Genomic DNA, 144,179 nt, shown 5'->3' with positions numbered 1-144,179 from the left:
AGTCGCGACTGTACAGTCATTGGGGTTGACAGGAAGCCTCAGATAAGGAACTTTACTTTTCCCCTTTTCTGTGAAGTGGGCCAGAAAATGTAAAAAAAAAAAAAAGTATGAGATTGAGAAACAAAAGAGGGGGAGGCCAAGATATTTGGTGGGTAGTGTGGGAAGTACTCCCCTCTATTACTTGGTTTCTACCCTTTTGGGGCCTTCCTCCTAGACACCCCAGAGTTAAACTTGAAGGTGTACCAAACTTTGAACCCTGCCACACTTTTATGCAATGGTCAGCCAGACTGGTGTTATTGAGGCAAGAGCTTTACCACCAGGAGCATCAGCCCAAAAAGCTGAGCTAACTGCCCTGGTGTGTGCCCCAAGGGAAAGGAAGGGGGTTTTCTTATGATGAGACAGGATGGATGAAGAATGAGGAGAGAGTATTATTTGTGCCTGAGTATTTATTATGGAAAATAGTATAAGCCTTTCATGATGCCACACACTATGGCAGGGATGCCCTCCTAGGACTATTGTCTAAATGTATAAAAGGAAAAGGGCTACACAAAGTAGTTAAACAAATTTCCAATAATTGTGAGATCTGTCTGAAAAGCAATCCACAAAGCCACCCTATACCCCCACCTCTGGCTAGACCCGTCCAACATTGGGGAACATACCCAGGGGAGGACTGGCAAATAGATTTCACTGTTATGCCATCCAAGCAAGGACTAAAATACCTGTTAGTGTTTGTAGATACCTTCACTGGATGGGTAGATGCCTTTTCCACTAGAACAGAAAAGTCTTTAGAAGTGGGAAAATTGAAATAATTCCCCAATTTGAACTACCAAGGTCTTTACAATCTGATGGTGACCCAGCATTTATAGCAAAAATAACCCAGGCTCTCCCCACAGCCTTAGGCATAAATTACAAGTTACATACCGCCTGGCATCCTCAGTCCTCAGGAAAAGCAGAAAAAATGAATCAGACTCAAAAAAAGGACATTGGCAAAGCTGTGCCAAGAAACTCAGGAAACTTGGATTAAGTTGTTACCCATAGCCCTCATGAGAATTAGGGCTGCCACTAGGAGAGATTTAAAACTCAGTCCACATGAAATGCTACATGGAAGGCCCTTTTAACAACAGACCTATCTGGGACAAGTGCAGAAGGCCCTAAGAGAACATGGTAATAATGTGCCCCCTGAGACTGTCGCTCATTTGAGCCTAGAACCAAGCCCACACTCTTTATAATCTATCTTGCCTTGTACCCTGGGTAATGTCCACTCCTACCCAGGGCACCAGTGGAGTCTTGCACTGGAAAAGGCAGGTATCAGTGGCACTCCTAGCCATGGAGGTAGCCACTGTAGTGTCTAGAGCCTTGACCTGGGGAATAGTATAAAATGCAGCCACAGCCACTCATGTTCGGTCCCTGCCTATTTAAGTTTTTGGTACGACAATTTCAGGCCAAGCTCCTGGTCATGCAAGGCTACCAACTGATTCCCCAAGAAGGGATCCCAATAGTGCGCACTAACTTAGATCAGATAGCGAGAGACTTCTACTTGGTTAGGCAAGAAACAACGCCTAGTCCAGCATGAAGAAGTTACAGAAGCAGAGACCTCCATTCACATTCCCATAAAGATTTAGGGGTTTGAAGTCTCTCAGGAGAGAGTAAGACAGGGAACAAAGGGACCCCCAAATCTGCAAACAAAATAACAGGAAATGGGCCAGGCCGCAGAAACAGAGCCATTCCCCTGAACAATGTGGCAGGGTATCAGAAAAGAGCCCACAAACTTCTTTAAAGTTGTCTTTCAGAAGCAGCTGGATAAAACCAGCCCCAGAGACTTGTGCAGGACATCCGTCTGCGACCGCTGTGTGACCTTTCACCAGGGGTAGTGAGGGGCTGCAGCTGCAGCCAGGGAATTGAACTCGAGGAGTGAGAGACTGTGCAGGCGTGACACCCCATAATAACTCCTGGTATGGATCCCAGAAGCCTCCGGGACAGGAGCCATCTTAGAAGGCTGCTGCATGCACACCGTAGTTAACATATCCTGCCTGTTGTTGTTAGGTGCCATCGAGTCGGTTCCAACTCATAGAGACCCTATGTACAACAGAATGAAATACTGCACGCTCCTGTGCCATCCTTATAATCATTGCTATGCTTGAGCTCACTGTTGCAGCCACTGTGTCAATCCACCTCTTTGAGGGTCTTCCTCTTTTCTGCTGACCCTGTACTCTGCCAAGCATGATGTCCTTCTCCAGGGACTGATCCCTCCTGACAACATGTCCAAACTGTGTAAGACGCAGTCTCGCCATCCTTGCTTCTGAGGGGCATTCTGGTTGTACATCTTCCAAGACAGATTTGTTCATTATTTTGGCAGTCCGTGGTATGTTCAATATTCTTCGTCAACACCACAATTCAAAGGTGTCAATTCTTCTTAGGTCTTCCTTATTCATTGTCCAGCTTTCACATGCATATGATGCAATTGAAAATACCATGCCTTGGGTCAGGCACACGTTAGTCTTCAAGGTGACATCTTTGCTTTTCCCACCTATGCCTATGAATAAACATGCATCTTCTCCTGCCCCGGAACTTTTAAAAACCCAGGCAAGTCTTTTGTTCTGGGAGACAGGGGTATGTGTTGCTTAGGCCCTCCTCGTCTCCGCTTGCAAACCTCTTCAATAAAGGTTTGCTCATGTGGAAAACTCTTCGTGCCTTACCGGCTCATTCTTGACCAGTGAGAGGCAAGAACCTTATTCAATTCTGGCAACAAAACCTCATTTATTATGTGAAAATGAAGCAGAAAGCAATTTTTATATTATGGACATCTAAATTAAACCATTAGCTTTTTTTTTATCTTAGCTGAATAGATCTTATCTTTCTGGATCTTATCTACATGAATCTATTCCCTTTTTAAAATATATTATTCTTTTTGGTGACTGCACAGCAAATTAGGTTCCCATTTAACAATTTCTATACATATTGTTCAGTGACATTTGGTTACATTTTCCACATTGTATCAACATTCTCATTATTCCTATTTTTTCCGTTTCCATTAATCTAGTTTCCCTATTCCTCCCCCTGCCATACCCCCTGTAACTGTCTCATCTTTGCTTTAGGGTAAATGTTGCCATTTGGTCCCTATAGATTTTTTTTTAATTTTTTATTGTGTATTAGGCAAAAGTTTAAAGAGCAAATTAGTTTCCCATTCGATAGTTTATACATAAAGTGTTCATGACATTGCTTTCATTCCCCACAATGTGTTAGCTCTCCATCCTAGTTTCCCCATGTACTTTTGTCCTGGTTTTCTACCCCCTTCCTGCTTCTTACGTTTGCTTTTAGGCAAATGTTGCCCTTTTGGTCTCATATAATTGTTTGCTCTAAGGAGCACATTCCTCTAGTATGCTATTGTTTACTTTATGGATGAATCTATTCACATCTCCCGCTCTCAAGAGAAAACTGTGTGGCAGAACTATCAGCCTATTATAACTTTTGCTTTGGGTCCTCGGGAAGAGAACTTAAGACCAAGGGGTGACCGACCATTAAATGACAACTTATGAAAAGAGGTCTAGAGGACTTCTAAGTATTTCACTTGTAATTCTATGTGTTTTCTCCAAATGACCAACACATCTTGGAAGTGGTCACTGCATATTTCATTTGGCTTCTTCCTTGATCAGGTTTGCTTTACTAGAAGTTCTAGCCTTCAAATAACCATTATTAAACTGAAATATCAGACAGCAAGCATTTTTGTATACTCTATAAGTAAATGTCTGGTTACACAAGCTATTGACTGGTATGTTAAAAAAAGATCCAGTAGCTTTATTAAGGCACCATGAAATATCATTGGAGCATATCACAAAATGGGTGTAGATGTAGTAAATCAGTGAAAATTGTGCCTAATTGGGAAGGTAGCAGGGAGGAAAGGATCACTTTTTGGTAGAGTTACTGGCAAGATTCCCTCCATAATCCCAAATCTGGAATTCTAGATCAATGTTCTCAAACCTGAATGAGTTTCAGAACAGCCTGAGTGGCTTTTAAAAAGCACGTCCCAGGTCCCACCTAGGATCTACTAAATCCAAATCTCGAGGGTTTTCCTCTCCCTGACTCTGCACTTATCTTTTTATAACATCTCTTCTTGATTTTGAGGTACAGCCAAGGCTGAGAATCGCTGCCCTAAAATTTATTGCTACAAATATGAGTTATCAGGGAAGTAACATTATGGGTTTTATGAGGGCTAGTGAAACTTGGAATAAACAGAAAAAAAAAAAAAAGATCATTGCAGTCCAGTCGATTCCAACTCATAGCGAGCCTATAGGACAGGGTAGAACTGCCCCAAAGGGTTTCCAAGGCTATAATCTTTGTGGAAGCAGACTGCCATGTCTTTCTCCCACAGCATGTCAACCTCGAAGTTAGCAGCTAAGCGCTTAACCACTGCATCACCAGAGCTCCTTGGTAACAGGAAAACCCATTGCTGTCAAGTCAATTTCAACTCAGAGACCTTACAGGACAGAGTAGAACTGCCCTACAGAGTTCCCAAGGAGCACCTGGTGGATTCAAGCTGTCAACCTTTTGGTTAGCAGCCATACCACTTAACCACTAAGCCACCAGGGTTTCCTGGTGTCATGGATTGAATTATGTCCCCCTAAAAATGTGTGTAACAATTTGGTTGGGCCAGGATTCCCAGTATTCTGTGGCTGTCCTCCATTTTGTGATTGTAATTTTATGTTTAAAAGGATTAGGGTGGGATTGTAACACCACCCTTACCCAGGTCACCTCCCTGATCCAATGTAAAGGGAGTTTCCCTGGGGTGCGGCCTGCACCATCTTTTATCTCTCAAGAGATAAAAAGGAAAGGGAAGCAAGCAGAGAGTTGGGCACCTCATACCACCAAGAAAGCAGCACCAGGAGCAGAGCGCGTCCTTTGGACATAGGGTCTCTGCGCCTGAGAAGATCCTTGACCAGAGGAAGACAGGACAAGGAACTTCCTCCAGAGCCGAAAGAGAGAGAAAACCTTCCCCTGGAGCCAAGGCCCCAAATTTCGACTTATAACCTACTAGACTGTGAGAAAATAAATTTCTCTTGGTTAAAGCCATCCACTTGTGGTATTTCTGTTATGGCAGCACTAGATGACTAAGACACCTGGTAACAGAAAAGGGGTAGCAAAATACCATTGCTGTGAAGTCAATTCCAATTCATCGTAACCTCATGTATGTCAGAGTAGAACTGTGCTGTATGAGGTTGTCAATTTTTAGAAGTACATCACTAGGCCTTTCTTCTGAGGTGCCTCAAGATGGACACAAACCTCCAATCTTTCAGTTAGCAGCCAAGCTTGCTTGATCAGTGGAAACCCTGGTGGCCTAGTGATTAAGTCCTATGGCTGCTAACCAAAAGGCTGGCAGTTTGAATCCACCAGGAGCTCCTTGGAAACTTTGTTGGGCAGTCCTACTCTGTCCTGTAGGGTCACTATGAGTCGGAATCAACTCATACTGTTAGCTAAAATTCTCTATCCTTTTGGAGGGGCAGGGTAGATTGAAGCCGGATTGTGCAAGTGGCCAGATGGGCACAATTTAGACTATTGTCTTTGTAGCATCCTAGATAATTTAGAAAAGTAGGTGTTGAATTAAGGTTAACTCTTAAGAAACCAGTTTAGGACAAGATACAGTAAATTTAAAAAATCAATATACAAAGGACCCCAAGTTATAAGTCAAAAATCAGGCGGTCTAGAGCTGCTAGAAGGAGCCCTTGTGGTGCAGTGGTTAAGCCCTGCGCTGCTAACCAAAAGGTCAGGGGTTTGAACTCACCAGCTCCTCTCCGCAAGAAAGATGTGGCAGTCTGCTTGCATAGAGATATACACTCTTGGAAACCTATGGAGCAGTTCTTCTCTCTCTTACAGGGTCGCTATGAGCAGGAATAGATTCCACAGCAACAGGTTTAGAGTTGTTAGTAGCTGTATGAGTCAGAATCAACTCCATGGCAACGAGTTTGGTTTTCAGTTTTGTAGTGAGCACTTGAAGTGTGCTAGTCTAGAGCAAACTGAATTCAGATATGCTGTAAATTTAAAGGAAACCCTGCTGGCGTAATGGTTGAGTTAGGCTGCTAACCGAAAGACTGGCACTTGGAATCCACCAAGCACTCCTTGGAAACCCTGTGGGGCAATTCTACTTTGTCCTATAGGGCAGACTAAGAGTTGGAATCAACTTGACAGCAACAGGTTTGGTGTTTTGGTTTGGTTAGTGTAAAATACACGCAAGATTTCTAAGACTCAGTATTAAAAAAGTAAAACATATCATTAATAATTTTATATTGATTACATATTGAAATGTGAATATTTTTGATATATTTATTAAAACTTTGTTTCTTTTTACTTTTTTTAATGGGGTCACTCCAAGCGAAAACCAAACCCCCTGCAATCGAGTAGATTCCGACTCATAGCGACCCTGTAAGACAGAGTAGAATTGCCCCATAAGGTTTATAAGGAGAGGCTGGTGGTTTCCATTCCCTGACCATTTGGTTAGCCACTGAGCTTTTAACCACTGAGCCACCAGGGCTCCAACAGCATCACTACACCAAAAACGAAACGCAGTGCCCTGGAGTAGATGCCGACTCACAGCAAAACTATAGGAAAGAGTAGAGCTGCCCCATACGGTTTCCAAGGAGTGCCTGGTGGATTCGAACTGGTGACCTTTTAGTTAGCAGCTGTAGCTCTTAACCACAACGCCACCAAGTTTCCCAAATGTGGTCAATAGAAAGTTAAAAATTGGATTGTTGCTCACATTATATCTCTACAGGACAACTACCTGTGGTTAAGACTAATCAGGGGAGACTAAAACCTTTTCATAGGGTCAATTCCAAGTCATATCCACCCTATAGGTCAGGGTAGAACTGCCCCATTGGGTTTCCAAGGCTGTAAATCTTTACTGAAACAGACTGCCACATCCTTCTCCCACAGAGCGGCTGGTGGGTTGCAACTTCCACATTTTGGTTAGCAGTCAAGCGCTTAACCACTGCGCCACCAGGGCTCCTCCAGGGGACACTACCTGGCACTAAAAGGAGCTAATGGGTGTGACATAGCCTTAAATGGAGAAAAGTAGTAGCAGGCTCTGTTCTTCTTTAACCAGCCATTTAAAAGTAAGTCTCTAGAAGAGTGTAAGATCACTTGGGCCATACTGTGGGAAGAGCGTCGCAGCTAGGAAACAACTGAGTTCCTATCAAAGCCCCCAAAACCCAAAGCACTTGAAGGCTCCTGATAGAACCAACCAGTTCCGCAGGGAAAACCCGGCCAGCTGAGCGTGGGAGGATCCTGCCCCGGGGAGGAGCTGCCTGGGTCGTTGCAGGGAAGGCCCAGGAGCCACGCCGCTCAGGAAATCACCTTGGCTACTGGAAAGGTGGACACTCCACCGGCCCCTCCTTCGATGACTCCCCTAAGGCCCTAACCCGAATAGAGGGTATCTCGGGTAGACAACGCCCTCCTGGCCTATGCCCACGGTTCCATTCCTAGGCCAATCGCACCCAAAAAAAACCCACTGCCGTCGAGTCGATTCCGACTCAAAAGGCCGCTCGCACAGTGCCCTAAAAAACCCGACCCAGGTGGGCAACGGGGACGGGTAGAAGGAATTAGCCTAGGTGTGGGCTTATGTTCCAGGCGCCTGCGCGAGGGCCCTGCCCGGCCCATAGTTTCAGTCTCCTCCGCTACAGCGCCTTCGTCCCTTTTCCCCGCCCCCAGCGGGGGGGGTAACGTCACAAAGAGTGACTTGTAAACCGAACAATCACAGTCCCTGTTCTCGGGAGCCCGTAAAGGGAAGGGAGGGAGGGGAGGGGGAAAGGAGAGAGGGCGGAAGGAGAAGCCTTCAGGGGCCGGCCGGTCGTGGACACCCAATCAGAGAGCTCTGGCACGGGGTGGGGCGGGGTCCGAGAAGTGGGTGGGGGGTGGGGCTAGGGAAAGGAGCGAGCCGGCTGCGAGGAAAGAGGGCGGGCTCCCAAAGAGTAGAAGCGGCCAATCAGAGCGCGCCGGCTTCATTCGGAGAGCGGCGTGGGGCGTCGCCGCCGCCGCCGCCGCCGCCGCCGCCGCGCGCGCCGGGGGCTGGTTAAGGCCATGAAACAAAAGAAAGCCTGAGAAGGGAGCCGCTGCCGTCCCCACCCACCCACCTAGTTACCTACCTTGGCCTCCTTCCCCTGCCCCTCCACCCCGCCCTCTCCGCTACCCGGGCGGCGCTGGCGCTCCCCAGCCTGGGTCGCCGGCCCCGCCGCCTCCCCAGAGGAAAGGTGTTTGCGCGCTGAGCAGGGCCGGGCCCTGTCCGCCATGGGGCTCGCCGTCTGCCGCGCCTGACCCGGCCGCCGCCGCCGCCGCCGCCATTGACAGCACGCCGCCGCGATGCCGAGCGGCAGCTCCGCGGCCCTGGCCCTGGCGGCGGCCCCGGCCCCCCTGCCGCAGCCCCAGCCGCAGCCGCCCCCGCCGCCGCCCCCGCCGCTGCCACCGCCCGCGGGCGGCCCGGAGCTCGAGGGGGACGGGCTCCTGCTGAGGGAGCGCCTGGCCGTGCTAGGCCTCGAGGAGCCCAGCCCGGCGGAGCCCGGCGCTCCGGCGCTCCGGGCCGCGGCGGCGGCGGTGCAGGGCCAGGCCCGGCGGGCGGCGGGGCTGCCTCCGGAGGAGCAGGCTCCGCCTGGCGGGCCCGGGGCCGGGGAGGAGGCCGAGCTGGAGCTGGAGGAGGAGGGGGAGGAAGCGGAGCTGGACGGCGACTTGCTGGAGGAGGAGGAGCTGGAGGAGGGCGAAGAGGAGGACCGGCCGTCCCTGCTGCTGTTGTCGCCGCCCGCGGCCGCCTCCTCCCAGACCCCGCCGACCCCGGGCGGGTCCCTGGGGTCGGTGCTGCTGCCCGCCGCCGGCTTCGATGCCCGGGAGGCGGCCGCGGCGGCCGCGGCGGCGGGGGTACTCTACGGAGGGGACGATGCCCAGGGCATGATGGCGGCGATGCTGTCCCACGCCTACGGCCCCAGCGGCTGCGGGGCGGCGGCGGCCGCCCTGAACGGGGAGCAGGCAGCCCTGCTCCGGAGAAAGAGCGTCAACACCACCGAGTGCGTCCCGGTGCCCAGCTCCGAGCATGTCGCCGAGATTGTCGGTCGCCAGGGTGAGTGCGGGGAGGGGAGCCCAACTGAGCTTGGCCCTGGGCGTGGGTGGGGAGACCTGAGAAACAAGCTCGGGGCAAGAAAGGCGAATACGACGAGTCCCCCAAAGTCCACTGCCGAGGGGTCTGGGAGGAGCCCAGAGTCGAAGAGGCCAGAAGATGGGTCACCCTGCGAAACCCCTGCTGTTCCACTCCTTTTGATAAAAGGTGTTAAGTTTCTTGAGCCACCTAATCCGGTGGGGTTCTCTGCTCGGGCTGTATTCGTGGAACACTAACTGGCGTGCCACCAGAAACCTCAGCGACGTGGTAAAAGGTCGCATCAGATGAGTGTGGATTCGGGGCTGTAAACTAAAAGCCTCGAAATTGTAAGTTCGTGCTGCAGACAGTTTTGTAAAAGCTGAGGAAGAAGCTGTTAGCTTTCCTTACCCAGCTTATTCAGATGAAGAAATGGATAGAAATGGAGTCTTGTAGAAAGCTCATTCGAAAGGGAAGGGTCAGTAGCCCCCACCCCGCCGCCTCCCCTCAGCTATTCAGAAACTTGGCTTTTGAAGAGCAGCCTGACTCGCCTGAGCTTACTGTATTCCTTTTGATACATTTTCTGTCTCAGAAAGGGACACTGGCTGTCTTGTACTGTCTTTCGTGTACGCGGTAAAGGAAAATTGGATAGCAAGGTAATTGAGTTAAGAAACTTTGCGTTTTTACAGTTTTCGGTCAATTCTCTTCACTTGCCAGCACACCAATACTGCAGACAGACTCCTCCCACATTGTTCAGACAAAGGACCTATGTCTCAGATTCCAGGAGTAGATTTGTGAAGGTGGGGGAAGGGGATGCTGGGAGTACCTCTGTATCTGACATTTTGGGGAAAGAGCCTATGATCTTAAATGTAGTTTTCCTACTTTATTATTACCCGCTGCCTCTTATGTACAATATGGTTTAGCCACGTTATTGCACGGCTCTTTACTGTTAGGTTGAGAGCGTCCGTGGGGGTCAAATAGATGATGGCGCTGCTGCTTAAATGATCTCATCTTTCCCAAGTGGTCTAAAAAACACATAAATAAGAGTTCTGTTGAAATGGTGGTTTCAGATATCAGAGTTGGCGCCGTTCTTACCTCTAGGATTTTAATAAGGAAACCCCATCTGAAATCTGGATAGAAAGAGCTTATTTCAGACTCCCTGATGATTTGGCACTTAAAAGCACAGCTCAAAGATGGTGCCATTCAGTCAAAAAGGAGTTTATTCCTATAGTTTGTGGTAAGTCAATTTCACATTCCTGTTTGTACCATTTTGTTTTGTTTGCATCATTTAGGATAAGGAGTCCCTGGGTGGCACAAATGCCTAAGCCTTGACTACTAGCTGTAAGGTTGGCAGATCGAACCCACCCAGAGGCACCTCAGAAGGCAGGCCTGGAGATCTACCTCTAAAGAATCACAGCCATGTAAATCCTGTGGAGCAGCTCTACTCTGCACACATGGGGTCACCATGAGTTGGAATCGACTCTCATAACAACAGGATAATAACTGTTTCACCTACACATGATGAAATTATAACATCTCAATTTGTAGGTCTAGAATGAGTTGGCCATTCATTTGAGAACGTCGAAGAATGGCTCTGTCAGGCTGGTAGTTCCAAAGCGTTTGACTTTGTGTCACTTGGGTATGTGAGGTTGATTCAGACAAACTTTCTGCCCTTACAAAGCTAACAGTCTAATAAACAGTGGAAGGGCACTAAACTGTTACCTAGTTAGTGTCACAAACTACAGTGTGTGACAAAGAAAAAGTGGTACATATGAGAACTTCGACCTTGGAGGGCCTTGGAGTATGGATAGGACTTTAACACATGGAGATGGAAGAAAGACCAGAAGAACAATGAGAGGAAAGATGTGGAGGAATAATCTCTTGAGTGTGACTGGCAAGTAGTGTTGAGTTTTGTTAGTATCTAGCACTGGGTCTGGGTTAGGATTTGTAAAAGGGAGTGTGAAAAAGGGCCAGGAAGGTGTGCAGACCAGGATATGAAGAACCTTTAATGCCATGCTAGGATGCCACCTCCTTGTTTGTTTCAGTGAGCTTGTGGTGACAGTTTAGGATAACAAAAGAAGAACATTTACATGACAGTTATATTAAGGGACAAATTAATAATATGCATTGTGGATTTAGTTTAATAGAAACTTACTTCGCTGTGTTATACCCTTTAAAGCACTGTGAAATTGTCCTTTTTCCACAATCTGCTTGCTATCTTTATACAAATCCATTAGTTAAAAAGTAAGCTGGATTAATTCCAGGCTTCTATTTTGTACCATCTAAAAAAAAATTTTTTTTTTATCAAGTGATTTTAGTTTCTTTTTTTTAATCAAGTGATAGCAAAAGAAATGAAGTCTTAGTGGTCTTTTTGTTTTGTTGTTCCTGTTTCAGGGCTGTGCTTATTAATAAGAAAATGTGGATATATTTATGTCTTAGGACATGGAGACAAATTGCTGACAATTCCTTTTGCACTTAATATTTTCCCAGAGTTGACATATTATTGCTAAAAGTATGTCATCATTCTCTATCTTATCTTAAGAGCAGCAAGTCTTGCCCTTTTCCTGTTTTGAACCATTCAACTAGTGGATCATTGACCCCTTTGCCACCCCCACTCACAGCCAACACCACAATAAAACCTGTGAAGTCTTTTATTTCCTCCTTTGGAGAGTAAGGCTACTTCTAATGTTTGTTGCATCCTCTCCATGGTGTGGTAATTTCCCCCTGGGAGAGTACCTATCCCTTTTCCCTAAGTGACTAAAAAAAAAAAAAAAGTGACTAGAACAGGGCAAATCATTTAGTTTAGTTGTTTGGTTTCAATGAGCTAAACTTTCATCCTTAAAAAATTACCCATTCTTGCTATTTTATTCAGTACCCGAAGTCATAATTTTCTATATGACATCTCTTAATTGGTTCTGGAAATAATTATGTCACAGATGGAGACATTTATGACTTCAGCTCTGAAGGAAGGAGTAGGACAAATGGAATTCTGAGTCATATAGACAAGCAGCTCAATGTAGATGGCCTCTGGTTCCAGTACCTTTCAAAAAAGAAAAGGAAAGAAACAGTGCTTTTGATGGTGATGAAAGTCGGCAGAGTGTTTGACCTCATATTTATTCTCCCCAGTAGCGTATGGTCATTTGTAGGTGTTGAATTGGGCTTGGTTTTTAAACTTCGCATCTCATTTAAAAGAAGCCAACAGTGCTGTATAAAATAAAGCTAAGATCTAAAGAGTCTTAAATCAAAGAAGCTTTACAATGTAAGGAAACCCTGGTGGTGTAGTGGTTAAGTGCTATGGCTGCTAACCAAAAGGTCGGGAGTTTGAATCCACCAGGCGCTCCTTGGAAACTATGTAGTAGTTCTACTCTGTCCTATAGGGTCGCTATGAGTCGGAATCGACTCGATGGCAATGGGTTTGGTTTTTTTGGTTTACAATGTAAAAATCAAAAGTAAACCTGACAATAGATTTAAGATTTAGTTTTGTAAACTTGGAAACATTTATATTTTTTAATGTATTGCCTGCAAGACGCATTCATAGTGGTGTTACCAGGAGGCTTAAGTCGATGGGTTTTATTCCGGTTTGTACAGTCATTGATAATCCAGTTTAAAAAAGGCATTAAAGTAGAATCCTATAACTGTCCTTTCTAACTACAAAATAAATAAATACTGAATGTCATAAATTCAGTTGTTACAAAGACTGGTAACCTAAGGTTTTGTGTTACTGTTTAAGGTCAATGGGCATCTTCAAATATTTTCATTAGTTACTCTTTGATGGTATATGTGTGTTCTCTAGCCTCATGAGTGTGCCAGTATATTGTACATCATACCCATTGCTGTTGAGTTGATTCCGACTCATAGCAACCCTATAGGACAGTGTAGAACTACCTCATAGGGTTTCCAAGGGAGTGGCTGATGGATTTGAACTGACAACCTTTTGACTAGCAGCCAAGCTCTCTAACAGCTGCACCACTAGGGCTCCATTTTACATAAGACATATAAAAATTTTAAATAATGAGATTAAAATGGAAATAGGAGTTATAATTTTTTTTATGCACTCCTGGTGGATTGTCCTGCATATACCTTACTTTTGGCTATCACTTGAGCTAGAATATTTTGGATTTTTTTTTTTTCTTTTATCGAGCCATTGTGTGTCTGCTGATCCCAGTGGTAATGTGTATTGTTACTTTTTTTTTTTTTTTTTAACAATAGTTCACATGGTTTCAATTTGTCTTACAAGCATCCTTGTGACAGTTTTTTTCCCAGTTTCTTGAGGTGGAACTAACTTTCAAGCTCTAACACAATTGAAATACGGTGTACACCTATTTGATCCAAAAAAAATTGTATTATACACACTTGCTGTATATAAATTCACTATTCAAGAATAAATACATATTTCATGAGGAGAAACAATTTCACAATAATCCTAAAGTACAGTGTCTTTTAATTTTTTGGAGGAAGGAAATTGTTGATCTTCTCTTTGCTAGGTACTATCTTAGTTACTGTACCAGTGCCATTTAATCTTGCCTAGTTGGTTATATCCCATTTTACAAATGTAGAAACTAACCTTTGGAAAGGTGACTTGCTCGAATAATGGAACTTGGATTTAAGTCAGTTTGACATAAAAGATATTCCCACTCTATAGTGCCACCTCACTATTTGAGGCATTCCGCTTACAGAAGATCAGTCGTGATTTCTGAGTTCGGAGACTTTATTTCTAGTATGCATAACAAAATATAACTTTCCAAATTAGTGTTTCTTAATAAGGTGTTGATGTCTACTACTCAGAAGGCACAGTTAGATTCTAATATAGTTTTAATGTGTTTGGCTAAAAATTCACTGTCATTTATATTTGTAGTTCAAAAGCTAATTTGTGTGTATATACACTAGCTTTAAAAAATAAAATATAGCTTTTCTAATCTTTAAACTTAATTAATAGTAGTTTGTATTCCCTTTGGGCCCATTGAGAAAGGTTCCGTTACAATTGTTTTGCAAATGGATTAAGGTATCTCTACTGCCTTTTTCTTCCTGCCTTATTCAGCTAATGAACTATTCTGATTAACGAGGGAGGAAATGTGAAATAAAAGCTGTGTTATTTCAGGGGTGTTTTTTTCTACCCCCTAGTTACCAACAACCTAGAAAACTCATCCAGGGAGACAAGTATTTGAGAACTGTTACTCTGTTGGAGATTTCTGCCCAGAAAAATCTTCAGAGGTGATGGTTTTGAGTTGGAATTCTAGGTAATTCTTCTCTGCATCTTAAATTTTTAAGAAAAGGCACCATTTAGTTATCTACTGCTAACGTAGTGCTTCATATACTGCTGATTTGGTTTTGAATATTTTTGACATTTGTCCAATTGGAATAATTTATAGAAATTTTAATACTTTTGCAATAAACTGAATACAAAAATGTTTTAGAGTATATTTTTAATGTAAACACATATTGTAAACTACCCCAAATTGCCTTTAACAGTCTCTTTTCAGCTGCAGTACACTGAAAAAAGCCAACAATCAGAAATAGAAGTTCCTGAATTTGGATTACCCTCTGCCACAAAATCACTTTGTGATCTTGCACAAGCCACTTACACTCCCTAGGCTTCTGATTCCCCTTCTAGCAGCTGGGTATAATCGTATCTACAATACCTGTAAAGACTACAAATGATACACAAATAAACTGACATATATGAAACTGTAAAGTGAGAAGCACGTAATTTTTGTGATGGTAAATCTGAAATTAATATGAAACCACTCTGTTTAATCTTGTTCCCCTTTTAGTACAGTTTCGTCGTTTATATTGGTTGGGTAATGTAAATAGAACTGGAACCAACTGATGATACCTGAATGTATCTTAGATATGTGACACTATTATCAATCAGGATTAGCTTAAATCATGGTGTGGTAACAACAACAAAAACTCCCAAATCTCAATGTTAAAACAGCCAAGCTTTATTTCTTCTTGTTAGGTGTTCAGGGACACAGGCCGTTGGAGCAGCCACCATCTCAAGGGTTGCTGCTCCTCCCCCAGGGGAAAGGGATGAGAGACTATAGCATTGCACACCTTGCCCTTTAAATGTTCAACCCAGGAGTAATACCACTTAGCTGCCAAAGCAGGTCATCTGGCCACACCTAACTTTGAGTGTGTTTGTTACAGAATTAATAAAAATACAGTTTCTGTCATGTAGGACTTGTAATTTAAAGTTTCTGCTGCTTTAGGAAGCAGCAGATAGATAATAGTCTATTGATCTTCACATGATTCTAAAGTGATTTCGTTGTTGTTATTATTATAGAACTGTATCTTAATGCTTCCCGAATGGCTTGTATACCATAAATTGTGGATTTATTTTTAACTTTTTTCTCAAGCTGCCATTAGGTGCCATTGAAATTATTTTCTAATGTTAGGATTACCAAACCCAACTATACTAAATCAAATGTAGTCCTAGCCTCATGTTGCTTGAATAGTTCACATCTTTATTCCGTGACTGATTTTGAGAATTTTAGGTTACTCTGTATAACTGTGGAAACCCTGGTGGCCTAGAGGTTAAGTGCTACAGCAGCTAACCAAAGGGTCGGCAGTTCGAATCCACCAGGCGCTCCTTGGAAACTCTATGGGACAGTTCTGCTCTGTCCTGTAGGGTCACTATCAGTCAGAATTGACTGGACAGCAACGTGAATTTTTTTTTTTTTTAAATTGTAACTATGTAGAGCCCGTTTCATGCCAGCCTTTGGGATTTAAGGATGTCTGCATGATTTGACCCAGAAAGAAAGGTATATCATGAACTAGTAAGACTGGGCCTTAAAATAAAAATTATTTAGTCAGAACTGCAGACATAGTTGAAGGTAAGCATAAAGTAGGTGGTCTAGAACATGGTGGGTGGGGAGTGAGAAGGGAATGGTTCCAAACAACTAGAAAATTTTCCAAAACGTTACCAGTGTGAAAATGTTTGCTTTTGGAGCTGACCTTTTTATTAATGTTACGCTTCTTTGTGCCGCTCCTCCTTCCCTACCCCAGAGCTTAGCCTTTCCACCAGTATGATCTGGTATACTGCAGCAAATGATATTGAACTTGGAGTTATAAAACTTGTGTTAGAGTCACCACTTGTTGGCTGTGACCTTGGGCAAATCGATTAACCTCTCTGAGCGTAGGTTCCTCCATGGAAAAAACCTGTCCTGTCTACCTATTCTTTCCAGCTCCTCTTCCCCCCAGTTTGTTGGGAGGATCAAGTTTGAGAAAATGTCATTAGTATAAGACAACTGTACACCTGGAAGTATAGAGATGATAAAAGTATATACGAGGTAACATAAAGTTAATGAATTTTTTTACTGCTAGATTTTTTTTTGTAAATGCTGATTGAAACCAAAAATTATCATTTCAACAAGTTTTTCCTAGGGTATGCCACTAGCTAAATGAGCTCAATTTTTTAAAGTGGCTTAAAATTGACCAGGTTGATGAATTATTACCATTGCAATCGAGTTGATTCTGACACCGACTTATAGCAACCCTATAGGACAGGGTAGGATTTCCAACGAGCAGCTGGTGGATTCAAACTGCCGAGCTTTTGGTCAGCAGCTGTATAGCACTTAACCACCACCATCAGGGCTCTTGATGAGTGTTAGACCTATGTAATATCTAGCAGAATCTTCATATTTCTTAAAGCCTACTAAATACTAAGTTTGTATTAAAATAAGTTTTTTGTTCTTGTAACTTTTGATTGGGGAAAGAGAGCCTTAAACTTAACAGTCTTAGCAACTAAAATGTTTTTCCTCCGATGATTTTTTAAGATCCTTTTTACATCTCATGGCTGAATTGTAATATCACTAACCCAGTTGAGGTTTATATTTCTTACAGTTATAATAGCTTAATTTAAAAAAAAAATTCATTTCTTTTTTTTAATTTAGTGTAACTTTAAAGTTAGATGAAGCAGGTTTTGCTAAATGTTGTCATTGTGGTCTAGTTTGAGAAACAGTACTCACCAGATGTGTATTTTAGCCCCAGTTTTACCTTTCATTTGCTGTGTGACTTGAAACTTTCAGTGCCTCAGTTCTGACGAAGAGATTGTTGCAGAGTGCTTTCGCTGATGGTTTCCACTATGGTCTCTAATAAATTAGAACCTCTAGGTTATTTTATTCTTGATCAGTCAGAACAGTGCTCATAAATCCTAAAATGAATAATGCGACTTTACAACAGCATTTCCCATCATACGTTCGCACTGATTAATAGATGTCAGAAAAGGACTGTAGTCAAATTAGTTTGCGAAATACTTAGGTAAACCAAGTTAAGCAGGTTATGTTACTACAGGTTTTTTTTTAAGGGCCTTTATGTGAATGTTCATTGTCAGTCTCTTGGAAAGAACCTTTTCTCTCTGAGCATTGGGACTAGGGTTTTATCTTTGGGAAATGGAGCTCCAAAGCTTGGAGTTGGGATTCTTTTTGAATGACATATTGGCCTCAATATTGCCAGATTAAGTAATATAATTCTCTGGTTACTTAATTATGAGTTAAAAATTAATCAAAGACGTGGGAAAATACAGTATTATTTCTTTATACAACCTATGAACAATTTTTAAATACCATTTACAGTTGTTGTTAGGTGCAGTCGAGTTGATTCTAACTCATAGTGACCCTGTAGGACAGAGTAGAACTGACCCATAGGGTTTCCAAGAAGAGGCCTGGTGGATTTGAACTGCCGACCTTTTGTTTAGTAGCCTAGGTCTTAACCACTGCACCACCCGGGTTCCCCATTTATAGTGGTGCCTCCAAAATGAAGTACTTGGGTATGAATCTAACAAAATACATATAGGATCAGCCTGTGTGCTGAAAAACGACAAAACACTGTTTGAAAGAAAAAAAAAAAAATTAAAGGAAACCTAAATAAAGGGACTCAATAACTTAAGAGGTCAGTTCTCCAAAAGTGATCTATAGATTTAATACAATACCAATTAAAATCCGAGGAAGATAATTTTTAGATTTAGACAAGATGATTATAAAATTTACATGAAAAAGTAAAGGAACTAGAACATCTAAAACAATGTTGTTAAACAAAAATAAAGTTGGAGGACTCAAACTACTGATTTTAAAATGTATTATAAAGGATTTTAAAATCAGTAGTTTAATAAGGATAGTTGTGGTATTGGTGAAAGGATAGACACATAGACCAATAGAACAGAACAGAGTCTGGAAATTGTTCCATATAAGTGCAATCAGTTGGGTTTTTTTTTTTTTTTTTTTTAAAGATGCAAGGCAATTCAATGGAGGAAGGACAGTCCTTTCAACGAATGTTCTTGGAAGAACTACATCCATATGCAAAAAAAAAGCAAACAAACAAAAAACCTCAACCTATAGCTCATACCACAAACCAAAAAAAAAAAAAAATTCTTGAAGTAGAAAAGTAGGTTGTGTAAAGTTTGCTATGTATACCATATTTTCACACAAATAACGTGCACCTGCTACATTTGTTTGCCAGCCATTCCCTCCCCCTACAAGATTTTATAAGTGTGCTATGCTAATTGTTTTTTTACAGCAATATGTAAAGAAAATTTGGCATAGCAGCGCTTACAGAAATACCTCGTGGTGTAGAAGGTGTGCATTACTTACACAAAAACATGGTATTTAATCCCTAGGTTAAATCACTAAAAAAAATTATATAAAAGATATCATCAAATGGTCAATAGACAAATTAAAATCAAATTCTAAAAATTATTTAACTTACAAGAAGGCAAGAAAAGGAAGACAGGAACATAAAACAGAAGGGACAAACAGAAAGCTAATAATAAAATGTTATAATTAAATCTAGCCACATCAAAATTTATATTACATGTAAATGGTCTAAACACACCAATTAAAGACAAGGATTGCTGGGTTGGATTTACAAGAAACTAACTTGAAACATGATATAAACATATTAAAAATTAAAGGATGGAAAAGACGTACCACGCAAACACTAATTTTTTTAAAAAGCCAGCATGACTTTATTAACATGAGGAGAAGCAGACGTCAGAACAAGGAATATTACCAGAGGCAGAGAGGGACATTAAATAATGATTAATGGGTTACTTTACAAAGAAATCATAATACTGAATGAGAACAGCTTCACAATAGTTGGTGCAAAAACTGATACAAGACGAGAAATAGACAAATCCGCAATCACAATTGGACCCCTGAACATTCCTCTCTCAGCAAATGGTAGAACAAGCAGACAAAAAAACAGGATCATAGAAGACTTGAGCAACACCACCAGCCAACTTGACCTAATTAGCATTTGTAAAAATACCACTCATCACTTGCAAGATACACATTCTTTCCAAGTGTACATGGAACATGCACCAAGATAGACTACACACTAGGTCACAAAACCTGTTGTTGTTAGGTGCCGTTGAGTTGGTTCCAACTCAGAGAGACCCATGTACAATGGAATGAAATAGCACCTGGTCCTGCGCCATCCTCACAATTGTCGTTTTGCTTGAGCCCATTGTCGCAGCCACTTTGTCAAACCATCTTGTTGAGGGTCTTCCTCTTTTTCACTGATCCTCTACTTTACCAAGCATGATGTCGTTCTCCAGGGAAACAAACCTTATTAAATTTAAATAAAGTATATTCTCTAACTAAAATGCAGTTAAGCTAGAAATTAACAGCAGGAGGATATCTGGAATATTCCCTAAATTAGAAATTAAACAAAAGCACAATCAGCATATAATCCATGGGTCAAAGAGGAAGTCTCATGGAAATTAGAAAATATTTTGAACCAGATGAAAATACGACATATCAAAATTAGTGAGATGTAGCTAAAGCAGTGTTGAGAAGGAAATGTACAGTATTAAATGCTTGTATTTGAAAAGAAGAAAGGTCTCAAATCAATACTTTAAGCTTCCACCTTAAACTAGAAAAAGAGCAAACCTAAAGAAGTGGGGATGGTGAAACTAAGCCTCACATACATTGGACACGTTATCAGGAGGGACCAGTCCCTGGAGAAGGACATGATGCTTGGTAGAGAGTCAGCGAAAAAGAGGAAGACTTTCAATGAGATGGATTGACACAGTGGCTGCAACAGTGGGCTCAACAATTGTGAGACTGGCAGAGGACCAGGCAGGGTTTCATTCTGTTGTTCACGGGGTCGCTATGAGTCAGAACTGACTCCACAGCATCTATCAACAGCTGACAACACATGACTGAAGAAAAAGGTTGATGTATTTGGACTTACACATGCATGAGTGGAATGATTAGTTTTATGTGTTTTTCCTATATGAGGAGGGCATCATTGCATGGCTTTAGGCATAAAGGAAAAAATAACTTCTAAACAGATATCAACCAGGAAAAAAAAAAGTGAAATCATTTCATCTTCTGTTGAAGGTAATCATTAAAGTCAAATGCTCCATTTTGTTTTAGAGGCACAGTCATATTGTTTATGCATCTTTTTTACTGTTTATTCATTCAAAGTTGTTTCTTGTTTCAGTTTCTTTTGCCTTTTGTCTCTCCTTATGGTTTTGGTAGGAAACCCAAAAAAGAACAGGTGTATTTCCAGTAGTCTCCATTGGAAAGAACTATCAATTTATTATAGGGTCATAGGTGTGGGGAGTTGTGGATGATGAGAGGACAATGGCTTGGCTTCTCCAGGGTCATCAGATAGGTAAAGAAATACAGCCATCCTAAAGATAAAGAGGTTCTTAGCAGATTATTTACTCAGGTTCCAGGCACTGAAGAATCTGCAAGGGAACATGTATGCAGGGCAGAACAGTTCCTGCCTGTGTTAAGTGGCCTTAATTTCCTTACCTTTTGTGTTGTCCTTGAGAAGGGTGTGTGTAAGCTTTTAAATAGTAATCAGTAAATCTTGCGTTTATCTTAGTTTTTTTTTGTTTTGTCAGCATAGCTTACAATTATTTTGACTTTTTTTTCCTTGCTCCTGAATTCACAATCAAATCAAGTCTCATTAAATTTAGTCTAATCCTCCAAGACTAAATATGTCTTTTGGAGAGAGATATTAAATGAGAGAGGCACCTTCGGGGAAGGAGCCATGAGAAATTCTAACACACGAAGTAAATTTAGAATGAAACCGAGGAGTTTACTTTCATCACTGACTTAGTAAAAAGTAACATCCCTGAAAAACCCCAAATCAAATGCTGCTTCCTACTTCCCTTTGCCAGTCTTCTGATGGAGCTTTTGTATAAAACTGTCACTAGAACTGTAGAACAGGAAAATAATCGCCCTGAATACTAAACGTACCTGGACTAAATGAAAATCCTGTGGGTCTTGAGGATGCGATAAGTCAGTGAAGGCAGAGCTGAATCTCGGTCATATTTGCATCCTTCATGTCAGTAAAATTGCTTGATACGAAGTAGTTATTTGCCGTTTATTTAACTGGACTCAATTGTGGGATTAGAAATGTACCATTTGATTATCATTTTAGTTTCTGTGTTGTAGATGCTGTTTGATGTAAGTCATTAGATGTCCTTGTGAATAGTGGAAATAAGCAAAACTGAAATCACACCCGTGAAGCTGTTTGAGGTGATGTCATAGTGATCCTCTAAAGTGAGACAAGCAAAGTGTTATTACAAAAAAAAAATTTCGTATTTTGACTGTAAAAGGAGAGCAGTTGTTAACACAGGGCATTCCTAAACTAAATAAATTCTTATTTAAACGCTAACTTAAATTGTGTGCATAAGAAACACTTTCTTATTGGAATTTAGCTGATACACATCAGTCTTCCCAGCTATGATACTGAAATTGACTCCTTACAAAGTTAAAGGAACTTTTGAATAGCTAATCCTGGACTATGACAAACCAAAACCCAAAAACCCATTGCCATTGAGTCGATTCCTACTCATAGCAATCCTGTAAGACAGAGTGGAACTGCCCCATAGAGTTTCCAGGGAGCACCTGGTGGATTCAAACTGCAGACCTTCTGGTTAGCAGCTTATAGCACTTAATCACTACGCCACCAGGGTTTCCAAGACTATCGCAAGGGGAAGGAATTTTATTTTATATAAAATCATTAAATAATTTGACGCCCTCCCCGTTAGTTCTTACATATCATGAAACATGTGAAATAGTGTACTTTTAGAGAAAAAGAGTGTAGAGTAGGTGGGAGGAATGTGAATTATTAAGACAACTTGAGTTTGAGATCTGACTTTCCAGCTGTGAGATCTTGAGCAATTCAGTTAAGCTCTTTCTTGTCCTTCCTGAAGCACTCTGTTATGATAATTAAATGAGAATATATCTAGGAGAGCTAGGAAAACGGAAAAGTGCTCTCCAAATCTTATTATTTCAAAGTTAAGTCTAATCTCTCAGATACTGACTCAATTGACTCCTGAAATAGTTTTGGCTGTGGGGTGAGGGGAGTAGTTTTTTAAAAGCACAAAAGCTACCCTTTACTGAGCCCTTAACTGAATACCAGACATTGTGATCACTCTTAATACATTGTTTAAAGAAGTCCTAGTGGAGCAGACTATTACCCTAACAGGAAGTTTGGTGGTTGGAACCCACTCACAGCTCTGTGGGAGAAAGACCTGGCAATCTGCTTCCATAAAGATTATAGCCACGAAAATCCTATAGGGCAGTTCTGCTCTGTCACATGGGATCACCATGAGTCGGAATCAACTCCACAGAAAACAATAATACATTATTTAATCCTGGCAACAACCAGATGAGAGAAGTAGTTTTAATCATAATTCCTTACTTACGAAGGAGAGACAGGTTTATTGTCCAGCTTCACAGAGCTGGGTTAGTGATGATCTTTCCAAAACCTTGTGTTCACAGGCATTACTCAAACTGCCTTTCCTTGAGAAAGAAAGACTAAAGACTAGATATATACATGTGAGATATGATAGTGCCTGATTCAGAGACAGGAACAGGTGTATTTCCTAGGAGAGGGATTTGACCAAGGAATATAAGCATCGGAAGGGACCTAGCGGTCAAATGCCTGTGCACTAACAGCAGTTAACTAGTGATAGATTAGGACTCACTCCTTCAGACAATCAGCTTTTTGCTCCTTATATTGTTTCCTTTGAACTGGACCTCGAAAGATGGCATATGCAGTAGCTCTAATAGCAATAGCTTATACCCCTGTTTATATTATTCTTGAGTTCATAGAGCCTTTCACACGTACAATTTCATCTTTTCCAAATAGCCATGTTTGTTACACAGGCAAGGCGCGGGGAGAGTGGATGAGGAGGGATTTTCAGGTTACTCAGGGAAGTACTTGTGCAGAGATGGAAGAGGAACAAAGCATGTTTAGGGGATGATAACAAATTTTATAAGAGGAATTAAAAATCAGTGAGTCTGGGAGAAGGTAGGTATTGCCACTTAAGAAAAAAAGGAAAAGGCTTTTAGTATCAGGCCAAGGAGTTTTCATTTTCTTAAAGGTAAAAAGTTACTCAAATAATTTTATACTCTCTCCCTCCCCCATCTTTATTAATGGGTGTGTGTATAGGCACCTACTGATTTCTAGGTAGGGTTCTTTCCCCTTCAAAACAAAAGCACGTGGGGGGGTGGGTTGTGAAGAAGTGTATACCTCCAAAGTGAAAATACGCATAGTGTAGCTTTCATGTTAGTGTTTGTAATACTTTCAGCTTTCCTGAATGACTTTATACTATATCCGTAGCTAATTTATTAAATGAATGGAAAATACGATGAATTTAATTTCAGGAAATCCTCCTTGTCAAAAATCAGCAACATTTCACATAATATTTCATTTTTTTTCTTCAATTAATCAATTGTTTTATTTGGTAATCAGTTTTAAAGAGAATAAAATAAATTGTCAGTAAACACTTTAAACATCACTCCCTTAACTTCTAATCTTTTTTTTTATTAACTTTTATTGAGCTTCAAGTGAACGTTTACAAATCAAGTCAGACTGTCACATATAAGTTTATATACACCTTACTCCGTTCTCCCACTTGCTCTCCCCCTAGTGAGTCAGCCCTTCCAGTCTCTCCTTTCGTGACAATTTTGCCAGCTTCCAACTCTCTATCCTCCCATCCCCCCTCCAGACAGGAGATGCCAACACAGTTTTAAGTGTCCACCTGATATAATTAGCTCACTCTTCATCAGCATCTCTCTCCTACCCATTGTCCAGTCCCTTCCATGTCTGATGACTTGTCTTCGGGAATGGTTCCTGTCCTGGGCCAACAGAAGGTTTGGGGACCATGACTGCCGGGATTCTTCCAGTCTCAGTCAGACCATTAAGTATGGTCTTTTTGTGAGAATTTGGGGTCTGCATCCCACTGATCTCCTGCTCCCTCAGGGGTTCTCTGTTGTGCTCCCTGCCAGGGCAGTCATCGGTTGTAGCCGGGCACCATCTAGCTCTTCTGGTCTCAGGATGATGTAAGTCTCTAGTTCATGTGGCCCTTTCTGTCTCTTGGGCTCTTAGTTATCGTGTGACCTTGGTGTTCTTCATTCTCCTTTAATCCAGGTGGGTTGAGACCAATTGATGCATCTTAGATGGCTGCTTGTTAGCATTTAAGACCCCAGACACCACATTTCAAAGTTCATATTTCTTTTTAAAAAGCAAAAACAAACTTGAAATACTCCAGATGTAGAGCACACGGTGATCATACATAGCCCCTGCCTTCCACCTTTTCTGTCCTTCACTCCAGGTTTTTCTGCTGCTATTGCAGTAGCAGAGCATTGGTGGCACAGCGGTTAAAAGCTTGGCTGCTAACCAGGAGGTTGACAGTTTGAATGCACGAGCTGCTCCTTTGAAATCCTATGGGACATTTCTACTCTGTCCTATAGGGTCACCCAGCAACAAAATTTTTATTGTGATAGCCTTCCAGGTAAGTCTCCCTGCCTTCAGTCTCTTTTTGCATCTTTTATGTTCCCACTAGTCCCTGGTAGTGTAGTGGTTAAGAGTTTGGCTGCTAATCAAAAGGTTGGCAGTTGAGATCTACCAGGCGCTCCTTGGAAACCCTATGAGGCAGTTCTACTCTGTCCTGTGGGGTCAGTATGAATCGGAACCGACTCGACAGCAATGGGTTGGAGTCTAATGTGCATATCTGATCAGGTTACTCTTCTACTCAAAATTCTTTGCACCTATAAGGTAAAAGTTTAAACTGCTGTGGCTGACATTGAAGGCTTCTGCCTCCCCCTCAGCCTTATTTCTGCCGTTCTAGCCTCCAGTCGCTCGAAACAATGATCTCGTATCGGTATTATTTGTTTCATCTCTAGACTGAGTTCCTTGAGGGCAGAAATCATGGTAGTTTCTTTGTATTACCTGGAAGTAGTACTGCAGCTGTATAAGAAATTTAATATTGGAATGAATAAACTCGTACATTACACTGATCCTTAATCTTGTAATTGGTAAGATGCCCTTGGACTCCTGAGATGGAGTGGTTTAGGCAAAGGTCTTAGGGCAAGTGGAGACCAGCTTTTACTTATATATCTCCTGCCAGATCACTCACTCCTCTTATCATAAACACCTCATCTAGGTAAGGATCTTTGTTAACATTCTGGCTATGTATTTCTTTCCTTCCTATTTGATTTTACTGTCTCTTCACCTCACTCCCTGGTGGCATAGTGGTTAAGTGCTACAGCTGCTAACCAAGAGGTTGGCAGTTCAAATCCACCAGGCACTCCTTGGAAACTCTATGGGGCAGTTCTCCTCTGTCCTGTAGGGTCGCTGTGAGTCGGAATCGACTCGACGGCAGTGAGTTTGGTTTGGTTTGGTCAGGTCACCTCACTCCAGTGCCTGTGATACCCAAACTTTTTTTGCTTTCTTATGGCTATCTGCTGCCCAGACCATTGGGTTCCTGTTCCTGGATCAGTTGCTGTATAATAAATTACCACAAGTTTAGTGGCTTAAAACACAATTTTTTTGTGTGTGTGTGCTTTAGATGAAGGTTTACAGAGAAAATTAGTTTCTCATAAAAGAATACACATTGTTTTTGCGATGTTGGTTGCCAACCCCACGATGTGTCAGCAACACTCCTCCCTCCTCGACCTTGTGTTCCCCGTTTCCATTCATCCAGCTTTCCTGTCCCCTCCTGCCTTCTCATCTTTGCACTTAGGATGGTGTGCCCATTTAGTCTCTTATACATGGTTGAGCTCAGTTATTCTGTTTGTTTTTTGGGCCTGTCTAATCTTTGTCTGAAGGGTGAACCTCAGGAGTGACTTCATTACTGAACTATAAGGGTGTCCGGAGGCCATACTCTTGGAGTGTCTCCAGTCTCTGTCAGATCAGTAAGTCTGGTCTTTTTTTGTGAGTTAGAATTTTGTTCAACATTTTTCTCCAGCTCTGTCCGGGACCCTGTATTGTGATCCCAGTCAGGCAGTCAGTGGTGGTAGCCAGGCACCATCTAGTTGTGTTGGACCCAGGCTGGTAGAGGCTGCGGTACTTATGGTCCATTAGTCCTTTGGACTAACCTTTCCCTTGTGTCTTTGGTTTTTTTCAATCTCTGTTGTTCCAGATGGGGTGGGAGCAGTGGAGTATCTTAGATGGCCACTCAAAAGCTTTTAAGACCCCAGATGCTACTCATCAAAGTAGAATGTAGAAAATATTCTTTATAAACTGTTAGGCCATTTGAGCTAGATGTCTCCCGAGATGATGGTCCCCAGCCCTCAGCCCAGTAATTCGCTCCCTCAGAGTTTGGATGTGTCTATGAAAAGCTTCCATGACCTTTCCATGGTCACACTGTGCTGACTTCCCCAGTATTGTGTACTGTCTTACCTTTCACCAGAGTTACTTCTTATCTGTTGTTTAGTGTTTTTACCTCCCCACCCCCATAACCATCAAAGATTGTTTCTGAGTGTAAACCTCTTCATGAGTTTTTATAATAGTGGTCTCATATTTGTCCTTTTGTGATTGACTTATTTCACTAAGAATAATGCGCTCCAGATTCATCCATGTTGGGAGATGTTTTGTAGATTCGTCATTGTTCTTTATTGTTACGTAGTATTCCATTGTGTGTATGTACCATAGTGTGTTTATCCTTTCTTCTGTTGATGGGCTCTTAGGGCGTTTCCATCTTTTTGCTATTGTGAACAGTGCTGCAGTGAACACAGGTGTGCATATGTCTATTTGTGTGATGGCTCTTGTATCTCTAGGGTATATTCCTAGGAGTGGGATTGATGGATCGTATGGTATTTCTGTTTCTAGCTTTTTAAGGAAGTGCTATATTGTTTTCCAAAATGGTTGTACTATTTTGCATTCCCACCAGCAGTACATAAGAGTTCCAGTCTCCCTGTAGCCTCTCCAATATTTGTTATTTTCTGTAAAACACACAAATTTATTGTCTCAGAATTTCTGTAGATCAGAAGTCCAGACATAGCATGACTGGATCATCGACTCAGGGTCTCACGGGCCTAAAATCAAGATTATCAGCTAGGAGCTAGCCAGCAGCCGTCTAAGATACATCAATTGGTCCCAGCCCACCTGGAGCAAAAGAGAATGAAGAACACCAAAGGCACAAGGAAAATATTAGCCCAGGAGACAAAAAGGGCCACATAAACCAGAGCCTCCATCAACCTGAGACCAGAAGAACTAGATGTTGCCCGGGTACCATCAGTGACCACCCTAGCAGGGAACACAAGAGAATCCCTGATGGAGCAGGAGAAAAGTGGGGTGCAGAACTCAAATTCATGTAAAAAGACCAGACTTAATGGTCTGAGACTGGAGGAACCCCAGAAGACATGGCCCCCATACTCTGTTAACCAAGAACTAAAACCGTTCTTGAAGCCAACTCTGCGGACAAAGATTAGACTGGAGTTTAAGACATAAAATGATACTCCTGAAGAGTGTGCTTCGTAGTTCAAGTAGGTACATGAGACTAAATAAGTAGCTCCTGTCCCAAGGTGAGATGAGCAGGCAGAAAGGGATAGGAGCTGGTTGAATGGACACGGGAAATCCAGAGTGGAAGGGAGGGGAGCGTGTGTGGTCACATTATAGGGATAGCAACTAGGGTCACATAACAATGTGTGTATAAATTTTTGTATGAGAAACTAACTTGAGCTGTTAACTTTCACCTAAAGCACAATAAAAATTTTTAAAAAGATACCAGCTAGGACTGTAGTTCCGATCTTGGGCATTGATTCTCATCCAAGCTCCACTGATTGTTAGTAGAATTCATTTCCTTGCGGTTGTAGGATCGAGGCCTCCACCTTCTTTCTAGCTCTTAGCAGCCACCCATCGTTCCTTGCCATGAGGCCCCCACAGGCAGTTTGCAACATGAATTGTTTGCTTTCTTCCAGGGCAGCCAGAGCACCTCTCTCTGACTTCTGAGACCAACTGGAGAAAAAACTCTGCTTTTAATGCACTCATGATTAGGTCAGGCCTATTTGAATAATCTGAAATGCTCTCCCTATTTTATAGTCAGCTAATTAGGGCCTTAATTATATCTGCGAAATTCTTTGACAGCTTTACCTAGATCAGTGTTTGAATACTGGAAGATAGAATTCTGTGGGCCACCTTAGAATTCTGCCTACCATACTGTCTGAACATGCAGGCACCTTGTACGGCTTGGTGGTGAATGATGCACAGCTCCGTGGACTTTTCATTGTAGCCTACTTAGCTGGTGACCGAAATATTTACTCAGTTCTTTCTCACATCTTTTTCTATTGGAAGGTGGGAACATATGGTATATGGTCATGTGGTCTTTCTGCCACCAACTAAATGGACCATTTTTTTTTTTTTTTTAAAAAGCCTGCTCCGGGTATCCGAGATCTGATAGAAATATGGTAGCACTGTGCCAATTCCACACAATCCTCAATTTTCTCTGGCTTCAGATTAGAATTACAAAACCTTGTTCAGCTTTGAGGTTAGTGAATTGTTTTCCCTGCTTTTCATATAATTTAACATAATCTCAGTAGTAGTATTTAAAAAGTTTAATTGATATGTTAAGTCTAGTAAAATGTATCATTTCTATTTAGTTATTTTTTCTATTGTATTTCTTTGAAAAACTAATGCATTTGTTTGGCTCAAATTTTACAAAAAATTGGAGTATATGATGAAAACTAAGTCTCCCTCCTACCCTGTCCCCCAACCAATATTATGACCACAAAGTATTCCATTATGTAGCTATAAACAGCCTTAGGCTATTACAGTGCTTCAATAAATAATATAAAGGTCATTTTGTACCTGTTTTAGTATTTCAGCAGCTCAAGTAATTCTAGAAGTGGAATTGCAGGGGCAAAAGGATATATGCATATATAATTTTGATAGATATTGCAAACTATCCTCCATAGATACTGTACCAGTTTATACTGTCACCAGCTAAATGAGGGTCCTTTTACCAACTCTTACTAGCACTGGTATAAGAAGGTTTTCATAGAAACACAGTGTCTCTTTGCATTCCTTTTTGACTAGTACATAACAGTTAACGAGTTAATTTAGTTACTAGAACAGCTAACAGAGTTGGGGGTGAACACAGCTGACTTTGAGTAAGCCTGGAATTCAGCTGGGAGGAGAGCTGAGGTGACCTACTAGCCACAAGCTGACTGTGTGTTGTCATCGGTTGAGTTTTACTGAGGAGGAAGAGTGTGTATATTAAGTTAAAATGGTAAGACAGTTACATGGAAGTCAGTTAAAGAACTTCTTTTGCATCGGTATGTGAAAATTTGAGGTTCTAGGCCTAGCAAAAAGACCATAGATTTTGAGATCGGACTGACCTTAACTCTGACTCTGCTACTGGGTGAACTTGGACAAGATACACAGCTTTTCTGAACTTTAGTTTCCTTAGCAACAAGAGAATTGTAATAGCCTGGCTCTTAAGGTTATTGTGCAGGTTAAATGAGACAATAGATATTAAATGTCTTGTATATACATTAATTTTTTTTCTTTGCCACCCACATGCTGCAAGGTAAGTAAACTATTGCTGCTGTTAGGTGCCTTTGAGTTGTTCTGACTCATAGTGACCCTATGTACTACAGAACGAAACACTGCCTGGTCCTGCGCCATGCTCACAATCGTTGTTATGCTTGGGCCCATTGTTGCAGCCACTGTGTCAGTCCATCTCGTTGAGGGTCTTCCTCTTCTTCACTGACCCTGTTACTTTACCAAGCATGATGTCCTTCTCCAGGGCCTGATACCTCCTGATAAACTATTACTGTCCTGAAAATCAAAACCACTCATGGTATAGCGTACTACAAAGCATACTTTCATGGGTCATTTCCAGTGGCTAATAACTACGGGAACGTCCCTGGGTGGTACATACAGTTTGACTACTAACCTAAAGGTTGGTGGTTCAAACTCACCCACTGGCACCATGGAATAAAGGCCTGGTGATCTGCTTCCGTAAAGATTAGTTTTAAAAAACCTATGGAGCAGATCTACTCTGTTACACAAGGGGTCACCATGAGTCAGAATCAACTCCATGGCAATGGGTGTTTTTTTTTTTTTTTTTTTTTTAGAGGGAGACAAGAATGATAAGCCTGACTTCTTAGGTAAGACCTTGCAGCAGAGGTGCCACCTCTTCCCAAATGAAAGACCACCAGAGAAGTACACCTCAGAATCTAGTAGCATGTGTGGAATTAGGAAAACTTTATCATCATCTAGTGATATGTTTTTATGATAAAGAACAAACTCTTTGTTGTTGTGTGCCCTTGAGTCAATTCTGACTCATAGTGACCCTATATGACAGAGTAGAACTGGTCCATAGGATTTCCCAGCCTGTAATCTTTTTTTTTTTTTTTTTTGTGCATTAAGTGAAAGTTTACAAACCAAGTCAGTCTCTCATACAAAAACTTATATACACCTTGCTATATACTCCTAGTTGCTGTCCCTCTAATGAGACAGCACACTCCTTCCCTCCACTCTCTATTTTCATGTCCATTCTGCCAGCTTCTGACCCCCTCTGCCCTCTCATCTCTTCACCAGACAGGAGCTGCCCACAGTCTCATGTGTCTACTTGATCCAGGAAGCTCACTCTTCACCAGTATCATTTTCTATCCCATAGTCCAGTCCAATCCCTGTCTTAAAGAGTTGGCTTTGGGAATGGTTCCTGTCTTGGGCTAACAGAAGGTCTGAGGACCATGACCTCTGGGGTCCTTCTAGTCTCAGTCAGACCATTAAGTCTGGTCTTTTTACAAGAATTTGGGGTCTGCATCCCACTGTTCTCCTGCTCCCTCAGGGGTTCTCTGTTGTGTTCCCTGTCAGGGCAGTCATCCGTTGTAGCTGGGCACCATCTAGTTCTTCTGGTCTCAGGTTGATGTAGTCTCTGGTTTATGTGGCCCTTTCTGTCTCTTGGGCTCATGATTACCTTGTGTCTTTGGTGTTCTTCATTCTCCTTTGCTCCAGGTGAGTTGAGACCAATTGATGCGTCTTAGATGGCCACTTGCTGGCGTTTAAGACCCCAGATGCCACTCTCCAAAGTGGGGCACAGAATGTTTTCTTAGTAGATATTATTATGCCAGTTGACTTAGATGTCCCCTGAAACCATGTTCCCCAAACCCCCGCCCCTGCTATGTTGGCCTTCGAAGCATTCGGTTTATTCAGGAAACTTCTTTGCTTTTGGTTTTTTTCACTGGTGCTGACCTCTCCTGTATTGTGTGTTATCTTTCCCTTCACCTAAAATAGTTCTTATCTAATTAGTGAAAACCCCTCTCTTTCCCTCTTTCCCTCCCTCCCTCCCCGCTCTCGTAACCATCAAAGAATATTTTCTTCTCTGTTTAAACTATTTCTCGAGGTCTTATAATAGTGGCCTCATACAATATTTGTCTTTTTATAACAGTAATTTCACTCACCTGGGCTGTAATCTTTACAGGGGCAGATCTCTGGGTCTTTTCTCCCACGGAAAGGCTTGAACCATTGACTATCATTTAGTGCAGAGTGCCTAACCATTGTGCTACCAGCACTTCTTTAAAGAACAAACTCTAAAACTTAAAAAAAAAAAAATTAACCATAACCAGATTTGGCTTGAAAGGGGCTTTCTGTGATTCGTCTTTATAATTATCATTGAAATTGATGTTGATTCTTACTAAATTTTTTCTCTCCAACAGGTTGTAAAATTAAGGCACTGAGGGCCAAGACAAACACATATATCAAGACACCTGTTCGTGGTGAAGAGCCCATTTTTGTTGTCACTGGACGGAAAGAAGATGTTGCCATGGCCAAAAGAGAAATCCTGTCAGCTGCGGAGCACTTCTCCATGATTCGTGCATCTCGAAACAAAAATGGCCCTGCCCTGGGAGGGTTGTCATGCAGTCCTAATCTGCCCGGTCAAACCACCGTTCAAGTCAGGGTCCCTTATCGTGTGGTAGGACTAGTGGTTGGACCCAAAGGAGCAACTATTAAAAGAATTCAGCAGCAGACCCACACATACATAGTAACTCCGAGCAGAGATAAGGAGCCTGTCTTTGAAGTGACAGGGATGCCAGAAAATGTTGACCGAGCACGGGAAGAAATAGAAATGCATATTGCCATGCGTACAGGAAACTATATTGAACTCAATGAAGAGAATGATTTTCATTACAATGGTACCGATGTAAGCTTTGAAGGTGGCACTCTTGGTTCTGCATGGCTCTCTTCCAATCCAGTTCCTCCTAGCCGTGCAAGAATGATACCCAATTATCGAAATGATAGTTCCAGTTCTCTAGGAAGTGGTTCAACAGATTCCTATTTTGGAAGCAATAGGCTGGCTGACTTTAGTCCAACAAGCCCATTTAGCACAGGAAACTTTTGGTTTGGAGATACACTACCATCCGTGGGCTCAGAAGATCTTGCAGTTGATTCTCCAGCCTTTGACTCTTTACCAACATCCGCTCAAACTATCTGGACTCCATTTGAACCAGTTAATCCACTCTCTAGCTTTGGGAGTGATCCTTCTGGTAACGTGAAGACTCAGCGCAGAGGAAGTCAGCCATCTACTCCTCGTCTGTCTCCTACATTTCCTGAGAGCATAGAACACCCACTTGCTCGAAGGGTTAGGAGCGACCCACCTAGTACAGGCAACCATGTTGGCCTTCCAATATACATCCCTGCTTTTTCTAATGGTACCAATAGTTACTCCTCTTCCAATGGTGGTTCCACCTCTAGCTCACCTCCAGAATCAAGAAGAAAACACGATTGTGTGATTTGCTTTGAGAATGAAGTTATTGCTGCCCTAGTTCCATGTGGCCACAACCTCTTCTGCATGGAATGTGCCAACAAGATCTGTGAAAAGAGAACGCCATCATGTCCAGTTTGCCAGACAGCTGTTACTCAGGCAATCCAAATTCACTCTTAACTATATATATATACATAAATACTATATCTCTATATGGACTCGTAAAGGCATGGGTATAATGGTACCCCCCAGTAAACTTCCTAATGAATTCTTATGACTGTTATCAGGCTTTATTGGGATTAGGCTAAAGTTGTTAGTAAACTTATAAAAGGCTGCTATGGTAACACTAAACCTAAGTGGTCTCTTGTCTATTAGTTTGGTTTGAATTATTAATACTATCCTGTAGACCCAGAGACATAGCTTGTATAAGAATTGCTAAAGTTCAGCTTGGCTGAGTGAAGATAATCATGTTATGTCAGCCTCTGAAAAAAGTGTGTACTTCTAAGATTTCAAAACCGATGGGTCCCAAAGCCTAACCACATTAAAAGTTTATGGAGGGTACTTGGCATTACAGATGACTCAGACACTTCCAGTGCTGCCTTCTTTACACTGCCAGTTTTGACAAAACAGGTTTGTTTGTTTTTTATTTTACAACAACTTATGCCTAATTCTGCAGGATTGCAAGTAACTTTTTAATGTATTGTGATTACTTATTGGTAAGGATAGGGCCGATGGCAGTTAACTAGATCACTGGTTATAATTCGGGACAAAAACTGCTACATTGACCTTCATCTCGCCCAGAGTGCTCAAGGCTGGTGTGATCAGTGAATCAGGAATGCAGTTGTCTCGATTGTGAATTGCCTCCCTTGGGGAATGTGGAAATGGCCGCTTGTGTTTCCCCATTTCAGGAGGGGTTTTGGGGTGCACCTATTATTGGCTAACAGTTGAGGATGCGAACATTCCATTCATTAGTCTGATCAAGCAATTAATTTTTAGACTAGATCATAATGTGAAACACTTTGTTTAATCCATATTTGTCTTGCACATTATAAATATATTTTTCTTTTTTAATAATTTAGGGGTGGAGGGAGGGAGCTAGGGATAACAGTGCCCTGAGCATAACTCACTAAAGCAGCTGTGACAACCTCCAGTCAGTTTACTTCATTTCAAAACTATTTCCAATCGGGAAAGATTTCTTTAAAATACACTTTTACATTTCACCTGTGGATGTCTCGAACTTCATCCTCGGTATGTTCCCAAATCTGTGCTGGCATTGAAAGGACAAAACATTATACTAGTGGGTTTTTCTACTAATTATTTTTTGAAGCGTTATTTTCCCAACTCAAAAGAGCTTTTTTTCTCGGTATAATGAAAATTGAAATCCTATGTGTATTGAATAGTAAATAGACAAATTTTATTTTTTATTTCCACTTGAAGAGTTACATTTCGTATAAAAGTTTACAAATAACGGTTTTTATTTTGATTTTTTCAGTATAAAAAAGTTGCCTTGATGGCATATTATGATGTAATGCTAATTGCTTGTAGGATAGTTAAATGTCAGTATTGAAACCTAATCTTTAGCTGCCGTCTTGTAGATATGAACGAATGTTCACCAAGCATGTATTTTGTATTTTATTGCATTGTACACTGCAACTAATAAGCCAAGGAATCGACATATATTAGGTGCGTGTACTGTTTCTAAAAACCACAAACTTAAGAATGATAAATTATCAATCTAGTTTAGTATTTGCTAATTTTACTACACTCTTTTGTTATGTATATGTAGGGAAGTCATAGGGATTATAAATTCAATTTGAGTAAAGTTTAAAAACCATATATTTTATGATAAAGGGCCTTTAACTTAAGATGGCCAAAGCACTGATATTATATATTTGCTGTAAAGAGAATTATAAGAGTTTTATTTTTCTGATATTAAAAGTTACTTAATAAAGACTTGTTTCCATTAACTTGAATGTATTCTCTGTGGTGTTTTTCATCTAATCATGAACAGTGTAGGCGGGAAGATAGCTGTGTACCAGAATTTAAGGATTTCCTCTACAGAGTTTCCCTGCTCCCCACGTAGCTACCTACTTTCTTGTGACGATTATTTTCAAAATGTGCTCTTAAATGTGTCCCTTCTGCTCCTGTTCGAGGTTAGCTGCTTCTTTAAATGAACATTACATTGTAATGAAAGTGAGTGGAGGCTTAAGCTGGTTTTTTATTTAGTTATGTGTTTATGTAGTTGACCACAAATAATCACTATTGACCTAATTGTAAATAAAACAGTAAATGGCTTTTTTATACGGTAATGCTAGCTAAGATCCTGAAACCAAACTAGGTAGTGTTCTTTACTTATACATTTTTATCTTTTTATCACCAAACCTTTAAAACTTTTTGAAGGTGCAGGTTTTTAACTTTCAGTTGCCACTTACCCTGTGAAAGATTTTGTGGTTGACAAAACTACTACTCCATGAATTAAACTGATTTGATGCTGACAGGAGTAACTTGCCATTTTCCTAAAATGCAGAAGCACATTTCTGAGGTTCTTTTATGTTGTTGTTATGGTGGTTGGTTAAGTGCTACAGCTGTTAGCCAAAGGGTCGGCAGTTCAGATCCACCAGGTGCTCCTTGGAAACTCTATGGAGCAGTTCTACTCTGTCCTATAGGGTTCGTTTAAGTTGGAGTCGAATCAACAGCAACAGGTTTGGTTTTGTCTTTTTTTTTTTTTTTTTTTTTAAAGAAACTAAAATTCTGTTTATTCCTACTTCTCAAAGGTATTACACAGCCATTTAAGTCCTTTCATTGTAGGTTTTGGACAAATTCTTGGGCTGTGCTAGAAGACTGGAGTATATAGATTCAGTAATGGGAAAGCTCATTGCCCTAGAATTAGTTTGCCAGAATTTGCTCTTTTTGGAATCAGCCTCCTGAAGTATGAAAGTTAAATTATTTGGGTGATTACAGTATTTACACAATTCCAGCTTAGATTGAATGACCAGTGAATACGAATTTTATTATTATTGTACTTTAGATGAAGGTTTACACAGAACAAACTAGCTTCTCATTTAAGCAATTAGTACACATTGTTTTGTGACACTAGTTACCAACCCCATGACATGTCAGCACTCTCCCTCCTCAACCTTGGGTTCCTTATTACCAGCTTTCCTGTCCCCTCCTGCTTTCTAGTCCTTTCCCCTGGGCTGGTGTGCCCCTTTAGTCTCATTTTGATTAATGGGCCTGTCTAATGTTTGGCTGAAGGGTGAACCTCAGGAATGACTTCATTACTGAGCTAAAAGGGTGTCTGGGGGCCATATTCGCAGAGTTTAAGTTTCTTAACTTTCACATAAGGTCAAGATCCTTCAGGGGACTACATTGGAGCCTTGTTTTCATTGCCCCAGAGTAAGCTAAGAAATTGTCTAAAGTTAATGTTGGCAAAACTGATAATATCAGCACTTATCCTAGCTCTAAGCCTGGATCTGCCTTTCCTCACCTGGAAAAGCAGGAAATTACTGGGGAAGAGACTGGTGTCACCAGGCAAGAGCAACACCACACTGGTTAATCTGCATCCTAAATCATCAAGAATTAGGCAATTCCTCACAATAGTGGAAGGGCTTTCCGTTAATCCCGTTTCGCAACCTGGGCTGCTAACCAAAAGGTCAGAGGTTCAAACACACCCAGTGGCTGTGGGAGAAAAGACCTGACGATTTGCTCCTATAAAGATTGCAGCCTACACTATGGGAGACAGTTCTACTCTGAACTGGAATCAAGAGCACACAACAGCAATTGTTATTATGGATTAAATTCTCATCAGTGGACCCGTTAGCACAAAACCACTGGTTCCCAATCTGCTACATTTCCCCCTCCTTTAAATTTCTACTTTTCTCAATCCATTTTATGGATAATGGGTTTTTGTAAAAAATGGTTTGGGGTTACCTAGTTGTGTTGTTTGTTCTTTTTCACTTAATGTATTGTGAACATCTTTTCCATGTCAGTATATTTCCACACATAATTTAATGGTTGAAGTAACAAGTCTCTTATGGCTAGCCCATAACTTCACCTTTTGCTATTACTGACAGGGAGTGGCATTGAGAAACCTTATACGGAGATTCCATTTAATAAAGGTTAACAATAGCTGTTCTGACTGACACACCTTCCTACTTGGATCTCTCAAGTATTCCTGTTAAGTTGGTTCAGCTGATCATCTGAAGTAACTGAAAAAGGTGAAAGAATGCTGAATTATCCTGCCATTGGGGTTTTCTGTACTGCCTACGTGTTAATGTTTATCTGCTTTCAAACATTTGAAAAGCTTGCATTTGGGCACCACCGCAAGACAACTTCAGCAGGGAGGATGAGCAGTTAGATATTTTAAATAGTAAATCGAGTTCATTGTATAGAGATGCGGGTCAGAGTCGGAAGGCAGAAGAAGGAAACCGCTGGAGAGAAGCCACGTATTTCTAGGCCTTTGGGGTGGGTGATTGTAGACCCTTCATAAAAGTCTCATGGAAAATGGGATGTTTTGACCTGATGCCTAAATGAGAGTTGTAAAAATAGACTTTTCCTGCTCTTTTTGAGTGTGTTTAAAATTGTAAACATTTAATCTTTGTATGAGTGCATGTATAAATACCCTCCATTTTTAATATGAAAGTCTTGAGCTACAATTTCAGCTGAATTCATAACAAAATAACCAAAAGCTTGTTTAAGAAGGGGCAGTAAAGAAGGGTCAAGATTATATAAACCTTCCCTCCTTAATGCCTATCAGCAACATTTCCATGCTCACCAGAGCTTCTAGAAGTGTTTATACATAATTTAATACATATATTAATATTGAACATCGAGATGGGAAAAGCCAGTCATAAAATCTTAAAGGTTGCACAAAACTTCAAAATAAAAGATTTGACCTATAGCCCAAAGACAGTCAAATGGAGGTTCTGTTAGAACATTCTTGGACAAGTCAACAAGTTACCCAGTGTTCAAACTGAAAATGTGAGTTTCTTTTATATGATCCTAGAATTACAAAAATGTAATTTCTTAAAACTGGAAAATAAATGCTAGGTATTCCCCTATTTTAAAGCACCAAGGTTAGTATCTTTTGCATGACATTTGCCCAATATCAAAAGCAAGTGCAGAGTGGAACTTCTGACACAATCTGTTCCCACAGTTTCGGGGGAATTACCAAGGCATGGCAAGGGACTGAATGGGGTAGTGGTTTTAAGTACTTGAATCATAGATGGGAAGTGCTGAAGAACAGAAACTAGGAGTCATACTTGAAAAAGTGAAGGAGAGATTTCAGAAAGGGTTGTAGAAATAAACATTTGTAAATTACCTAGATTTAAAGTCTTCAGAGCTCATTACTAGGTCACCAGGATATGATAATAGAGTTAGTAAGAAAAAGGAACGTCTATTATTGTTATTAAATATCTCGTGAAGTAAAACTTCCCAAAAGTAAGACCTTTTAAAACTCCAGTGAGAGGCCGACTGGAGAGATGGGCTCTTCCATTTTTTTCTCCCTGGCCTGGGTGGAGACTACAATGTGAACTTGATGGCAGTAACTTTAAGAATTGTGTACATGTGAGTCATGTGACTGAAAGCAGCTCTTGAAGCTTTTTCTGTATCTTGGCCATTGATGAAACCCAAGTCGGACTATCAGTGGGCTCTGATTGTGTTTGGATTCAATACATAGCAACTTTGCTGTAACTGTAAGCTGCTAAATTTTTGTTTCTTGGACAGTGTACATTTACTAAGCCACCTTGTGGTATTGTCTAATTCTGGAAGATGCAGCTATCTAGAGACTAGACTGAGATCATCCTAGGTTTTATCTTTTCAACTATGGATGAAGGTTTCTATTCATGTTCCAAGAGCCTCCTCATTTGAAGTAGAAAAAGCAACTCCACAAATGTCTGGCTGCTTTTCCTGGCCTGTGCCCAATCAGTGGCTTTTCTTGAACTCCATGGAAGCTGATGAGAAGATCTTACTACTAGAAGCTTGTGGTGAGAACTCTTTTGAGTCAGGCTCATATTTTATGTTTTTTTTTTCTCCCCAAGCAGGTGATTCCTAGTACTTTTTGAAAAATACACCCTCATGTCAAAGATTGTATTTGTGGTCACGGATTACAGAAATAGTCTCTTTTACTTTCTTTACTAGTAGACAGGCCTTTCTTGATGTTCTTATTCTATTTCCTGACCCATTTAAGTGACCACACTTCAAATCTTGCCCCTGTCTTTTTTTATCTTCCCCAGGAATAGCATCCTCCTGCCATCCCTTCTACCACCGCCACCATTTGTCCACCTTTAGGTACCCCTTTCCTGGTAAAAGACGTAATCAGCTGGACTCCATGCCTCTGTCTTCAAGGCCTTTAAATCCCAGTTAGACCACTGAAGAGGACTAAATGTGTCATTTTTTAGAGTGCATCTGATTTTTTCAGTCATTTCCCATGCTTTCCAAATTCTGGCGGTATAGCCTAGGAGACTGCTCATGGGATAGCCTTGCAAAGCATCCAGGGCACAGCAGTTGTAGAATTTTATCTTACTCTCTAGTTTGGCACTTCCATTTCAGTTCAATCTCATATTTGCAGATTATGAGTCTTTAAATCTCATTTTCTTTATTTGTAAAATGGAAATAATTACCTCTGAGGAGCCCTGGTGGTACAGTAGTTAAAGCATTCAGCTACTAACCAAAAGTTTGGCAGCTCAAACCCACCAGCTGCTCCACAGGAGAAAGATGTAAATGATCTGCTTCTGTAAAGATTTACACCTTGGAAACCCTATGGGGCAGTTCTGTCCTGTAGGGTCACTATGAGTCAGAATTGACTCCAAGGCAGTGCATTTGGTTTTTTGGGGGTGGACTGCATAAAACTCAAGAAACTAAGACCTAGAGACACTGTGAAATAACTAACTTGCTTCCCAGGTAGCATCGCTCTTGTTGCTCTGGTTCTTTCAAAGGCCTGGCATGACCCTGAAAAATATTGTTGATGTGTACCTGAAGAGCTGTGTAAAATATAAAGAGCTTTCTGATTTTAGAATACTACCGTTCGTTGTGTAACCCAGTTTGTACAAAGTAAACTCAGGTAAATAATCTTATTTGGTCTTTACCACAGCCCCATGGGGTGTTTTAAAAAACTTTTTTTGGGGGGGGGTACTATTAAATCCATTTAACAGAGGAAAAAAGCTCCGGCTTAAGAGTCTTAAGTAGCTGGCTTCAGGTAAAAAAAAAAAAAAATCCCCAAATCTAAAGATTTTCGAAAAGATTCCATGGAAAATGTCTCACTAGTTGCTTTCAGCTGAGATGTGTTTTCCACTTGATTCTCTACCTCCTAGGCATGCCAATCAAAAGATTTGGGTTGCACTTTTTAATATGGCTGGGTTCTTTTGTATCATGACAATAAAGGTCTTGGGCTAGCTTAAGCCATCAGTTCTTGTTTCAAAGTTGATTTGCAGATGTACTGGACACTAAAGTACTCTGCCAAGCATATGAAATGTAAAGCCTAGTCAAAATTGTGCCCTAATCAAGGTCTTAGCTTTTTTTTATTTTGTCTTTGAGGCTATAGTATGAGCAGATATTGGCCCAGCCACATAACCTTCAGGACTTCTCCAAGGAATTGGTTGTGTCCAGTGTCATGGAAACTCCCCATTAGTTGGTGCTTATAGTCTCTTGGTATGTAGTTTGCCATCTAGAAATCAAGAATTGGGGTTGGACAGACCTCATCCGATTTACTATGTGATGCCCCCCCCCCCCTTTTTTTCTGCACTGGCTGGGGGTTAACCCTCTAGCTGTCTTAATCCCCAGAACTGGTTAGTATCTCTTCCTTCCAGGTCAGTTGGCTTTTCAGGACTTGAACCTACCCAGTAAGTTTTATGCTGCAGTTCCCAAGCAGCTCCTGACCACACCGTATCCTCAAGAAATTGTTTTCTCCTCCTTGATGCCCATGCATTAATTCAGCCTTTTGGCTCAGTCCTTAGAAGACCACATTTCAACCTCTAGCTACTTTTCCATTCTGGCCTTCCATTTCTGTTGCTCTTTTTACATCTTACTGAAAGGCTTTTTAAATCAGTCAGCTGACCTATGAGTCTTAATTGTGGATCCAGTGTCTCTAACTTAATTCTGTGAGTTATAGCTGGTAATAGTTTCCTTATTGAGGGGTTCCTTTTCCCAGAGTTGTTTGCAGGGGTTTTCAGTTGCTGCTAGATTCTGGAATTTTAAGTCTTGTGCCTACCACTCCACACCCCACCCCCAATCTCAGTAGGCTAACCCTACCTTCTCCCTTTAGATCAAGTTTTTCAACACCAGCACTGTTGACATTTTAGGCTAGGTCATTTGGTGGGGGGCAAGGGAGAGAAGGGGGGAGAGGGAAGCTGTCCTACCCGTAATAGGATTTTAGCAGCATCCGTGGCCTCCACCCACTAGGTATCAGTAGCATACACCCTCTCCAGTTATGAGAATCAAAAATGGCTCCAGATATTGATATAGGTACCCTGGGGAGTAAAATCGCCCCCAGTTGAGAAACTGCTGTAGATAAACATTTGGAAAACCAGGCCCTCATTTAGCCAGTCAACTTGAATACATTCTAGGAAGTAGACACACTGTGGAAAGTGACAGAGAAATGCTTTTAAATGGCTAAAAGTGAAATGACATCCATTTTTGAGTGCTTGAGTCAAACATGCTACTAAATGTTTTATATACAGACTCACATAATCCTTAAACTCTGGGGGAAGTATAGCCCCTCTTTTTTTTTTTTTTTTTTTGCAGAGGAGGAACCCATCATACATTAATGTACTTGCCCAAGAGCACTCAGCAAGAGGCAAGACCGGGATTCTGCCCAGGGCATTTGCTGCCCATCATCTTCACCCTGCTCTGTGCAGCTTCCTTGCTCTTGAGCAACTTTGTTCAGATTGAGATACTACAGTCAGTATTCTTGAGACTTCAGGTCTCTTACACTTTCCAGGTACTCTATGAAGATCTCTGCTGCTAGACCGCAGAACACTGTACCCAGGGGGCATACTTTAGCCCTCTAGCTGCCAGCACTTCCCGCCTAGGAGAGACTGTCCATAAACCTGGCAGCTCCAGCAAGCTACCTCAGAATCTGTTTGGTGAAAGATGCTATGTGGAACAAACAGTGAAGAATTGAGCTGTCTAAGGATCCATTTCCTTGGGTGTCAAGATTTTTTTTTGAAAACTTGGGACTTCTGTCCCCTGCGTCTTTCTAGCAAGTCTCATTTTTTCTGTGGCTTTCCCATTTGGCCCTGGTTCCACGAAGGAACTAGAGGTCATCAGAACCATCACCTTCCAGCCTTGGGAAGGGGAGGGGGTAGCTGTCTTACAGAGCTTTGAGAGAATCCTTGGCTAAGGGTCATCCTTAGACTAGTTTACTCCCCCACTATCAAAAGATGGAAAGAAACATCTAAGTTTAAGTTCTACTAAATGTTTTACATAGAGTTTCATTTAATCCTTATTTAATCTCTCTGTGTCCAGTCTCAGGCTACTCTGAAAGCAGTGCCGAGACCATTTGGAGCTACCCTGGTGGATTTCCTCATCCACTAGGGCTTTGATACTAACACTGATTTGATCCAGCAGAGGTCCCCAGTGGATTGGTCACTAATCACTCAGATCTTGAGGAAATCACTTTATCTCATCTACAAAGGGTCCGGAAGCCAGTGGTGGAAAGAGTCTGCTACAGACTTTTCCACCATCTAATCTGAGTTTGGAAACCTTGGTGGCGTACTGATTACAAGCTGTGGCTACTAACCAAAAGGTCATCAGTTTGAATCCACCAGGCACTCCTTGGAAACTCTATGGGGCCGTTCTACTCCACCCCATAGGATAGTCATGAATCGGAATAACTCGGGGACAACGGCTTTGGTTTTTGGAATTTGAGTTTCAAAAGCAGAATAAACACACCCTTGAGCCAATCCCTGCTTAATCCCTCCTGAACATTGATGTCACCTGGGAATATTCTTATACATGCCAATGCTGAGTCAAGGAGCCCTGGCGGTACAGTGGCTAAGCACTGGGCTATTAACCGAAAGGTTAGCCAATTCAAACCCACCAGCTGTTCTACAGGAGAAAAGACATGGTGTCTGTTCCTATAAAGATTACAGCCTAGAAAACCCTATGGAGTTCTATCTACTCTGTCATATAGTGTCACTATGAGTCAGAACCGACTCGACAGTAACAACAACAATGCTGTGTCAAGGAGTTCCTGGATGGTGCAGCAAACAGTTACATACTCGACTATATAGCCAGAAGGTTGGCAGTTTGAACCCACCCAGAGGTGCCTTGGAAGACAGGCCTGGCAAGCTGCTTCTGAAATGTCACAGCATTGAAAACCCTATAGAGTAGTTCTACTCTGCACATGTACAGTCTCCATGAGTTAGAATCCACTTGACAGCAACAAACAACAACAAAAGCTGAGTCTGAATCCATAGTAACTAACAACAACAGTAATGCTGGACCCCACCCTAGAGATTCTTACTCAACTTCTCTGGGGTGGAGCCCAGACAAATGTGTCAGTGTAGTGGTGGGGTGAGGGTAGGGTTGTGGAGTACTGCTTTAAGCTGCAAGCCTGAAATTTCTTTGAAGACCCATGTTTAATCTTGGTCAATGAAAAGTTTGCATTTTGTGACCAACATATTTAATATTAAAAGGTCTTAAAGTACTTACCTCCCTGTGTGTACTTTCTAGAATCGATGCTCCGGGAAGGTGTGTGTCACATACCTGGCGGCATTATGGGTGTAGTTGGAGGCAGGTGAGGAGTAGATCGTGATGGCCCTTCAAGCATGCTCAGCCTGTCTCATGAGAGGAAATTCTCCAGCTTCACTACTAGGTTGATTTTCCCTGGGCTCTTGGGTACCACTTTCTCATCTGAATCAATCCATGCGTGATGGGTCAGATTCTTCCAGGTTTTCATAGGCCACATAATTATTCTAAACACAAGTCAAAGAGATGTAAAAAGTCCTGTGATTTGAGTAACAGTTTACTTTGACCAAGAAAGACTGCCCAAATGGGGGAAAACCCTGACAGAGCTCAGCAGGGGTTACTAAGGCCCAAGCGAAGGAGAACATCACTTTCACCTGAGATTTAGAGGCTCTGGCGTTCTAACAAGGAGCCCTAGTGGTGCAGTGGTTAAGTGTTTGGCTGGTAACTGAAAGGTCAGTGGTTCAAACCCACCAGCAACAATGCAGGGGCGGGGGTAGCGGGAATGTGGCAGTCTGCTTCCATAAAGATTACAGCCTTGGAAACCCTGTGGGGCAGCTCTACTCTGTTCTATAGGGTTGCTATGAGTTGTGACTGGATGGCAATGGGTTCGGTGCTCTGACTTTAATGTCTCTCTTTTTATTACCTCGTTCCAGAAAGGTTTCACATCTATTATATTTGACTCTTGTGCCAGTGCTGTGAAATAGGGTGGTTACCCCATTTTACAGATGGAGGTGAGGCTCAGTGAGGTTGCCAGAATGGAACCTGGGGAAGCTGTGATACCAGGATATTGGTTGGGGGCATTGAGCCCATTTGGTTTGAACAACCTCCCACAATGCCAAACTGGAACCTGCCTTTTTGAGAACATTTTCAGCGTGTTAAGCTCTCTGAATTCAGAGTTTACATCTATCGTGGTAATTCACAAAGTCCCCTGGGTTTGGAATATTTCATTCATTAAAAAAAAAAATACTGTGTGTTGTCCATAGTAATTTCATAGTATTAGACTATCCTGGACACACATATGTGTGTGCTTCCACACTACTAAGCAGTTAGTACATACAGACACTACGCTGGGGTTTGCTCACAGGGTATCCTTTTATTTGCAAGGCCAGCCATCCCTGCTTAGCACGTACAGTACAACATGAGGCATCCTTTAGGGTGGATTGATCCCACACCAAGGCCTCCATTAAACCCTGTGCTTTGACACCCAGGAGGCCTTTAGAGGGATGTGGGCCACTGAATGATGCCCAGGGCCTGGAGAAGACTCCTTTCTGCAAAAGTGGAGACTGCAGACCATAGCTGGCAAGATAGGCATCAGCATCTCAAATGAACTGTGGGTGTGGGCTGGCCACATGGAGGTGTCAGCACGAAGGGCACCTAGATCAGCTCAGCCCAGACCTGGGAGAGTGCAGCATGGGCTCTTCAGGCCATTTCAAAATCGGGGCAGTGTCTAAGGTATTAATTCTGAGAGACAGCAGAAAAAAAGATGACCTTCAGCCCAGCAGGCTAGATGCTTGACTGGAAGCTCCAAAAAAGATAGCAGCTTGGCTAGAGAGGTTTATGGCCAGGGTGGGGGTTCTGGTAAGAACAGGGTGATGGGGGTCCCTCCTTCCACCCTGTCTGACTCCTAATCCCTCACTGCTCCCAGCAGGGACCCCAGTCTGTTTGGGGCAAGAAGTTTATGATACCTCCACAGCTCAACAAGTATGTGAGAAATATCATGGGTGCATTTTAACAGCCTCGCCCCCACAGCTACCAGAGCAGGACTGCAGGGCCCAAAGGGGGGAGAAGAAAACGCCCTGTGTACAAAGGATGCCACACATTTGTCCAGCGGGAAAGCCTGCCTGGCATGAAATGGGCCAAACCACCAGGGCCAGGAGGACCTGCCAAGCCAAGGGACTGCGCTCTGGGGGGTGGCAGCTGAAAATCCAGCCCGGATGAATCCTCAGGAAGCGCTCCCGCCCCCTCTGCACACCCACGCCCTTCCCAGCCTCTCCTTGCTATTCAGCCTCCCTCTTCCATCCTTCCCTCCCAGGAGTGTTTGTTAGCGGGGGGGCCCAGCATTCGCCTGGGGAAACGGACACATAAAAAGAACTCTGTCCCCGCTGGCTGGGTCCTCCCCTCCCACTCATATCTCCCCTGGGGTTTAGGAAACAGGACTTTGGTGCATTCTTCTGATGCTGATTGAATTCCTTCCTTCTGGGCTGCTTTGTGTGCCCTTGGCACGGAATGAGAAAAGGGGCAGGAAGGGTTTAAAATAGCACAGAACTGGCCAATTTGCATCGCCAACAAAGGCTGGCTATTATAATCAAATTAAAAAAAAGTCCAGGTGATGCAATTTGTTGGAACTATCTTTGGCATGGACTCAGCGTGGGTTTGCGTTTTCAAGCGCGCACATGCTTCGTTAGTGGAATGGAAGTAAATACACCACGTGCACGCTGTTTCTGTTGCATGCTTTGGGACCAATCAGGTGTGCTTGTCGTTCAGGCTTGCAAACGCTTTGGTGTCTGTCTGAATAAAATGTGGATTTCGTCCCACTCCTGGACTTGGGGCCCTCAGGTGACTTGTGGGGCATCGGGTACTGTTGAAGTCAGCAATTTCTAGGAACAGGAACCTAAGACTGCCATAAAAGGAAGCCACTTCCAGGGGTTGTCCTTAAAGGCAAGCTAGCTAGAAATAGCCCCACAGGCCAGTCTCCTAACTGCATATAAATACTTTCAGATAGGCTCAAGTCACTCAAGGAAGTCCCTCCTGAGACTTCTGAGAGGGCCAGCATCATGAACACAGAGCATTTATGTACAAAAGAAGAGAGCCCTGATGGTGCGGTGATTAAATGCTCAGCAGCTAACCAAAAGGTTGGCAGTTTGAAGCCATCAGTGGCTCTGCGAGAGGAAGACGTGGCAAGCTGCTTCTGTAAAGATTACCCCATGGGGCAGTTCGACTCTGTCCTGTGGGGCCACTGTGAGTCAAAATCCACGTGACAGCAGCAAGTTTGGTTTTTTGGTGTGCACAAAGGAAGTTTTCCATCACTTTATCAGCTGCTCGCCCTGTTACCACAAGGAGAGAACAAGCCTTGGGACAAGGATGTCGGGTCATTCACTGGCTTCAATCAGTAGATGAGTGACTCAGATTTGTGCCTCGGCAAAGTGACAGAGGGAACGTCATGGTTGCTTGGGAACGTCTGGAATGTCATTTGCACAAATGCTGAGGGCCTGTCTATAGTCCTGTTGTCAAACCAAGGATCTCGACTTGGGGTGAGGAGAATAACGTTGCCACACCTCCAGCCACCTTTGTTTCCCTTGCTTGAAAGGAAGACATCCATCTTACCCCGATGCTCCGGAGTTGGCAGAGTCTTGCATTTCAGTGACACTTTATAGGTCTCACAGCATTGTCACAGCTATCATCTTCCTGTTAGAGGTCAGGAGGGCAGGTCTTTGGTGGGTGAGAAAAGCACCAGGAGATGGACAGCCTTTTGCTCAAGGTCACATAATTATTAGTTGAAGCTGGAATTAGAAACCAGGAATCCTAATACCTAGCTCCAATCTATTTTACATTTGCCTCCTCTCTGTTATCTGGCTCCAGTTTCCCCCCACACTCCCCTGGAGGGCTCTTGGCCAGAAAAAGCCACCTGGCTTCTTCAGATTTCACCTTTATAACTTCATCTCTTTGACTTAAGGCTGAGTGTGAATCAAAATGCAAATGATCCTGGGAGGAAGGTATCTCTAAAACAAGGTTTCGCAAACTTGTTCTGTAAAGGGCCAGATAGTAAATATTTTAGGCTCTGAGGACCATACGGTCTCTCACAGCTACTCAGCTGTGCCCTTGTAGTGTAAAAGCAGCCAAAGACTCTGTAAAGAAATGGACATAACATTATTTATGGACCCTGAAATTTGAATTTCATGTAATTCTCACGTCACAAAATATCACTCTTCTGAGTTTTAACTATTTAAAAATGTGAAAACCATTCTTAGCTCATGGGCATAACAAAAACAGGCAGTGTACCGGTCTGGCCTGTAGGCCGTAGTTTGCTAACCCTTACTCTAAGGCATCCTGGGTCAGTGGCTATGGTTTTTGGGTAAAGGTTCAGAGGAAAGGATTGGATGAGAGTATTGAGTGAGCTGGAGCCATCGAGTGTCCCCAGGCAGGGAGTGGGGGATGCAGACAGATCTCTGCCATCTGCAGTGTGGCCATCTCTGAGCCCGACTGGGACAGGCCGCTCACACTGCATCTGTGCCACCACAGCTTTGGGGGCAGCAGCCACAGCCATTCCAGGCCCCACAAGAGCCAAGGCTTTGACGCTGGTGTCCACTGGCTGGCTGAGGCAGCTCCTTGTTCCTCCCCCTGCCTCCATCTGTTAGGATCCTTGCCTCACCATCAAGAAGGTGAAAGGTGAGATTGTTCTGATGTTTGAGGAGAATGCTGTATAGATGGACCTGTTGATCTGCCGCACAGCAGACATGGGGTGTAAAGATGTTATCATTTTGGAAATACTTCCTCTTGTTATCTCATTTGATTCTGCTGATTTGAGTGAACAAGAAGATGTCAGTCACCATTTTACAGATGGGAAAACTGAGGCTCAGAGCACTAAAGTGGCTTCCCAAGGCAGAGCAGGAGAGCAGGTCTGACTCCAAAGCCCTGGCCTTCAGTGCACCAGGACAACTCAAGGTGGTATGTGTGTGAGAACATCCCAGGCAGCCTTGCTCAGTTGCTCTAGCTGGAACGAGCGTCCCCTGGTCCCCTCACCTGGGGTCATTCAGAGCCACCCCCTCCAGCCTCAGCCTCTCCTCAGGACTGGCAGCCCCTCTGTGGTCCTTTTGCTGTTTTGCCTTGGGGATAGAAATGGGCCTCTGCTGCTGGCAGTGCCCACTGTGGCCCCACCCTCACCTGCCCAGCAGCACCATCTCAGGGAGTCTCACAAGAGCTCCAAGGCCCTTCAGCATGAGCAGCCCTCCCAGAGAGGCTTTTGTTACTATTTGTTCTTATATATGTATTAGTCTCTTGTCTGACATGCAGTCAACACTCAGCGTACATTTGTGACATGGATGAATGAATGAGTCCATGACTCTGACCCTCGGATGCCCCAAGAAGACCCGGACAACATTCCCTGAGTTTAGCTTTCAGTGCAGTAAACCACAGGAGCTTTCTGGAATTCAGTCCAATTGGATTAGCACATCTTAAGGATTCAAGGGAGCACTCAATGGGCCCTGCGCTTTGTACTTACTTGGTCCACAACACTGGTGCACAGCACCCTCCTCACTCCATTTGACAGAAGAAGGAACTGAGGTTTGGTGATGTTGAGGAACTTGCTCAAGGTCACAAAGCAGGTCAGTGGTGGGGCCAGGATTTGGACCCACTCAGCAGACTCCAAGGCGTGTCTTCACACAGCTGTTGCCAACCCTCTATAGGCACCAAGTCGAACAGGTGAAGGAAGCTCCATAATTAAACCTAAAGAGGAGGCTGGGGCAGATGGGGAGGGATGGTGGGACAGAAGGGTGCCCAAGCTGGGCTAAGTGGGAACTGCACACACCTGTTCCTTCAACCCACTGCCTACAAGCCTGGGGCTGGACTTAGTGATTTTTATTGGCAGCAAACGCAGGTGCAGAAAACTGACCTTACAGCCAGCCTTCCCCCAGAAGTACGTGGCCTGTGGGAAGATGGATCGAGTGGGCTTGAATATAAGAGACACTGACTCTCACTGCCCAGCCTGTACCGGAAATCCTGCCACAAAAGCCACACACCTTGGTAAGTTACTGCTTACGGTTTAAACAAAAAACAGTTGCCACCTAGTGGATTCTGACTTTGGAGACCCCATGTGTGTCAGAGTAGAACAGTACTCCATAGGGTTTTCAATGGCTGATTTTTTGCAAGTAGATCTCCAGGCCTCTCTTCCTCCACGGTGCTACTGGGTGAACTTGAATCTCCAACCTTTCAGTTAGCAGCCATGCACATTACCTGTTTGCACCACCCAGGGTTTTCAAGAGTCCCCTAAAATAATGCACATGAAAGGAAAATAGATGTGAACAGGTGTGGGAGGAAGTGGGGGGCAGAGGAAGATGCAGAAGGTACGGATTCCTACTTGGCATCAATACTGTGCCGGGCACCTTGTCTCTCTACCAGGCCTTTAGCCCACACCGATGTCAGTCTCCCGTCCCAAGTCCCAGACATCAGTGATGATATTGGCGGGAGCGGGAGGAGGGAGACAGAAGAGCAGTGTATCACACACCCCCCTTGGCTCACAGCTTCCTTCTCACAGGTCTCCCCAGGGCTTACTGACCACAGGTCCTCTTCCCTCTCCTCAGAGCCTCCAACCTCCTCAGCTCCTGCTACTGCTAACCCACTTGCCTTGCAGGGCAGTTTAGCTCCTTCGGCTCATATACCTCTAGTCTTCACCAAGCCTGGCAAACAAGATCCTTCAGCTACCAAGACCCATCCTTCTTAGAAGGTGGCAAGAGAATTAGAAATATGTTTTCCCTACCTGCACATACATTATCTTATTGAAGATCTGAGGTCAAAATCTATGAGTGGCTGCGTAAGGATTCCAACTGGGCTCTCCGAGACTAAAGCCCAAGGGTTCCAAACCCTGAGGTCCTAGAAGTGAGACCAGTAGGTGGAGATACAGATCCCTGCTCCTCCCCAGCCCTGCCCCCACTCAGTCAAAGCGTTCATTGACAATGTTTCTAGCCCCCTTTGGTGGCACAATGGAGCCCTGGTGGCGCAGTGTTTTAGAGCCTGGCTGCCAATTAAAAGGTGGGCAGTTTGACTCCACCAGTCGCTCCTTGGAAACCCTATGGAGCAGTCCTACTTATCCCTATAGGGTTGCTATGAGTCGGAATCGACTCAATGGCAACAGGTTTAGTTTGTTTGGTTTTTGGTGGCACAATGGTTACGTGCTCTGCTGCTAACTGAAAGGTCAGTCGCTCGAGCCCACCAGCAGCTTCACCAATGTCCACTCATTAAGATTACAGCCTAGGAAACCCTACAGGGCAGCTCTGCTCTGTCATATTGGGTCACTATGAGTTGGGATTGACTGAACAGCAACAACAGAGGTATTTGCAAATCCATGTTTAAGGCTAAGGAGTTTATCCCTGAGGGTGAATTCAGGTGGTGGGGCAGGATGAGGGGAGGTGGCATTGGTCTTTGGGCAGGATCCTTGTCTTCCCCTGGGAGTGAGGTTGACAGTGGCAGAGGTGGTTTCACTGACCTTCAGCTTGCTTTCATTTCAGCTGTGGTCATTTCTCTTCACCAGTGGGTCTCCAGACTAGCAACAACTAGCATCACCTGGGCACTTGTTAGAAATGCAAATTTTCAGGCCCCACCCAAGACTACTGAATTAGAAACCCCAGGAGAGGGGCCAGCAATAAGGGTTTTTACAAGTCCCGCAGGTGATTCTGAAGTATCTAAAGTTTGAGAATCACTGGCCTCAATCTGTGGTCCTGGAATTTTTGTGCCACCCACCCTTAAGAGTAAAAAAAAGAAGTTCATACTTTAGGTGAGGGGAAAGATAACACACAATACAGGCGAGGTCAGCACAACTAGACTAAACCAAAAGCAAAGCAGTTTCCTGAATAAACTGAATGCTTCGAAGGCCAGCATAGCAGGGGCGGAGATTTGGGGACCATGGTTTCAGGGGACATCTAAGTCAATTGGCGTAATAAAATCTATTAAGAAAACATTCTGCATCCCACCTTGAAGAGAGGTGTCTGGGGTCTTAAACGCTAGCAAGCGGCCATCTAACATACATCAATTGGTCTCAACCCACCTGGATCAAAGGAGAATGAAGAACACCAAGGACACAAGGTAATTATGAGCCCAAGAGACAGAAAGGGCCACATGAACCAGAAACTACATCAGCCTGAGACCAGAAGAGCTAGATGGTGCCCGGTTACAACTGATGACTGCCCTGACAGGGAACACAAGAGAGAACCCCTGAGGGAGCAGGAGAGAGACGCAGAACCCAAGTTCTCGTAAAAAGACCAGACTTAATGGTCTGACAGACTAGAAGGACCCTGGTGGTCATGGCCCCAGACCTTCTGTTGGCCCAGGACAGGAACCATTCCCGAAGCCAACTCTTCAGATAGGGATTGGACTGGACAATGGGTTGGGGAGGGATGCTGGTGAGTGAGCCTCTTGGATCAGGTGGACACTTGAGACTATGTGGGCATCTCCTCCCTGGAGGGGAGATGAAAGGGTAGAGGGGGTTAGAAGCTGGCAAAATGGACACGAAAGAGAGAGTGGAGGGAGGGAGCGGGCTGTCTTATTAGGGGGAGAGTAATTGGGCGTATGTAGCAAGGTGTATATAAGTTTTTGTGTGAGAGACTGACTTGATTTGTAAACTTTCACTTAAAGCACAATAAAAATAATTTTAAAAAAGTTCATGCACCCACAATTCTGATTATATATTTTATAAATTATATCCATGTACTATCATGTATAATATGAAACACTGAAAAAATAGAAAATTTAAAAAATAAGATAAAGACAAAATCAATATTTTTAAATGTCTTGTTAGTTACTCTCATGGCACAATCTACACTTAAAACAGTGTTCGATGTGAATTTGGATGTAAAGCCAAATTTCAGCTAGTCTTCTGGATAATTTTAATTGTGGCAAGTTCTTTGTCAGACAGCGAGCTTAGACGTGGGTGAGAAGAGTCAGCTCTGCCATTTGGGGGCTGCTCACTTGTGGTTTTCATAGTAGTGTTATCTTCAGCCCAAGGTTTCTTTTCAGGAATGTTTAAAAGCCACCTGTCCTTTTTTGTAGGAGTCCCTGGGTGGTGGAAATGGTTAAGTGCCGGGCTACTAACTGAAAGCTCGGCTGGTTTGAACCCACCCAGAGGCACCTCAGAAGAAAGGCCTAGACACAATTTTTTTTTTTTTTTTTTTTTTTTTTTTTTTTTATAATAACTTTTATTAAGCTTCAAGTGAACGTTTACAAATCCAATCAGTCTGTCACATATAAGTTTACATACATCTCACTCCCTACTCCCACTTACTCTCCCCGTCTTGAGTCAGCCCTTTCAGTCTCTCCTTTCTTGACAATTTTGCCGGCTTCCCTCTCTCTCTATCCTCCCATCCCCCCTCCAGACAAGAGTTGCCAACACAATCTCAAGTGTACACCTGATATAATTAGCTCACTCTTCATCAGCGTCTCTCTCCCACCCGCTGACCAGTCCCTTTCATGTCTGATGAGTTGTCTTCAGGGATGGTTCCTGTCCTGTGTCAACAGGAGGTCTGGAGAGCATGACCGCCGGGATTCCTCCAGTCTCAGTCAGACCATTAAGTTTGGTCTTCTTATGAGAATTTGGGGTCTGCATCCCACTGCTCTCCTGCTCCCTCAGGGGTCCTCTGCTGAGCTCCCTGTCAGGGCAGTCATCGATTGTGGCCGGGCACCAACTAGTTCTTCTGGTCTCAGGATGATGTAGGTCTCTGGTTCATGTGGCCCTTTCTGTCTCTTGGGCTCTTAGTTGTCATGTGGACTTGGTGTTCTTCATTTTCCTTTGCTCCAGGTGGGTTGAGACCAATTGCTGCATCTTAGATGGCTGCTTGTTAGCATTTAAGACCCCAGACGCCACATTTCAAAGTGGGATGCAGAATGATTTCATAATAGAATTATTTTGCCAATTGACTTAGAAGTCCCCGCAAACCATGTTCCCCAGACCCCCGCGCTTGCTCCGCTGAGCTTTGAAGCATTCATTTTATCCCGGAAACTTCTTTGCTTTTGGTCCAGTCCAATTGAGCTGACCTTCCATGTATTGAGTGTTGTCTTTCCCTTCACCTAAAGCAGTTCTTATCTACTGATTAATCAATAAAAAACCCTCTCCCACCCTCCCTCCCTCCCCCCCTCGTAACCACAAAAGTATGTGTTCTTCTCAGGTTTACTATTTCTCAAGATCTTATAATAGTGGTCTTATACAGTATTTGTCCTTTTGCCTCTGACTCATTTCGCTCAGCATAATGCCTTCCAGGTTCCTCCATGTTATGAAATGTTTCAGAGATTCGTCACTGTTCTTTATCGATGCGTAGTATTCCATTGTGTGAATATACCACAATTTATTTACCCATTCATCCGTTGATGGACACCTTGGTTGCTTCCAACTTTTTGCTATTGTAAACAGAGCTGCAATAAACATGGGTGTGCATATATCTGTTTGTATGAAGGCTCTTGTATCTCTAGGGTATATTCCGAGGAGTGGGATTTCTGGGTTGTATGGTAGTTCTATTTCTAACTGTTTAAGATAACGCCAGATAGATTTCCAAAGTGGTTGTACCATTTTACATTCCCACCAGCAGTGTATGAGAGTTCCAATCTCTCCGCAGCCTCTCCAACATTTATTATTTTGTGTTTTTTGGATTAATGCCAGCCTTGCTGGTGTGAGATGGAATCTCATCGTAGTTTTAATTTGCATTTCTCTAATGGCTAATGATCGAGAGCATTTTCTCATGTATCTGTTGGCTGCCTGAATATCTTCTTTAGAGAAATGTGTGTTCATATCCTTTGCCCACTTCTTGATTGGGTTGTTTGTCTTTTTGTGGTTGAGTTTTGACAGAATCATGTAGATTTTAGAGATCAGGCGCTGGTCGGAGATGTCATAGCTGAAAATTCTTTCCCAATCTGTAGGTGGTCTTTTTACTCTTTTGGTGAAGTCTTTAGATGAGCATAGGTGTTTGATTTTTAGGAGCTCCCAGTTATCGGGTTTCTCTTCATCATTTTTGGTAATGTTTTGTATTCTGTTTATACCTTGTATTAGGGCTCCTAGGGTTGTCCCAATTTTTTCTTCCATGATCTTTATCGTTTTAGTCTTTATGTTTAGGTCTTTGATCCACTTGGAGTTAGTTTTTGTGCATGGTGTGAGGTATGGGTCCTGTTTCATTTTTTTGCAAATGGATATCCAGTTATGCCAGCACCATTTGTTAAAAAGGCTGTCTTTTCCCCAGTTAATTGACACTGGTCCTTTGTCAAATATCAGCTGCTCATACGTGGATGGATCTATGTCTGGGTTCTCAATTCTGTTCCATTGGTCTATGTGTCTGTTGTTGTACCAATACCAGGCTGTTTTGACTACTGTGGCTGTATAATAGGTTCTGAAGTCAGGTAAGGTGAGGCCTAGACACAATTTGATGGTGTCCAGCTACCACCACCAACTGCTCTGACAGGGATCACAATAGAGGGTCCCAGACAGAGCTGGAAAAAAATGTAGAGCAAAATTCTAACTCTCACACACACAAAAAAGACCAGACTTACTGCTCTGACAGATACTGGAGAAACCCCAAGAATATGACCCCTGGACACCCTTTTAACTCAGTATAAAAGTCGCTCCTGAGCTTCACCCTTCAGCCAAAGAAAGGCAGGCCGATAAAACAAAAGGAGACTAAACTTGGATACACCAACCCAGGGGCAAGGAGGAGAAGGCAGGACAGGAAAGCTGGTAACAGGGAACCCAAGGTGGAGAAGGGGAGAGTGTTGACACATCGTGGGGCTAGCAGGCAATGTCACAAAACAACAAGTGTATTAGTTTAATGAGAAACTAATTTGCTCTGTAAACCTTCACCTAAAGCACACACACACAAAAAATTCCTAGCATATGAAAAATGTAAAAAAGAAAGAAAAGCCTGGAGACCTGCCTCCAAAAGGTCACAGCCATTGAAAATTCTGTGGAGCAGTTTTACTCTGTGGCCTATGGGGTCACCATGAGTCATAATCATCTGGTTTGTTTTTTGGTTTGTCCTTTTTCATGAGTTGGTTTACTTAAAAATAGACAATACCCAAAATATCCTTAGCCTTAAATCTCTAAATAAGCTGCCATGTATTTGAATACCCAAGAGTGAAGGAATGAGTGGGTGGGCAATAGGATTCCCCCTCCTCTCTCCCTCAGGGCCCCCTCCCACCCCTGAGGTCATCTCCCACACAACGAGGGCACCAGAGACCATCAGCGTTCAAGATTAGCAGCACTGCATGAGATTGGCGACACGTGTGAAGAATGTAACCCATGGCATTGATCTGTACATGTAGACGTTATTCAACAGGTATATGCTGTGTATATGCTCACCAAAAAAAAAAAAGTTCTACTGGTTCCCTTTGTCCAATGAGAAGGTTGCTACAGAGAATATTGTACATAATCAAGTTGGAGAAATTGAGGTACAAAGAAATAAATTGTAAGCATAAAAATTTAATAACATTTCCATTTTTGGAGCAAAACATTAATCTAAACAGATAGACTATTATCCTTTGCTTGAGCCCCTGGATCATCTTCCACTCCCTCGTGGACGTGCTACCCCCGTTTGGAAACACATTTCCCGACTAAACAGCGTTCTTCCACTTCTCATAAACGTCCTGTAAAGCCAGCGAACCAGTTGTTGTGCAGTCCTTTCTGACTCCTGGCAACCTATGTGTGTCAGAGTACACCTGTGCCCCAGGGGGTTTTCAATGGCTGATTTTTTGGAAGTAGATCCTCAGGCCTTTCTTCTGAGGTGCCTCTGGGTGGACTTGAACTTCCAACCTTCCTGTTCGTGGGGGAGGGCATTAACTGTTCCCCCCACCCCCACCCAGGGTGCAAACAGCCCTGTGGAGGCCGCTAAAGAAGGTCTGCTAATTGCTGTCTAGGCCACTCCAGGAAAGCTCGGTTTGGGTGGGTCTCAGGAGGCCACATGCCTCCCTTCCCTCTGTGACCGGTTTCCCTGAGTTTCTGTATGACCCAAGAGGTTTGCACACAGGAGTGTGGAGCGTCGCCTGATGTCAGCCTGGCAAGATCAGCTACTGGGCAGCGCCAGGTGTGCTCCACGTGGCCAGATGCTGCAGGCCAGGCACCACCTCACAGCAGGCACCCTGCTAGGCACCGGGCAGGGCGGGGCCGGTGCAGGGGCTTCCCAGTGGGCAGGCCCAGCTGTCCTTGAAAAGCAGGGGAAGTATGAGGGAGGGGCTGCCGCCTCACCAGTTTCCTTGAGGCACTTCTGAAATCTCATTTCCTGCCACAATTCTGAAGCAGGTGTTTGTTTTTAAATACGGCTCCAGTTGCTATTCTGGTCCTGTGATTCTCTAGTCTTTTCCAAGGACAAAACTGCTATTTTTTCCTCTTGTGGAGGCACAGCTAGCAGCTGACCCCCTCAACCAGGATCAGTTGTGTAGCGGAGGTTCCTCCTGGGCTGGCCCCAGCCCAGAGATGCGGGGCCTCCCCTGGGCTGAGCGGGGAGCCCCAGTGGATCAGGGTGCCATCCCTTGAGCAGTTAACCAGCCCTCTGTGTTTTGGTTCTAATTTTGTAGGAAGTGTGAGCCTGGCCCCACCCAGGAAAGCAAAAACAAAAACAAGCCAGGCTGAAGCACCTTCTTGGGGGAAACTCAGTCCCAGAAGGGGATTGAAAGTAGTTGGGGGCAAATGCAGGCCCAAAGGGAAGAGGTGACAGAGCCTCCCACCCAGAAAACCAGAAGTTTAAGTCCAAGAATTTGCATACTGGGGTCTAAGAACATCCTGGGACCCATCAGACACATTCTGGCCCACGACCCTTTAAGAGACTCTTCACTGAGATTCTTGAATCAACGAAACTCTTATAAATTAATGTCAACATATTCATATCATATGAAAGATCATCTTGTAAATGTTTCTAGAGATTTCGGAGCCAAATAGTACTAATTTGATATTTTTGAAAAACCAAAACCTATTGCCATGGAGTCCCTTCTGGCTCATAGCAGACCCTATAGTCATAAAAAAAGGCTATTTAAAAAAGAATGGAGCAGAGAATTTAATTCATAAGTGACATCATGGCATTCTGTAAAAACAAAATGTGATTGTTCCAGTCAAGGAAAGACATGGAAGAATCAGGGCATCACCCCATACAATATGGAGCCTTGAGCTGTGTTGTCAGCCTGATATTCACAGTGTTTGGTTTCAGAAAAACATGTTGGATCCCCTTACAGTAAGTGTGCTGACTTGAGTCTCACCGGTTGTGTGGAAATTTTTGTGTTTTGTTTTCACATTGGATTTAGTTTTAGAGTTTGCCTGAAATTTTAGTTTCTAGCACCTTCTATAGGACAGAGTATAGCTCTTCCATGTAGTTTCCAAGGAGCGCCTGATGGATTCAAACTGCCAACCTTTTGCAGCCGTATCTCCTAACTGCTATACCACCTGGGTTTCCACTGTGGGGTTAGTCAATAAAAAATGAATTCTATAAATGTCTTATTGCTTAATGAACAAATAAAACTACTAGACTATGAAGTCTGGAGAACCAAAATGACAATCACATGCACGTGTGTGTGTGTGTGTGTGTGTAAAACTAAGACTACACGAGGGACATAAAAGAGAGAATATAACGTGTAATAACTATATGCTCCATAGATGAAGGAGGAAGAGGAAGATGAGGAGATAGACTGGAGTGAGAATGCACACATGAAATTCAAAAATCCAAATCCATTGCCATCACACACAGTGACCCTACAGGCCAAAGTAGAATTGCTCCATATGGTGTCCAAGGAGTGCCTGGTGGATTCGAACTGCTGACCTTTTAGTTAGTAGTCATAGCTCTTAACCACTATGCCACCAGTTTCCACACATGAAATAGTAACAATTTAACTGTTTTCAGTGACCGAATTTTGGCAGTAATGTACCATTTTCCACTAAAAGAAACCAGCGCTTCAGGCAGGGAGAAATGTCAGGGGAGAAGAATTGTACAAGATGAGCCTTGTCACACCCTGGGGAGGAGCTGCAGAAGCCCTGGAGGCAGCAGTGGCAGGTGAGGTCATTGCCCCAGGAAGCGGAGGGCAGCTCTACCTGCTGGGGAGTTGGGCAGGGGAGGGGAGGGGAGAGGAGGGGTTTTGTGAGAGTGAAGCCTTAAGTGCTCACCCGTCTCCCTCACCAGTGGGGCAAGAGTCACTGAAGAGCAAGAGTCACAGCTTTGTTTGGATTGTCCCTCACATTTCCCAGGAGCCACAGAGTCCATAGGAGCAAAACAAGTAACTTGACAGTATGAGAGATTTAAGTCACATTTGTTCATTCAAATCAGCAAATAAGCCTACAACACAGCAAGGCCCTGTCCCTGCCAACCATGGCATGAAGTATGGGCAGAGAGAACAAGTCCAGTCAGACGCCTCAGCCCCTCATGACCTCCAACAGCTGATCCAGAGACTCAGGTGCCAGATGCCCTCAGGACAGACTCACCGGAAATCTGTGAGACAAGTACCTGCTGAGATATTCATAGTTGGGAGGGGGGTGGTTGGTAAAGGAAGATGAAATAAGGGTAATAAACAGACCAAGGCACACAAACTGAGTAACTTAAGCCCTGGGGAGTCAGTTTCCCAAAGCCAGATACCTCAGGACCAAGTAGGCAGGCGCATTTCCAGGAAGGACAGAGGTTCTCACTATCACCTTCCTGTCAACTGAGAGAGTGTTTTCACGCCACCCCCCAAAAATGGCACCATGTGAGGTGTGGAAGGTCCAGGCTAGAGCCATGTTGTTGGCAGTGAGGGTTGTATGGAACCTCTGCCTGCAATGACAGGTTCATTCATAGGAAGACTAAGCAGTAGCTCCAGGAATGGCCCATCTCTCACCTTGTCTCGGCTCCTGGCCCTTGCTCCTCACTTCTTTGGCCTATAGGCCATGGAGCCAGCCTTGAGTACTTGCTGCACCCACCTTGGTGAAGGTGGAGCAAAAAGTCTATTTTTGTACTGACTCAGAGAGGCAGGGTGAGCCCTAGGCACTGATCCAAAATCTGCTCAGGACAGCCCAGGCCACCTCAGGTGCCCCTTGGATTATGTTTATTCAGACAGTTAAGCAACACGTGCAGCTCCCAGACCTGCCTGGCCCCTCTCCCAACCCCACCCCTGCATAGCATCACGTGCTGGGTCCATGAGTCATCTTTCCTAGACATCACAGAGGCTGAAGACCCATGGGAATTAGGCTGTTAGCAGCAATATATGCTTCCATGCCTGCTCACCTGGTCTTCATCAAGTAGAGTACAGCATGGAGGCTAATAGTGCTGGACTTTACACCTCCAGCAGTGACATAATAGGTAATAAGAATAATTGTTCTATCAAGGACAACTAGAAAAGCTGGATGAAATATAAAAATTATTGAAAGGATCAGAGAGCTCACATGGAAGTAAGAACTACTGGGTCAAGACTGAATGGTGACTTGGAAACCCAGGCAGGTGAGGCAGGTGTTTGAAGCCACTTTTCCCCTGGGTGCATGTGCTGAGTACACAGAGAGCAACTGAAAAACTGAGCTTCACCTTTGAAAGATTCATAGGCAAGGGTACACAACAACAATAGCATGTAAGTTAGAAGTCAAGTAAATGGAATTAATGTTTTCCTAAGGTACTCATGATGTCTGGGAAGAGGTAAAAGCACTGGTTTCTTTTAGAGTCTGATATCTCAAAGAACTATGTTGTAATCTCTAAGGCTGACCACTAAAAACCATATTTTTTAAAAAGTATAACTACCAACCTAGGAGAAGGGAGAATGGAAAAATTTAAAAAGAAAGAAAGAAAGCAAGTAAGAGAACATAGACCAATGGAACAAAAAGCAAATAATAACATTTAAGCCCAAGTGAATCAGTAATTATATTAAATGTAGGTGGACTAAATGTTCCAATGTCTGAGTTGATAAAAACAAAACCCAGTTATAAGCTACACACCTAAAATTAAAAGATAAAGAAAGGTTAAAAGTTAAAGTATGGAAAAGATAACAATAATCACACAACCTAAGGAAAGTTGGAGTAGCTATGTTAATATCAGAAAAATAGATTAAAAGCAAGAAACATTACTAGAGATAAGGAGGTATTTCATAATAACAAAAGGTTTTGATTCACCAGAAAGATCTAGCAAACCTAAATTTGTACACCCATAATAGCATAGTTTCAAAAGTGTATAAAGCAAAAATTGACCAAATTGAAAGGAAAAAAATAGAAAAACCCATAATTATAATTAGGAGAAAGTAACACATTTCACCCAAAAACTGTGGTAAAAAATGAACAAAAAATCTGAAAGGGATGAAAAGAATACACCATTTAACTGGAGAAATTGACCCAAAATGGCCAACACCAAGGCATATTCTAGTAAGATATTGGACTTTAAAGAAAGAGAAAAAAAAAAAAAATCCTTTGGGCATCCAGTCAGAAAGACCAAGTATCTATTAAGGGAAAGAAAATTAAGTTGTCATAAGACTTTTTGATGGCAACACTTTATGCCAGAAAAAAGATACTTAAGAAAAGAAAATGAGAGTCAAGGACTTTTTTATCTAGCGAAACTGACTTTTAAACATAAACATTGCAGACTAACATCACGCAAAAATTCAGGAAATACTGGTTCTATAGGCCTTTCTTAGGACACTAATAGACAATGAAGTTTAGACAACCAAAATGACGATTGTGTGCACGTGTGTGTGTAAAACTAAGACTGCACAAGGGATACAAGAGAGACAGTATAAAATGTAGTAACTATATGCTCCATAGAAGGCAGAAGAAGAAAATGAGATACAATGGAGTGAGAATACACACACGAAATAACAACTGTTTAACTGTTTTCAGTAACCAAATTTTGGCAGTAGTGTACCATTTTCCACTAAAAGAAACCAGCACTTTAGGGAGAAATGTCCAGAGCAAGAATTGTACAAGATGAGCCTGGAGTATCTTGTCTACCAGATGGGAAAGAATCAAAGTCACAGGAGCCAAGTAGAAGAACTCCAACTGTCCAAGCATGGATGTGCTGAGAAATCAACTCTTTATTTTGAAAACTGGTAAGTAAAGGGAAATAATTATTTATCTTGCTTTTCTTCTATTGAACTGTACAACTGGGAACTAAACAGCAGATGAGGTGAAGTTCCTCTTTATCGAAGTACTCCAGCAAATGAAGGAAGAAGGAATGGCAGTTTGGCGGTATCACTATTTTGCAACCCTGTATGAATTAACGCACCTAGACATTGAACACCACTAACTGCTAAATCACAGACAGAAATCATACATTATGCACTTCATGGTGAAAAAAAAAGACAACCATTTATGAAGTAGTCTTGCCAAAAACAAACAAAAAACCTGATCCTGATTAGACTTCTAGATCAATTACCAATTTACAAGAAATGCAGAAGATAGAAGAATATTTTAAATGACACCATGGGAATATAATCAGCAAAAGTAAGAAACTCCACAGGACAAATGACCTGGTTTTTTCCAACAAATAAATTATGAGACAAAAAGGAAGACTGTGAATTAAAAAGAGACTTAAAAACAATTAAGCAAAAACAGTCAAAACTATAGTGTTTACGTACTTATGCTAGCAAAGAGGTGTGACTGTAAGATTGTGAGGTGATAAAATATAAAGACAAGTGAGAAAGTAATTACCGTAAAAGTCAGGATAATGGATACTCTTGCGGGGAGGGAGGGTGATTAGCTGAGAGTACATGGGATTCACAGGAGGCTAGTAAGGCTCTACCTTCCTCAGACATATTCCCAGTAGAAATGCGTACACACCAAGGGGTTTGTACAAGAATGTTCATAGCAGCACTGTTTGTAATAGCAAAAATAAACGAATGAATATTGTAAACAACCCAACTGCCCAACAATAAATAAAATAGTTAAATGGTAATATATTCATGCAAGAGAATACTACACAGCATTGAAAATAAACAAACTTCATTTTCAACCAAGAACACGGATGACTCTCCAAGTTACAGAAAAGTACCTAAAGTATGATTCCATTTATTTAAAGTGTAAAATCATGCAAAACAAAACAAACTCTGGGGCTGCAAACAGACATGGTAAAACTAAAAGAAAAGCAGAATGATAATACAGAATTCATGAAGGTGGTTAGGTTACCCCTGACAGCTGAGGGGAGGGAATGGCATGGAGAGGGTTAACAGGGTACTTCAAAGGAAATTTTTGGGTGTCAAGCTGATTTCAACTCATAGTGACCCCATGTGACAGAGTGGAACTGCCTCATAGGATTTTCATGGCTGTAACTTTTTTTTACGGAGGAAACCCTAGTGGTGTAGCAGTTAAGTGCTACGGCTGCTAACCAAGAGGTCAGCAGTTCGAATCTGCCAAGCGCTCCTTGAAAACTCTATGGTGCGGTTCTACTCTGTCCTATAGGGTCGCTATGAGTTGGGATCGACTCGATGGCAGTGGGTGGGAATCTTTATGGAAGCAGATGACCGGGTCTTTTTCCCGTGGAGCTGCTGGGTGGGTTTGAACCACCAACCCTTCAATTAGCAGCTGGGCGCTTAACCATTGCACCACCAGGTCTCCTTTCAAAGGAAATAGTACTGTTCTATTTCTTTGCCAGGGTGGTAGGTATGTCTATTATAACTCTTAATACCTTACTTATATTTTACTAATACTCTACTGCATCTCAATATTTTATTTTTAAAATTTTTTGAATAAGCTGCAAGCATGCCAAAACGTCACCAATTGCCTATAATGACACTTTTTACTCCACCCCAGTATTAATCACTTTTAACAATTTGGCATATATTTCTTTAGATTTTGTTCTCTGTGTATGACTAACATATAATATATATGGATATTGTTTTAAAATGTGCATTTTTCCACACAAGCAAACAAATGAGCATTACCCAGAACTGGGGAGCTAACAATCAGCAAGTCCATATTAGGCACCTGTAGAAAGCACTTCCGGAAACAAAAACCCTCCCCAGACCCCATGCTGGGGGTGTAGGACTAGGGGGAGGGCAGGAGGAAGAGAGTTAAGGATAAAATTCCCACTGAGGGACAACACGCACTTTTTATTTTTGTCTGCTTTTATTTCTTTGTTTTGATAAAATACTGAGTTGATTACTAGAGCTTAAAGTCCAGCTGGGGGAGATGAGATATGTATTGTGAGTTAAAAATCAAAGAATTCCAAGGGGCCATCTAAGATGCACCCACTGGTTCCAACCCACCTGGAGCAAAGGAGAATGAAGAACACTAAAGACACAAGGAAAATATTAGCCCAAGAGACAAAATGGCCACATGTACCAGAGACTCCAACAGCCTGAGACCAGAAGACCTAGATGGTATCCAGCTACCACCAATGACCGCCCTGGCAGGGAACACAACACAGAGTCCCTGACAGAGCAGGAGAAATGTGTGGAGCAGAACTCAAATTCACGTAAAAACGCCAACCTTAATGGTCTGACTGAGACTGGAGGAACCCTCGAAGCTATGGCCCCTGGACGCTCTGTTAACCCAGAACTAAAACCGTTCCTGAAGACCACTCTTCAGACGTAGACTGGACTGTAAAACAAAATAATACTCAGGAAGAGTGTGCTTCTTAGTTCAAGCAGATTAAAAAAAAAAAAAAAAAAAACCAAACCCGTTGCCATCAATTCCAACTCATAGCGACCCTATAGGACAGAGTAGAACTGCCCCATTGAGTTTACAGGGAGCGCCTGGTAGATTCAAACTGCTGACCCTTTGGTTAGCAGCCGTAGCACAGCACATACATGAGACTAAATGGGCAGTTCCTGTCTGGAGGCAGGATGAGAAGACAGAAAGAGACAGGAGCTAGTTGGATGGACACAGGAAACCCCAGGGTGGAAAGGGGGAGAGTGCTGTCACATGATAGGGATAGCAACTAATGTCACATAACAATATGTGTATAAACTTTTATATGTGAAATTAACTTAAGCTGTAAACTTTCACCTAAAGCACAATTAAAAAAAAAAGAATTCCTGGCAAATGAGTATACTTGCTGACAAACGAATATTAAAGACAATGTTGGGTGGCTGGAGTTAGGAGGGAGAGTTGCTGTGTCTCAGGGATGAAGAGCAAAGACTTTGGGTTTATATCAGAAAATGTGGGTTTAACTCTTAGCATTGTGTGACCTTGGAAAGTCATTTCCACCTCTCCATGTCTGTTTTCTCCTTGGTGAAGAAGGGTGCTAATAGAAATCCTTGCCCCACTTACCTCAAAGGCTGGCACGGAAGTGCTTCATCAACCATGAGGCTTTAGAGGCTCTTCGTTAGAACACCCCAGTCAGTGCCCTGCCCTTTCCATGCAGGCTGGGGGACAGAGGCTCAGGAGCCACAGAGAAGGAGTAGGGAAAAAAGGCCGGAGCAAAAGAACCCACAGAAGAACTCTAGAAAATTCTAACAGGGGCATGTGCTGTTTTCTGCCTCTCAAAGGGGGCTTCTAACCGCCTTGGGCTCCTATAGGCCAAGGGGGGCCAGACTGATGCTGTGGCCGGCTGACTTATGCCACCTCCTCAAACTCATCTGTCTCCACACTCAGGTCTTAATCAGCCTTTAAGAGGTGGCTGTGAAGTTTATGTCCCTGTGACGGATCTAACTACTCCAGTGGAAATTCCAGTCTAATTAATCCTAAATCATCATTCATCCTGGCAGTGTCTACAGTTATTAAAATCTTGACTCAGAAGCCTGCTCATCAAGACCTAAGCCACGATGCTGCCCTCATTTTCCAAGGTGAGTGGCTATGAAATACCTTGTTTACAAGGCGGCCTAGGAGGAAGGGAGGAAGGACTGTGTACATGACAAGAAAAGACAGAGGAACTGGACTTGGAAGAAACCTACTCAAGCAACAGCCACATCCTTAAGAGACACCCAGGGTGCTTTACTCACACCCCTTCAGCTCGGCATCTCCTTCCCTCTTTCTGATTTTTCTCACTGGGGAAGCCAATTGAGAATTTGTGGTCTGCGTCTGGCTGAACTGCCAAACAATAGGTCTGGCCTCCATAAGCTTCTGCTTCCTGATGTGTATGAAAAACAAAAATAAAAACCAGCTGCTGTGGAGTCAATTCCGACCCATGGTGGCCCCATGCGCCTCAGAGTAGAGCTGTGCTCCTCAGGGTTTTCAACGGCTGATTTTTTGGAATTAAATCACCAGGCCTTTTTTCCAAGGCACCTCTGAGTCGACTCAAACTGCCAACTTTTGGGCTAGCAGCCAAGCCAGTTAACCCTACACACTACCCTGGGACTCCCCTCATCTGTACCCCACCCAAACCAAATCCTGGGCCGGCAAGTCGATTCTGACTGCTACCAAATCTTACAAGACAAAATAGACCTGTCCCATAGAGCTTCCAAGTCTGTCATCTTTACAGAAGTAGGCTGCCACATCTTTCTTGCACGGAGCTGCTGGTGAGTTTGAATCACCAACCTTGGGTTAGCAGCTGAGCGCTTAACCACTGCACCACCAGTGCTTCTTTCTAATCTGTACAGTAGGTCAAAGATATCTACTGCTCAGGGTGATGGAGACAGCAAAGCAAAATCGTGCAAAATTGTCAACTCAAAAGTGGTAGACACGATTACTTCATCAGCTAGCCCTCTACAGGACCAAAGAAGAAAGGATTTGCTAAATAAATGAAGAAAGCAGCTAGCTGGGGCAAAGGGAAGCTATAGCATAGAAACTATTGTGTACCTTAAAAGAAAATACTTGTCTTCATCCCAAATTATCCCTCACTAATTCTTCATCCAGGTCACCAAAGAACCCCTACTTGGCACAGGCTACCACGCATGTATTGAATGTCACATAGCTGCACAGCTTTAAGAAATGCAATGTCACTAGGCTTTCACAGAGTCTTCACACTCACCCCTCGCTTTTTGATTAGGGTTTGCAGTAAGCCTCATTTCTTGACACCCCCTGAGAAGTGGGATTAAACAGTCCTTATCATTGTTTTTTTTTTTTTTATCATTGGGGTTGAGTCCTAGTCACAACTCACTCCTGTGTGTCCTTGGGCAAGTCCTCAACAGCAACCTCTCCAAGCCTCCCGTTCTTCATCTATAACCAGCAACCAGAAGCCCTTGAGTCATTTCTGATGCATGGTGACCCCATGTGTGTTGGAGTAGAACTGTACTCCATAGGGCTTTCGATGGCTAGTTTTTAGGAAATAGATTGCCAGGCCTTTCTTCCAAGGTACCTCTAGGTGGACTCAAACCTCCAACTTTTTGGTTAGTAGCCAAGCACGTTAACCATTTGCACCACCCAATACTCCAAGTGGAATAGTACAACACTCTAAGCAGCAGTAGCACCTAACCAAAAGGTTGGCAGTTTGACTCCACCAGCTGCTCCTTGGAAACCCTATGGGGTAGTTCTACTCTGTCCTATAGGATCGCTATGAGTCAGAATCGACTCAATGGCAATGGGTTTTGGTTCTGGACTCCAGTTTCTCAACTCTACAACAGGGAAATGAGAATCCCCTCCCCCCCAGGGTTGCTGTGAGGATTAAATAATTCATATAGCATACTGAGCAATGCCTGGCTCAGAGGAAGGCTTCAAAAACTGTTAGCTATTATACTCTCAGAAAAAAAAAATCAAACTGTAAGTCCAAGTCCGTTTTCTCAGGGAGAAGGAGAAGCCTGCAGAGGCTTCAACTGGGAGCTTTGATGCCAGATTGGTACTCAACATGAATGAGGTGGCGTCCCCTCACTGAGCACCTTCCAGGTCTGAGGAAAGACAAACGGACCCTTTGGCCCAGTCCTCAGGCTCGAGGGACTCAAACTTCATGCTGAGGAGCCAGGGAAGGCTTGCCACAGGGTCCAAAGTAACTGAAATCATCCACGCCACTCCCACAGCTCAAGTTACTGGAGGGCCTGGGGCCTCCAGGAGATCAGAGAGGCTCCAAGCTATGCTACTCACTTTTGTTGTTGTTGTTAGTTGCCCTCCAGTCTGCTCAGACACATGGTGAGCTCAGGTACAACAGAAGGAAATACTGTGATCCCACACCTTCCTCATGAATCCAGTGTTGCCTTCCAACCTAGGGGGCTCATCTTCCAACAGTTTATCGGACAATATTCTGTTGTGATCCATAGGGTTTTCAGTGGCTAATTTGTGGAGGTAGATCACCAGGCCTTTCCTCCTAGTCTGTTGTAGTCTGGAAGCACCAAGGAAACTGGTCCACTATAGGTGACCCTGCTGGTATTTGATTATCGGTGGCATAGCTTCCAGCATCATAGCAACACACGAAGCACCCCAGTATGACAGGCTGACAGATGGTGGTGGGTACTCCACACACACTTAAATGTTATACCAGTCCTCCAAAGCATTTCATGAAGAAGTGTAGGGGCTCCCTACCTCCGGCCACGGCCACCCTGCCCCAGGCGTGAGGCAGTGTCTGAGCTTATTTATGAGACCATGAGTTCATTTCAAAATGCCAATGGCACTTGGTGCCTCTGCTGTGCTGAGTGTCTTCACAGAGGTTTGTCCTTCCTCGTGTGCCCAAGGGCCTCTGCACTTCAGGAACATCCATCTTGGTGACTGTCACAAGAAGCTACCGTGTCATCAAATTGCCCAAGAAAAGTCGGGGAGCAACTAACTGCCCAGGCTATGCTGGGGTGAGCATGGGGAGACTCAGCCAGAAGGCATGTCCCGGGGAACGCTGAGTGCAGGTCATGGATGGGAACCTATAAATTCAATCACCCAGAAAAAGTAACCAAAACTTCAGACAAATGGAACTGTGGGGTGTGCTCGGAAAACAATTTTATCATTTTATGATTTCCCCCCATCATTTGCCCACTAAAACCTGCTGTACGGGGCTGCTCTGACCCTGCCCATGGGTGAGCCTCCAGCAGGTTCTCTGCCTCCCCATGCTCAGTCTCCAAAAAAAAAAAAAGTCCTCTGGTCACTTTTTAAAACTTTCATTATGGAAATTGCACACATAAACAAAAGAAAATAGTAGAATGAACTCCATGTAACCAATCTCCTGGCTTCAACAGTTATCAACAGTCATTCTTGTTTCATCAGTTACCATCTCCCCTCAACATACACACTTGGCTTTTGCTGGAATATTTTAAAACAAAGTCTCTGGTTGCTTTTAGAAACAAAAATAGCCTTAGTCGGGTAACGAGTACTAAATCCTCCCAAAAAAACCCACTGCCGCCGAGTCGATTCTGACTCATAGTGACCCTATAAGACAGAGTAGAACTGCCCTGGAGAGTTTCCAAGGAGCACCTGGCAGATTCGAACTGCCGACCTTTTGCTTAGCAGCCGTAGCACTTAACCACTACGCCACCAGGGTTTCCACTAAATCCAGCCCAGTGAAATAATCTAAGACTTCTAAACTTCAGTTAAAATTTACTCTTCTGTCCAGGGCTGCTGAGGGCTGGGAGCCTGCTACTTAAAAGGGGCCTGGGTGGGGGTCTTCTGTATTTCCCACCTTAAGTTTCTCCTTCTCCTCACAGCTGCCTGATTCCTTCAAGGTGGACAGGGTAAAGTACAGAGATTTCCCTCTGGCTCTTACAGGTTAGAGGCAATGGTCAGATAAAAGCCCCACAGCTGGCTCTTCATCTCCTCCTCAGCAGGTCTTGCCCTTTCAGAACGGTCCCCAGAACTGCTGGCTGATGGCGGAAACAGATACTGGTTTCAGTGCCTGAGCCGGAGAGCAGTGCACACTGGGTGAACTGAGCAAGACTTGGCCATCCATCACTATGAAGACATGTTTTAGTGGAAAGAAAATGTAGGGCTCCAGAAGGAGGGAAAATATGCACTGCTTTCACTGGCTGGGTGAAATGCAGAATTCTCATTCCTGCTTAGGTGGTCTGGCATCTCACCTGGGAATGTAACTTCACATAGCAGTGTATCTCATAGCGCCACCTGCCCAGGGCCTGTGAGGACCCGTGAGCAGTTTCAGATATGCCAGTACAGCCAGCAGCATATCTGAAACTGCTCAGTAGTGCCATGTGAGGGCTGGTGCAATATCTGCCACAGCTGCCATACCCTGTTGTTGTTGTTGTTGTTGTGTTCCATTGAGTGGATTCGGACTCATAGCAACTGTATAGGACAGAGGAGACCTGCCCCATAGGGTTTCCTAGACTGTAATTTTCATAGGAGTAGATCGTCAGGTCTTTCTCCAGCTACACACTAAACGAAAAAGACCAAACTCGTTCCTGTTGAGTCAACTCCTACTCATAGTGACCCTATATGACTGCGTAGAACTGCCCGATAGGGTTTCCAAGGAGTGGCTGGTGGATTCAAACTGCCCACCTTTTGGTTAGCAGCTGAGCTCTTAACCACTGCGCCACCAGGGCTCCTACCATACCCTAGTTACCCTGTTGTTGTTGTTAGGTGCTGTAGAGTCCGTTCAAGAGAACGAAACACCACACAGTCCTGCACCATCCTCACAGTCGTCGTTACGCTTGAGCCCATTGTTGCGACTGTGTCAATTCATCTCTTTGAGGATCTTCTTCTTTTCCGCTCACCCTCTACTTTACCGAGCATGAAGTCCTTTTCCAGGGACTGATCCCTGCTGATAACATGTCCAAAGTATGTGAGACAAAGTCTCACCATCCTTGCTTCTAAGTACCGTTCTGGTTGTACTTCTTCCAAGACAGATTCGGCAGTCCATGATACATTCAATTCTTCAACACCACAAGTCTTCTTTATTTATCGTCCAGCTTTCACATGCATATGAGGCCATTGAAAACACCCTGGCTTGGGTCAGGTGCAACTTAGTCTTCAAGGTGACATCTTTGCTTTTTAACAATTTAAAGCAGTCTTTTGCTACAGATTTGCCCAATCCAATGTGTCGTTTGATTTCTTCACTGCTGCTTCCAGGGGTGTTGATTGTGGATCCAAGTAAAATGAAATCCTTGACAACTTCAATCTTTTCTCTGTTTATCATGATGTTGCTTATTGGTCCAGTTGTGAGGACTTTTGTTTTCACCATACTTTTATTCAATTGGTATGCTGAGCAAATAATCCGAGAAGCTGGACTATATGAAGAAGAACCCAGCATCAGGATTGGAAAAAGACTCATTAACAACCTGCATTATGCCAATAACACAACCTTGCTTGCTGAGAATGAAGAGGACTTGAAGCATTTACTGATGAAGATCAAAGACCACAGCCTCATGATTACACCTCAACATAAAGAAAACAAAAATTCTCACAACCTAGTTATGCCTAATTGTTGGCACTTGTTGCATTTGCTCTATGCTGTCCAGTATGGTGGTGTAGTGGTTAAGTGCTACAGCTGCTAACCAAAGGGCCGGCCGTTCGAATCCACCAGGCGCTCCTTGGAAGCTCTATGGGGCAGTTCTACTCTGTCCTATAAGGTTGCTATGAGTCGGAATCAACTCGATGGCACTGGGTTTGGTTTCTGTTTTTGGTCCAGTATCGTAGCCACTAGCCTTGTGTGGTTCCATTATAAAACACACTGGATTTTGAAGACTTGGTGTGAAAGAAAAAGTAAAATATCTATTAATAGTTTTATATTTGATTACATGTTGAACAGATAATATTTTGATATATTAAGTGGGATATATTAAAATTAATTTCATCTGTTTCCTTTTCATTTTTATATAATTTTTTTAAACTAGAAAATTTTAAATTACACACAAGTCTCACATTAAATTTCTGTTGGAAAGTGTGGCTTTAGAGACACAGCTAAAACTGAGTGAAATTGTTACATTTTAATATCATATTACAAAAACTCTACCCCCACCCCCAAACAAATTAATCCTAGAGTCAATTAAGGTTTGGTCTGGATGAGTGTCTAGTATGATCCCTTAATTTTACAGATAATGAAACTGAGGCTGCGAGAGAAGTGACTGGCTTGGCTTAAGGTCACCACATGTCACTGTATAGCGCTCTATTTCTAGCTGTTCCTGTGAAACAGTGGAAAAGATGAGTGCCTTCTAGAAAATTCTCCACTTACCCCTTGAAATGAAATATTGCAGTGTCTCATAGCTGAGTAACAGCTGGGGGGCGGGGAGGGCAAGTCTGCAGGCATTTTCCCATTGCCCTCGGAAATGGCTCCTTGTGTGCCAGCCGACAGCATGTGGCCCTGAAGAGGTCTGGTCTGAGGTCAACGAATTGGCAGCCTGAGGCCTCCATCTGGCCCTCAGACCTGTTTTGATTGGCCTGAGCTGTTTCAAATTTTTTTTTAATTATTTGCCAACATTTAAACATTGGGAAATGTTAATACTAATACATGTTTCCGACTTCTCTTGAAAGATTAGATCGGGTTACACTAGCTTTGTTTTCCTGCCTGCTGTCGCTCCACAGTGCTGCCCCAGAGGACATGGCATCGTGCCCTCCCCACAGCCCTACCTGCCGTCCTCCCTGACAGGCCCATAGGCGGTCTTCAGTGATAATCGTTATTCAAGCAAAGAGGAAAGTAAAGTCTTTTTTACACCCATGTCTCTACCAAATAAGAGACAGAAAATAAAACTAGGCCAAGAGGGCTTCGTGTTTCAAGAAGTTTTTTTTTTTTTTTTTTTTTTTACCCAGCTGCTTACCCATTTGCTTCACCTCCCACCGCACCATAAGCATTAGAGTTTGCCATCCGGATCTCATTTGTTTCTGCTGTATCCCGTGACAAAAGGGAAAACCCATTGCTATCGACAAGAGCCACATCCAGGCATAGGAAGGAAAAGGATATGGATTAATATGTCTCAAACTATACATTTCAAAATAAAATGAAATTTAAAATAAATTTTAAAAAACAGCACAGCAACATAGATCGTTTGAAAAGCAATGGAGGAAAACCTTAACCCCACCACCGGAAAAGCCTAGATTGTCGCTTCTTCCCTTCCTGTTTTTAAAACGTGCTGCTATGGAGTCGATTCTGACTGATGGCGACCCCACATGTGTCAGAGTAGAACAGTGCTTCATAGGTCTTTCAGTGGCTAGTTTTCCGGAAGCAGACTACCAGGCCTGGTTAGAACTGGATCCCTTCCAGGGCTTCCGGGCTAAGAACCTGGCAAAAGCATTGCCCTCAGGGCTTCCAGCACACCCGGCCCACCGTGCGGCCTTTAAGAGAAAGGACACGATGCAGGTGCAGCCGGTCCAAAAACGGCATTCTCCTGGTCTCACTCCTACACTTTGCCATTTGCTCACTGTGAAATTGCCTATTTCAGTAAAATAATTTAGCCCTAAGTGATATGATGGTGGAGGAGGTAGGGATCCTCACTCCTGACCCACAGGTCCTCCAAACCCCATCACATGGAGCCTTACAGGGCACTTTACATTTGTTGACTTTTCAGGAAACTGCGACCCAGAGAGATTTAGTATTTCTGTGCCTCGGTTTCCTTTAAAGCAGTACTACTACTGCTACTTTCTCATAAAGTTTTTGTGAGGACTAAATGAGCAATTAGATGTAATGTGCTTAGAACTGTGCCTGGCACATGGTAAGTGCTTACCAAATGTCAGCTGTTGCTGTTATTAGTTTCATCCCTCCTGGGCCAGGCTCTTGAATTTCCTCTTTGGCCTATAGCTCCTCCTGCTCAGGGTGGCTTCTCAGCTCCCAGTAGCAGGGGCTTTCCGGAGAGCTGAGACTGGGTGGGGGGCTAGTGAAGTTCCTTTGAGACCAAAGCCATTAGCAGGTGACTTCTGAGCCTGGGAGCCCACTTGGGCCCCTGGAAGGGACCTCTAAAGTTAGACAGTGCCCAGAGAGCAGGGCCTCTGTCCTGAGCAGGGCCTCACCCTGGGGAGGCCTGACTGCGGCCTTCCATATTCCGGGCAAGTGAGGGCCTAGCATGGTTCCTCTGCAAGGCAGAGACCTCTCGTGGACCTAAAACTGCAAGAGTTGTAGGATATCTTCCACAAGTCCTTGCAACATCTTATTATGGGCAATTAATATGCACGAATATCAATGTAGCAACATCAGTGTTAGTCTTGGTCCCTGGTCTCATGGGAAGGCAGGTGACAGGGCTGCGTGTCTGTAGGTGGCGGCCTGGCCTCCACTATAGTGCTTTGCCTGGGGCGGCCTCACATGTTTAGTGACTCAAGGCTGGGACCAGGCAAGTTTCATCTTTGTAACCCCATGCCTAGGACAGAGTCTAACCCAGACGGGGTGCTGGGGGAAGAAGGGAGGGAAGGAGGGGCCCCAAAGGCAAACTCGCACGCTTCCTTTGCGGGGTGGTGGGGACACCTAGTGGTCACCGCAGAAACGTGGGCAGCTGGGTTTCCAAGGCCTGGGAAGGCACCTCCCTGCCCTCCTCTTCCACCTCCCTCTTGATTCCTCCTCCCTTTTATTCCCTTCTCACCCACCCCCACCCATCACCCTCCCTTTTCCCCCGAGATAGCAGTACTCTGTCTCCTTTTCCAGCTCTCCATCACCCTCAGCTCTGCCCACCCGGCTCCCTCCTAAGAGGCAGGCCAGAGGGCAAGCCCTGCCTGGGGTGGGTCCACCTGGGCTCATTTTCTAGGATCCCATGTAGTCCACCACTACCACCAACAGTTGCCATCCAGTCGACTCCGACTCATGGCGACCCCATGCGTGTCAACGTGGAACTGGACTCCGGAGGGTTTTTGATGGCTGATTTTTCAGAAGCAGATCACCTGGGCTTTCTTCTGAGGCACCTCTGGGTGGACTCAAACTTCCAGCCTTCTGGTTAGCAGCCAAGCATGGTTGCCCCACCCAGGGACTCCCCGACAGTCCAAGGGGGTCTTATGTGGCCTTGAATGCCAAGGACTCCAATCTCCTCACAGGATACCTGCCCCCTGGATACCTGTTTGGCTTCCCAATGAACACTGCTCCTGATGAATACCGCTCCTGTTCCTGCTGGCAGTTCTGTGGGAACAATTCAGATTAGCGCTGAGGAAGAGCCTCCCTGGGGGACTCTGCCTCATGCTGTCACCTGGTAAGGGGCTTTCCTGGTGCCTAAAATTGGACTGCCTGTGCCCAAAGCTCAGAGTGTCAGCCCCGTGTCAGAAGGAGCTTCCCAAAACCGAATGACCTGGGCACACTGAAGATGGGGTGAGCCTACATGGGGGAGGGGTGGACACCCATTCCTCACACGAAGATACAGAACCAGCCTCCGTTGGTCAAGTTTACAGCCAGGCCCATCTATTTCAAAGGTAAGGAACATCCCTAAAACATACTCATTTTCCACTGAACATTTTCTAATAATGACGAGGATAGCTAGGCTTCATTTATGGCTCGCTATGCCCCAGGCGGAGCCATGGTGGCGGAGTGGTTAAGTGCTACGGCTGCTAACTAAAAGGTCAGCAATTCGAATCCACCAGGTGCTCTCTGGAAATCCTATGGGGCAGTTCTATTCTGTCCTATAGGGTCGCTATGAGTTGGAATCAACTCCACAGTACTGGGTTTGGTTTTGTTTTTATGCACCAGGTATATTGCCAAGTACTTTACATTTATATATATATACACACACACACATTTTTCTCAATTTTTTCTCACACCAAACCTAAGATGTTAAGTATTCCTGTCAGTGTTATACAGATAAAGACATCAAGGCTTAAAGAAGTTCAGTAAGTTCCCGAAAGTCAGATGTTTAAGTACTAGAGCTGCAATTCGAATTCAGGTCTGACAGATTCCAAGATGCTTTAACCATGACGTGTGTCTCCTGGTGTTTGCCAGTGGCTGCTTCATGTAAACCTTTTAAAAATGATTATTGTATGAGCATTATGCTCTTTTAAGAACTATACAGGATCATATTGACCACAGCAACTTGAAAGATAGATAGGAACCTTAGGGGGCAGTGAGTATATGTTAATGGGGGAGGAACAACTCAGAATCGGAGGGTGAGAATGGTTATACAACTCAAAGAATGAAATCAATGTCACTGAATTGTACATGTAGAAACTGTTGAACTGGTGTATGTTCTGCTGTGTACACTCTCAACAACAGAACAAAATTTTAAAAATATTCTAATAGTGCTTTCATCCTCAGTGGAGTATTTTATTCTTTTAGTTTCCCTCTTAGACAAGTGGTCCTTCTTGTTGGTCCTAAACGTACCAAAGAAAGGCACCTCCAGGATACCAGGAGGTGATTTGCAAAGCCCTCCTGCCCTGACTTAGCCCTAGGTGATTCCACAGACTTGGTTTGATCCATAACAAAACTACAAGAGAGTTGCTTTAAAGAACAGTTATTTCCTCATACTTCTGTAAGCTAGAAGTCTGAATTCAGGGTGTTGGCAGGGCTAAGCTCTGTCCACTCCGGAGAAAGATCCTTATCTTTTTTAGCTTCTGGCAGCCGTAGGCAATTCTTGGTGTTCCTTGGTTTATAGACAGATCCTCACATGGCATCTTCCCCGGTGTGTATGTGTTTATGCCTCTCCCTATTTTCCCTTTTTATGCGAAACCAACCTGTTGCCATTGAGTCGATTCCAACTCGCAGCGACCCCACAGGGTTTCCAAGGAGCTGCTCGTGGTTTCAAACTACTGACCTTTCTGGTTAGCAGTTGTAGCTCTTAACCACTGTGCCACCAGGGCTCCTAGGAATTAGGTTTAAGACACACCCTAGTCTGGTATGCATCATTAACATAACAAAAGGAAAACTCCATTCCCAAACAGGGTCTCATTCACAGGTACAGAGTTCAGGACTTCAACATATCTTTTAAAAAAAGAGTTCAGGACTTCAACATATCAGGGACTCAATTCAATTCATAACACCAGCAAAGCCCTCCTCAGCCTTCGTCTTTCCAGACCAGGCCTAGTATTCTCAGCCGGTTCCCTTAAGACCATTGCAGTGTGTCCCTGCCCTTGCCAACACTGACTTCTCCTTAGAGAAAAAACAGGGCCTGAAGTCAACCACCTGCATCTCCTCAGGTGCTGCCACAGTCTCACCAGGGAGTCAGCCTAAAGCCGTCTGCACAGCGCCTGGTTCAGAGTAGGCGCACACTACACATTTGAGGAATGAATGAACAAACCAGTGAATGAATGAATGTTAAGGCCAACTTCCTTGTGGCCTGATTTCCAATTAAAATGTAAGCGCTCAAGGTCTATGTTTGTCACAAAAGGTCAGCAGCGTTTACAAGGTGCTGTTGGCTTTACACACTGCAAAGATGTCCTTGTCTCACCCACCTACATCTTTCCCCTTTTATGGGTCCATCAGTGATGCTTTGGTGGTCACTGTAATGAGTGTGTTCACTCCAGGTTAAGTGATTGTTTTCGTCTCCCTTTCATGTTAGGTGTTAAAATGGAATATTAACTTGGACTAGAGCCTCTCCCTCCTGGGCAGTGGCAAGACGTATTGCAATGTCAAAGTAAGTGAAGCTGAGCGTTCTGTTTGAAATCCAAACTCCTCTGCCTGGGCCCTAAGCCTCATCGCAGCCCAGCCCCAGTCTCCAGCTGCTCCATATATTCCTGCACACCTGGGGCTTCGCACTGCAGCTGGCCTTTCTCAGAAATGCCCCAAGTCTTTCCGCATCTGTAACTTTGATGTGCCATTTTTGGAATCCTCTTCCTGTACCTAGCTCCTCCTGCTGAAATTCTCCCCAGTCTTCCAGGCCACCTCCTCCAGGAAGCCTTCCCTGATCCTATAGTCAGAAGCACTGGCTTCTCCCTCTGAAGGCTGCCAGACTGACTGGCCCTCAGTTAAGGCACTGACCATGTGCTACTTTGGCCCAGAGCAGCTAGATACCTTTTCCCTGCCACCTCTCCCCCCACCAACTCCTACGAAGCAACACCGAAGAGAAGCCTAGAGTCACTTCATGTAAGAAATAGCCAAATTTGCTGGGAACGTTTACCTGAAAAAACTTCCTAGGAGTCATGTGCCCCAAGTATCCTTCAACTGCTAAGATTCTATCAGTCTATGAGCTCCTTGTGGAAACTACCTGGGCTGCTTTGGAGGTCCTTTACACACATGCACACACACGCACACCTGTACCTGGCACTGAGCAGTGATCACAAAAAACTAACCTCCTGTTCAATGTGAGAGGCCTCTGTCTTGTACGTCGTTCAGGAGGTGTGGTGGTCAGAATCCTAAGATGGTCCTCCAAGGTGTCCTGCAGCCCAGGGGCACATGCCCTGAATTGTCCCTAAGAAACCCACTGCCATCGAGTTGATTTTGACTCACAGTGACCCTATAGCACAGACTAGAACTGCCCCATAGAGTTTCTAAGAAGCGCGTGGTGGATTCAAACTGCTGACCTCTTCATTAGCAGCTGTAGCACTTGATCACTACACCACCAGGGTTTCCGGATTGTCCCTAGGACTGTGAATATAATAGATTTTATCCCTGTAATTAACGCGGCACAGGTGACTTTTGTTATTGTTGGGTGCTGTCGATTCTGACTCAGGACCCTATATGACAGAGTAGAACTGCCCCATAGGGTTTTCTAGACTGTAATCTTTACAGAAGCAGATTGCCAGGTCTTTTCTCCATAAACCCCTCTCCACTAAACCCCAGGGATCCTGGGATACAGAATTGAGAAGTGTTCCTTTCTATTCTTTCTAGAAGAGACTGTGCAGAATTGGTGTCAATTCTTCTTTGGTAGAATTCTCCAGTAAAACCACCTAGGCCTGAAGATTTCTTTTTTGGAAGTTTTAACATTATGAATTCAATTTCCTTAATAGTCATAGGGCTATTCAGATTATCTATTTCATATTGAGTAAGCTGTGGTAGTTTGTGTTTTTCAAGGGATTGGTCCATTTCATCTAAATTGTCAAATTTATCTGTGTAGTTGTTCACAGTACTTCCTTGGTACCCTTGTGATGTCTGCAGTCTACACTGGTACCCAATTCATTTCCTCACATTGGTAACTTAGGTCTTCTTTGTTAGTTTTGCCAATTTTATTAATCTTTCCAAAAAACCAGCTCTTTGTCTCACTGATTTCCTCACTTGTTTTTCTGTTTCAGTTCCACTGATTTCTACTCCTGTCTTTATTATCTTCTTCCTTAGCATTTACTTTGCTCTTCCTTTTCTAGGTTCTTAAAGTGAGATTTCTTAGACTATTGATTTGAGGCTTTTTTTCTTTTCAAAGGGTTTCATTCAGAGCTATAAACTTTCCTCTCAGGGCTGCATTAGCTGTGCTCCAGAAATTTTGATATGCTTTATTTTCATTTTTAAATTTCCCTTGAGATTTCCTCTTGAACCCATGGATTATTTAGAAGCATGTTGTTTAGTTTTCAAGTGTTTGCAGATTATCCTGTTTTATTTCTTATGATTTTTAGTTTGATTCCATTATGGTCAGGGAACACTCTTTATGACTTCAGCTCTTTTAAATTTGTGGAGTTTTATTTTATGGCCCAGCTTCTTCGGCTCGAAGTCTAGGATACATGTGGCCAAAAAAAAAAATCCTGTGAACTCATCACTGTGTCATTCCTAGGGTCCTGAGGTACCCCATCATCTGCTGCCTTCTCTCCACCTTTCAGTCTTATGTGTTTGTTTCATATATAACGTCCAAGGATTTCAGATGTACTTGTTGTTAGGTGCCGCCAACTTGATTCTGACTCATAGTAACCCTACAGGACAAGAAGAACCGCCCCATAGGGTTTCCACGGAGTGGCTGGTGGATGTGAAACTGCTGACCTTTCGGTTAGCAGCTGAGCTCTTAACACTGCACCACCAGGGCTCCTCAGATGTACTCAGCAGGAGAAATAAGGAAAATTATGTATCTATCTTTCCAGAAGTTGAAGTCCACAGTAATAAGTTTTAAAAACTTACATATACACGCACACATTCATATATATGCATATATATATTTGTATTTTAAAATCCATTACCGTTGATTCCGACTCATAACAACCCTGTAGGACAGCGTACAACTGCCCCACAGTGTTTCCAAGGCTGTAAATCTTTAGGGAAGCAGACTGCCACATCTTTCTTTTGTGGAGCAGCTGGTGGATTCCAACCACCAACCTTTTAGTTAGCAGCTGAATGCTTAACCACTGCACCACCAAGGCTCCTTATATGTATTTTACTCAATAAAAATTAAAAATATATTTCCATCATAGTAGTTTTATATATATATATACACACACGCCTGGGTGGTGCAAACCATTAATGAGCTTGGCTTCTAAGCAAAAGGTTGGAGGTTTGAATCTACCCAGAGGCACCAGGGAAGGCCTGGCAATCTACTTTGACACGCTTGGGACCACCATGAGTTGGCATCAACTAGATGGCAACTGGTTTTGGTACGCATATATATGTGTGTGTGTGTAAAATAAGGATGACAAATGGCAGAGAAGAGAGCAGCCAGTCTTTCAGAACAGAATCAGATTGTGGAGGGCCCAGACCCAAAGTAGTGAGGTTTATAAGCTAATAGGTAGGAGATGAGAAGCCAGTTTCGTTTCAGGGCCAGGGAGAATAACAGGACAAAACGATCCCTGGAAATCATACAGCTGATCGGCTGTAAGTAGGAGGACTGGAATATTCACAGAGGGACTGACAAACTTTGATTTGACAGCTAACCAAGAGCCTATTTGGACACCATAGTTCATCAGACCTGTGTTCAGGATCACCTTTGAACCTAGGACCCTGAACCTCCCCAAAACCCTGCTGTAACTAGAAGGGATGCTGAGAAGAGCCTCAGGCAGCTCCCTGTCCTCCTGCTGATCTATCATTCTGCCACACTCAGAAATCACCCACCTATAGGCCCCAGTCTGATGTCAGGTAAGTGTTAGCTTATCTGCCATGTGAGGATGTGCTGGGACCCTCCTTCCCTCCCAACCACAATGCAGGCACAATTTACGGTGCCTAACTAGGCTCCACAGCACCTGGCACATACCAAAAAACAAAAATGAAACCCCTTGCCATCAAGTTGATTCGGATTCATAGCAACCCTACAGGACGAAGTAGAATTCCCACAGGGTTTCCACGGCTGTATTCTTTACAGAAGTAGGCTGCCACATCTTTCTACCAAGGTGCAGCTGAGGGTTCAAATGGCCGACCTATCAGTTAGCAGCCAAGTGCTTAACCATTGTGCCACCAGGTCTCCTACCTGGCACATAAGAGCTTGATGTTTGTTGAAATTACTTTTCGCAAAGGCTCCTTGAACCCGTTCTGTCCATCTGTCTGAGACCAAGTGGTGACCCAAAAGACCTACATCAAAAATATAGAGGTGGATAACACCGCAAAAGTAGGGCCAGAAGTAATAGAATTTCCTTTTAGAACAGAAAAGGCTGAGGGGGCAAAGGGCACTGCAGCTTACTAGAGTGAGATGATGAAGGTGGGAAAGGTGAGAAAGGGAGTTGGGGACTCCCTAACTTTTGAGGTTACCGTTTATGGGAAAGTTGTGATGAAGAGGGAGAAGAAATACAGCACAATGAACCAAGGGTCAAGAGAGTTGCAGAATACACACAACTGCCCCTTCTCTTGAAGTGCTCCACAAGGGCATCCCAACTCCCCAAGACTGAATGCCAATCTCCTACTCCCTTCAAGTTCCAGCTTAGAACCAAAACCAAAAAACCCAGTGCCATCGAGTCCATTCCAACTCATTGCAACCCTATAGGACAGTGTAGAACTGCCCTATAGAGTTTCCAAGGAGCGCCTGGCAGATTTGAACTGCCGGCCCTTTGGTTAGCAGCTGTAGCACTTAACCATTACGCCACCAGGGTTTCCCAGCCTAGAACACTGAAAGCTAAATCAGCAAACAGGTGAGAATGAGTCTCTAGGCCTAACAAACATCTCTGGCATTTATGTCGGCAAGATCAGAGTGAAAATATGCCACTGCCATAGAATCAAGAAGCCTGGGTGTCACAGTGGTTAAGCACTCGCTCAGCTGCTAACCAAAAGGTTGGCGGGTCAAACCCATTAGCTGCTCCATGGAAGAAAGATGTGGCAGCCTGCTTCTGTAAAGATTTACAGCCTTGGAAACCCTGTGGGGCAGTTCTAGTCCACCTTATAGAGTTGCTGTGAGTCAGAATTGGCTCGACAGCAATAGACTTTTTTCTTGCCATATAATCACCTCATCCGACACCTTGCCCCCACCCCACCTCGACCCCCATTGCATAGAGACAGCTGGGAGGGAAACAGTTTTCCTTATCCTTAGATGGGCAATGGCAGGGCCTCCAATTTCCAATTTCTGCTTCTCCTTAAAGTGTTCTGGTTCTCATAATGGCCCAGCACCCACCCTGTCTCCAACCAAGTCTACTCTACTCTTTCCTTTTAAAAATAAAAAAAGGATGTTTTTCCAGGGTCATATATAAAATGCTTTATTTCCCATTTCGATGGCCACAAACCAGTGAAGGAATATTGTTGACCTCAAGTCTGAGAATTCTCTAAGTGACTGGAAACTCATTCTTGATCCAAGATATTCACAAGCTTAAGAAAAAAGAATGAGCACATAATGATTTAATTGGCTTTCTCTTTTAATCAAAAAACATACTTAGTTACAGAGTTTTCAGGAACGGTTCAACTATTTTTTAACCACAGACTTCAACCAGACAAAAGTATACAGAAAGCCACAAAGGAACTACCCGAGCTTCAGCTGACCAGTTTTCTCCGAAGCATAAGCTAAGTGTAGCTCTTGGCTTTCACACAGCTGTACTCCTGACTTTGGGGGAGGAGACAGCACCAAATCTGTCCCCAGCCCCACCGCCCCCAGTCACCTCTTCCAAACTCAGCTCTGCAACCCACCATCTACAAGCATTTCATCATCTACGAGCATTCATATACTTCCCTTAAATCACATGTCCAAGGCATTGGCCAGAACCCAACACTTGAAGGAAGTTTGCCAACTCCATGTTTAGTCTCTTACCAAGCCAAACCCGTGAGTCTTTCTATCAATGACAAGCAGCCCTGGCAACAGCAGCTGGTTTCATCTTTCCTCTCCAGCAACCTCAGAGCTGGACTCTACCAGGACTCCCCAGGTCCCCTACCCCCACCCCACTCCCAAGGGAGGCTCTGCAGGTCCTTGTAAAAGCTTGGTTCATTCATTATACACATCCAGACCAAGGGCAGATTGGGAGAAAACTCTGAAAGGAAATGTTCCAGCCAAAAGTCTTCTCATCAAAATTGGCATAAAAAGTGCCAAGAACAAAGTGAACAGCCATCCACTGGTATTGTTTTCAGTCATATAAGCCATTGAGGGCATAGGAGAGGTAAGAAACCAAAGATCCAAAGTAATGACCTCTGATATCACTAGGCATTAACAATAGGTTTTCAATCCATTTTCGTTGGAAAAAAAAATTTACCAGCACATAGCACTTAGAAGATGTCACATGCATACCAACCAGAAAGCTAGAACGTCATGGCTTAAAAAAAGCCTTAATAAACTTTTAACAGAGATATTGGAAAAATTAAACAAAGGCTTTTTCCCCTCCTTTTTTTTTTTAAAGTATTTATTGCAGCCCCCAAGGTGGTGCTAGGCCTTTGGTTAAAATTAAGTCTAAATGACATATTATGTAACTTCCTGACCACAGCGGAATAGTAGTAAAATATCAAGCCCAGCCTCATTTGAAGAACACGGAAATAAGCAAAAAGTCCCTCAGACAGCAGAGCAAAGGTAAGAAGTCAAATACTGCTGCAAAGTAGGCAAGGTCACTTAGAACTTCAGAGCTGGAAGAACTAATCTGGCTCAACTCCCTCATTTTACAGATGAGGCAACTGAGGCCCAGAAAAAGGAAACGACTCACTCAAAGTCACACAGCGAATTCGTAGCAGAGCGCAAACTAGAGTGCAGCCATTTGGCCCTAGCCCAGAGCCCTTAGTTTCAGGCTGAACAAGAACACTGGCCCTGAAACAGGTCTAAAACAAACTGTGTGACAAGGATCCACACCCATAAAGAGAAATGATTGTTTTCACCAGTGTTCTCCTTAGTCTTTCCTAGATTTAAAAAACAAAGAAACAAGCAAAAAACCTTCATTCATTCAAACTGATGTTAAAATCCCTGAAAACATTAGCAATTACTTAAGCAACTCCTTGGGGCAGGATATCAGACCCTCAATTTTCATAAAGGCACCTATAGGTCAAAAATATCTGCAGGGGTGAGGAAGGCCAGAAGATAAGGTTTGAAGGAAGACACCCTGACAAAAATGACCCTCTTATCCTCAAGAGTTGTGTGTTTGTTGTTGCCATTTGTTTCTTTTTGGCTGGCATCCTCTAGACAATGGTATTGTCTCTGGCTATTGATCCTAATTTCATAACCCTTATAACCCCAGTTTTTGAATGAGTAGCATTCAAACTAAAAAGCAAAGAGGTCACCTTGAGGACGAAGGTGCCTCTGACTCAAACTATGCTATTCTCCATCACCTCAAATGCATGCAAAAGCTGGAAATGAATGAGGAAGACCAAAGAATAATTGATACATCTGAATTACGGAGCAGGCGAAGCATACTGAATATACCATGGACTGCCAGGAGAACTAACAAATCTGATTTGGAAGAAATACAGCCAGAGTGCTCTCTGGAAGCGAGGACAGCAAGACTTCATCTCACATACTTTGGACATGTTATCAGGAGGGACCAGTCCCTGGAGAAGGACATCATACTTGGTAAAGGAGACAGTCACTAAAAAAAGAGGAAGACTCTTAATGAGATGGATTGACACAGTGGCTGTTCCAATGGACTCAAACACAGCAATGACTGTGAGGATAGCACAGGACTGGGCAGTGTTTCATTCTCTTGTACACAGAGTTGATATGAGTCAGAACTGACCCGATGGCACCTAACAACAACAATAGCCTTCATGTGGAAGCAATGAAATCTTTCAAAAACATTAAGGAAGAAAATATGAACATGACTAACTTCTCTCTACAACTACCTAAAGCCCTGCAAGAAAAAGGTACTCTAAGCAATCAAACCGATGTCAAATGCCAAAGCACTGAAGTCCTTTTAACATTTTATAGGAAAGTTTCTTGGCTCCTGTCCCAGACTTTGTAATTGTGTTTTAAAGGAAATTTTACTAAGTTTGGTTGTCTGGTTTCCTTGTCGAAGCAGTCAGAAATAGTGGATCAGAAAAGGAAGAGAAAATACTAAGGGGAGCCACATTAATAACCATACGTGAAGTGGCAGCTGTCAGAAAGGTATAAATCCAGGAAGGGATGATTAAAAAAAAAAAAAAACTACAGCAGTCTGCAACCATTTAGTAAAGGTGAAAAGAGTCCTGCCTGTCTTAGCAGCCCTGAGGTCAACAAAGACAGCTAATCAAATACACACAAAAATGTTATACCCAATATATTCTGATACACATATTAAATAACTCCATCAAATATGGCTAAAATAAAAAAGTTATAGTGCCTAAATTAGGCAAATTCGGGTTACATGGAAAATCTCATTCCACAGTAATACCAGATAAACAAGATAAACCACCTAGCAGTGCTGGGACAAGGAAATGCTAGAGGCGAGGCCAGGCCAGAGGAGGACCACACTGCTCCCACTAAGGCCACTGACTTTTTACATCCTTCCTGGTGTCTTAAAAGAAATTACTTAGTTGTCAGACAAGATGTTAAGGTTGCACAAAAGATTCTTGTAGCCAATTCTCTATAATCTTCCAAAAGAAGATTCAGGAGATTATTTACAGATAGTTATCTGCCTTTAGAACAACAGCGGGGAAAAAAAGCATTTCTTCATGCTGAGTGTTACCTGCTATGTCTCAGACAAAACCCACCCACAGAACAGTTGCTGACTGACAATACCGGTAATTGCTTTCATATAATCATTTATACCTCAATAACCTAATACGCCATTTTCCCAATCTGCTATCATTAAATAAAATGCCAGTAAAGTGATTTAATCATGAAGGGCACAAACTACAGAAATTATAAACAAATAAGGTTATTTATGCCCTACTACTCAGAGAATAAAGCAGAAAAACTGCTTCTTCCAAAAATATCTGAAACAGTTAACTTCATATAAAATACCTAGTGAGGAGCTATTAACTCAGTGTGTAGAAGAAACCTTTCATCTTGTATTCCTCAACCTCCGAGATACTGCAGGAGCACTATGGGGAAGTGTACGATCTTCCCTCCCCAGATGGGAACAGCCAAGAACAAAGCTGCAACTCACCTTCCTACAAGTAAAATAAACTTCTGGGTATTTACCACCTGGAAGACAAATGATAAACAAAAACATTTTATTTTGCCCTCAAATTTTCTATTACAAATACCTCCCTTAACACCAAACCCATTCCCACAAAAATGGGACACAGCTAAAAAGTGTTTGGTTTACTTGGATGTTTCAGTATGGTGTGATCCCTAAGCCAGACTATCCAACCTGTAAGCCTGTACCATCTGCAGGAGGAATGGGACAGACGATGTATTTAGTGGTTAGGTTATAACAAATGAGCCTTATTTCTGCAAAAACAAGGTTATATGGCAGTGATTTATTATTACTCTTTTTGTATACCAGGGGCAGTACTATAAAAACAAGAAAAATCTACCCACTGGGAACTGAAGGCAATACCATTAAGGATTCCCTTTGATAATGCACTGAAAGGCACTGGACAAAAGTACAATGGGCCTCATCGTGGATTTTAAAATTAAGTACTTGGTTCATCTCTGTCAGCTTTCACTAAAATCCAACATTTTTAGAGTCTCTGAGATATGAATTAGCTAAAGAAAAACCCGTCTAGAACCATATCCTTATAATAATCAATTCTGAGAACTACAGAAACTATGTTACCCTTTAAGGAGCCATAAAATGTAAAACCTAGTGATTCTTTAGTCTGACTGTCAAAGATGACCACCTCTAGGGAACAGAAATACAGTTTAGCAATTAAGCTCTCAGGAATAAGTCATCGTAACACCCTCGATGTTTTCTCAAGAGCATGTACTGGATCTAGGTACAAATACAAAGCAAATAATAACTACAAGTACTTCTGTGTATGGCTCTTGATAGAAAGAAATGAAGACAGGTGGCTTGGCCACAGAGTGACATGTTAGCAAATATTCTCCACAGACTTTCCCTGGATGATTAAACATGAAAACTTGCCTTAAAGTAGAAAAGGAGGCAATGGATTAGATTACATTACAGCAGGATTAATGTTCTTATCAAACGATTTGGTTAAAAAAAATCTATTGTTATTCCAAAACTCTTCCCTCCTCACTCCTATTCTTCATTCAGAGTAAAATGGACCTGAAGTTAATAATTTCTAGAGAACGAAGATCTTTTTTAAAAACTCTGCCAATAAAACTTAAACCACCAGATTTTTACAGGTTAAAACTAGGTCTTTAACCAAAGTTATCTGTAAGTACACTTTAGAGTACAAATGAGTTGGTAAAAAACTATTTTAAAAACAAAAACATGTAGCTTGAACCACAGCAATAAGCAAACTCAGTTATTATTCTAGGATAGTATTAAGACCTTCTGAGCAAGGAAGAAGACTTATTCATTTAAGCTGATATAAGGATGGCTATCATACATAAGTGTTTCTTATATCTCAAACTTATAACACGCCTTAAAAAATCTTATTAAATTTGCAAAGGTCTTCCAAGCAAAAAGTGAAGGCATCTGATAGATAATCCTGGATGTTATTTCACACTATTTATCTTGTTGATAATTTATCTTTTAGACAATCAGCCTGTTTTTGCTACGGTAAAAAACAAATTTCGAAAATAACCAACTCTACACATGATACATAATGTCTCTGGGGAAGTCTTGGTAGGATGTGAAGGAAAAACCAAAGCTGCCCGATAACACTGGCTGCTGCCTGTCACTTAGTAGAAGGTGTCTCACCACAGAGATTGGACTCAAAATTGCAAAAGAAAAAAAAAACAAAACAAAAACTTAAAAATCAAACCTAGAATTCAACTTTGTATGTTGAGATTCAGTTTTATTTATGCTACTAGCTAAGTAAAAAGCATACATATTGTGTCTGTGGTACAGTCAATACATCTGCAACTTTTCTACTTAAATTCTCTATACAAAGTCACTGCCAACTGATATGGTCATTGATGGCACAGGGCTTAGAATAACCAAAAGGTATAAAAAAGTTTGCAGTCTTGCCCCAAGATACAAAAACTGAATTTTAAACAATGTCTTAACACACATGATTTAAACATTATATGGAAAAAAAAAAAATCACACATCAAATCAAGTACAAAAATACCCAAACTACCTATTATGAACTGCAATGTTTCCATTATTCTGCACAGTATTTAACATAGAATTTAGCAGTTTCCAAAATCTTCGTTATTTAGTTTAAGCACTGCCACCTTTGCAGAACAGTGAGATATTAAGTGGAGTGACACTGCTTTTAGTGTTTTAAAAATACAAAACCTTTCCCTATGAGTTAATGAAGGAAAGAAATTCCTCTTCTAGGATTCTTAGTAACCAACTTCAGGCCTAGAAACACAGAAAAATCTACCACCTGTTTAAGAGGGCAAAAGTTTCCTTCTTGATAAACCAGTTACCCAACAGGGATAACACATGTAATTCTAAATGACATTTGTCTGGTAATTTTAAGGAATTCTTAATATACACACAGGTTAGTGTTTTGCCTTGGCAAAAATAAAACTGAAGTTGCGAGACAGCCTGAATTGAAATTATCTTCTCTAGTTTAACTTGCAAAAAAAAAAAAAAAATTTTTTTTTCTTTTGGATAAAAGGTTATAATACATTGTCATATTATTTTTTAAAACACAGAGTAAAGTTGCTCTTGATAAAATTAACTCACCCACATGGCACAACAATTTGTAGTAAAGTATGTTCAACAGTAACAACTTGTACACAGATTAACAAAGGTGAATTAACTTTGAGAGCTTCTCTGCCTTTAAAATCAGCAATATTGAATTTATTTTGTAGAATAACACACGTCTATGTTCTGCATATAAAAGGCTCTAAGACATCTTAAAGGGCTAAACTTTCCAGCATTGATTGGAATGATTCCTTCATACATAACTGGTGAAGATTTGCTAAGAATGTGTTTTTCCTGACCTTCAAGCTCTGAGCCATGCCTGAAAATTTCTAAACAGAAAAAGAAAAAAAAAAAAAGAATTGTTTTAATCCAGTTTCTGTCTGCTAGGAGCAAGGCAGCAAACACATTTTTTCAACCCTTTATGAAAAGATAAAGCAGAACAAAAGTGAAATATATCTTCAGATTATAAACAGGACTGCATTTTATAGTCCACCATCCTGATAACGTTAAGGGCCCCAAGAGTAAAAGACCTCAGTCTAAAGGCTGTGGGTCTGCAATAGGCATGGTGTGAAGGACTTCATCTAGAAGCTGCAGGGCCCGGTGTAGATGGATCTCAATCCAGCAAGGTGTTTCCTTGATGCTCTGCCTTGGGTAATCCGGTCCCCAGCCTTTCACGAAACTCATCCTGAGTATGCACAAGCGACGAAGGTCATCCACACCAATTCCAGCAGCAGCAGACAAACCTAACAGAAAAGATTTAAAAGACGTCAGATAGCTAGGTTGATCTCTTCCCTATCCTCCCTACATTCTTATGTTAACAAAGCGACCAGGTTTCTTTACTTTACTCTCCTCAACATATAACTTCTCTGCCAAAACACCAAGAAGTAACTGCAGATCTCAACTTTATGAACTGGGACTGAAAACTTTTGGTTAAGGCAGTTTACGTTCCACATGTGTCTTCTAGCTACCACCAATTATAAAGTAAATCACCACAATCCACAAACACCCCACCTGTATTTTTCTCTTTAGAAGTGGAGGTGAAGGGACAAGAAACAACTGGTTTTAAGAAGTGATGCACGCCCACAGGTTGGTTCTAAGAACCTTACTATCTGTCTGAAGAGTCTAGTTCCGAGTAAGACACAACTAACAAGGAGACCATTAACACTCCTGGTTCCACCAGGACTTCTCGCATGACACGATGATGTCTGTCTCTCAATTCTGCACTGTGACAGAAACAATGCGCTCACATTACTCAAAGGGGCAGGAGATGAGAATGAGAAATTCAATTAATACTTCTGGTTTCTTTAGTAAAAGCATGTTTATAACATCAAAACTAGCAATGAAATTAATGGTGTTAAAAGCCCAGATTTAAAAAAAATCAAAATCTCTAAATGAATATGTCTTATCTACCTCTAAATTGTAAACTCCTGAACATAATTCGCAACGGGGACTCTGCATCTAGTTTTCCAGTCAGAACATACGAGTCATCTAGTCAATCTGCATTCATCAATATTACAATGAAACTAATGGGAGGAATTTGCATGTACTGTAGAGAAACCTGCAGGGCCACTGCAGTTTTCTTAGCCAGTGTGATTTGCTTACCACACTGAAGAGGTTAAGAACAGGGGTTGAATGAATCACTAGTTATGCCTTCAGACGTGGAAGATGGGTGCCACGTGTTTCCATCATAAAAGTCTATAGTCAGGAGTTTAACTCTGCAGTAAAAAATTCCCCATCAGTGTGAAACCTGGCACACAGTTCAATTTTACCCTAAAATTAAAAAAAAGTCTACAAGTTATCAAAATACCACCCTCACTTAGTTTTCTCTCCATGCTTAGCATACTTTAAAAAAAAAAAAAAACTGGAGAGGTGCCCAATCCTGAAATTGAATGTGCTTTTCTTACTAGACTAAAGCCAAGCACTCCAGTGACAACCCACCCTGGCTGGTGAGGCAGGAATTATAACCATCAACAAAAAAAGGGGCGGTAGATCAATATAATTTAACCATAACCCCTTTTCTTCTTTATCCCACTCCCTCTTCGATACAAAAAGAATGAAAACCGGGTTCTAGGCAAAGGGCAACTATTACAGAAGAACAGTTTTTACAAATTCAAAAAGACTATCATCCCAGTTAAAAGAATTTTAATTTCTTTTATAGCTTAAAGTAACTAATCAACTGAGTGAATCAAGATAAAACTCCAACTATTACACTGAAAAAAAAAAAAAAAATCAAAAGCATACTTACTGATGGCTGGAGCTATTCCACCTACTGATCCTGGGCCAGGGATGTTTCCTGCCACGGCTGCTGCCTGAGCGGCGGCTGCAGCTTGTGCCGTGGCCGCCTGCTGCTGCATCTGGCGATGACACTGACGCAAATCAAAGACCTTTAAAAAAACAAAGTATAAGTTTAATCTTCCTACTTATTCATTTCTCTACTCAATGCTTATCTCCTCAACCTGTCTTTTCTGGTTAGTATCAATGAAGGACAAAACTTCAACTGCCCCTATTCTCTAAAGATATTACGGATTTGTCAAATATATACGTATTTCCTGGCCAGACTATTAAGTCTTAAAAGACTTCAGGAGAGAGGGTATGACAAAGCCAGGTTCTAGAAATCGGAAATCCCACAATGCCCAAAAAAGAAACAACTACTTTCTCTTGGCTTCCCATAGTCCTTAATATTCTTAACTTTTCCACTGGCCTGTGATCTTTTGGAAGGTATTACGCTAACACAGCACAAAGCAGGGACTCAAACATTTGAAAAGCCAAATAGCTCTATAAAAAAAAAAAAAAAAAAGCCACCTTTTTTTTAAACCACCACTAACCAAGTACAGGTAGTCCCCAACTTACGATGGGACTCCATTCATACGCCTCTGTCATAAGTCAGTTCTGACGTAGGTCGGATTTTTTGTTTGTTTTCATAGTCTGCTATATAGCAGCGTTTTGAACCCAAAACCAAAACCAATTCCATTGCCATTAAGTCAATTCCGACTCTTGGCGACCCTACAGGAGATGGTAGATTTGCCCCACAGGGTTTCCAAGGGTGTAATCTTTACAGAAGCAGGCTGCCTCATCTTTCTCCCGTGGTGCAGCTGGTGGGTTCGAACTGCAGACCTTTTGGTTATCAGCCAAATGTTTTAGCCACTGTACCACCAGAGCTCTGTGGTGTTTTGAACAGTAAATCATAACATCTGTGAGTGAACATCTGAGAGTAACATCAGCAAACTGCACACTGCAACACTGTATGTAGTACACATTACTAACATAAAACCAAACCCAGTGCCGTCGAGTTAATTCCTACTCATAGCGACCCTATAGGACAGAGTAGCACTGCCCTATAGAGTTTCCAAGGAGCGCCTGGTGGATTCGAACTGCTGACCTTTTGGTTAGCAGCCATAGCACTTAACCACTACGTCACCAGAGTTTCCATTTCTAATGATAAGAGGTACCAAAAGAAAAAAAAGACGGTCAGAAGTCTGGTTTGTGCTAACTTGAATATGCTGTAAATTGGGAACTACCTGTACTGTACGTAAGAAATCTTCATAGCTGGAAGCAGAGAATAAAACTTACTTACAAATAATCAGAGTTAAAACATGTTCTCAACATAGTCTATTCCTCACCGTAAGCCATTAAAACTAGCCAAGCGACCCTCACACAAGGGTTCTCTACAATATGTTATACACAACTGCAGGTATGCCTTTTTTAGCTTGAATCCACTCTAATATCAGCAGCACATAATACAGGTAACCACAAAAACTTAGAAACATTATGACTTTCATCTGCAGATGTAGTAAAAATGATTCATTAGGCACCTCAGCAAACCTTCCTTATGCAGTAGATTATTTATGTAATTAAAGCACCCAAACCAGAAGGCTTACAATGACTGGCTACACTGCCGACACCTGGGTTGCCCTCCTGCCTTCACACTATTGCTGATCCATTAGACCATAATAGATTTCATCTGTCTACCGGATGGCAAAATTAAGGCTACCACTAAAATTTTCAGAATCTGAGTTATTGATAAACATAGTCCAAAACCCGTTGCCATTGAGTTGACTCTGACTTATAGGGACCCTATCGGACAGAGCAGAACTGACCTATAGAGTTTCCAAGAAGCACCTGCTGGATTCAAACTGCTGACCTTTTGGTTAGCAGCTGTGGCTCTTAAACACTACGCCACCAGGGTTTCCAAAATAACCAAAGGCATTATATATGCTTTTTGGCTCAGATCCAAAATACATTTCTGATCACCACGCCTGTGCTAATCAACAACTTGATTCTGCTTTCATTTATTTAACCATGTTTCCTGTAGTTATTCTCACATAAGCTTATTACAAACCTATTACTTAACACAGGTGAATGTTTTATAAAGACCACAGTCAACATCATCAGGGTATTGTCTTTTAACCAGGAGTCAAATTTTGGCATTTTTCTTTAACAAGGCTAAACTGCAAAACTACATTAGTTTGAATCAACACCAACAGGCTCTCTGCGAGGCACAGTTAAGCACTCAACTATTAGCGAAAAGGTTGGTAGTTCGGATCCACCCAGAGGTGCACTTCAGAAGACAGGCCTGGTGATCTGCTTCTGAAAGGTCACAGACAAGAATCACAATAGGATATTTAGAAGTACCCTCTGCCCTCTTCTCCTAACATAATCTGTTTAAAAACAAACCTGACTCAACATCGTGAGTCATCAGAAAAATGCAAATCAAAACCACAAGCAGATACCACTTTACACCCACCAGGATGGCTAAAATAAAAAATACAAATAATAACAAGTGTTCATGAAGATGGTGAGGAACTGCAACTCTCATATACTTCTGGTATGAATATAAAATGGTACAGCCACTTTGGAAAACAGTGTGGCAGTCCTTCAAAAAGTTAAACAGAGTTACTTTATGATCCAGCAATTCTACTCCTAGGTATATACCCCCCAAATAAAAACATACATCCACAAAAAACTTGTACATAAATGTTCATAGCAGCAGCGTTCATAATAGTCACAAAGTGGAAACAACCCAAATGTCCACCAAACTGATGAACAGATAAACAAAATGTGGTATAGCCAGACCATGGAATATTACTTGGCAATAAAAAGGAATGAAGTACAGACACATGCTACAACATGGATGACCCTTGAAAGTATTATGCTAAGTGAAAGCAGCCAGTCACAAAAGACCACATTTCCTATGATTCCATTTATATGAAACATCCTGAACAGGCATATCTATAGAGACAGAAGTAGATTAGTGGTTGTCTAGGGCTGGGGAAACCCTGGTGGCATAGTGGTTAAGTGCTATGGCTGCTAACCAGAAGGTCAGCAGTTCGAATCCACCAGGCGTTCCTTGGAAACCCTATGGGTCAGCACTACTCTGTCCTATAGGGTTGCTATGAGTTGGAATTGACTCGACGGTAACAGATCTTTAACAGGTTTATGGTTGGTGCATGGGGTACAGGGACGTGAGAGGGGAGGTAATAGCTGAACTGTACAAAGTTTCTTTTTGGGGTAATGAAAATGTCCTAGAATTGACTGTGGTGATGACTGCACAACTCTGTGAATGTACTAAAAACCACAGAACTGTATACTTTAAAATGGGTGAGCTGGGCCTCAATAAAGATGTTTTTAAAAAAATAGATATGCTCAAAAATAAGATAAATTTCAATAATCAGGAAACAAACATAAAAACTGACTAAAAACTCACAGTGGAGTGCCAGGGCTAGGGACAGGATTACATGGGGTACTAAGGCCAAAAGCCTAGAGGAGAGGGGAAAGAGACTGGAGCCAGGATCTCTGCAGACTACAACGATGCACCTGCTCACAAATCAAATGCTGGCAAGACACTTTGACAGTCCAGTCAGAAGTCCACCTAGCAATAAAATACTTGCCCATGGCAGAGCTAAGCAGCAGAAAAGCCTACGCCATTAGAGTTAGGCCCTGTGCACACCTGGAGATTGGAACTCAATCTCCTAAAGGGACAAAGTCCCCCAACCTCCTAAATATAAGAATTGGTTCAGGCTAAGGCAAGATTGCCCTACAGGGAGAAGCAATGACAGGGAGGAGAAAATAAAAATAAAAGGAATTAATTCTCTCAAGACGAGTTTGCCAACAAATACAAATGTATTACAAAGCATATAAGGAAGTCCAATGCCATTTAAGGGGGGGGGTGGGGGCCGGGAGCACAAATAACCACATACAAAAATTCCTTGTCAAAATACTGGAAAACACAAAGATAATCCCACTTCCCAGAAATAACCTCTGGTAAGACATTATGCATACCATTCCAAACTTGTGGGTAGAGATAAACAAAGATCCATGATATTATTTAACAAAAACAGGATTATGCCACATATATTGTTTAATAACCAACTTTTCCAGTCTATTGTCCTAACAGGCCGAAACTATAAATGATCCTCTACTGTCAAAAATTTAACAGGGAATTACTGTTTATTTTGCTAGGTATGAGAAATACATTGTTATTATGTTTTTTATAAGTCTTTATCAATTAGCAATTCATACTGGAGTATTTTCTGAGTGAACTAATATAATGTTTGGAACTGATTTTAAATTATTCCAGGAAAAAAAAGGAGGAGGAGAAAACACATTAACAGATCGGTAAAATGCTGATGATTGCTGAAGTTGAATGATGGAGGGTTAATTATTTTCTCTACACTTGGTAAGTGTGAAAGTTTCCATTAAATAAAAAGATCCTAACAGCCTTTAACTGAACTGTAGTGACTAAAAAATGAGATATTGGGTTTGCTGTTGTGAGACAATCAAGCAATTCCATTTTCCTAGACATTATTTAAGGAGCCCTGGGAGTGCAATGGTTAGGCGCTAGGCCAAAAAGTTTGGGGTTCAAACTCACCTAGCGGCTCCACGGGAGAAAAAACTGGTGATCTGCTTCCAGAAGGATTGTAACCAAGGAAACTATAGGTCAGTTTTACTGTTACATGGGGTCACTCCGAGTCAGAATCAACTCCATGACACCCAACAACAACAGACATTATTTGGCTGTATTATTTGTATCCTAAGCAATGTTCAGTGGCCCTGGTGGTACCATGGTTAAGCACTCAGCTGCTAACTGAAAGGTTGGTGGCTTGAACCCACCAGCGGCTCCGGGAGAGAAAAGACTGGGTGATCTGCTTCCATAAAGACTGTAGCCTAGGAAACCCTATGGGGCAGTTCTAGTCTGTCATATAGGGTCACCATGAGTTCGAATCGACTTGACAGCACACATCACCATCACCATCATCACCACCACCACCAGAAACAATGTCTCAGGAATAAGTAATGAGATACAGTAATTCCACTAATTTATAACAGCTGACAATGACGATGTTTAGATGACAATTTTTATCTCTTTCAAAAAAGTGTATATTATGAACTAAAACCTAAATGTGTTAAATACCTAATAATTAGTGAAAAATATCTCAAGCTTAATTTGCAAAGTGTTATAATAAACAAAATTCACTTAACACAAAATACCTAGCCTTAAAAAAAAACTGGTGCTGAAGAATTTTTCATTTCCCAGGCCCTTAATTTGAAAGGCTATTAATTTTAGAATTATCTTCCATAAAATTCTAAAGATTGGCTGAGAGAAAATTCTAGAATCTGATTCTTCCAAATTTCATGTCACAGGAAGACGTGTTTGGAATTTCACTGAATTAATACTTCCTGAAGAGCCTTTGTATTACCCTAAAAATTTTAACGAATTTGCTAATAAAACCGTAAGGAATGAATGCAATCACAGAACTAGATAATGGATCATATCAATAAATCCCAGGAAACGTGTTTTATACTTAAACACAATTTCTGATTATCTAATACATAATGAAACGTTTGTCCGCTCCCCCACCTCCACTCCAATCCTTTCAACAGCAAATAGAGCTTCCCAAGTCTAAAATATTCAAGTAAAATTGCAACTAACCTTTATATATGCACTTGGGTAGATCTTATGAACAGCATCTCCAGGTGCACGTCCGGCTTCTCTGTCTAAGTAGTAACTCTGTACAAAGACTGCGTGGTCACTAAGGCACCTGACCCAAACATCACCTTCACCTTTACATTCCAACTGCACACCTTTGCCTATGTGCAACCTTAGGGAGAAAAATGGAATTCCAGTTCAATTGGTAAGTATTTAAAAATAAGTTTTAGTTCAGATCATACAACATGCGAATACTGAAAAATCAAGAAGAACAAAGAAAGGACATCACACAACACCAGAAACAAAAGACAGGCACTATTAACATTTTTATATATACATATATATATATATTTTTAATGTATTTTGATATATTTTCTATGCACATATAATAATGATCATATATGCAGCTCTTACTCTGTATCAGGAGCATTTAATATGAATTCTCATTTAGCCTTCACAACTCAATGAGGTAAATGTTATCATTCCCATTTTACAGATGAGGAAACTACGGCTTAAACCTGCACTGTCTAAATCGATATCCAACAGACACATGTGACTTTTTAAATTTAAGTTCTATTAGACAGTGCTGGCTTAGAGACTAGGCAATTTGCCAAAGTCACACAGCTAGTGACAGAGCTAAGATTACCTGCTTTTACACACATACATACACGTTTCCTTAAAGAGTTAATACCATACAGTACCTAAAATTATGTATGTTTTCCTATAATATGCTATCGTAAGCATTTCCAATCCATTATATAAACTTTTTACTAACATTTTTAATTACATAAAACAATGAAATATTTAAATCATCATTTACTTAACCATTTCCTTATTATTAGGAGTTCCTGGGTAACACCAAACGGTTAAATGCTCAACTACTAATTGAAAGGTTGGCAGTTCAAACATATACAGAGGCACCTCAGGAGAAGGCCTGGCGATCTGCTTCCAAAAGGTCACAGCCTTAAAAACCCTATGGAGCAACACAGTTCTACTCTACACACATGTGGTCGCCATGAGTCAAAGACAACTCAATGGCAAGAGGTTTGGCTACCCACCCCCCTTTTATTATCAATTTCCAATATTATAAGTAACACCCTGAGAAGTATCTTTGTGCACACATCTGTCCTTATTTTATATTATTTCCTTACACTATACCTGTAGAAATAATATATGGTAAGAGAAAACAACAGTTTCCGAACTAGATTCCAAAAGGTCTAGCTACTTTTTCAAAACACAGAAACCTTATTAACTTGAAAAAAAGGCCACCTTTAATCACTATATTTTAAACAATAAACATCTACAATTAAAATGGAATGCTCACAAATTTTGGATTTTCAAGATGGCCTTTATCCCTCTATTTACATTCAAGAACGCTCATAATCTATATCGAAAAATACGACTGCAAATACAAGACAACATATACTCTGCTCATTTAAGTAACCATCTAACTGTCCAATCAATACCTTGCTCTCTCAATGGCTTCTGTCCTGTGGACATTGGAGAGTTGACCCAAGCAAAAGCGATCTCCTCCAGAAGGGTCCACGTATCCATCAACAGTAACAATAGGGCAGCTTGAAGGAACCTTAAATGTCTCTCCTACCTGAACATCCATTTCAAAGTAAGCAATGGAACACCAATATTCAGGAGCTATAGGAGATAAATGGAAGAGTACATTGACCCATGTGAGAAAGAGCAAGGTTTTCACTTTTATTCCACAAGATAAAGCTTTTCCTAAAAAAAAGGGGGAAGGGAGGGGAAAAGAATATAAAAAGCACCCAAAAGAACTGGATTAAAAAGACAGTGCATTAAAAAGTAGAAATGTCCAAGCCTTCTATTTTTCAGCTCAATACCTAGCAATATTTCTGAAACTCTGAAGTCATTTTTAAAAATCTGAAATTCAACCGAGAATTTAAAGACTAGAAATAGTCAGAATCTAAAAAAAACTATTTTACCATGATGTTTCATTTGACTGCTTGCAATGTTTTCTATGTAGTCTGAACTTTCCTTTTTTAAAACACACTTAAGTATTCCAGGGAGATATTCTTGTGTAACATCAATCCATAGCATGTGCTTATAGATCCCTACCTGAGACAAAGGGCACAAGCAAGTAAGGCATCCAGCCCTGAGTTAAGGTTAATTATACTCTAACAACTCAGCTGGTGTGCACAAAAAAAAAAATATAGGGACTCTCAATTTATCTCTTGGGTGAAAGGTCCTTTGTTCTATCCGTATATGTGCCATAGCGAAAGGTATTTTTACTGAAGTCTATTCATGTCAACTACTACAGTTTAAGCTTTGAAGATGTACTTAGTATATTCATTTGAACAATATGTTTAAAGTAATTTTAAATGACTGGAAAATTAGGCACATTTAGAAGGGTAGGGGTATGTCGTAGCTAGCACCCAAGATGGCCCCCAGTGATTCTTGCCTCCTGATATTCATCTCCTTGTTAGTAGTTCCCTCCCACACTGAAGAGACTGTTGAAGAAATGCTGATGTGACTTCCAAGCCTAGGTCTTAAGACACTGAGGTGTCTACACACACACAGACACGCCCCTCTTTTTCTCTCAGATAACTCACTCTAGAGAAAGCTACCTGCCATGCTGTGAAGACACTCAAGCAGCTGTACGGAGAGGTCCACGCACTAACTTGCCAGGTATGTGGGTGAACCACTCTGAAGGTGAATCCCCCAGCGCAAGTAAAGCCTTCAGATGTTTACTGCAACCTCAAAAGAGATCCTAAGTCAGAACCACTCAGCTAAGCCACTCCAAGACCCCTTACCCAAAGAAACCAAGCGAGATAATAAACGGCAATTGTTAATGCAATCCACTAAGTTTTGGGGTAACCTGCTGCATACCAATGGATTACTAATATAATAATGTAACATCAGATATGTACAGAGAACAGCATGTTCAAAAAAAAGCACAGAGGGGTGATATAGCCTAGCAAGCTCAGGTAGTTAGTTCAGAATGGTTAAAGCATTAAGGGAAAAGCAAGAAATTAGACTAGGAGAGTAGGTGGAGACCAGGAACAGAGATTCTTTTCTGCCCTGCACTTTATGTGATGGCCGAGCAATTTGGAAGGGAATCATTTCAAGATCCTCAACAGAGAAATAACATAACTACATTAAACTTTTAGAAGAAATACCCTGAGGAGCAGTAGAGATTAACTGGCGAGGTGATGTAAGGCGGTACCGGGAACAGAAACTCTCCTAACAGGGATACCAGTTAGAATATTCTTGTAACAATATGAGAGGAGAAATGAATAGTTTTGTAGCAAAACCCCACTAGGGTCTACTAATATTCACAGCCAAAGATCGTATCAGATCTAATCTGTTGATTCCATCAAAGGTGTATCTCCTCCCACAACCACTTGGACAGGGACCTTTTCAGGATCGTCTTCACTACTAAAAGCCACTCCTATTCTCCTACTCAAAGACAGAGGCTTTAAAGCGAACGCAGGTTGCTACAGATGCATATGCTCACAACATGTTAATGTTATTCCCTAACCACCTGCAGCTGGTAGGGCTCAACATCAGTTCAACCATGAGAAGAAATAAAGCTATCCAGAGGCCAAGCGCAATTACTGAGTCCAAGTGACTAGCTAAATTCCACAACCCCCACCTCACTGCCCCATCCAGGGCCAGTCTTTCTTCAGAGCCCTGGTTATTCTCACTCCTGCAGACTATCTCCCCCTAAGCTCTACGAACAGAAACCTCCTGGATGCCAGTGGCCACTACTGACTCTAAATGGCACTGCCTCAATGCCAACAAAAAATTCTCATTCTTGAGGCTCTAGACTCCCCCTCTTATCACAATGTATTTATTCACACACACACACAAACACAAATTATGACTGTTATGATAATTCCATTTATGTAATTTCAAAAACAACCAAAACCCAACTACTAAATTGTTTAGGGATGTATTCATCACTTTAAAAGAACAAAAAAATGACATCCATAAAAAGGAGAATAGTGGTTGCCTCTGGGGGCAGAGGGGGAAAAAAGGTTTGACTGAGACAAAATGCACTGGGTAGGAGGGTGTCTGGGGTGCTGCAGGTCAGTGTTCTAGCTCTCAATCTGGGTGGTATTTACACAGGTGTTGATTTTAATGTTATACACTCAACTGAATACTTGCTCTACATAGTTTTCTGTATATTACATTTCTCAATAAAAATGATTATAAAAAGGCAAGTCCCCTTAACTCACAAAAAGATGTTTAAAATCACAAATACTCAAACATTACATGTAAGCAATCCACTACAAAGGAGACTATAACTAGCAAACATAACTAATAAATTTTTTAAATGTCTCTGCCTCACCAGTAGCATTCTTCTTTTAACTAAAACAAATACTATTTTGCCTCCCTAATCAGCAAAAAATGTGTTAAACTCTCACATCTCCTGCTGGTAAGTGTGGTAAAACTGGTTCTCATACCACAATGTTGTCACTATAAAGCAATTTGGCCTTTTGATCCAGAAATTCTGTAAATCTCTTAAATATGAGAAAGGTTATGAGCACAAAGATCTTCCCTCACTTTTCTTAACAGCTAGAAGAAAAACTGGAGTTAATAGAAATAATCAACAACAGAACACTGGTTTAAAAAAAATTGTGTAGGCCTATTTGAAAAAATATAAGTTATCCTTTAAATCGATCACTATGGGTAGTATGGCTATGGTTTTTAAAAAAATCTTTATTGGAAATACATATAAAACAATGTATATGGGCTATGCTTCAAAATAATACAGAAGGAGGAAAGTAGGTCAGAAACCAGACTGGCTCCTGATAAAAGCTGGGACTGAGGAATGAGTACACAAAAGAATTCCCTCTACTATTCTGGTATTTGTTTGAAATTCTTCATAATAAAAAGTAGGTTTTTTTTTTTTAATTAGGAGAAAAATTGACTTTATGGTTACAGAAACATTAAGGCAATTAGTTGAAATAACATATCTTTTTAAGCTAAAAAAAAACCAGCTATGAAATAGGTGGAGAGAAGAAAAACAATCAATCTTACGTTTGTGTTATAAAGGACCTTGGATGTTTTCTTTTTCTATTTCTAAACTTTCCCTATTTTCTCACTGCTATAATTTTAAAATTATATATAAACTGTAAATTGAGGAAAGCTACTTAACTATTTACTCGTTTGAACATAATTTAATCAGTGTGTCAATTCCAGTTAACCAGAGATTCCTGTATCTAGCTTCTAAGACAGGTACAGTGAATTATTTTTCTTTCAGCGTCTTTATCTTCTTTTGCTTTTTAAGCTAGTTTTACAGCTGTTCTATTCTGAAAACTACTCTTCTTCTGATGCATATTTACACAGTCAATGCTTAAAACAATTTCGGTGCTTTGTATTTTTAGCTGAAAACACAGTTTTTGTTAAAATTTTCTTTTGAAGACAGTTAAAAAGAATCAAATATAGACAGTATGTGTGGCTATACGGGCTACTCTTTAACTGTTTATTAACTGGTGTCACAATGAGTATTGTATCTCTCTGGGAAGCTGTTACCCTGTAATTATATTAAAACCTGTACGTGTATGCCTATTTCAATTACCATAAATAAAACCTAAATATATGGAACCAATTTTACCTTTACCAGGATTTTACACTTACCAGGATGATTGGAAATGGGAGGCTGGAATGCAAGCTCATTGTGAACCGGCCCTAAAGAAAAGACAATAAAAATCTCATTTTTATTTATTATAAGTTTTCCAACACTAAAACTTTTAATAAACTTTACTTGACTATAACTATCATACCTCAGAAGTTGTTTAGATCAAGCTTATAAAATGCCTAAGAACTTAAAGGCTTAAATTACTTTATGATTATAATAAGAAATACTGTTGTGGATGTTTAATAAAAATAGTTAACATTTGACCGTATGTAAGGTACTGTTAAGCAATTTACAAATTGTTTTAGATGCAATATTTAATGCAGATTGTAAATGAATTATTCATGTTACATGTAATACGGTGTAATTTATTACGCAATGGACATCAGTAATTTGAATTGTTAGTTTCATTCTAAAAATAAATGTTTATAGTCTATTAAATGAAGGATATTTATACAATGGAATAGTAACTACCATATTCGAGAGTTTTTATGTTTTAAGACACTGTACTGAACACCTCACATTTATATCTCACAACACCTCAAGGTAGATACTACAATTATTACTCTTGAGGCTTACGGAGGTTAAATAATTTGTCACTGGTCACACAGCTAGTTAAGGGTACAAATCCTGCACCCTTAACCACTATGCTATTCCAAAACCCAAAAATCCAAACCCGTTGCCGTCAAGTCGATTCCCAATAGTAGCGAGCCTACAGGGCAGAGTAGAACTGCCTCATAGTTTCCAAGGAGTGCCTACTGGATTCGAACTGCTGACCTTTTGGTTAGCAGCCATAGCATTTAACCACTACACCACCAGGGTTTCCAATGCTGTCCCAGGCAGCCATTAAACATTGTATTTTCTTAAGACACGGAAAAATAGTAGCATAAACTGGAAAAAAGCAGTATGGAATTACATATACATATATATAATTCCGTCCTGCTTTTTTTTATACACACACACATTTATAGTATGATCCCCATCCCTCCCCACCACACTATTTATATATACCCATTTATACGACTGGAAGGAAAAGCATGCTGAAATGCTAAAAGTGAAATCTCTGGGTGGTAGGATTCTAAAAAAAACTAGTGTTTATCTAGGTAATATTTATTTTCTGTTCAAACTTTTCTGGATTTTATAACTTTTCTTTGGTGTTATCTGTCTTATGATGAGAAAGAAAGAAATTAAATATATATGAAAGTGTTATACCCTTAATTTTATTAAACCAAATGAATACTACTCCTACTTTGCCTGAAATTGCAGCCTAAGGTTATCAGTAGGGGATTGTTTCCAATCATGGCTGCATACAGTATCAAGAGATTAAACATTCGAGTGCCTACTATATGCTTAACGCTATGGTGAGGGAGACCGTGAGATCCTGGCACTGAAGCGGTTTCAATCCACTAACGGTGGATACACAAAATACACATGTGATCAAAGAACATATACAAAGCAAACAAATGAATGGAAATCAATGTGGTGTTAATGAAACATTAGCAACAGAGAGATAAATGTATTTAGTAAACACCACTCCTCTAAAACAAAGACATGAAACGAACTATGAAAAATAATACGTTTACAAAAAAATACCAAAAAGCACTAGTCATTTAGTGAAAGTAAACTGTAGGATGAATAAAAGATGTAAAAACATTTTTAAAAAAAGAGAAAAAAGTCCTCAAAAAGAAAAAGCCCTTACAACAAAAACAAGAGCTTACAGTAATGTCCGGGATGGGGCGGCATAGGCGGGTGGTGCTGAAGATGGCCGTTTTGGTGGTGAGGCAAATTAGGTGTGTATGGTGCGGTTCTACTTCCAGTCCAGGTGGTAGTGCTGTCTAAAAATTAAGGCCCACATGGATTAATTTGCTTTTACAAACGCTGTCTATTTTTATCAACTATTTAAGAGATTTTAAAAAGCATGTACATACTATGATGGTAAGTAGCTGGCTGACCAGTAAATCCATTCTGCTGCTGTCCTGGCTGAGGCCCTGAAGCTATCTGCAACAGTCCTTCACTGTGGCTGCCTGCCAGGATACTGGCAGGCTGACCTGGAGGAACAAGAAGACATTAATATGGTTCACTTATAGATGCAATCCTATGGTTTCATAGAGTAAATAAAGGACCAATTAAATCTTATCATCACAACTATGAAGATGGGCAAAAATGGCAACTCAATCATGTTCAAGATTATTCTATCTTAAGTAATGTCTACCTAATTTTGGGTCTATTTCTTTACAAATATTGTTCAAACGCCAGCCCAAAAAAAAACAACTATATGTCTGGCCTATTATAATCACTTTTTCAGAAGCATATTGGCTCAACCCTGGTCACTCAATCCACCTCTCTCTAGATCTTTCTGATTAAGATCACAAAAGTCCAGGCTCAAGAAAATGCTGAAAACTGAAAAGTTACTATCAGCACCAGTACTGGTAATAGCATAATGCTAAAGTTTGGGGAAATAAAAGCTGAGCAGGCAAATATTTTAAATGAGATGTGATGTAGAAGGTGAGGAAATCAAAAATATTCAGCTCCATTGTGCTATCAATATGGCATCTGCTAGCGAAAAAAAACAAAATCTGTCTACTGTGAAATTCTGTCACATACTTTTAAAAACGAAGAATCATTTCTTTTTAAGAACACCATCATACTCCTGGATTTACAGAAAATTAACAGCCCTCTCTACATGTAATAATATACTAGGACTAACCTTCTTATGGCTTCTATTCTATTCAAAGGCTTTATTATGATACCGCTTACCAACTTACACTTTTAAGACTTCTCCTTTTTAAAGGAAAAAATCTTGATTTCTTAAAGCAAGCATTAAGTCAGTTGTTTATCTCATTTGGAAATCAGTGAAACTTAATAATTGCTATGTCACTGGCATAACTTCATTTTCTCATCTAAATGGGACTATAACCAGATCGAAGAATAAATGACAACACTGCTCAAAGTATCAAGGAAATGGAGCCATGTTTCTCCTCTCAACAAATCACATTTCTTTTAGCTTTTGAAATCAAAAGCTAAAGAGACTAAAACTCCCCGAATTATTTATCTCTAAAGATGATGTTTTAGCAACCTCTTTTCCTACTCATCCGCCAAAATCTGCACATTTTCTTTAAAGGTTAATTACATTTCTGCTTTTGTTTTTAATAATTGTACATGCAACATAGTATTAGTTAACTTACAAAAGCTGTCACTAGATAGGAAATATTAAATGATTTTAATTTACAGGTATTTAGAAACACTGAAGATATTTAGATCCCAAATGAATGTGAACTGTAAGAACTAGCCCACTGCAGTTATCTGCACTAAATACTTCCAGAACACAATTCCAAGTGCATAAGATGAAGTTGAACAATACAACTTGCAGAGCAGTCTTTCAATTCTTCTACTTTAGTCCAATTTCTTTTCCTTCTATCAATACACTTTTTGAGAGCTAAAGGAACATTCTGCCACAAGTTCTAAAACCTACAATATTTACTATGCAATTGTGAAAGTCTATCCAAAAATACCAAGACAAAATTAGCTGCATTTCATTCACATCACTTTTTCTGGAAATAGAGCAGTCAAAATGAGGTCATGCTAGTATGCATCAACAAGGGCAGACAAATTCAATCTCCAGATATATAAACAGAGGTAGGTAGTTCTGCCCTAGCACACATATCTTCTTCTATCCTTCACTACACACCCTGTTTGTCAACCATACTCCCAAACTGGCAAATAAAAAATAGACAACAGAAGCACCAATTGGTTAAGGGTACCAGGTTCTGAAGTATGTACTTAGCCTGCATCACCCACTTGGAATACACTCTCCATGGTGACACCGTGGTCTCTTATGTAGCAAATCCAAAAAGACACTGCTTTGAAGTGATGAAATTAATTCAATGGGGGAAAATTCGGTATACTTTACTTGAAAACTCACAACTACAGAAATTAGTCTCCTATTCATTCCAAAGATCAAAATCCCTACGTTAAATCTGATATCAAACAGAATAATGCTTCCTTCAGTAGCAGCTAACAAAGTATGAATCCAAATCAATAATCTATTGCTGACACAGGCTTAGACACAATTCCTATAACAAGCAGGTGCAACTAACGCCATACACACCCCAAGATACTATTCTGTGCTCTCCACTACAAGCAGCAAACTGTTTCTTGCCACTAGTCCAATCATTGGTGACTAAAAATACGTAATAAATACTAAAAGTATCAGGTCATTACTGCCTTGATCAGGCCCCCAGAAAAGCTGAACCTAATGGCTCTCTGCCTCCATGACATGCCCGTGGGAAGAACCCTTTGGAAACAGACCTCTCACTAACAATAGTTAAGATAGCAGAATTTAGCTTTATGCCAAATTGACTAATAAACTTAATGTCTACCTTAAGGGAGCCACAATTAAATGAGTTTGTCAAAATTCCTTTTTCTCTGTGCACTCAATAGGAGATTGAGATGATTATTATAAAACTAACAGGCCATTCTCTAAGATAAAGTAAAATAAGAACCCTAGATTAAAGGAGAGTTTGCAATTTCATTAACACAGACCTTTATAAACGTCTTGGTTCAAAACTACTTTTGTTAACTACTTAAATATTTCTTTAAAATCTATCTGAAAGCTGAAGAGGCTTCTTACTCCTGCATGCAAAGGTAAAGTACAAATTAGATCATGAATTTAAATTCATATTATAATGAAAGTCATTACTTAAATTCCAAATAACTGTATGTCAATATAAGAACCTATAAGTAAATTACAAACATTATTTTCTCTAAGACTAATCCCAAACCCTATTTAATACTTGTTTGCCCATGAAGGGTATCAGAGCACTTTTAGTTTCTGATTACTGGGGAGTTTCCTTCCAAGTAACTACATATAAATACTTAAGGGTTAGTGAAATTTAACTTGCTGATTACATCCGATTCAACAACTCACTTGTGGAAGCCACAGGAATGTTGGGAAAGTTGGTGGTGCTGGTGGCATTAGACTCAGATGGGGCTAACAGAGCTGGAGTGCTGTATGTCTCTGTTGATGCACGATTACTTGGTGGATGCTGAATGGTTTGAATTGAATGTCCTTCAGTGGGTAACGATGGCTGTCCCTCAAAGTCATGAACATATTCGTCCTTCACCAACATACTTGGTGGAGCTATACAGAAAATTAAATACATTTTAAAATCTTATCAGACTCTCTTCATAGAGGAAAAAAAAATCTTAGAAGCAAGCAATATTAAAAAGCAATATTATATCACCTAAAATCAACTATAGTGAAAAATGATCCTAATTCTAATTCAGATTTTTTTTCCAAATTCTTTTAAAAGCATACTGTTTTGTCAGTAAGAGCCAGTGATTCAGAGGTAATGACATCAATTTGACTGACTCCTGGAAGGTTGAAGTCAGACCATATTCTAACAGTCTCTAGCAATGGTCCTGAAGAGGTATTTCTCAGTTTCTGGATTAAATCAGAACAATCACTTTAGACACGTACCATGAGCTAGGTGAAAACCAAATGGCTGGGGAAAATATTTATCCAACTGAATAAACAATATAATGGAGTCAATAATTGAGATTAAGTACTTAGCTGGATCATTTTGACCAATTTCACATTGACAGGTTTTGCTTAATTCCAGGATCTAAAATTACTGTTAAGTAACATATTCTTTGAAAATGTAATGTATTGAATGTCACCTAGAGGGTTAGAAGACAGAAAAATCCCAAATGATATACCAAACTGAAATTTCCTTCGAGAAACCCAATTCAAATAATGATGTTTGATAAATATGTGATGTAAAAAAAACTTGATCAACATCTTTCGTTTATGTGGGTACACCTTAATAAGCCAAGCTAGGCTCGAGCTAATACAGCATAACACCTTTCACTGAATAAACGAGGAATAGATTGCTTTGACGTGAGAAGGAAGAAGAAGAAAAAAAAAAAGCCAAATTAATTACAACTGAACTATATTCATGAGGTCACTAGTTCTCTGACCAGAGCCTTCCCATTTGTTCTGTTTTGTTTTTTTAAGAACCAGCGCTACAGTTCTTAATGTTTTCTATGTCAGTCTGTGAGAAAAATCTATTACACATAAATACCAATTAGTTACACGGTTATTTTTAATTTTTTATTGTCAAAGCTATAAGAGTTATCCGTTGTTCAAATTCCTACGTACAACCTCATAAAAGGCATTATAGTAGCATACGTCAAAAGTCATGAAGATGTTCTTTTCATCCCCATAAATCCCACTCCAAAGAGTTTCTCTCTAGAAAATTCTATGGAAGCAAAAAAAGATAACCAAAAGGATACTAACACATCATTACATATCAGTAAAAAACTGGATGCAACCACTCATCATTACTGCTGGTCAAAGTATAAAAAGAACACAAAGAAAAACAGTTTTTGGCATTAAGTGGGTACATATGCGTTTATTCAATCTTTTATTGTACCCTTCAACAGAGTTCTGTACTGTTCTTCATACAGATTCTGTTATCTCCATTTAATTTCTGAACATTTTAGGATTTTTTGTTATTAGTGACTGCGATCTTTTTACTCCCCAATATATTGCTCTTACTATTGCTAGTATATAAGGAGAAAGCTATTGATTGAGGCTGTAACTGGTAACTTGACACTCATTGCTTGTTTTCAGTTGACTCTGACTTAACAGGCAATCATAATATCTCCAAGTTCTAACTGTATTCTGCTTTTAAATAGTTTCGCCTCGTATCTTTCTCTTGCCTTAATACATTGGGGCTAATACTTCCCAAACTAAAAGTTTGGGACTTAAGTCTACCAGTTTCTTTAATCAAATAACCTAAAATATAAGCTTCACAGGTAAAACTGTAGGTATTAACAAGGAGAGATGCCTACAATATATTTTCCCCAGGAGAAAAAACGGCAGGTTATAAAACACTATTGTACACTATGATCATACACGTGTTTAAAAAAATCATATACTGTAAGTAAAAAATCAAGGTCCAGAACAGAGGGCATAGTATGTTTTTTGTGTAAGAAAAGAGGGAAATTATACAAAAATAAAGAAACCCTGGAAGGAAACACCAGAAACTAAAAAAAAGTGATTACCTGAGGCAGGGGGAACTAGGGACAGGGGTGGGAGCACTTCTTTTCACTGTATACCTTTTTATAGTACTTTGATTTATGGACCATGTATTGCCTATTCAAAATAAAATAAAATAATACAGTACATATATTTAAAGTCCAGAAAAACAGAAACCACACTTTTAAGTATTTCTCTTTATGGACTGATACTCAACAAATTCATTCATTTAAAAAATATTGAACACCTATGTACTGTTCTAGCACTTGGGATACATCAATAAACAAAACAAAGATTGCTGCCCTTGTGGAACTTACATTCTTTTTTTAATAGTTTTCTATTGTTTAAATGAACTGAATATTGAGCACACATTAGTGTAGTTCCTCCTAGCTGTATGACCTCGTCCAAGTTCCTTGACATCTCTAGTCATCAGTCTCTTCATCTAGTAAGGTGTGGATAATCCCATCTATCATGTAGGAGTATTATGAGACTGATGACACAGTACTTGTAAATCATTTCACTCAGTAACTGACACAAAATAAGTACTCAGTGTTAGCTATTACTATTCAACTGTATTTTTAGAGTGGTGAAACATGTCTATAATAATTGTTAATCTCTGCGGATAAAGAATGTACTCTTTAGTCCACAATGAAGCTCAAGCCACTGGGATTACCCTCGGTCTGTGCTCTTTATCACCACCAGCAGTCAGGCCACAGCACTTGTCAAATGGTACTTCCACTGTCTTATTTACTTGTCTCCTGGGTCACCATGAGCTAGAATCAACTCAACTGCAACTGGTTTACTGGTTTTCTCCACTAGACTATGAACTCCCTATAGTGCAGAAAACATACCTTATTTATCTTATCATCCTAGAACCTAACATAATACCAGGCAATACATGCTCATTAAATATTTATTAAAATAAGTACACAGGTCCTGGTTACCAGCAAGACCTCTAACTCAAAAATAAAGGAATTATCCCATTTATTAACTCTAAATTACCTGCCGTTATATTTCTGTGTGCAAATCTATAAGGTGCTGTGAGAAAAACATCATTTTCTGAGGAAATAAGCCACTGAAGATGGCCTTTTATGTAACTACCACTAGAGGGAGCCATAAGGCAGAATATAGTCCTAAAAAAAAAAACCCCAAAAAACCAAACCCAGTGCCGTTGAGTTGATTCCGACTCATAGCGACCCTATAGGACAGAGTAGAGCTGCCCCATAGGGTTTCCAAGGAGCGCCTGGTGGATTCAAACTCCCGACCCTTTGGTTGGCAGCCATAGCACTTAACCACTATGCCACCAGGGTTTCCAGAGCCAACAAAAGGAGGCTACTAACCCACACAACCCCATCAATATAACAGGTACTCAAAACGGCAGTAATTTTAGGGTATGGGAGGATGTGATGAGCCTTCATAACTTGGAACCCCTTGTACCGACTCCCCCAGAGAAAGTGCGACAACAGTTAGTACTACAGTCTCCCAACCCCTAATACCCATGGTCGATTCTCCAAAAACATAGATGGAAAATAGCAAAGATCTTAAGAGTATTTGCTTCCAAAGAAGAGAACTATGAAATATCATTGTCTGTGTGGTGCAGAAGCAGGGCATTAATCAATCATAGAGGTAGCCTTCCCAGGCCACCACAACAGCTCCTGTTCACTACCAAGCCACATTTCTCAGAAACCTACTAACCATTAACAAGTACCAAAAGTGAAGTGGAATAAAAGTGGAAAATAAAAACAAATATACCTGTATGCTCTTCCTAAATTTCATTAAGGTTAGATATTTCTGACCCACCTTCAAAGGCTAAGATTCTACTACAAAACAGGTGTTTAGCCACTAATTTCCCTTCAAAGCAATGGCACATCTTTCTAAGATAGCAGTGGCTCTTAGTTTCTCTGCTGATGAATTAGTTCTTACAGAAATTTTATATTAACATGTTCCAAGTAACTGAGCTAATAATTTAACAGAACTCCATTCTCAAATACTACACTAAAAACAAAAAAATTTGCACGTCATTTCCTCACCTTAAGACACTTTTTAAAAATAGGATTACATCAGCTGTGATCAGCATATACTTTAAAGTAACCTTGTTTTATATGCTCAAAATAAAACCAGGCTGAAAAAATAATAATACAAATAATTTCAAATCATCTCAACATTTTCATTTATAAAAATAAGTTAGCCTGAAATTAAGAAAAACTAGAATATTGGTATTTTTAAAGGATATGTTATACATGATTAGAAATTACACAATTTTATTACTTACAATCTTTGAAACTAGCTCTGTAAGAATTTCTTCCAAAATAGCCAGTTTTTAATCATTCAAAAAATATTCTTCTTTTGTATTTGTTTTTGGTGCATTACTCTATCATATTTTTTATTCTTAAATAGCAGCCCAAATTCAAAAAGCAACAGGCAATTTAATCCAGTTTTAAATGCTGGTCCATGCCAAAACAAAAACCTACACTTCCAAAGCAGATAAGTTTAACATCCTGTTAATATTACTAGCACCCACACAAACTAATTTTAGGTCAATAAAAAAACAAAAAGAAAGAAGAGAGAGGATAAAAGAAAACACGGGAAGTTACAAGAAGCAGATTTACCTACCATTACTCTGCAGTGTTAATCCTGAGAGATCTTAATTTTTTAAAGGGGGGAAAAAAATGAGACATTAATCATTACCATGAAAATATTTTCCATTAGATTTAAAATGATAAAACGTAATTTTAAACCAGATTACAAAACTTCATGAACTATTTCAATCCAAGAGAAGTAGTAAAAATGCTACTGAACAATAAACATGAAATGCATAAACTAATTCTATAATGCTTTCTGTCTTATTTTTCAAAAACAATGTTCTAAGTGGGCAAAATACCAACCATATATAATTAGTTTTAGCAGTCAAAATACAACCTGGTTTCCAAGTTCAAATTTAAATATTTGTATTTCATTAAAAATGTCTGATTCCTTAACTATATTCGAAGTCCTAGGTTATCGCCAAATGTACAGCTTATTTTAGAAAAATTAAAGCTCACTGGAATCTTTTCGTGCTTCTCATGATAAAGGCAAAGTCTACTTACCAATTCCAGGTGATACAACTCGTTCATAGTGATAAGGATTCACACAGACACTATCACATTTTAAGTCAAATGCATACTGACAATATTTAACATGTTTTAGTTCGTTTTTGTGAAGATCAGGCCACCGCCAGAGACGAGCATAGATCACATGAGGAAATCCTTTCCGACCAGCCACCTAGGAAAAATAAATGGCCATTTATTGAATATCAGTTATATGTCAGACATTATACAAGGCACTCTGTAACATTCATAATTCTACAATGTCAGTATTAGAATCCCCATTTCATACATGAGAAAACTTAGAGCTCAAAGTAGCTTACTCGCCCATAATCACAAAACACTACAGAAGAACTTGAACTGAGGTACGATTCCAAGACCTGTGCTCAGGTTTTACAAATGTAAAAAGTATGAACTTGTTGCAGAAACTATGTCTAAAATCTAGAAATACAGTATTTTAATTCAACCACATAAGATTTTCATAGGTTTCTTTAACAATATTAAGCACAGGAAGTAATTACATAGTTGTACATGAAAATATGACCAGCAAAAATGAAAGGTAGAGAAAAATTATAAAATGCAAGCTTTTAACTCCTTGAGTTCTGAAGATACATTTGGACCTTTTTAGAGTGTTTTCCATATAATATAAATATTAAACATATGGTATCAGAATTATAATAGGACCAAGTAGTTGGGATAATCAGAAGTTTGCTGAATATACAGCATAAACGTTTTTTAAATGTGCATCAAAAAAAAATACTACTAGGATGAATATCAAATTGTTAAAGGTAGCTTAAAGTGTGGGTTTTCTTCTGCTTTGTAGTTTTCTTCAATTTTCAAATTTTCTGCACTGAACTATTCTTGGAGTCAAAACATTAAAAAACTTTTAAGATTAAAAACAAACACCATATGATCCCATTTATATGAAATAGGTAAATGTACAGAAACCAAAGTTTATTAGTGGTTACCAGGGACGTGAGGGTAGGGGAAACAGGAAGTCACTGCTAGGGGACACTGAGAGAATAGTTTAGAAAACGATAGGTGTGATGGTGGCATTAACATGACGAACATAATCAATGTCACTGAATTTTATATGTAAAAACTACTGGATTGGCAAATGTTTTGTTAAATACATTTTTTACCACATAAAAAATTTTTTAAAAAACCAAACACGTTTAAGATATATCTTTAGTATGTGGAAGACATTTTCTTCCAGACATTCCCATAATGCGTACTGGCATAGGATGCACAGAATCTGAAGAGCTGGAGCAAGTATTATTCTACAGTAACGGAAGAGGAGCCGTTAGGATTATTTTTTATTCTGCCACCAATGCCAACAAAGAAGAACACCAGTACAAGACTAACCTGAAGCCTTCCATCCAGTGTTCTCTGTATGGTAACACATTTGCTAGGATGAGCTCCATTTGTAGTTATAGCTGTTATTAAAGAATCCAATTCATCTTTTTTCTCCTTCAGCTTCTTTACCAAACTTTCAATTGCTCTTTTTGCAAATGTTTCACTCTCTCCACCTTGTCTATGGCACATCAAACTATGTACAATGCTCAGACAGGCATCATTACTTGTTGGTGTATTCGTAATAGACATATTGTCCATCTGTTAAAGTTATTTCTTTTAAATCAAATCTGTCTCCAGTTTCTGGAACAATTTTGATCTTTTGGAGGCAGTGGGAAAAAAACAGCTCACGTTGCAAGGAAAATAATTAGGCATGTGGTATTCGAGAGAACCTAAAAAGAGAGAAAGAGAGCTATTAGAATAATATATTCCACAAAGTAGATTCAATTGCTTAAGAAAGAATTCCTCAACAGGATTAGTAAGACTCACATAATTAAATTTTGGTGCTTAACGGTTTAAGATGACTTAAAATGTTGCTGTTTTCATTATTCTAAAAAGTTTAAAGTTAGGTCTTCTCATTATTACAGAGGCATACTCAATCAAATCTTCTTGATTATAGTACCAAAACCAAACCCACTGCTGACTCATAGTGACCCTACAGGACAGAGCAGAACTGCCCCATAGGGTTTCCAAGGAGCAGCTGGTGGATTTGAACTGCCAGCCTTTTGGTTAATGGCGAAGCTCTTAACCACTGCACTGCCAGGGCTCCACTGACTATAGTAGTCACTCTAAAGTAAAACCTAAACAGGGCTTTTTTTTTTTTTTTTTGGTCAAAGTTTACACAGGAAATTACATTCTCATTTAACAATTTCAGTACATATTATTCAGTGACATTAGTTACATTCTTCACAATATATCAGCATTGTCGTTATTTCCATTTTAGTTGTTCTGTTTCCATTAATCTAGTTACCCCATCCTCCCTAGCCTTCTCATCTTTTTTTAAAAATAATTTTTATTGTGCTTTAAGTGAAAGTTTACAAATCAAGTCAGTCTGTCACATATAAACTTATATACACCTTACTACATACTCCCATTTACTCTCCCGCTCCTTCCTTCCAGTCTCTCCTTTCGTGACCGCTAAACAGGACTTTTTAAAAAGGACTGCTTATGAAGACCAGAATTTTAAAATACTCTTGGTTAACTAATAACCAATTAAACCTGAAAGTCACTAATACACATGAAAAACTCATCATCACCTGGGTACCAAATGCTGTTTACCAGTTAACACCCATCTTTGTTAAAAGAGACCAACCAAAATCAAACTCGTCGCCGTCAAGTCAATTCTGACTCATAGCGACCCTATGGGACAGAGTAGAACTGCCCCCCAGTTTCCAAAAAGCACCTGATGGATTCAAATTGCTGACCCTTTGGTTAGCAGCCATAGCTCTTAACCACTACACCAGTAGGGTTTCCTAAAAGAAACCACTGACATCAATAAGAGACAACTCAACTAAAAAATGCGCAAAAGATTTGAATGGACATTTGTCATGGATTGGATTATGTCCCCCAAAAATGTGTGTTTCAACTTGGTTAGGCTATGATTCCCAGTATTGTGTGGTTGTCCTCCATTTTGTGATTGTAATTTTATGTTGAGAGATTAGGTAGGATTGTAACGCTACCCTTACTCAGGTCATCTTCCTGATTCAAGGTAAAGGGAGTTTCCCTGGAATGAGGCCAGCACCACCTTTTATCTCAAGAGATAAAAGTGAAGCAACGAGAGAGTTGGTGACCTTATACCACCAAGAAAGCAGCACCAGGAGCAGAACTCGTCCTTTGGACCCAGGGTCCCTGCACCTGAGAAGGTCTTCAACCAGGGGAAGATTGAGGCCAAGGACCTTCCTCCAGAGCCGACAAAGACAGAAAGCCTTCCCCTGTAGCTGACACCCTGAATTTGGACTTGTAACCTACTAGATTGTGAGAGAATAAATCTGTCTTTGTTAAAGCCATCCACTTGTGGTGTTTGTTACAGCTGTAAGAGATAACTAAGACAACATTTCTCCAAACAGCCAATAAACACATAGAAAGATGCTCAATGTCATTAGTCATTAAGGAAATGCAAATCAAAACCACAATGAGATACCACCTTACACTACTATGGCAAAAAAAAAAAAAGACAATTATAAACATTGGCAAGGACGTAGAAAAGCCGGAACCCTCATACATTTCTGGTGGCACTGCAAAATGGTAAAGCCACTCTGGAAAGCAGTCTGACAATTCCTCAAACTGTTAAACACAGTTGTCATGCGTGGGGTTTAAAATTAACTTTATTTTAAAAATTTGGTCTTTGTCCAGACTTAATGGTCTGACTGAGACTAGAAGGACCCCGGTGGTCATGGCCCCCAGGCCTTCTGTTGGCCCAGGACAGGAACCATTCCCAAAGCCAACTCTTCAGACTGGACAACGGGATGGAGAGGGATGCTGGTGAGGAGTGAGCTTCTTGGATCAGGTGGACACTTGAGACTATGCTGGCATCTCCTGCCTGGAGGAGAGATGACAGGGTAGAGGAGGTTAGAAGCTGGAGAAAGGGACGTGAAAAGGAGGAGTGGAGGGAGAGAGCGGGCTGTCTCACTAGGGGGAGAGCAATGGCGAGTATGTAGCAAGGTGTATATAAGTTTTTGTGTGAGAGACTGACTTGATTTGTAAACTTTCACTTAAAAAGCATAATAAAAAAATTTTTTTTTGGTCTTTGTCCTTGGCTCCTGAGGGGATAGCCTCTAAAACTCTGGCATTTCCCCTGTGACTGAAGTTGCTTTGATGAGGTCTCCAGACCATACCTGAAGGCTTATGCTAATGAGGTGCTCAGTTGGAGGCTGGCCAGGTCAAAAAAAGACCACCAGGTGATATCAACTGAGCTCAGGGTAAGTGGGCTGATTCAATCAATACGCTTACATAACGAGGCCCTAATAAAACTTTGGAGAGGGACATTCTGTAGGCTTCCTGGTTGGTGAAAGACACTGATGAACATGGGCAGTAGGGTGTTCTATTGTGGGACACGGAAGTTCCAGGTTGGGAACCCTTCCAGTCCTCATCCTATGCGTCTTTTCATTTGGACCCTCTTGGCTGTAATAAAACTATAATTGTAAGTATAGTACTTTCTGTATTTTCTGTGCATTGTTCTAGCGAATTACGAAACTCAAGGGAGTAGTGGGAGCCAGCAGCTGCGAAGTGAGGGGGCTGGGGATCCCAAAGCTTATAGGTGGTATCCTGAAGTGGGGTAAGGGAAATCTCCAAGTTTGTAGCCAGCAGGTCAGAAGTGAGAGTGTTTTGGGGACTCCTAAGCTTACTCCTGGCACCTGACGTGTTGTGCCAACACAGCAGTCTGGACGCCTGTGCCCTTTACTGTGAGGTCTGACCTAGCTCCAGATGGCTAGGACCAGAGGTGCTGCATGTGCAGCTGGTGTCGGAACAGAGGGGAACCTAACTGATAGCTGAATTGATTAGATGGACTTTTACGGTTTGCTGTTAGAAGTGAAAAGCAGGGATTTGTTTTTTTTTTCTCACACCATATAACCCAACAATTGCACTCTTAGATATACACAGGCAGTCCCTGGGTTACTAACAGATCCATTCCTGTGTCCTTAAGTTGAATTTGTAGATGGAACAGGGGCATACGGTTCTTATTTAGCTTTACTTCAGCACAAGAAAAGACATTTCAATGACTTAAAAGCTGCATGTGCAGCAGGTAAAGGTAACTCTGACGAAGAATTTCTTGTGAGTAGGAATTGGTTCAATCCTTTCAAAGTGAAGGCAAATCTCCGTAACATTAAAGTACAAGTTGTCTGTAAGTGGATATTCGTAACCCAGGGACTGCCTGTATACCCAGGGGAACCGAAAGCATCCATCCATACAAAACCTGTACGTGAATGTTCAAAGCACTATTATTCACAATGGCCCAAAAGCAGAAACAAGCCAAATGTCCACCAACTCAGGAATGTGTAAGTTTAGCCATACAAAAGAATATAATTCAGTCATAAAATGAATGAAGTACTGATACATGCTACAACACGGACGAACCGTGAAAACATTATGTTGAGTGAAAGAAGTCAGCTACAAAAGGCTATATGTTTTATGATTCCATTTATATGAAATGTCCAGAACAGGCAAACCCACAGAGACATACAGGCGATTGATTAGTGGTTGCCAGCGGCTACAGGGAGGAAAGAATGGGAGCGACTGCTAATGGGTATGCAGGTTTCTTTTGGGGGTAATGAAAATGTTCCAGAACTGATAGTGGTGATGGTTACACAACTCTGTAAATACACCAAAAAATAACCAAACACTGAATTGTACACTTTAAAAGGGTGAGTTTTACGGTATGTGAATCACAGCTTTCACACTAACTAGCTGGACAAATTAAGTTACTTAAACTCACTGAACCTGATTAAAAGGAGGTAAACAGTTTAAACAGTTTAAAGGAGTAAGTCTATATAAAGTGTCTAACACACAACATTCACTGAAAACTAGTTGGTATCTGAATACTAAAGTGTTTAATTGTTTTAAAAGATTTTCCTAAAACACATTATATATTTTCCTGTATTTTCTATTAAAATCTGTCAGAAAATTTAGGAAGACAGGAATAGAGAGAAACCACCCATCCACACAACTCAAAGGGCTACAGGAGCCAGGCAAGTTATGTAAATGAATAACACATGCCAGGTGTAAAGAAAAACACAAGCCCATGCCCATTTAAAGCAGGTAACCACTACTCACTTCAACCAATGCATGGCATCCGAGGATGCTACCTCACTGTTCCCAGACCTTCGATTTAAAGAGAGGCTACAAAATGTCCATTTATATGTGAAAGCTCATTTTTAATTATTAGCAGCTTAGTCATTGGGAAACAGGAAGAACGGAAGAGAGAGAAATCACTGTGTAGTCACACAAAACATACCTTCAACTCAAATTTGGCCCAAGAGAACTACCAGTTTGAAATCTCTGAATGCCAGCCTCACAATTTTACTTTCTGAACTGAAAGCTCCAGGAGGCAAGGACTGTACCTTATTTATCATTATACACATGGCCAATCCCCCTCTTACCCACACGGTAAAGTCCTAGCCACCCTCCAAAGTGTAGCTCAAATGACCCTCAATTTGTCCGAGTGTTTCCTCTGGACACACTGGCCTCCTCCCCTCAATTCTCAAAGAGAATTACTTCCCTGGTGTGTTTCTTGACTCCCTCCCCCAAACTTACAGCATATCCCTACTACAGCTCAATACAGGATATTATAGCTACCTGATTACATATTTGTCTCACCCTCTCTTGGCACAAATTCAGAACTTCAAGAAAACAGCAACACATTCTTCTTATCTTAGAAATTCCCAGCATTGTGAGGTTCCTGGCATATACTAGGCAAGTGATTTGTGTTGACTATAGTTTTTATTCTGCGAAATCTCCTTAGAATCAATTTTGAAGAGTTCAAGTACTTTTGTTGTTGAACTCATTTTCTGATATTACATTCCCAAACAGTTTGTAACCAATCTATCATTTAATTAAAGTGCTCAGTATAGCCATTTCACTACAATCACACCACTAGATGTTATCATTTCTAAAACTAATTTTTTTGGCCTAAAGGTTGTCTTAATTGCAAATTTCTTTGAACACTAATGAAAATGACCTTGCTTTCTTAAACACAGCTTTCTTGTATATTTGTTTGTCTCTGTTGTATTCCTATGGTCACAAGTGCCTAAAAGATAATGAAAAGTTCCTTGCATAAAAAATAATACCAGCAAGATATACAGACATTCCGATATGTAACACATGTAGATTGAGTTTAAAAAAAAAAAAAGAGTGGTATGGAAGTAAAAGAGACAAGGGCATTAAACTGGTATAAATACAACTGTTCTCATCAAAGCTCCAGCAGCGTGGCTGGGTGCGTTAGCATCTCTTTCAATTCTCTCATCTGTAAGATGGGAACAATATCTGCCTTGCCAGTTTACAGGCTTGCTGTAGTAATCAAATGCAACAATGTACCCAAAAGCAATTTGAGAACCGTAAATTGAACTCAACAAACATTGTATCTATCATATACAAAACACTACAGATACAAAGACAAAGTAGCACATAATCTGAAAGCGGTTCTCAACTCTCAGACTCTATCTCATTTTTGTAATAATTTACATCACCACCTTACAACTACCTTGAAATAAAATTCTAACCTAAGTATGCATAAAAACCTAACAATGCCCTAGCTGTAATATAAAGCAGAAAAAGAGTAATTTGTACATTAAAGAAGTTAGATGCTTGAACTTATATGTAGAACCATCATAAGACAGTTACAAATTCAGAGATTCCAAGATTAAAAACAAAAACCCATTGCTGTTGAGTTGATTCTGACTCCTGGCAGGTGTGTTGTACTGGCAATTCAAAACCCCACAATGGCATTACAGTTGGTGACACGGATTTACTAAAATTGTGAACTCTTGATAAAGTTCCAAACAAAATAACTTCAATTAACAGAGAAGGTGAATTCCTAGAAAATTGGATACCGTAGCTACTAAGATGGTGTTAGGTTCTACGCTAATTATATGCTTTCCTCATGCATGAATTTCTGGGGCTTTTCTGTGATGGAAGATAATTCTTCATTGTCCCTCACATTGCAAGATTATATCCCCGGGCCCACTTACCAAACTCCTCCGACAAATTTCCACAACATCCCTTAAGGGTACCAGTGGTCAAAAAAATCCAAATATATTACACTAAGTACTAAATGCTAAAACTCAGGTAGTAATGTGATTTGAGACAATGACAGAAAGTCTACAGACAAGCTGAATCTCAGCATGATGAATCAGTCAGGATAGGACAGACTATGTTGCACTGATAACCAGCTCCAAAATCTCCGTGGCTTGAAAGGTTTATTTTTTGTTTATGCTACATGTCCATCACTGGTCAACTGGGGCATTGCTCACTGACATCTCTCAGAGATTAGGCTAACAAAAACTCCATCTTTACATATGACCTTAAATGGCAGAGGAAGGTATAGGACAACTCATGCACTTTCTCTTAAAGGCTGACTAACACTTCTGCTCACATTCAATTGGCCAAAGTTACATAGCCACGCCAGCAGTTCTCAACCAAGGGGCAATTTGGCCCCTCAGGGGACATTTGGCAATGTCCGGAAACATAATACACCCAGGAGTGGAACTGCTGAGTCATGTGGTAGCTCTATGTTTACCTTTTTGTGAGGAGCCTTGGTAGGCAGGGATTAACAGCTCCAGCTGATAACCAAAAGGTCAGCAGTTCGAATCTACCAGCTGCTCCTTGGAAACCCTATGGGGCAGTTCTACTCTGTTCTATAGGGTCACTATGAGTCAGAATCAACTCGACAGCAATGAGTTTGGTTTTCTGGTTTAGTGGAGGCGAAATGGTATCTCACTGTGGTTTTAATTTGCATCTCCCTTATAACTAATGATGCTGAGCATCTTCTCATATGCTTGTTAGCCATTTGTATATCTTTGGTGAAATGTCTATTCAAGTCCTTTTTTTTTTTTAATTGGGTTGTCTTTTTAAGTTGTAGAATTTCTTATAAATTCTGGATATTAAACTCTTATCCAATATATGGTTCCCAAATATTTTCCCCCAGTCTGTGGGCTATCTTTTCACTTTGCTACTCAAGCCCTTTGTTGAACAGAAGTTTTTAATTTTGATGCAGCCCAATATACCTATTTCGTCTTTTGTTAATCCGCTCTTGGTGTCGTAGCTAAGAACCCACTCTTAAAATTTAGGTCCTGAAGCAATACCGTTACGTTTTCTTCAAAAGTTTTATGTTTCAGTTCTTACATTTAGGTCCTTGATCTATTTGAGTTAATTTTTGCATATGGTGTGTGGTATGTGTCCAACTTCATTCTCTTGCATGTCGAGATCCAGTTGTTCCAGCACCATTTATTAAAGATACTCTTCTTTCCCCACTGCATCAACTTAGCATCTATGCAGTAATAAATCACCTTACCGAAAAAGGAAAACAAAAAAAAACTGGCCTTTGGTTCCTGAGAGACAACCCTTGGAACTTCCTGAGTAATTGGGATGCCTTTATCATCTAAAACCTCCAGGCCACACCTAAGGATTTATGCTAATGAATAGGGGCCTGCCAGAAAAGGAAGACCACCTGGTAATCCAATATCAACTAACCTTAGGAGTTAATTCAACCTATCATGCACATGCAATGAGGCCTCAATCATGCCTACACAATAAAGCCAATAAGGGCTCTGAACACAGACACACTAAGAGCTTCCTGGTTGGTGAGGGAAAGGTAATATGCCCTCTTTGGGATACGAGTACCCCACCCTGGGAGTCCTCCCAGACTTGTCCTGTGTCTCTCCCTTACGATGATCCTCATTTGTATTCCTTCACAATAATAAATCTATAATCATAAGCACAGTATTTCCTGAGAATTCTGTTGAGTAGTTCCAGTGAGCTATCAAAACCTAAAGAGTAATGGGAGCCAGCAGATGAAGGTAAGGGAGTTCAGGGGAGGCCCCCAAGATTGTAGACGGCATCCTGAAGGCGTAAGTAGGAAAATCCCAAATTTATGGCCAGCAGGTCAGAGGTATGGATGTCATGTGGACTTCCAAGTTTGTGGCTGGTGTCTGCCTATTTGGCACTCTGAAGAACAGGTCCTTTCAACTTGTTAGCTCTGACCTAGCCCCAAGTGGCTAGAGGCAGAGAGAGTGCCTAGTGGACAGATGGTGTCAGAGATGATTGAAAAGTAGGAAGGTGGGAATGTGATTAATTTTCATATTTTGGGAATTGGACTTATGCTGATTCTTATCGATGAAGCACTCTTGTCAAAAATCAATTGACCAAAAGCATCTGTATGATACCAAACGGTCAGTATTTACCCTAAAGCAAAGATGAGAAGATGGGGCGGGGGGAGCTAGATAAATGGAAATGGAACAACCAGAATGGGAATATGCCTACAAAAGAAAAAAATTTTTTTTCACTTACTGATTAGCTCATTATCTGACATTCTGCATTTATGACAATAGTAAAAAATCTACTACCCAATGATTCTGAACATTAACAATGTACATCTGGTAGTAACAAATGCCAAGGTACAAGGCGAGAGTAATGTTGGCTGTGGATGGCTGAGGTTATGTTATCAACTGGGCTAGGCCAGATTCTCAGTGGTTTGGCAGTTATGTAATGATGTAATCTGAAGTTATATAATGATGTACTCATCTTCTGCTTTGTGATCTGATGTGATCATCCTCCATTTTTGCATAATGCTGATTTTGCACAACGACCTGGTCTTTGGAACCTAACCATGTCAATCAGTGAAGACAGGGTTTAAAGAGAATGTTGACAGAGTGTGAAAAATAAATGTTACTGAACAATTATGTATAACCCCCCCCAAAAAGACAGTATTATTGAAATTGTTAAATGTGAACCTAATTTGCTGTGTAAACTTTTGTCAAAAACACAATTAAAAAAAAAAAAACAATTGACTATAGACATATGAGCTTATTTCTGGACTCTCAATTCTATTCCATTAGTCTACATGGCTATTATTATACCAATACCAGACTGTTTTGATTACTATAGCTATACAGTATGTTTTGAAATCCAGAAGTGTGGGTCCTCCTACTTTGTTCTTCTTCAAGATTGCTTTGGCTATTCAGGGCCATTTGCAATTCCATGTAAATCTGAGGACTGATCTCTCAATTTCTGCAAAGAAAGCTGTTGGAATTTTGATTGGGATTATGCTGACCTGAATCTATAGATCTCACTGGGTAATACTGACATTGTAACGATGTTAAATCTTCCAATTATGAACATGGAGTGCCCTTCCTAAATGGAGGAACTTTTGGAAGCTGAGGTTCATCAAACTGAGGGCATTTGGAAAACTTTCAAGAGCACAAAGGATGAATGATTATAGAAATTTGAGAAAGCAATAAAACAAAGCAACACAAAGGTTTTTGTGGTTAACTTTTAAGATAAACCACAAGGGACAAATTTAGCGGTATGCTTCTTACTTAGCCATGGGTCTCAGATTTAAGAATGCTTTATATATTGGTACACCAAGTTCTCTTAATCTGATTTTAAAATTAATGTTTTCTAAATTAATAGATTATTTTTTTTTAAATCAACAAAGTACTATAGTTGACATCTGTTTTTGTCTGCCAGCATATATTCCCTTTTGTAACATTACTGTGATTTCTGAGGAAAATCTCCGCATCTGAGTGGGTGGGAAAACTCCCAGCCTGACTAATCAGAGCTATCCCCTGGCTACACTAGTTGATTTGGAGGTGGAAGAGAACCCAAACCAAACCAATGGTATAGTTTCAGGACTTCTATTAGAAGTGCAAAGGAAAAAAAAGCTCTTTCTGCTGGACTTGAAGCTAGAAGTGTTAGCTAGAAGCCGATGTGAGAATTAAACAGAAAGGAAAGCAAAGCCAAGAGATAACAGTCCTGATGATACTGGTAGAAACCCACATCTACCAGTCTGAGGCCAGCTCTATCTCCAGATCAAGCCAATGAATTCTCCTTTGTACTAAGTTTCAAGGCTATACATTTCCTAATAGATAATAACAAAGTCAACTAATAACATTCTCAGAATAGCTGCAATATAATATATACCATATGTGAACCAATCAGTAATGAAGTTATTAATAATACAGAGACTATCGGCTGTCAAACTCTCCGGTCCCAGGACCTCTTTACATCCTCTACCCTTTCATTGATGACCTCGAATAGCTTTTGTTTATGTAAGTTGTATCTATTAATTTATCATGTTAGAAGTTAAAACTAAGAAATGTTTATTTATTAATTCATTTAAAACAATAAGAAACACATGTTAACATAAAAATATTTTATGAAAAATAACCATTTTCCAAAAAAAAAAGAAATCAGAATGACACTCTTACATTTTTGCAAATTTCTTTAATGTCTAGCTTGATAGAAGACAGCTGGATTTGCATATCTGCTCCTGCATTCAATCTACTGTACTATCATATTTTGGGTTGCTATGAGGCAGAATCAACTCGACAGCAACAGGTTTTTTTGGGTATATAAAGAAAAATTCCCTGGGTGGCACAAATGGTTTGTGCTCGGCTGCTAACCAAAAGGTTGGCAGTGGGAACTCACCCAGCAACATCATGGAAGAAAGGCCTTGTGATCTGCTTCGGTAAAGATAACAGCCAAGGAAACCCTACAAAGCTCAGTACTACCCTGTAACACACGGGGTCACCCTGAGCTGGAATCGCAATGGGTTTGGTTTTGGTTATATGAAGAAAATGTGTCTCACACAGGTATGGAATTGAAAAGAGAAGAGTATTTTAATGGATATTCATCTCTGATTCAACACCAAAACTCAACAAGTGGCAATCCTTAAGGGTTAGCTGCAATATGGAATCTGAAACCATATCAATAAAATTTTTGGCTCTGTTATATAAAAAATCCATTGGTCTATGTTATACTTGGCATGGATCTCCTGCCCATGTATGGTTTTGTAACATGCATCATGGTCATTTGGAAAAATACAGGTTCAATGAGTTATGCAGATTTTCCAAATGTAGACACACTTCCTTATATATTTATATATTTCCTTATATTTTTTAAAAAGCCACTTTCCCTAATATCACCACCAATTCCATCAAAAAACTCTTTAAATATTGAGAAGCTGGCAAGCTTCACAGTGGCAGACGGAAGTTTTCCAAAAACCTAGTTTTCACTTAAAGGCTCAAATTTTATCGTTGGAAACAAAATTTGTTTTCCTTGAAATGTCAGGCTCACTTCACTCATTTTAACCTGCCAAATACCGAGATCTGAATAACCATGGTTTATCTATCAGTCATTCCTGTAAGTAAAAATAAAAAGGTGCTCCATTTAAAACGCAGCTAGTTTAGCTTGCAGCTCAATCACAGAGATCAGCACAGTCCTTCAATGTGCAGAAGTGCTTCGTGCGCACTTCTCATTTAATCACATCGAATATTAAGATGACATGCACTCAAGGGTAGACATTTTTAAAAATTAAGACTTTTTACTGCTTCATCAAGAACATAATCTTAAGTTAAAATGGCATTTCTCAAATGCTTACCCTGGGTGTTTGGCTGTGAAGAACACAGTAACAACTCCTGCAGTTTGGTGTCACTGCCTTGATTTATGCGGAGGTACCAGCAGTTTACCCAGCACCCACTTCTTCACCATCAGGGCAAACATCAACACAGTGAAAGGGTAAGTAACAGCTCAGTTTTAATGTGAAAACAATTCTGACCTCGTGAACTGTCTACAAGACTCTTGGAGATCCCAAGGAGTCTGTGGCCCACACTTTGGAACCATTATTTTAAAACACTGGAAACTAAGCTGAATTTTAACAACTGATAACTGACAAATACATTCCATAAAACTTTTTAAATGTAGGAGTCTATCAAGTCATCTAGTTTATTCTTGCAAAAACTGTATCGGGATCCCCTGCAGGTAAGCTCAGCCCTACTGATATCAAAGGTGGCACCCTACCTTTAAAAAGCACTCTAGGAGTCTGAGGTGCTGTCAGTTTACAAAGCACCAATCTAGCCTATGCACTTCACTTCAAAAATTACCAGAAAGATAGTAAAACAAATTATAATTTTATTAATACATGAGACTGATGAAAAAGGCTAATTTACATAGAAGTTACGTCATTTTTTTCTTTACAACTAGCCAGTCACTTCATTTCAACACCTATACACATAAAATTCTTCCTTCAACTAATTTAAGAGGAGACATGTATGACACAGGTGGATTTAGTGTGTTTATGTATGACGGACTCCTGGCTTATCTTGCCCCATAAAATACTACTTCCGGTGGTCATCCCTTCATCAGACGATTCAACCATTACAATGCATCTACTGATGTCAAATGCCCTAGAATTCATTAGCGAACACAACTGATATGCGTACATCCTTAATTCAGCTTTACATTTAAAATACATTTTGACTTGAAAAAGACCTGTAGTATACATTCATCTCATTAGGGTACAGAAATCATACCTTCCTATAAAGACATATATTCAGTAACAGTTCCTTTTTTAAATCATAAATAGGATTTGCACTCAAAACTTGTAAATTGGAGTTTGAGAAATTTTAACTAACTACCTAAATCACTCCAGTGCCCCATGGTAGCAAAGTAAAGCCTGTATGTGCTGCATTAAAACAAATGAAACAATAAAGAATAACCATGCTAAAATAACCCAAAATTTTTTAATCCAAGGAGTACTTTTTTTTATAATACAGATTCCCATACCTCCTCCCATTCCATTCCAAATCTGTGTGTGTGGTGAGGGAAGGGGTACAGCCAAGGAATTCATTCATTCATAAGCATTTCCAGAGACCAAGATGTAAGTTACTCTGCAGACCAGCACTTGGGAACCACTTAAAGGGATGTAAATGGGGAACTGAGCATGCCCTAAATAATCTGTAGAGAACTAACTGCTAACTGGTTGGACTTGTTGAGCAACTGTCTCACAGTATACAAGTTAACAGCTGAGAGCAAAAGCTTAGTCAATACAATCTGCCCTTCTCAGGAACCAGTGACGGGCCCAGTTATTGGAGCTAGAAAACTATGTTCTCCAAGCAGATTTATCCCTAATAAGACCAAACTCTCCTAGGTGTTTAGATGTCAATTTAGACACTTCAAGTCATTAAGTCTCTAAGTGGAGCCAAGTAAAAATTTTAGAGTACTTTAAAACACCAATTTCCTATTTAAAATAGTGATGATATACCAACTTCTCACCACGGGAAACAAAGCTTCCTAAAACTTGCTACCAGACACTGCAAATGAACTGGGAGGGAAGGGAGGAGGGTGGAAAAACTTGGAAGCAAGACAAACGTGGCAATACCTTCAAAAGACCCATTAAGTTAGATATGAGATAGTTACATCGTGCATGTGTACATCACAGTGTTAAATAATGTAAAGCTGACACATGTGAAAGAGTTCAAAAGAAAAAGAAGACCCTAATGGCTCAACCACTGTGGAGCTCTGAACTGGCTACACCCTAAACCAAATGGATGGCTATTTCGGCAGGTGGGATCTGGGCATCAGTTATTTTGTAAAGTTCCTAAGGGATTTCAAAGTTCAGCCAAGGTTACTGCCCACTGCCCTTTACCTTGGGGGTTAAAAAAAAGCAGTAGAAAGATGAACCACACCTAATTACAAGTTTTCCAAACTATATTAAAAAATTTAAGTAATGAAATACATAGTCTTTGAGCTGGAATTTTTAATTAAGATGTAAGAGATACTTCACAATCAGTCTCTTGTAATTTATCTGATCTATAACCGGAATCCCTGGTGGCGCAGTGGTTAAGTGCTACGGCTGCTAACCAAAGGGTTGGCAGTTCAAATCCGCCAGGCGCTCCTTGGAAGCTCTATGGGGCAGTTCTACTCTGTCCTATAGGGTCGCTATGAGTTGGAATCGACTCGACAGCACTGGGTTTGGTTTGGGTTTTTTTGGTATGATATAACCTGCAATCAAAATTTAAATTCTTCTAAGTTATAAAAATCTGACCACCTACCATCAAGTTCTACACATGAGTCCAACGGCAATGTTTTGGGGTTTTAAATTTTTTTGGACCCTAGTTTTCATTCATTCTGAAGGCTAAACAAATTTTCCTGGATACCAATCACACCATGTTAATAGTGTCAAGGTGACGCACCCTGAAATACCTTACTCCTGAGAAAGTGGAATTCGGCCACATTTCCCATCACCGAAAACACACATTTTGGAATGTGAAAAAAAAAAAATTAAATTCTAAATCATTAACAATCATATACTAAAACATTATGATGCAAACACTGTCATACTGAAAGTGGCTCAAATGAATGACATACAGGCGTATTTGTCAATTAGCTGAATTTCTCATTTTAAAGCAATCACATCTTCAACAACTGTTGAGCAAAATGCCCAAAATTTAATAATTCAACAAATTTGTATTAAACGCGTGTTACTTTAGCTCCTTTAACTTCCATTTAGTGTGGAAAAAAAAAATGAAATCTTTTTAGTCAGGTTGGTTTTATACATGATTAAGCTTTACCTCAGAATCACCTTCGCCATTGCTCAAGCAAAAAAAAGTCTGCCTGACTACAGTCTTCTAGAACAAAAAGGAAATCCAAATGTGTTGTACACTGAGCACTAAAACGGCTAATATAAGATGCTTAAAGAGCCAGTCACTCTCGAATCACTGAATGAAAAATGAAACAAAAAAAACTTAAGCATGAGCTAGAGGGACAAAACAGAACTGAATAGTTTAAATATAAGAAAAATAATGTATGTTCTCAGCAAAGCAGGCTAAAGCTTAAAAAAAGTTTAGACAAGACTAAATATGCATTTTGTATTCAGTGAACTAGGCAGATGCATTAGGGTTAACTGCTCTGGTGGAGCCTCAGCAATTTACATTCCAATTATTTTTTTTTAGAATGTTGTCTAAAGGTGTTACTATAATACTGGCTACATCAGAAAAAGTAGCTTCAAAGTGGGAGAACTGGAGTGTGATTGGGCAGCACAAATTAATGCTTGGCTCCTTAACTCTGGAAGAAAAACAAAAGAGAAAGAAAACGGGAAAAAAAAATTATGCACAAATGGAAAAATAGCTCAACTAGAGTTTAAGAAAGGGAAGCATACTTCCCTAGAAATAAGATTTACTGCTTTGTAGTATAAACAGATTGCTACAAACAGCAAAAAACCCATAAAACCATCGCTGTCAAGTCGATTCTGACTCATAGCGATCCTACAGGACAGAGTACAACTGTCCCATAGAGTTTCCAAGGAGCGCCTGGTGGATCTGAACTGCCGACCTTTTGGTTAGTTGTCGTAGCTCTTAACCACTATGGCACCAGGGTTTCCACAAACAGCAAAGCCATCATAAAAGGTCAATGATTCATATAAAACTTATTCAGGAAAATTTCAAAGTGACTTTCTCAGCACAATTTTTCATTAAGTCTGAAACAGATTTGCAGTTTTTTCTAAGTTCAAGATTTACACTAAAGCCACTGAGCTAAACAGAGAAACTTGTTTTTTATTTAAAAAAAAAAAATTAACATGTAATACTCTTTAAAACAAACCCAAAAACCTGGAAATCAAAGAAAAAGCCACTTCTATTAATACATTCACAAAATATTATATCAATTTTCTCCAGAAAGGCTTTTAGTTTTAATTCCAATAACTTAAGCCTACATAATTTATCACCACCTTTAGACCTAAAGCTACTCCGAATCATAAATGCTTGGCCTCACTCTATTACACTTGTTCCCCAATAAACAGGTTAAAGAAAACAAAATCATGATAGCACTATGAAAGAAACATTAATGAGAAACCATATTTTAAAATGTTAATCTTATCAATCATTTACAACTTGGAATGTCAGATGGTAACTATATCAGAATTTCCCAATACAGAGACTAAATCCTTAGCAGAAATAGAAAAGTGACACTTCAGAACTTCGTATCTCAACTGATATACATTTAGTCCCAGCATGGCAACAGTAATTTATGAAATCTACAAAAAAAAATTCAAATGCAATGTCTCAAATCTAATTACTTTATGAAAGTATGCATTTCTGTTTTTTCTATTGAGACTCTAAATGGCTTCTGTCTGCCAAAAGTACTGAACCTACTTCTTAAACACAATGAATAATCAAGCTGCTACTGAGACTAAAAGGATGCTAACTCTGGTAAAAGTCAAAGGTTGTAAAAAATTAGCCAAGACTACTCCTTGCCTTTAGAAAGTCAATTCAGACTACTTAAGGTGATTCCCCATATCTTGTAATTATTCCTAAAAACTGGAAGTTTCGCCTTAAACTATAGTGCCAAAACTAAAAACATTAAGAAACTAAAAAGATTTTAATTAGAAATAAATGTGTTCATATTGGGGAAAAAAAAGCTTACTAGAATTTTCAAGGGGAAAATAACTACTAATCTTCCATAGGGTTTTTAAAAAAAATGACATATCCGCGAAGAAAAGCGTTCAAGTTAGCTAAACACAACAGTTTCTCTAAAAACCTAGTTTAAGAAATCGTAACAGCAGTTTGGGGCATGTGATGGGGACACCGCCCTCCACACTACACCAATTTCACGCTCAATACACTTAGTCCTAGCAGCAAGATAAACTGTCTTTTATTAGGAAGCATTTTTTGCTGGGGGGGCGTTTCAATGAGGTGTTATGTTTCCTGCACACCGCCATCATCGACAATACTCAAAAAGTAAGTAAACAGATCAAAGCCAAAAACGTAAACTGGAATGACACAACCAGGAAGAAAAAGTAAAGGACAAATCTTTTTTTTTTTTTTTGCTTAAGAAATTAAGACAAACCATTTACAACTTTTATTTGGAGCTAAGGTTTCTACCGGTTCACACACTCCAGCCAGACCAACGCGCTCGGCAGGGGCGGACGGTGAAAGTACTCAAGAACAACAAAGAGCTGCAGCAGGAGTCCCCGTCCGAGTTCAACTCGATTCCCCAACCAAACTGCGAGGGAGTTCGGGCGGAGGACTGGCCTCGGAGCGCCAACGAAGGGACGCGCCGCGCTGCCGCCCAACCCGCGGAGGACGCGGCCGGACTCGTCCCGCGGCCGCGCTCACTCTCGGGGCCGACCCACCGGCCTCCCGCGCTCCCCGCCGAGAGCCCACCCCGGGGCGGGGAGCCGCGGGCGGGGCGCGCCGGCCTGGCCCGGGGAAGGGGAGGGGGACATGGCGCGGTTACCTGGGCTCGGGCGGTGGCGCGGGGAGTCCGCTCTCCCGCCGCTGCTCCTCCGCGGAGGCGCCGGGCTCGTCGCTCCTCGGCCCCCGCCCCGAGGCGTCCCGGCCAGGCCGCCCTCCTCAGCGCCGCGCCGCTGCCCGCGCGGGCCCGGCCGGCTCGAGCTCCCGGGCCGCCCCGCGGCGGGAGGGGGTAGGGTGCTCTCTCACCGGGCGCCGGCTCCCCTCACCCGCTCCCGCCCCCCGGGAGGCTATGGAGCCGTGGGGTGGACGGGAAGGACGTCCCGAGGAGAGCGGCAAGCGCGAACGCGGGCTCCGCCACCCGAGCCGCTCGGTTACCGCAGCGGCGACGACGACCAGGACCGTGTTGTTGCTGCCAACTTGTCGGGAGGACACTGAGCATGCGCGAGCGGAGACCACATCCGGGTAATTTCAGGGTTTGGCCCTTTCCCCCCTCGGCTTTGCTTTCTCCCCGTTGCCCCCGCCTCCCGCCCCGAGTGACGGGGGAGGGTCGCTCCGCGCATGCGCCCGCGGGACGGCGCGGGTTGGCTGCCGGCACGGATGCCGGTCCTGGCGTTGGCTCTGGCGTAGGGCGCTGCCCGGCTGTGATGGGTAGAAGACTGCTTGGAGGAGGTGGTCCTCAGAGAAGTTGGCATCCCTTTGCCAAAAGGACCCAAACAGCGCAGAAGGGGCTGCAGTCTCACAGAGCTCAGCGTATCGTGACGTCCCGTAAGTGTTTATGAAAAGCAATCAGCGGGGGCCTTTTTTGTATTTTGGTATTTTTTGAGGACCCAGTGGGCACAAAAATTAGACTTGAACTTTCATTTGGGAAGAAACCGGTGTAATAACTGCCCCTTTCCTACCAGACCTAATCACGTGATTCAAAGGTATTTAAACTAGTGAGCCGCCCCCTTGGGTTAAGGAGACGCCCAGGACTTGGATCAGGGAGTCACATATTTAAGAGCCGTTTAAGTGTAAGAAGTGTGAGTGGATCACACTGGCAGAGTTCTAGGGAGAATCGGAGTTGTAAGGGACCTTCAAGCTTCTGCACCACACCTACTAACTGGGTTACCTTTTGGGTGACGAAAGGCGGAAACTTCGCTTTTTGACTTTATACTTATTTGAAAAATTTACAAGACGTATGCATTTCTTTTGTAACTTAAAAAGTTTCAGAACCCGTTCTATCTATGTATACAGAATTTTTTTTTTTCCCCAGCCAGGAAATACTTGGGTTGGGGGCCCCACCAAAACTAATTATAAGACGGTTCTGAAGTTGTTTCTTGGGCCTTATCTCCCAGAGACTCTCTACTCTCCCTTCTATCATTCACACACAAGAGCCCACCCCTGGGCAGCCCAGGCTCTTCCTTCTTCTAGGAAGCCCCTGAAACAGTTGTCTTCACACTGACATTCCCATACCCCTGGGGGTTCATGAAAACTTTCCAAGACTAGTTTTAAGGAAACCTGTTCCTAGATCTTTCACTGCCATATGTAGTTTTGTCTAAAATTATTCTGATTAAAAGGACACTGAGGACAAACACATCGTCCTATTTCAAAATTATCTTTTTCCCACCTTACAAAGGAAAGTCAAAACTCCCACCCCTTACTAAGGTGCATCTGTCCAAGATGGAAAAACCTCCAGGGCAATTCAAAGGGACAATTCAGACTTTGGTGTCTATGCTGAGAAAGTGAATGATCTTAATTAATGAGTGTTTTTTTTCTAATCAGATGGTTTCCAGTTCTTTGCTGTCAACAAAATTGAAGGAAGATCTAACTAAATTGTCATGATTTGGTAACAGAATATTCTAATGGAATATGCAATTCTTAGATATATCCCTTACAAGGAGTTCAAAGAATTGAGAAACATTGCTTTAAGCAAACTTCTTCTATTCCCCTCTGTATTAGTAATTTTTTGCTATATAACAACATTGCCACTAACATAGCAGTTTAAAACAGCACACATTTATTGTCTCACAGTTTCTGTGGATCAGGAGTCCAGGCACCGCTCACGTGGTTGTTGGCAGCATTAAGTCCCTTGTAGGCTGCAGGACTATGGGCCTGAATCCCTTTCTGCTCTCTGTAGGAGGCCTCCCACAGTTTCTTGCCATGTGGCTCTCTCCATAGTAAAAGCTCACACTGTGGCAGCTTGCTTCTTCAAAGCCAGCAAAGAGGAGTTTGTCAGCAATTCAGAGTTTACAGTCTCATGGAACATAATCACATATATGTAATCACGTACATCTTGTCACTCTGTTGGCCAGAAGCATGTCACAAGTGCCATCCACACTCAAGGGAAGGGGAATACCAGGGCATGAACACCAGGAGGTGGGGATCATAGGGATGCCCTTCCAACTCTTCAGATTCCCTTCACCTTCTTGCTGAAGGGAAACCTTGGCTTCTCAGTTCCTTGACTTCTCCTCCTCCAAGGATCTTGTTCTACACCCTAACTCAGCCACTCACCTCAATAGTCATACCCTGACCCTTGTCATCAAACTCTATAATCATAATTTGAAACATCTCATACTCTGACCACCAGACAGGTCAATTAATATTTCCAGGTCACTCCCTGCAGTGCTCTAACACCAATAATTCTTCAGCCCTCATATCCTCTCTCCCATCCTTACCAGCGTTATATCCCTGGCCAGTCATTTTAATCACTCCCTTGCACACACTCTCACCCCTCCACAACCCTGGTTAAAGCCAGCTCTCCACCTATTCCACACCAGCACCCATGATCTGAATGTGCGTAGAAAAAAACATAACCACACTGACTAGTCTAACTTTAATTTTATCACCTAGAACCCAAATCCATGGCTGTCGAATTGATTCCAACCCAAGTTGTTGTTGTTAGGTGCTGTCTAGTCGGTTCCGACTCATAGCGACCCTATGCACAACAGAACAAAATGCTGCCCAGTCCTGCGCCATCCTTACAATCGTTGTTATGCTTGAGCTCATTGTTGCAGCCACTGTGTCAATCCACCTTGTTGAGGGTCTTCCTCTTTTCCTCTGACCCTGTACTCTGCCAAGCATGATGTCCTTCTCCAGGGACTCATCCCCCCTTACAACATGTCCAAAGTATGTAAGATGCAGTCTCGCTATCCTTGCCTGTAAGGAGCGTTCTGGCCACACTTCTTCCAAGACAGATTTGTTCATTCTTTTGGCAGTCCGTGGTATATTCAATATTGTTCGCCAACACCACAATTCAAAGGCGTCAACTCTTCTTCGGTCTTCCTTAATAAATGACGCATTGCATTGGGCAAATCTGCCGCAAAGGACCTCTTCAAAGTGTTGAAGAGCAAAGTTGTCACCGTGAAGACTAAGGTGCACCTGACCCAAGCCATGGTGTTTTCAATCGCATCATATGCATGTGAAAGCTGGACAATTATTAAGGAAGACATTCAACCCATAGCAACCCTAAAGGACAGAGTGGAACTACCCCATCGGATTTCCAAGGCTGTAATCTTTACAAAGCAGACTTCCACAGAGCAGCTGGTGGGTTCGAACAGCCAACCTTTTGGTTAGCAGCCAAGAGCTTTTAACCATTGCACCACCAGGGCTCCTTTACCAGGAACCTCAAATAGGCCCTTAGTGCTGCCCAGCAATCCTGCTTCCTTCCTCCAGTCTTCTAGATGACTCTTTCAACTGTTTGCAGTTCTTACCCCATTCTATTTTTTTTTTTTTTGACAGCAGGATCCATACCATATGGGAGCCCCCTGGCACAGTGGTTAAGTGCTCTGCTGCGAACCTAAAGGTGGTTCAAATCTACAACCTGCTCCATGGGAGAAAGGTGTGGCAATCTGCTTTCATAAATGCTTATAGCCCTGGAAACTATATGGGGCAGTTCTGCCCTGTCCTATAGGGTCACTACAAGTCGGAATCAACTCAACAGCAACAGGTTTGCGTACCATATACCATCTATATAAAGTTCAAAAATAGGCCAAATACTATATGTGTTAAGACTACATACATGTGTAGTAAAAAAACAACATGCCACCATGCACAGAATTATATATGTGGCATATTTCAGCTCTCCGTCTGAGTGGTAGGTCTCCCACGCTCTCTTAAACTCACTCCGTTGAGGCTTCACCCTCACCACTCTAACAAAACTTCTCTTATCAAGGTCAACAAAGAACTTTACATGGCTAAATCCCATGATCTATCCTCAATTCTCTTCTTAATTGATCTGTCTAACAATTGACACAGCTAATCACTTGATTCACTTTTTTTTTTTTTTTTTAACCACACTGTCTTCATTTCCCTCCTTCATCACTAGACCCTCATTCATTGTCTTCTTTGCTGGTTCTATCTCTTCTCCTAGACCTTTAACCTTGCTATGACGCAAGGTGCGGTCTTTGCACTTCCCTTTTCTATCTATACTTATTTCCTTGATGATCTCATCCAGTCTCTTCTAAGATACACGGTATCATCATATATGATGACAGCTCCTAAATTTGTATCTTCAGCCCAGACCTCTCACCCAAACTCCAGATTCTAATGTCCAGCAGTTTACTGGACATCTCAAACTTTACATGCCACAGATTGAATGATATTAACTCTCAAACCTGTTCCACTGACTGGCTTTCCTATCTCACTTGATGGTGACTCCATCCTTCTAGTTGCTCAGACCGAAAACCCTGAAGTCATGTTGGACTTCCCTCTTTCTCTTATGCCCCGCATCTAGTCCAGAGTCAGAGCATCCTTCACCACCTCCACTGCTACCTCCTCGTCTGAGCCACCATTATCTCAGGCTTGGATTAATGAATACACTTACTTACTCCTCACTTATCGATTATCTGACATTTCGCATTTATGACTGCCTTGGTCATCTAGTGCTGCTATAATAGAAATGTCACAAGTGGATGGCTTTAACAGAGAAATTTGTTTTTCACAGTCTAGTAGGCTAGAAGTCCAAATTCAGGGCATCAGCTCCAGGGGAAGGCTTTCTCTGTCAGCTCTGGAGGAAGGTCCTTGTTATCAGTCTTCCCTTGGTCTGGGAGCATCTCAGCACGGGAACCTCAAGTCCAAAAGACGCGCTCTGCTCCGGGTGCTTCTTTTTTGGTGGTATGAGGTCCCCAACTCTCTGCTTGCTTCCCTTTCCTTTTTATCTCTTAGAGATAAAAGGTGGTGCAGGCCACACCCCAGGGAAACTCCCTTTACATTGGATCAGAGATGTGACTTTAGTAAAGGTGTTACAATTCCACCCTAATCCTCTGTAACATAAAGTTACAATCATAAAATGGAGGACAACCACACAATACTGGGAATCATAGCCCAGCAAATTGACGCACACATTTTTTGAGGGACATAATTTAATCCATGACAATGACAGTAGTAAAAACTCCATCTGACTATTTTGTGCATTAATGACATACATCCAGCAGTAACAAACGCCAGGGTTTGAAGTGCGAGTAATGCTGGCTATGATGGTTACGGTTATGTGTCAGCTTGCCTGGGCCATGACTCTCAGTGGTTTGGCAGTTATGTAACGATGTAATTTGGCAGTTATGTAATGCTGTGGTGATCCTGCACTTTGTGATTTGATGTAGTCATCCTCCATTCACACACAATGCCAATTTTTGCATAATGATCTGGTCTTTGGAACCTAACCGTGTTGATAAGTGAGGAGTCGGTGTAGTCTTCTAACAGCTTTCCTGTTCTCAGAATTGCCCGTTTCAGTCTATTCTCAATAGCTAGAGTGATCCTCTTAAAACATAAGTCAGACCATGCTACTTCTCTGCTTAAATACCTCTAATTTCACCCAGAGTAAAAGCCAACATCCTTACAATAGGTATAAGGCCCTACAAGATCTGCTTCCCCCACTCCTGATTATTATCACCTCTCTGATCTCATCTCCTATTACTGTACTCTTGGATCATTCTTCTCGAACCTCATTGACCTTGCTGACCTAGAAGATGCCAGCCATGGTCCCAACTTAGGGCCTTTGCACTGGCTACTCCCACTGCCTGGTACACATTTCCCGCAGATACCACATGGCTGACTCCCTCACCTCCTTTGGTCAAGTGTAACCTTCTCAATTAGGCCTACCCTGACCTATTTAAAATATCAACTCATGATTTACCCTCCCTCTGCGCCCAAGATCCACCTTAACCTGCTCTATTTTTTCCCTCATAGCATTTATCTGCTAGCGTACTGTATTATTTACTTATATGTTACGTTTATTGTCTGTCTATTCCCTCGAGAATGTAAGCTCCATGAGGGTATGGACTTTTCTGTTTTATTTGGGAACGTATCCAAAGTGCCTAGAATAGCTATTGACACATAAGAGGTGTTCAGTAAATATTTGTTGAAAGCATGAACGAGGTATCTCATCCTTCTATCCATAAAAATGAAAACTAGGAATAGAGTTGATTCCAAACCCTATTTCACTCCAGCAATAAAATTATACACTTTAATTTTAATAGTTTATCGAAATTTTAATACTAATGTTGTTTAGATCAATTAGGTATTAAAACTGAATTAATTATACAATCAAGATGATTTTTACTGAGGACTTCATGATCACAAGAATTTGTTTTTTAATGTTATTGTAGGGAAATGTGATAGGTTGATCAATAAAAGACACTAGGGTCTAAAATATATTAAAATGCTTAGGGGCAAATAGAATGGAAATATAAGATAAGGAGAAAACAAGCAGCGTAAAATTTCTTTTAAAGGAATGCTTGTTCACGTATTTTTAAAATGAATGATGGATGGGATGCATTATGACATTTAGATTCCCTTGGATACACTTAAAGAATGATGTTACAATCTTATTTTAAAATGCCAATACGTATAATATGCCAGAAATAATAAACCTTGCCATTATTTGGGCTCATGGTGAAACATTTTAGGTATGACTTAAAAAGTAGAAGAAGAAACACAATTTTTAAATTTGTTTTAGGAGGCAAGCAAGCAAGATTTGAAGACCACAGCACCAAAGCGCTCAAGGAGAGCTAAGCTACCACCCTTCCCTGAGACTGCACGTGAAACAGCTCAGTTCCCACATCCTTCTTAGACCTGGGCAGGCAAATTCTAGAAACCTTTCTTTTCCTTTTGTTTTCTTTAATGGCTCCACCTCCTATGATAGGAACTTCCCAAGGGTAAGGAGAATACAGGTGGTCCCTGGGTTACAAACGAGATGATCCTAAGTGTGTTTTTAAGTTGAATTTGTAGGTAAGTCAGTACAGGGGCATGCGGCTCTTACTTAACCTTATTTTAATGCAGAAAAGGCTTGAAGGCTTTTCAGTGACTTAAAAGCTGCAGGTGCAGCAAGTGAAGGCGACTGTGATGAATTTGTTGTACATGAGTGTTGGTTCAGTCATTTCAAGGTGAGGGCAAATTTACATAACATTGAAAAAGCAAGTAGGAGTTATCCCTTAGCCTGAGGGACATTTGAACATTTGTAACCCAGGGACTTACTATAGGGGGCTTTTTACCTTTCCATCCCAGGGATGGAGACAGATTGCTCTCACCTCTAGCACTGCCCACCCAGGAAGGCATATAATGTTAACTTGAAGATGACCCAGCAATTGACAGCTCTAGTCACGTGTTAGTATATCATGACATTTTAGAGTTAACCTAGTGTTTTGTGTGTGTGGTGTTGCTGAGCATATACACAGCAAAACATATAACCTAGTGTTTTCAAAAATAAACCAAGTTGTCCCTCAGTGTCACTTAACATTGATTAACCTAAACACCATGAGTGTTTCCCACATTCCTAAAAGCAATGTAGTAAACTCTGTCATCTCCTTTGGCTTAAAGTATTGTTATGTTTGAGGGTGACCTTGACATGCCTTTGACTTCAAGATATTTGTCTTTTAGTTTCCAAGAAAACCGAACACTTGATGAGGAAGAAAGAAGATGAGTGGAGCCAGTGCCCCCCGCCAACCCTAAAAAGCCATAAGAGCTGCTGTCCAGGCCAGATCCAGAATGGGCCACAAAGACAGCTGGGGACAGAATCCCAAGAGGAAAAAGAGGTGGAGACGGGAAGGAAGGAATTAGGTGGGAGTGGGAGGGAAATCAGCCCCCTTTCTCTGACAGCAGTCCTTTAACAATTCGCAGAGACTAGGAGGAGCTCGAGGAAACCCTGGTGGCATAGTGGTTAAGTGCTACAGCTGCTAACCAAAAGGTCCGCAGTTCGAATCCACCAGGTGCTCCTTGGAAACTCTGTGGGGCAGTTCTACTCTGTCCTATAGGGTCGACTATGAGTCAGAATTGACTCGAGGGCAGTGGGTTTGGTTTTTTGGTTTTAGGTGGAGCTCAGAGCCACGGACAGGAGCAGTCCAGCACCTCTTTGCCAGCCCTAACCACCCCATTCAAGCAACGAACATTTAACTGAATAGCTACCAGGTGCAAGCACTAAAGGGATTTAGAGATAAATTTACTACAGCTCCTGCCCTTGAGTAACTCCCAGTCTGGTGAGTGAAGAATGAAGTGTTAGTAGATGATTCTGATGGTGTGGGAATAGAATTCTTTGAGAAAACAGAGAAACCCAAACCCAAAATCCACTGCCATCAAGTCGATTCTGACTCATAGCGACCCTGTAGAACAGAGCAGAGCTATTCCATAGGGTTTCCAAGGCAGTAAATCTTTACCAAAGCAGACTGCCACATCTTTCTCCCACAGAGCAGCTGGTGGGTTTGAACCACCAACCTTTTGGTTAACAGCGGGGTGCTTAACCACTGGGCCACCAGGGCTCCTCAAGAACAGAGAAGGAGCAGCCAAATCTTGCCTGAGTGAGAGAGAAGACTTCACAGACGGGGTGACATTTAACTGGAACTTGAGGTAAAGTTAGACTTTGCCAGCAGACAAGGATTAAGTGGTGAATTTCAAGGCAGAGAAAACACCCTACACATATGGAAGTGGTTGGAGTCTTTATGGAATGGTTAAAAAAAAAGTTCAATATGTAGCCATCAATATACAAAAAGCAAACAAAACAAACAAGATCATTTATAAAAGGCCACATATTGCAGCATTCTTTCCTATAGCATGCAGGAACGACTCAGTGTTTATCAGAAGGGAGCTGGTTAAATAAGTTACAATACATCTGTAGAATGGAACACTAACTGTAAAAGAGAGTGAGATTTTTCTCCCTACTGGAATGGAAAAATCTTTACTGTTTACTGTCAGATGAAAAAGCAAGGTCCAGAACATTGTGTATATTATGCTATCTTTTGTTTAAAAAAAAAAAAGGAAAAATATAGTTGCATAAAGAAACTCTAATAATATATTAGAAATGTGTAACTACTGTTGCATGGCAGTAGGGTAGAAACTGAGCAGATTGGGAGTACGGGTGGAGGAAAATTTTCACTGTATAATTTATTTTTGAACCATTGAATGTATTGCCTATTAAAAAATTAAATTGAAGCCTGATTTAAAAGTTGAAATTCAAAGTGATAGGTACATAGGCTCGGTTTGGAACGTATAGTATCATTCTTCTGCTTTAAGACTGGGTGCTCCTCCAGAAGCCATTCCCTGATGTTTGTCAGAGTTAAGTGCCCTTTCTTCAACTCCCAGACTGGGCTTTCAGTTCCTGAGGGCAGAGGTTCTCTTTCTTCACTTTCTCCGAGCGCCTAACTAACACTTTGTCTTGTATACAGCAAGGGTCAGAGAAGACTTGGTGAATGGATGCATGGAGGAGAGAGGCAGGAGATGAGGCTGGAAAGATAGATTTGGGGCCATCCCATAAAGAAAGACAGGCTGGTCTGTGTTTTTCAAAAATGCCAATGTCACGAAAGACAAATAAGGGAGACTGAAGAGATACTATTAAATGGTTGCAAATTGGATCTGGAAGAAAACGATCACTATAAAGGGGCAGCTGACAAAACTGGAATATGGACTGTAGATTAGATAACGGTATTGAGCCAATGTTAGGTATCCTGATTTTGATAACCATAGTGTAAAGGGCCAGGACTAGGGTGAGGCAAACAAGACTCCTAGGAGGCAGTCTCAGGGTCACTCACTCTCCGGCCTTGCTTGCCTCCTTCTGGTATTGTGATTATGTAAGAGAACGTCCTTGTTCTTAGGAAGAACACACTGAAGTGTGAAGGGTAAAAGGAGTACTGACATGTATGCGTGCCATTAGTATGCAGCTAACTCTGCAATAGTTCAAAGGAATATTAACACATTAAAGTAGAGAGAAAGGAGTCCCTGGGTGGTACAAACAGTTAACACACTCGAATACTAACCTAAAGGTCAGAGGTTTAAGTCCGCCTAGAGGTGCCTTGGAAGATCTGTCTCCACAAAGTCAGCCAGTTATATTCTGACATACACGGGGTCCTCACAAGTCAGGGTCAGTTCAACAGCAACTGCCACAAAGTGTGCTGTGTGGTGTTGCCCTGCACCCATCTGAAACCAGGGCCTAGAGGTCCTCCCGACCAAGTGCCTCGGAAGGAAGTTCCCCTGGTGTCTTAGAGCAGTATTGCTCAAAGAAAAAAAAATTTTTTTAATTATAGTGAAAATGTATACAACAAAACCTTCACCAATTAAACAATTTTCGCATGTACCGTCCAGTAACATTGACGACATTCTTCATGGTGTACAATCGTTGTCTGCTCTCCTTTTCAAGATGAGTCCACTACTGTTAACATAAACTCAATGCCTCCTAAGCAAAAACTCTCCCATTCCCGCTCCTTCTCACCCCTGGTAACCACTAATAATCTGTGGTTTCTCTGTATTTGCTTATTTCATATCAATGAGATCATATAGTATTTACCTTTTTGCAACTGCCTTTTTTTTATTTTGTTTAGCATGGGGTTTTCTAGGTTCATCCATGTTGTGGCATGCATCAGGACTGTTTTCTCTTTATGGCTGAGTCATGTTCCACTGTATGTATATACCACGTTTTGCTTGTCCATTCCTCTGTTGATGGACATTTTGGGTGTTTCCACCAGTACTGCTCAAACTTTAACATGCACACAAAGCACTTGGGGATCTTGTTAAAAAACGGATTCTGGTTCAGGGGATCACAGTGGGGCAGGAGAGTCTGCATTTCTAAGAAGCTTCCAGATGAAGCTGCTGCTGCTGGTCCTTGGACCATACTTACCAGAGGCAAGACCCTAGACTCCAGGGCCTTAGGCCTCTAGGGCCTAAGTTCAGATTTTCTCAGGGAAGGGAATAATGGAAAGAAACACTAAATGATTTCAGAAATAGTTCACAGTTGTGATTCTATCCACTTAAAATCCTTTACAATAAGTTGGGTTTTCTTGTTTCAAATATCCTTTCATTCAATCAGCATGCATAGTGAGCCTGCTGGATGCCATGTTTTAGAGTGCTGAATTGAATGGCCGTGAACATTAACTGAAATGATTAGGATTTAACCAGTCTTTCCCTTCCCCTAGAAGACTCCAAATCAGCTTAAAAACTAGACAGTTTTTAATCCAACAAGTGAACTTGGCATCTAACAGTCTTGGTTGTCACAGACACGAGAGAGAACATTACAGGCACTGGAATGCTGGAGATGACGATTTCATCAAAAGAAAAAAAAAAAAGGAGTTGGCATTTGTGCTGTTACATCGTTTTAGTGACAAAAGAATCTTACAATGAATATTCGTGTTAAGAATTTTTAACTTTAAACCCTGACGTGAAATATACTACCTAAACAACACCAAATTTTTCTTATTTTAAAGCTTTTTTTTTGGTTTTTTTCCTCGGGTGAAGGGAGACAACCTTGAGGAAAATAATTTCTTGGACCAAAAATCACAGCTTCTTCTTTTTTTTTTAAGATTCGAGTATAATCAAGTTCCACCTTTTAGAGGTAGAAATTAGGCCCAGCAGACAGAGAGAGGCTGCTGGGAGCACTGGAGCCACGCGTGCCTCCCACCCACTCCTCGGGAATGAGCTGTGTGTGAAGGACAGGGAGGGTGGACTGAAGACCAGGCACTAGAAGCAAATTAGAAAACTCCATCTAGGCTCTCAGTCCCACCCTCCCCCCACCCCGCAACAAAAGGCAGCCAGCAGAACCCTCAAATCTGAGGTTCCAAAGCACTTACCCCTGGGAGGATTTTCTTTCCCTGTCTCCCTGTGGGTGCTGGTCCTCGCTGCTGTTGCTTCTTCCCTTTCCCTTCCCTGGCTGACTTTCACTTCCCTGGCACTACGGAAAAGCTTCGGCCAGCGGCTGCCTGTGAACTCCCCAGGCTGCACAGGCTGCCCGCTGCCCAGCACTTCTTTCCCCTGCCTGGGACACGGCCGACTCTGCCTGGCATCCTTGCCCCTGCCCAGCAGCCCTGCACAGTCAAGGTCTCAGGCAGAGAGCGCCTCCTTTGTTGCTCTGGTACCCAGGCATCCGCGCAGGCATGTTTCCTCGGGAAGGGAATGCGAACACAACACTCACAGGGCCACTGGCTCCCAAGGCCACTGTTTCCCTCCCTCCTCCTTTTCAGAGAGGCTAGTTCCTGTGTTGTTCAACAATAATACAGATCCTCTTTAAGAAAGACACAGTGACAAACAAAGCCGCCTCCAGCCTGGGCCCGCTGATGCCTCCCCCAGGACCCAGATAACTGGGCAAAACCAGGAGCTGTGAAGTTCATCTGAACTTGCCTGAGGCTGCACCCGTTAGTTAGAATGCGGGTCCTGACTCCTGTCCTAACCACAGTCCACAAAGGCTCTTGGGAAAGGTCTTTTGTGGGAGGGTTTGACACAAAGGCCCAGGAATGCTGGCTTAGGCGTTCCTGCCCCTCCAGCCTGCCCTCTATCCCAACTGATCTCCAGAGGAGAAAATCGCAACTGACATACTTCAGCCATGGAAAAGGCCACCGTGGACAACCACAGGCACTGGCCCCAGGTTTGCCCTCCCTCCCTTCTCTGCCTTTCCAAATCCCCTTCATCCATGAGGTTCAGCTCTCCTCCTACCAATAACTCCACCCTGCAGATCTCCACAATTCAACAAGTGCAAGCCACACTACTAGCACTTTATACTGTCTGTGTTTCCATTCTTCTTCATTAGGAGACAGTAGCATAGAGGTTAGGATTACGGATGGGCATTGGAATTATAAGTCAGAGTAAGACAGAGGGAAGGAGGTAGGAGGTGAGGTCAGAGAGGTAAGAGGCTAAGGAAAGGCTTAGCATGTAGGAAAAAAAAAATTTTTTTTGAAGTGCTCCATAAATGACAGTTATTCTTAAAGATGTCTGATTTTTCTGGCAAGGTTGCATTCTCTGAGTACATTCATTCACTGAACAAATATTAAGTGTCTACCAGGTGCCAGGAGCTGTGCTACAAGATAAGATATAATAATGAACAAGACATATGTGGGAGCGGAAGGTAATCAGAAAATAAGTGGGGTGCAGTGACAGGGTCAGAGAGAGTGGAGGTTACCTACTGCAGCTGTAGGAGCTGAACTTGGACTCAGGGGCATCCTGACTGCCCTCCGTTACTTGCCATTCTATTGGGCAATACTGCCTAGAAAAGTGCCCAGTGAATCATTATAGTATTCAGATATTAAGAGATGGGAAAAGATACACAGGGCAAATAAGAACAGTGAGAATTGCACAGTGCCAATTTTAATATCACTCAAAACAAAAATTGAGGTGGAAAACATCGTACCAAAAGAAACAAACCAGTGCTGTCAAGTCAATTGGA

General features: G+C 41.5%; 3 protein-coding genes across 4 annotated transcripts; 2 read left to right on the top strand and 1 right to left on the bottom strand.

Annotated features, from left to right (window-relative positions):
* The first annotated feature begins 8,037 nt into the window (after nt 1-8,037).
* Nucleotides 8,038-35,024, top strand: MEX3C (mex-3 RNA binding family member C). Its single transcript, XM_049899898.1, has 2 exons — nt 8,038-9,094; nt 32,020-35,024. The coding sequence occupies exons 1-2, from the start codon at nt 8,347-8,349 to the stop codon at nt 33,243-33,245; spliced, it is 1,974 nt and encodes a 657-aa protein (XP_049755855.1). The 5' UTR covers nt 8,038-8,346; the 3' UTR covers nt 33,246-35,024.
* A 48,390-nt stretch (nt 35,025-83,414) lies between these two features.
* On the bottom strand, nt 83,415-130,706 carry SMAD4 (SMAD family member 4). Of its 2 annotated transcripts, XR_007519154.1 has the most exons (13): nt 130,617-130,706; nt 112,905-113,284; nt 111,543-111,717; nt 111,070-111,099; nt 106,342-106,554; nt 103,343-103,462; nt 103,133-103,249; nt 101,417-101,467; nt 97,267-97,450; nt 95,804-95,972; nt 90,119-90,257; nt 89,476-89,588; nt 88,528-88,616 (listed from the first exon to the last, which is right to left on the bottom strand). XR_007519154.1 is itself a non-coding variant. In XM_049899899.1 (12 exons), the coding sequence occupies exons 2-12, from the start codon at nt 113,151-113,153 to the stop codon at nt 88,405-88,407; spliced, it is 1,659 nt and encodes a 552-aa protein (XP_049755856.1). In that variant the 5' UTR covers nt 113,154-113,284; nt 130,617-130,706; the 3' UTR covers nt 83,415-88,404. The 2 variants fall into 2 exon arrangements, 1 of the variants encoding a protein (XP_049755856.1); XM_049899899.1 differs by lacking the exon at nt 89,476-89,588 and having other exon boundaries at nt 83,415-88,616.
* On the top strand, nt 115,916-142,469 carry LOC126086129 (laforin-like). Its single transcript, XM_049902326.1, has 5 exons — nt 115,916-115,957; nt 116,073-116,166; nt 130,213-131,338; nt 134,294-134,390; nt 138,425-142,469. Exons 1-3 carry the CDS (start codon nt 115,916-115,918, stop codon nt 131,037-131,039), a joined length of 963 nt encoding a protein of 320 aa, XP_049758283.1. The 3' UTR covers nt 131,040-131,338; nt 134,294-134,390; nt 138,425-142,469.
* Nucleotides 142,470-144,179: the final 1,710 nt, after the last annotated feature.

The sequence above is a fragment of the Elephas maximus genome, chromosome 11, assembly GCF_024166365.1.
Source record: "Elephas maximus indicus isolate mEleMax1 chromosome 11, mEleMax1 primary haplotype, whole genome shotgun sequence".
Classification (NCBI taxonomy): domain Eukaryota; kingdom Metazoa; phylum Chordata; class Mammalia; order Proboscidea; family Elephantidae; genus Elephas; species Elephas maximus.
The sequence above is the reverse complement of the archived record's forward strand: the minus strand, read 5'-3'. Positions and strand labels throughout refer to the sequence as shown.

Coding starts and splice junctions, on each gene's coding strand:
- MEX3C (XM_049899898.1), top strand. CDS start 8,347: ATGCCGAGCGGCAGCTCCGCGGCCCTGGCCCTGGCGGCGGCCCCGGCC. Junction 9,095..32,019: donor CGAGATTGTCGGTCGCCAGG/GTGAGTGCGGGG, acceptor TCTCTCCAACAG/GTTGTAAAATTAAGGCACTG.
- SMAD4 (XM_049899899.1), bottom strand. CDS start 113,153: ATGGACAATATGTCTATTACGAATACACCAACAAGTAATGATGCCTGT. Junction 103,463..106,341: donor CATTCCTGTGGCTTCCACAA/GTGAGTTGTTGA, acceptor TTGTTCCTCCAG/GTCAGCCTGCCAGTATCCTG. Junction 103,250..103,342: donor GCCAGCTACTTACCATCATA/GTATGTACATGC, acceptor CTTAATTTTTAG/ACAGCACTACCACCTGGACT.
- LOC126086129 (XM_049902326.1), top strand. CDS start 115,916: ATGGGCAGTAGGGTGTTCTATTGTGGGACACGGAAGTTCCAG. Junction 115,958..116,072: donor GTGGGACACGGAAGTTCCAG/GTTGGGAACCCT, acceptor GCATTGTTCTAG/CGAATTACGAAACTCAAGGG. Junction 116,167..130,212: donor AGGTGGTATCCTGAAGTGGG/GTAAGGGAAATC, acceptor TTTTTGCTTAAG/AAATTAAGACAAACCATTTA.